Source organism: Boleophthalmus pectinirostris, unplaced genomic scaffold (genome assembly GCF_026225935.1).
Source record: "Boleophthalmus pectinirostris isolate CB_2022bp ecotype Guang Dong unplaced genomic scaffold, ASM2622593v1 HiC_scaffold_3, whole genome shotgun sequence".
In the NCBI taxonomy this organism is placed as follows: domain Eukaryota; kingdom Metazoa; phylum Chordata; class Actinopteri; order Gobiiformes; family Gobiidae; genus Boleophthalmus; species Boleophthalmus pectinirostris.
Genome location: NW_026571299.1, coordinates 30,319,402 through 30,441,297, shown reverse-complemented (window position 1 = coordinate 30,441,297; position 121,896 = coordinate 30,319,402). Strand labels below are relative to the sequence as shown.

The 121,896-nt window shown below is 38.0% G+C and overlaps 3 protein-coding genes and 1 pseudogene across 3 annotated transcripts; all 4 read right to left on the bottom strand.

The window, feature by feature from the left end:
* Positions 1 to 483: 483 nt before the first annotated feature.
* Positions 484 to 58,385, bottom strand: iars1 (isoleucyl-tRNA synthetase 1). Its single transcript, XM_055160165.1, has 34 exons — positions 58,297 to 58,385; positions 56,623 to 56,746; positions 56,030 to 56,186; positions 55,241 to 55,360; positions 55,064 to 55,146; positions 54,617 to 54,734; positions 53,771 to 53,918; positions 51,208 to 51,295; positions 48,780 to 48,840; positions 48,542 to 48,637; positions 45,640 to 45,762; positions 40,759 to 40,850; positions 36,790 to 36,888; positions 33,163 to 33,289; positions 27,971 to 28,044; positions 27,098 to 27,292; positions 26,749 to 26,835; positions 26,010 to 26,093; positions 22,995 to 23,139; positions 22,185 to 22,305; positions 22,006 to 22,097; positions 20,850 to 20,927; positions 19,274 to 19,395; positions 17,041 to 17,143; positions 16,836 to 16,919; positions 14,270 to 14,444; positions 11,598 to 11,713; positions 9,510 to 9,605; positions 5,997 to 6,173; positions 4,200 to 4,320; positions 3,730 to 3,852; positions 2,777 to 2,920; positions 2,058 to 2,210; positions 484 to 1,663 (listed from the first exon to the last, which is right to left on the bottom strand). The coding sequence occupies exons 2-34, from the start codon at positions 56,739 to 56,741 to the stop codon at positions 1,581 to 1,583; spliced, it is 3,804 nt and encodes a 1,267-aa protein (XP_055016140.1). The 5' UTR covers positions 56,742 to 56,746; positions 58,297 to 58,385; the 3' UTR covers positions 484 to 1,580.
* Positions 20,379 to 20,496, bottom strand: LOC129411113 (5S ribosomal RNA; annotated as a pseudogene).
* Positions 42,508 to 45,630, bottom strand: LOC110168363 (vimentin-like). The gene has a single exon (XM_020933799.2). It carries the CDS (start codon positions 44,712 to 44,714, stop codon positions 43,578 to 43,580), a length of 1,137 nt encoding a protein of 378 aa, XP_020789458.1. The 5' UTR covers positions 44,715 to 45,630; the 3' UTR covers positions 42,508 to 43,577.
* A 403-nt stretch (positions 58,386 to 58,788) lies between the features above and the next one.
* Positions 58,789 to 60,556, bottom strand: rpl29 (ribosomal protein L29). Its single transcript, XM_020933891.2, has 4 exons — positions 60,467 to 60,556; positions 60,005 to 60,058; positions 59,865 to 59,929; positions 58,789 to 58,938 (listed from the first exon to the last, which is right to left on the bottom strand). The coding sequence occupies exons 2-4, from the start codon at positions 60,039 to 60,041 to the stop codon at positions 58,834 to 58,836; spliced, it is 207 nt and encodes a 68-aa protein (XP_020789550.1). The 5' UTR covers positions 60,042 to 60,058; positions 60,467 to 60,556; the 3' UTR covers positions 58,789 to 58,833.
* Positions 60,557 to 121,896: the final 61,340 nt, after the last annotated feature.

Genomic DNA, 121,896 nt, shown 5'->3' with positions numbered 1-121,896 from the left:
AACTTGAGTTCATCGAAATGTTTGTGTGACTATAAACACTATAAATATATATTCCATGTTGACCTAAATTGTATGTTTTTTTTGGTAGGTATTGTTGTAGCCATAGATTCTGTAAAAGTCGCCTAGCAAAACAGTCTTGGCTTTGAGCTTCCTGTTTATAGGCGACATTTTGAGGACTTCTGGTCATTCAAAAGATGGAATGTTTTTGGTCTTTTGTAGTTTTATGTGTATAACCCAGCCAGTGCAATAAATTGAGGCAAAATTGCTAGCTTCATAATAGCATAGCAGTTACCCTCGTATTTCTAAAACAAGAAAGTAGGGCAGAGGCATCCTACCTTTAATCAGGAGTATGAACCAGTAAGAAATGCTTTTACTTCAGGTCAATATTTCTGTTAACAGTTACTATGTGCATCCAGGAATCACGCATATTTTTAAATCACCTTAAAATTGCAAGCACACCACCACAATAATAGATCAATGCAGTTTGCAGTCAAAGGATTTTATTAGAAACTAGGCCACTTTAGCCCAGCCATATTCGTTGCTTGTCAACTGTGCTGCTTCAAGTATCTATGGCAAAAATGTGTAGCAAGCATCCACTGAGCTGCAACACTGAAGCATATTTCCCATTAGACAATGGAAATGAATGGGAGATCATCATTTTATTGTTCTTCAGATACTTATGTTCATTTTTTTTGACACTTAAACCTCATAACTTTATAACTGTGCCTGTCATTCTAGATTAGAATTCACTTCATGTTTTATACTGGAAAAAGAACACATTTATAGCAAAGTCTGACAGTAAGTAGAAGGGCAAAATTAATTGATAATTAATTTGTCACTTGTTTAACTATTTAATTAAATAAGTTGAAAACCACAGTATGTTAAGTGCGAAAGAAAAAGTTCAGGAAGTAAACATTTCTGTTTGAAAACTAACTTATAATCTTCACAACTGCTTGTTCATTGATGACATTTGATGCTTAGTGCTATTGCCAATATTAAAACTATTCTTATTGAATAAATATTATCCTAAACATCAACCATTTCAGACACAAAGATATCATGAAGAGGTAACAATACATGCCCATTTTTGTTACACTGTAGTTTGTATTTAAAGGTGCATTATGTAAACTTACTGGTGAACAGTCTGCCATCTGCTTGTTTCCATGGCATGGGATTAAACACAAATATCCATTCAAACAAGCAGGTGACGCTACCAGGACAAGTTACAGGTGAGATCTGTGGAAAGGTGACTCAGCTCACACTATCAATGTTTTCAAGGTGTTATTAAGCAATAAATGTGATTCATGCAAAATGGATATTTTTGGAACATTTCACAGAAGGCACAGAGAGAAGCAGATGGCAGACCCTCCACCAGAAAAGTTACAGTGAGCCTTTAAGTAAAAAAAAAAAAAAATCATTGTGAGACAGTGCAAGTATATATTCTAATAGACTTCTATGTTGTCCCAGCATTTATTCATACTTTTATAACTAAAAGAAATAGAATGTAAATGAAAGAATCCAGTTTGTAACATTATTGACTTGATGTGAAGTTATTTCCATGGTTTCGTGGTTGGATGGTTTTATGCCTCGGCCGTAGTGGGAAGAACCCTCACAAACAGAGTCTTGGTGTCCAAAGATTTTAGAGAAGAATCCTTCAGCAATTCTGTAAAATACAAATTATAAAATGTTTCAAAAAACTGTACTGGGTCAATACATTTTTTTTTTAGCAAATTGTGTGAAAAACCAAGAGTTTAAAGGGAATGTATTATGACTTTTATGAGCTTCTGACCATGTGGTAACTGTATCATGCATCATAATCTTAACACATTTATATGTTGACTTAATAATTGTTTTGAGCTCTGTATTTACATGTGATTTTTTTTTTTTTTTTTTTTTTTAACTCTCCCTCATACAAGTAGGTTTTAAAATAGGTATTTGTGACAATCCTATTGGAATTATGCATTATTATTATTATTATGTGAACATCCTAATACAAATAAAAAGGTGCACAAATACATATGTGTCGATAAGATGATAGAACCCAGAACTGTTCTCACCCTGGCTGAAGTCCTGGTCCAGATAGAGCTTGAGTTTTCGGCTGCGGAGCCCAAATACTTTGGCCACCTCTGAGAGTAGGTGTGGATGGTCCAGTCCATTTTTACCCACCGGGTTCAACAGCAGCAGAGTGCCCACCTCCCCTGTCTGACACTCTGAGGGAGACAAGAGCACAGTGAGAAAACTAAATGTCATGTCCAAGAACTTAAGATGAGAAAACTTTTATTTGGAAATATGGGGAAATTGCTTTGTTAGAATAGCAAACTGCAAACTGAATTACAGCAATAAAGAAGAAGGATGGTTTAAAAGTAGCAAAAATATGTAAGAAATTAGAACATGTATTTTGTTTAAACAAAATAAGTACTTTATCTAAATTTGAATTTTTAAAAAACTAAAAACTAAATAAAAAAACTATGAATTAAAGGTTCAAAATATTAGTATATGACCAACAAGTTGTTTATGCAAAAAAATAATATGCTAAAGATAAAGATTATTCACATTATACACAAAATCTTATAGCTAATGTTTGCCTGCCTAACAGGCAGTAAAAATCAGATTTCTCTGTATACAACACCACGTAATATAAGGGATTTTAACTAGAATATAACTGTGCTACTGAAACCAAACTTGCACCTCAATGGACAAAACTGAAAATCTGTCCAAAACATCATCATTTTAACATACTCATTTTACAGACTCTTTATTGGAGCACCCCCCTCACCTGATGGCTGGGCGTTGCAGAGGATGACGTTGACATAAGGACAGAGGGGGGAGTCACTGGACACAGACAAAGGGGGGGAGGAGGCGGAGGTGGCCACTAAAGTTTTACCACTGAGGTTCAGCAGGTCTGTTTTGGGTGTAAGCTCTGGAAAAAAAAAATATCATTAGTCATGATTATGATGCCACTGTAACTGTTGACTTGTCATTTTAACACATCCCTCTGGTTCTGCAAAGCTGTTTAAATTAATTGGTGTGTAATTTGGAATCTACAAATACATAATTTAAGATTGAAATTTCAAGTCAATAGTAGCTTGGCAGTAAAGTCCTATTAGTTTTATTAATCGTATATTGCAAAGAAAAAATGCTATAAATTATTCCTTTAAAATATATATATGAAATAATTGGTGGATAATTTATTTTCTTTTTCATAAATTCCTCCAAAACATGTCACTGTTGAAATGATGTGAAACTAATGTAAATCTACTACTAATAAACAAGTACTTCCTTAGCACAATCAGAGTTTTAATATTCAAATGTAGTTCATCTGACCATAGCACATTTCTTAATGCTATCATCAATTTTAAACAAGCTTTCTTCTATCCTGTCCCTTAAGTTATAAGCATAAGCATATAGTTAAGGATGAAATAGAAATAAAACTGAACCCAAATCCTGAATGATACAGGCAAAACTCATGCATTATTTAAAAGCCTTGATTTTTCTCATGTATTTGAGCAAGATTTGTCTTTACTGTGATGGCAAAACTCCACGCTGGTGTAAAAAGTGCTTATAAACGAATTGTGGTGAATAATTAGGATGCTTGGAGGTAAATGAGGAATAACTCTGGACCACTGCAAACCATTTAAATTTAACTAGTTCTGTTTTTCACGCTTTTAAAAGACAGTAAATATCTAGTACAGTGCCTTTAATGAAAAAATCCACTGAGGACATTCTTACCCGAGGCGCCATTATAGAATCGGATGTTGCTGTTGGTCCCAAAGATGCTGCTGCAGACCTCCTTCAGTTTGTCCAGGTTCATTCTGTTATCACCTTTAGGATTCTCCAACAACACAACACCTTCTAAAACAAACAATACAAAACATACAACAAAATGAGTAGCTGCAGGGATGGGACAAGATCTTGTCAGTTGAAATTGCCACAAGATAACGTACACACGTTAAAAAAAAAATAAAAATCTTGTGAGATTGGACAAAAAACTTGTTATGTTACAAAATTTTGGAGAATCTGTAGTTCCAAAAAGCAATGCTACAATTACAGCAAAATGTTAATGAGTGAGGCTAAATTTGTGAACTGAATTGCACATTTTATTTATTGTAAAACAGGTAAGGAAAATAAATTTAAAAATCCAATCACATGACATGTCTATTGAAAATTATGTCTCATCCACAATAGCTATGTAATTTCACCTTGGTCCTTGTTGTTGACGTTGACTTTCAGGTTGACATAGGCACATGCTGGTCCATTCAGAGAAATCTTAGGAGCTGATGATCCTTTGACAATGGTGAACTCCAAATCTGACCCTTTAAGCTGTAGACAATTAAATAAATGATAGTTTACAGGCAATACAATATATATTTAAATATGTTTAAAACTCAATCCTCTTCATAACCTGTCCACTCACCAAAAACAAAATGCCTTCTAAATACATTTTACTGTAGTACTGATAGCAAGTTAACAGTTTGGGTAAAGAAAGTATAGTTCAATTCATTATTCCAAATTGCCCCGCACTTATGGAGTTTTGTAAACATAAACAGCAGGCCCCAGATAAATGACTTCCCTTTCATACATATACAGCACATTACAATAAGTTACGCCACATGAAACACCAAGGCTAAGGTTACTGAATAATGCATTGTATAACATTTGTATAACATTTCTGCTTATGCAGGGTTAGAATGCACTGAAAGTTTATAGATTTGCATATCTCTACCATTTAATCTGGTTAGATGTGTGTATGGCCAGTAAGTACGAGAAAAAAGTCAAGATTTTTATAGCCTACACCATAATTTTGTTATGATTTTTATACACCATTGTCTAAGAAGTAAAGCTGTCTGCTGAGTTCACACTTTCCCATTAATAAAGGAGAGTACGGTGGCCCCCCTACTCTAAAATTCTCCCAGGTCTAAAAACAACATTTAAAAGTAACTATACTTGGCAAAAAGGACTGCTTTAAAGACTGTTTTTTGTATGAGATGTTTTAAATTATTAAAATCTACTGTAAATTATTTGTGTCGTCACAGTCTCATTGGGGCCTCTATTGTATTTTAATAATCTGATGATAGACATTTTTAGTCAGAATTGCACCAGTTTTAAGGTTTTAACAGAGCTATGCAAATATAATTCTTGTTTTGTTTTGTTTTTGTATTGTCTCAATATGGTGCTTATGAAAAAGTCTGGTACTCTCATTAGGTTTTCTTTGTATAAATACAGATAAATGAAATTAAATGTTTGGTTAAATCCTCCTGTCACTCAGAATTAAACAGAATTACTGAACCACAATATGAAGATGTCACCAAAATATTGTCAAATGGATTGGATGAAACTGCAGTAGTCAGAATGAAAATGTATAAATTCTTTACCAGTGTTCAATGCTGATGTGCAGACATAGAATGAGACAGCTTATTAACATAATTGATCATTGAAGCTTTAAGGTCTTATAATATGTTAATAAGGGATAGAACCTCTTTCCACAAATGCAAGAATAGCAGCTTTATTTTACTTAGAGTTGGGGCCTATACCTCATTTCTGGTTGACATAAATTGCTTTTATATTATGCAGTATATCGTAAACGCAGATTGTGAAAAATAAATAAATAAAAGACATAACCTAAATACATATGCATTTTACAAAGCATGTTGTTGGGTAATGACTGATAAGGACGTTGCTGACAGGGTCACTCACTTTCATCCTGTCAGGGATAATGGTCGCTAAGAATCATGGGAAACACCTGCCTAACACTATGTTATGGTGCATTTTCAAGAGTGCAAGAGTAAATTAAAGTGGAAACAACTGCATGAGACCATCACGGACCGTTGTTTTTGTGTTATGATGCAAAATCAAAGCAGTAGTAAGGACTAAATGGATGGCGCTACAGTTCACACTCAAACATGTTCCTCACTCATGGTTTAAATCAGGTACAGGCCCTTAAAATACTAATATGGCCTGGTTAGTTGTTGTAGTTAAATATTGTTAAGTGGGTGTACCTGGGTCTTCTCCTCGATGATGATACTGCTAGTCTTGGGCACAGGGAACGGTAACATTGGCGCTTTGGTGGTGGCCAGGATGAAGTCATTATGGGCCTGGATCACAGAGTCCAAGTACTCCCCCTTTGGCTGGCACTGGTAGTACACTGTGATTTCATCAGAGGGAACCAAATGAGCCTGGGAAAAAGAGAAGAGAGTCATAATAGAACAAGAAAACAGCGGTCTCCATGGAGACAAGCATGTGAGCCCACCAAACCAAAAGTATTTGGGGGAACAGAAATGCAAGTAATTGAATAAAACACTGGATAAGTTTAATAATGACTCAATGGAATATACCAAGCAGAGCAATAACAACTTCATGAGACAAAAACATTTAATAAAAGATATCAGTTGGATGGATTTTTTATACAGAGAGATTTGGAGAGGGAAATAATACCAGTACCTAAGAGTAACCAATAACACAGGTCAAAGGAGGACGGTTGAAGATAGAAAAGCAATAGTAACTCAAGGTCTAGAGAAAACCAGAGTAGCCTTGAAGTGGACAAGTCAGTGGTTGGTATTAAAATCCAGCAATTGTGACCAAGGGTACTAGAAAAGAATAGGATGGACTAAAAAAATTGGTTTGTCCTTTAAGTCACCCATTTAAAAGAAAAAATATGTTAAAATGGTAATAAATAATTGTCAAATGGTAATAAAAAATTTAAAAATGTCTCAGAATCAAGTGTGTTTATTTTTGACCAGCCAGCCCAGAGAATTTTAGTAAATGAAATGTTAAATATTGTCAATGTTATGATAATTTGACAAAACAAGTAAAAACTCACTCACATAAATAATAAAACATTAGTTAATTGAAGCCAGAAGACAAATTAAAGGGGCAGACGATTGAACTACAGTATACAGTGGGCCCTCTCTAACCTTGACACATTGAAACATATTGATCTGACAGTAATCTCAAGTGTGAAGTGTGTGTGTCCATAGACCTCCAGTTTAATGACTGCAGCTCAGTGTGTGGCTCAAGGGCACAGGGGTAAGGTTAGACTGATACACACAAGTGCTCAATCAATGTGGAGGAGGAGGGGTTATAGGCTTCTCCTGCCAAGTGGAAGCATTGACCCTGCCCTGCTGGCATCACCGGACTGCGTGTGGGAAGGTCATTTTTAGCATAATTAATACACTTCAAATGATGCAAAAGGCTGAACTACAGCTAGGTACTTTTAGACCACAACCTTAACTTAAGATCTGGATATTCAGACCTTCCAAAAATTGCTCGCCCTTCATAAAGGCTTGGGACTGATCATCTTTAGCATAATTCATATATTTCAAATAATATAAAAGGCTGAGCTACAGTTGGGCAATTCCATCAGGATCTTTACACCGGATGTCCGTCCAAAGATTCCATGCCCTTTATCAAGGCTTGGGACTACACAGACTTTTTTCAGTTTAATTTTCAGTATATTGTTTGAAGTATTACATCACATCTGATCCAAATAGCATAGGAAGCATTATTTTAAAAGCAACTCTGCTAAAGTATTGGGCAAAAACATAGTCTAATGGGATAAATTTGCCTTTAATCAGTATCGTCAACAATACAGGACATTTTTGGGATTGGATTGGTGCTGTGGCTTGTGGCCTGTTTTATCAATTGCCAGTTGTAAATACACAAATATAAGCTTTACAAATAACACATTTCCGAAAATGACACCCGGGTTTAGTTCTACAAACATGTTCAGATTAAGTCGGTGGTGGAAAATTCCTTAGTTTGAAATAACACGAGGAATTTGATCTGGACCAGAGCCAGAGCACAGCGCTGTCTGCTATAGGGGACGGAAAAACTGTTGTTGCTCGTGAAAACAAAACTAATCCTCCTTCAAGTCCCCAGACCACTTCAAAGCCCCAACATTAGAATCTGAAAGAGGCCAGACTGTAATTAAGCTCCTATTAAGCCTGCCTTATGATGGAGAAACTCTGTGACGCGCCAGTGGAAACATTTCAACACTGCTTTGGTTAAAGTAGCCCGAAATGTTAAAAGGAAAGAGGGTGCAGGGTCAAGTGGGTAATAATATATAATGCCTATAGAACTGGTTAGTGGGTGGGATACATATTTCTAGTAGCAAGAATATTGTGGTTGAGTTAATAATTGATTGATTGATTGATTGATAGCATTTATATAGCGCCTTTCAAGATACCCAAAGTGCTTTACAGTTCATTATTCAGTCACTCCACACTCAGTGGTGGTAAGATACTATTGTAGCCACAGCTCCCCTGGGGCACACTGACAGAAGCGAGGCTGCCAATCTGCGCCATCGGCCCCTCCGACCACCACCATCACTCACGCTCACACCACTTTCATACTAGGCAATGTGGGTGAAGTGTCTTGCCTCAGGATACAAGAATAGTTTTTTGCCACTGGTGCCCCACACACATAATAGCTCTATGTTTTAGTTAGAATTTAGGAGTAAGATGACATTTACACTGTGTAACTTTTCTTATGAGGGGGTAGCCATTTGTTTGTGATTCACAGTACTGCATTATTTCTAATGCAGGAGTTTTGGCCTAGTGGCAGCATGTGTTTCTCTCCATCGAAATAGTTTAATGCCTAGCTGTGGAACAACCAGGCAAAGAAATATTTCCATAGAGACAGGCTCCATCAGAAAAGTTATAGTGCACCTTTATCCAATTTGTGTCAGTCCAAATGACAAAACAGGATGCAATGTTGGTAGCCAAGAACAGAGTAAAATATTCTGTATGGGGGTTTCAAAAAATATACAACTTTTTGATTCAACTTCGTGTCAACACTAAATCCTTGTTATCCAATTTCCATAAAATGTCATAATGGATTTTGGAACCATCAAGATTCAGATGGGAGATTATGAACTTTAAAAATTTCCATTGGGTACAATGATGTAAAGAGCTTAGAATCAAAATGTTTTTGGCAAAATCTGCCGTACTGCTGCAAGTTGCACCTGTAAAACACCATCCATAGAAATGTACTGGCCAAGACAATCCAAAAAGTTAATAAAAGAGCTGTGAGACAACCAGATAAGCTGCTGATATATAGTGTATAATTTAAAAATAATTAAATAAAAATAAAGTTATGTATTTAGCATCTTAAAACCTCCACTGGTTAACTGAAATGTATATGTGCTGTGATGAAATATTGATCTGTATATCAATTAACAAAACAATTATCACAAAGAACTGTTCCTGTGTCTAAATTTAGTACTATGGAATACAACTTCAATCATTCACAATAAATCCATATTAGAATTTACTATGTATTGCCCCATGAGTCACTGGTAAGAACCGCTCACCCTGGCACTGCCCTCTTACACTCGTTATAAACTATGAACGCCTCAGCATTATCTTCATTAAGCACTGGATCGCTACATTCATTTAAACTGTGCGATCTGTCACTCTGTTTCCACACAGGGCAGTGGGCTGGTGTCACTGTCCCATACAAAGCAGTGGGTGGGTGCACACTGAAGGGGGGAGGGAGGGGTGTGAGGGTCCCACCTTCTTGCGTAGTTTCTGAATGCGATTGATGACCTCACGAGCCACTCCCTCATCCACCATCGACTGGTCTGGAGTCACATCCAGCAAAACCAGCACCTGCAGGAAAATAGATAATCCACAGTAGAGCATTATTTTTCCCAATGTCAAATTGAACACCGCTTCACATACAAATAAATGGTGAAGCAAATCCCTACATTGGTGACTAGATGTTTACCAGAAGCACACAAGTTTGGAATTCCCAATTGAAAGTAGGTTAGCCAGTAGCTCAGATGTAATTTTTATATACTAATTACACCAAAAGGTTTACACACTCCACAATGACTTAATGAGGAATGAGGTTTTATTTGATCTCATGAAAATATGGTCGATGAGTTGGTATCAGTCAACACCCTATGGATTATTCATAATATGCGAATTTTTAGGAAAAAAAAAGTTATTAATACAAACATTATAACACCAAAATGAGAAAGCCGACGTTTTATCAATACAAAGTGAAGTGCAGATGGAATCAAAGAAGGTTAGCTATGTACATTTATAAAAGCTATGTACATTTATAAAGTCTATGCTTTGTTCAAACGTGACCCTGTTCTGATAAAATGCAGGTAAATATCCAGGTCAGGCTGTATGTGTGAATGGGGCTTTTGAGCATGAATGCTGTCCACACTGTGTGTAAACTGGTGCAGCTTCACCGTGTGGCACGTGCACGGCTGGAGGAGCACTGATTAGCCCGAGCCTGTGGGGCAGGCTGCACTGCTCTCCACTTAAGCGTGAAATGATTTCATACATCACACTTAACAGTAAAGACATCAGGCCCTGTGCAGTCTGTGGCAGGCCAGTGCAACAGAGCCACTTCCCCTTTATTCCTTTTACATCACGAGACATTTATAGCAACAACGTGCAGGTCGCTAACAGGGCCGACAAAGACAGTGCGGGATGCATTTCAATACTTGTGTTCAGCGTGGAACTATTGATCAGAACGGTCCAATATAATATACATTTATCTTTATGGAAAAATCAACAAACTGCAATATCCATAATGCTATATTGGCTGGTCTTCCATGTGACATTTACACAGTCTAAATAATTGTCCAACATGTGGTGCAAGTGAAATCGCCCTGTAGCAGTGCTTGACTACACAGCATAGTTTCAGTTTTAATGTCTTTTTTTTGTTTGTTTGTTTGTCATTATTGTGAGTGCACAAATGGCGCAGAAAAGTTTTATTATAAGTATTGTAACATTAAGTTGGCTGCCATGACAGTAATGTGTGAATATGGAATTGAACAACCATGTTTGAAATGAATTATTGATTTAATATTGGCACATTTAACATTTGTAATAGGTCACACAGTACTAACTAACACCCATGTCAGTATTGAGATATAAGATAAGAAATATCTCAGATAAAGCCAAAGTATTTTATTTTCCTTGTAGGAGAGAATAAATTTAATTGTGTTGTTGCTTCAAATGCAAAACAATTTTAAAATGTTTAGCTTTTAGCCATGTTTTTATGCTAGTTTGGTAATAAGGTTTTTTAAATTATGGAACTAAGTTGCATTTTCAAAGTAGCTCTATGTAAATTTTCTGCAGGTGGAAAAGTACATAATGCATCTTTAAAATGTCACAATAATAGTCTTTTTTCACACCATAAAGCCATAATCTGTATTTATTCCATTACAAAACACATTTTCTAATATCACAGAAATAAAACCTGGTGAGAGCCTCAAGAGAACCAAAGGTAGACTAAAGAAGTTCTTGGTCGATATGTCCTAAGACTAAATGATAAGACTAAATGTTGACTAAAAGCAGGCATGGCAAAAGTTCTCAAAACTGGACAGCTCACAAGTTTACTTTAGTTTATGCAAAAACAACTGTTCATGCAGAAAAAGTAACAGGCAACCATGTATTATAAACACAGTTTAACCTGATATTATAATACAAAAATATGAAATCTTCTCTCCTTTCTGCTGCTACAAAAAATGATTAGTAATGTAAATTTTGACTGACTCAGATAATCGGCGAAAATGACTATAGGCTTACAGCCCTACATTCAGTACACTGCTATAGAAAAACATACTTAAAGTCTCAAACCTGTGCATCAGAGTGGGCCTCGTACTGAGCAGAGGCTGAACCAGAGCTCTGATCAAAGGTGTACATCAGCCTCAGGTCCTCCTCGTGCAGCTCGTGTCCATCCACCACTATGGAGCCTGAGAGGAGGAGCAATAAATGAGGAATGAGATTACGGTAATTCAATTTTATTGTCATTACATTTGAACAAGTACTGTACAATGAAATGCAGAAGTAGATACACCAAACACTATAAATACTAGTCAGTAAATTTCTAAAATATCAAATCTTTGTACTAGAAACGTTCATGTTCAGTTTATTTTAAATTACAAAACAAAAAAGATGTAAAAAGATATTTTTTTGAATAGGTTTTAGTTTAGTTCAATCACAGTTAGCAATTTTGTATTTTTTTTTGTAAATTGGTTCAGTTTGTTTATTGTAATGAAAACGATATAAAATTATCCTTTTTATCGATTACACCGGTAAAACTGAAAACAATTTTAAGATTTATTTTTTAAATTACTGAGTTTGTTTTTTACAGGCCTAAAACAAACAAGACACAGCCTGCAGTGACTTACCCCCTGAGTTCCATGTTTTCCAAAGCTAAAATTGATTTTGGCTACACGTCGCGTTAGCTTCCTTCCACACTTTTAATTAAACTTCTTGGCTTCTGTCAAATTTCACTTCTTGCATTCAATCCAGGAAGCCACCAGCCAATTCACATTACACTTTTCTTAGCAAGTTATTTCAAGGTTGTTTATGGTGACATTTCCTTATAAAACCTTAGTGGGGCAAATACCAACAAACACTAAACAAAGAGAAGTCAGGTGTAGTCAGACTTCGCTGGAGGCACCAATTAACTCCACTAAAAACCATGACGAGCTCCTTCACTGCTCAGAGCCAGAGGCAGAGGAATGGTTCGCTTCAATACTGGATTTCTACAGTTCATGTCCCCACCATCTTCTACTGTGGTATTCTCAGGAAATAAGATGGGGACAGAGTGAATGAAATACCAAGTTTGAACACTCTGATGTTAAGTTAGTGAGTACACTTGTGAGTAGTAAAACTAAAAAGCAATATAATCATTTTTCAATACAGAAGGTTTCCAGATTTCAACAACAATTTGCCTCTCAAGTAGTTTAAATTATTCATAGGTTTGTTTATTTGCTTTTTGGAGGGATTGCCACAGGGGACAGAAATTTGCGCAGTTGTGGGTGAAGTGTATTACCCATTGACAACATGGTATGCCCAAATTCTCTGCAATAAAATTACAATTAGACAATATTTGGATTTAAAGTCGTACTAAATGACCTTTCTGGCACATTGTCCACCATATGCTTCTCTTCATAGAGATTGTATTGCTTTCCCTGGAATGTTCCACAGTATGGCATTATTTATTTATTTAAAAAAAATTATAAATTAATGTTTTTCAAGGGTTCTTACTGTGAGTGAGATTCCATCTCCACAAAGCTCACATGTAACTCCTGCTTGTTTTCATAGACATAGCCAATTTTAATACTGTGGAACATTCTGTGCGAAGTAATAAGATCTCCATGGAGACAAGCAGCTGGTGTACTCTGCACGAAATAATCTGCATAGTGCACCTCTAATTAACCAAGAAGCCATTTTGATCATCATGTGTGTTTATTCTAATTTCATTTCAATTCCATGAGTTTTTCTAATCTGTATCATATATTACACATACATTATCATAATTCTCTTTGCTACTCAGTACATTTCCATGAGTCCCATTCTTTCCATGAGTTCTTTAGCTTAGCTTCCCGTTCCTGCCATGTTCATCCTCGACCGACTTCAAACATACAAATAATTGAAAAAGTTCCCACAGCCGCTCTGACCCTCTGCCTCCTCCCCAGAGACTCCAGGGCTCCCCAGTGCACAGATAATTGGACAGACAGGATACCTTTTTTTGCTTTGATCGCCCCCAATACAATACAACGCTTCAGGGGGTAAAGGATGTGCTAAGCTTTTTCAAATAATGTTTATTCACTGCATTCAATATTAAAATGGCTACAATGTGTTGTGAATACAAGAGAACCTTTATAATATAAGTATTTACAAACAAGAATATACATACTTGAATAATGGTTAATCCAATGTATAGACACATATAAGTTAAATGGAAGAATAAAAGCATTGTGAATAGCGAAAATTAAAGGACCTATATTATGCTATTTTCTGGTCTATGTAATAATGTTGTTTCCTCGTTCGCATATGTTTAAAACACACAATTTTGCATAATGTAGGACCTTTACCTTTTGGTGTTATTTTAACAACCAAAATCCCAATTTATGAAATGATTATTTATGCTGTAATTCAGTTTGTGAAAACCAAAACTGAGTCTGATCTGAATCCTCACTTCAATCAGTTGATGCTAGTTCAGCCTCTGGGTGAACTGTGGACATTCTGAGCCTGTGCATTTACAGAGGATGAGAAAAACTTGTATATCCTCTACAGTGTATGCACGTTAAGGGACTAGCAACCCAGGTTCAGTTGTGATTGTAGTACACTTTTTAAAACTGTAAGAGCACAGGCTATAAAGAGATCCTTCAATATATACTATATAGGTTACTAGAAACATAGCAGGATGAGATTGGCTTACAGTCTCTACTGAAGCCCAAGGATTACAGTTGAAAAATCATATTGTTAATTGGCCTTTAAGGTTTGCTATTACATACCCGTTTTCTGGAAGGTCTCGAGCTGCTCGTTGCTCAGACTCTTGATGGAGGCAGTGACAGATTTGAACGCGCCCTTTAACCTCTTCCCCAGAACCATGTGATCAGGCTCCGCCCTCAGACTGATCCCATAGCGGTCCTTATCTGTGGAGAGGGTCAGCTGACGAACATTCAACTCCTGTAGGATGAGGAAAGATTAAAAAAACATTGTTTCATTGTTCATGAAACTAATTTGGTTCATTTGTCATAAAGATTATAAGTTTAATAAGTTTAAAGGTGCTCTATGTAACATGGCTGGTGTGGGGTTCATCATCTGCTCGTCTCCATGGCACTTTTCCTGGAATGTCCCACAGCATGGCATTAATTTACCTATCCAGATTTTCTTCAAGCATTTAGGTAGAAGTCATCTAATTTCTTGGAGCAATCATAGTTTAGCTTAGGCCAAGAAGCTTAATTTACATGGTAGCCTATGTAGCTCTCTGGAGGTGGTACCTCTGGTGCATGATTCCATGGAAACAGAAAGTTAAAACCAAACTTTGGAACATTCTCCATGTAGATAGAAGAGTTGTATGTGATGCAGTGGGATATTATAGCAAAAGGAACAACAGTACAGTACATACATCCCACTTGATTTAAAGTCTAAAGGAAGTCTATTAGTTTGACTGCTGAAAACTTTTAAATTCCTAATAAATGCCGTCCTTCAATATGCTGCTGCCTATATTAACCATTCAAATTAGGCATACTCCATTACCACTTTGTAACTGATGGCTTCAGCAAAGTTTCATATTTTCCACATCATTTAACTGCAACTTTTCACCTTTTAAACACATTTCCCAAACTGCAGTATAGATTCATCAACTCCTAATGGACATTTGAGGCATTTTTATTTTGTTTGCCTTGATCATTAACCAACGTTAACAACAAATACCTTCCACGCCACAGCATGTGTGAGTGTGTACTGCGTACTGTGAGCCTTACCAAAATCCAATTAAAATCAGAATTGTTATTTTTTAGTAAATTTTTAACAGTTCATTCATTAATTTTTACAGTAATGTTTTCAAGTTGCCCAACCAAGAAGTAAGATTATAGGCCAAAGAAACATTTAAATGTACAGTTTTTGACCTCGTACATCAATACATTGTCTAGTTAAGATTACAATGTACTATTTGATCAACTTTACGAATCAACCTTGCCAAAATATTCCATTTCTATTACAGTATGACAAAATGCTCCATTCCACTTTGTGATGTCATGCAGTGGTTATTTCCAAGTTAACAGCTTTTACATTTTGTTCAGTAGAGATTGAAAATTCATTACCACATGACATCACAAGGTGAAAAAGAGTGTTTTCCATCTGAGAGAAGAATATGACTCCAGGTATGTTTTTGATGAGGAAACAACATTATAATATAGATCAGAAAATGTCATAATACGGACAGATTAAAACTGATTATTAGCCTGGACATTCACCTCGCTTTACCACGACCTCTCTTGACAATCTTAGTTTCTCTTAATTCTAGCCAAATAAAGCTTGTTTACTTGCGAGAGCAACAGATCAGGGAGGTTAAATGATTTCCTCACTACAAATAAATCTAAGTACAAGGAGTCCAAACTTAAAACAAGGCAACAACTATCTGAATAACAACTCTCTGATCCCTGGAGTCAGTTAATCCACTATCTCTTTGTGTTGGTCAGCACTGAGAAGACAAAAGACCTTCATTTACATTTACCATGCATCTAGTTATATTTAATCCCTGTATAATGAAATAATATTGAAATATGCAGCAGCCTCATTCATTTTAGCTTTTCCTACTGGGTTTATCACAGAAAATATTTTTTTTTGTATTTATTCAACATTAGTTTGAGCCTGGTTTAAAAATATTGTTTCAATTTATAACGCTTCATTGATTTAAGTTTCAGGCAATGTAAAAAGGTGAAGTTCAGTGCTGTGTCTTCGGCCACAGAAATCAACATAAATTACAAATTTTAAGAACACAATAGCAGAATCTCCAGACATTTATAATGGATACTGCATCTATCTGCTCTCTCCTTTTCAAAGGTAAAGTTGCATCCAAGTGTGTAGAGTTTTGCATATTAAGAAGTTTTAAATTAGATGCCCTTCAGCAGATGGATAACTGAGACAAAAACCCTTCCCATTTAAACTCATGGATCAAGAATATTCCGTATTTGTCAGTATCAACAGGTATTAGATGACCAGATCAACACACTATAATATTTTATTGAGATTTGTGGCAAGTATTGTTTTTTTTTTTAAAATTGCATTCCATAGCTCCAAAATGAGATCAAATCAAACCCCTAGACACAGACAGACAAACAGACAGACAGACAATTTAAAAATAAGACTTTTGCCTCTATCTTGGAGTATGACAAAATCCCAAGCAGCCAAAAAACAACCATTGTCATCCAATGTCCCACTGACATAAAACTAAAATACTTTGATATGATGGATACACTACTTGTTTAGATACATTGGTTTGTCATTTATATAGAGAAAAGGCACACAAATAATATAAATCTATAAAAGTAAATATGTATTTTCCTCACTCACCTCGAGAATGTACTTCTGAAGAGACTGTATGTCCTTCAGTGCCTCTGGGTCCTGGTGAATGACGACCACCTCCTTCAGTGGATACTAAACAAAGCATACAATGTCCCGTCACAGTACATCCAATACAAACTTAGAGTAAAGGTGTAATATAGTAAAAACTTATAGAGCATTATTTAGTTGAGGTATTAAAGATGAGCTCCTTTACCTTCACTGGGAGAGTTTTTCTGTCTCTGATCACTCGGCCCAGTTCAATCACAGACTGCATCTGAGACACTGCATTTTCAATGCGTTTGTCGATCACGCTCTCCCTGAGGAATAAAAAACAAACAAACATGAAATTAATGAAACTAATGTGGCTATAAAAATATTTCGTACAGATGAGAAAGTTCATTATAGCATACAGTGACAGTTAAATATAATTATTCAGAAATGACAAAACAGTGAAGATGAGGACAGATATTGTGAATGTTGGTTTGAAGATATACAAAATATGATGTATAAAGAAATCTCTCATTTATAGCAACATTGTGAAGACGTCACATTTCTTACTACACATCTTTATAGTGGTTGTAATGAAACAGCAAAGGATGGTGGTCAACACAGTTCTTACTGCCTTTTTAGTGGCTGCCATAACAAAACAATGCATTTAAGCAAAGTAGCTTGTTGTGATTAAATATACTGGGTCAGCACTGTGTGACTATGTGACTTTTGGTGAAACAATATAACAATAATTTTGTTATTCTCCCTAGAAAATGGCCTACCTCTAAATACGTACACAATAAGTTGCGGAAAGCTACTTTGGACAATGCCTTTTTAATGAAACAAACTCCAAGGTTAATAAGAGTCAACAAAATTAAGAAAAATACCTCCACCTAAAGAGGTAATTGTTCTACAGCCCACCGAGTAGCAGCAGCTTCATAAGAGCCAAGTGTGTTTGGGGATCTGAATTTTCTAAAACTGGGCTTCACTTCCTGCATTCATAATAACAACAGTGGAGTAAAATGTGTTAAAGTGGACACAAGGGAGTAGTGAATGAGGAGCAGCTGGTGCACGGCTAACCACTGTGCGTCTCAACTATAATGGACTAAATTGAATAAACCAAGGGCAAGAAGCAAATAAAGTAACAAAGATGAGGTGCTATTAAAACTAGCAATCAGTCCCATTTCCTTTAAAAACATATTCATACTTAATCTATACATAGATTAAAGAGGGGGTATTTTATATCTATGAGGTATTAACTGCTAAAACATAACAACAAATTTGGAGTCAGGCTCCATTTTGGAATGAGACTTTATTAACAGACAAAATGGTGAACTAAAAACACCAGGCTTCGCACTGGATAGAATATTACAGTTAACCAAGAGTTTGGATAGGGTCCAGGAGAGATTGCTAAAATACTTGAACATGGATGACATATAAAAATGTCTTCAGGCATGTTTTTAATGAGGGTACAATATTATAGCATGGTAGAAAATTCCAATATTTCAATTCTATTTAAAGAAATAACTTCTAGAAAATTAGAGTAAAGTAACATTTAACCGATACCCACTGAGCCCCAAAACAGTGATTGATTGTGGGTCGACTAAGGCCCTGGATATTTTTTTCTAGAAAAGTATTTTTTCAATTGTTTGATATAAATCTCAGCTCTCACTGCACTACTTGAAAAATGTCACAAAACACAAGAAAGTAATTACTTTATGTGGGGAAACAACCAGGTGAAACCTCCAGTGAACTTTTCAAACTTTGCTCTTGGATCAAGTCAGCATTATTAACTGTTTAGTGCCAATATAGAGGCTTTAAGGGTTGACTTACAATGCTTATCAAGAAAAAGGACAAAACATACATTATTCATCTATTATTACATCTACATTATTCCTTAACAATAAAGGAATGATATTCCTTTATTGTTAAGGAATAATGTAGATAGACCTATATACCTGACTTACACAATGATACTGAATATGCATAATTAGATTATAGCTTTAAATTAACCAATATTTTTTTAATGTATGCCGAATGCACTGAACCTTTCCGTATCGTATTGCTTCATTTCTGTTCTCTGCACATCTTTGAGAAAAATTTCCCTTTCCAAGACAATAAAATTTAACTTGACTGTAACTGGTCCTGAAATGTCCATCTCCTTTACCAGTTCTTCTTCTATACTTTCAAAGCACATCACTTTTAGAAAATGTTGTGTTTGTAATACTGATTTGAAAGGCATCAATTAGGAACAAAATGACACATTGTTGAATATCTACTTAAAAAGTAGCAGAAGTAAAAAATACCACACCCTTCTGAGGTTGTAGCCTAAAATTCTTACAGTCAACCAAAGATATGTCTTGCTGATCAATTAAAGGTGCATAGCGTAACTTTTCGGGTGCACCTTTAATGACTAAAGGCCTACAGCCCTTCATCCACCATATGTATTTGTTTCCTACCGCACATGAGGCAGCATGAGGTAGTGGATGCTGCTGGCGTCCTTGTCCTCCACAGAAGCCGGGTCAATGAGGTGCCGCAGGTTTTGGTACATCATCTCTGTTATGAAAGGGGTGAAGGGAGCCTATGGGAGAAATGAACAAAGTCAACCATGACGGAAAAACATATTACATGCTATACGCTATAATTGGCATTTTCACAATAGCAGCAGCATATGGAAAAAAAAAAGTCTTTCTCTTTCGAAATATAATGCATGAAAGGTCAAACAAAGTAGAGCCATAGAGAGGTTAGCACTAATGAAATAGCCCCCCATTACAACTGCTGTTAATTCATTTCTATGGCCTGTAGTGAGATGGTATTGATCTGGGATGCGCTAGCCAACGATTGGCATGGGACTGTCATTAAGAGTTATAAACAAAATCTACTACCACTATTGCATTATTCATGATCATAGAAGCACATTTGTACATGAGGGCCCCACTGCTTTATGTAAGAGCGAATGTTTACTCTAGTATTGTTTGGGTTGACATGAGAAAAGAGGTGGGCATGTGTATTGCCTGCAGTCTTCCAATTAAGAGTACAAAGTGATAGTTATGCGCTTTTGTGGTTCATTTTACAGTCCACTCTTTGTGGCAATGAAACAAGATGAAGTGTAAAACATTTCAGATGAATAATGTATGATGATAAAGAAAAACAGTGGTTAGACTCCAAGGTGTAAATAAGAATTTGTTCTTAATTAGAAGTGAGTAGATTATGGAAATTGGCATAATATTGTGAATGTTGTTTTGAAAATTGTAATATCGAGAATAATAATTAAGTAAGTAAGTCTTATTTATATAGCACTTTTCAAAGACATATGTCGCAAAGATGCTTTACAGAGCATTTTATAGATTCATTATTCTTTTTCTCCACAGCTGGTGGTGGTAAGCTACTATTGTAGCCACAGCTGCCCTGGGGCATACTGACGGAAGCGCGGCTGCCATGCCAATCGGCACCATCGATCCCTCCGAACACCACCATCACTTACGCACACACCACTTTCATAGTAGGCAATGTGGGTGAAGTGTCTTGCCTAAGGACACGACAACAGTTTTTGTGACTGGCACCTCACTGTGGCACCTGATGTTCCCAGTGGTCTCCCATCCAAGTACTAAACAGGCCCAGCCTTGCTTAGCTTCTAAGATCTGACGGGATCAGGCTTTGACAAGCCGGTATGGCCACCGGCATAATAAAAATGCTGCAGAAATGGCTTATTACAACATAAAACATGTTTTAGCACATTTCATTTGGATTGTCATTATCCTAATATTCTTATCTGAATACTCCAAAATCTATTCTTTTTGTACTTGCTAAAATAAATAAAATAAAAAATACTATTAGACATTACACCTTCATAATCCATTCAAACACATGGATCAAATGCATGTTAAGTTACTATTAGCAGCTATTAAACCTCAAACTTCCTTACAGTGTGTCATGTATTGAAAAAACAGGCCTAAGTAGCATCTCAGCACATCAGAGCAGGCCAGTCTCTGTGAGAAAAACACTTGTTATTTTGGTGTGAAGAGAGTGACTCACCATGAGGCGGCACATGGAGAAGAGCACGCTGAAGAGGGTTTCCAACGCCCACACGCACTCCTCCGAACCACTCTCGCCCTGAAACACAGAGCCACACAGAGACTTCATAACCAAGACCACTATAATGCAAGGAAGCAAGACTAACTATAGCCGAGACCACCTGCACAACTATAGACTGTAAAGAAGCGGACTAAGGGAGTGTGACGTCCCCCATAGAGTTCGGTTTCAGGCAAATTAAGCTCATTAGGCAAGCAATTATTGTGAAAAACAGTGAAATAAACACTAGAATCATGTAGAGCGGGTTAATACAAACATTTTAAGACCAAAATGACAGCAGTTAAATGGAAAGTCAATTGGATCCAGAGTCGATGGAGCCAGAAGCACACCCATGCTCACTTTTTATTTGGAACAGGGCAGGTAACAGGTTGACTATGTCCATTTAGATACAGTCTAGTACGTGCATAACTGAGACCGCTAGAATGCATGGAAGCAAGACTACAGCTGAGACCACCTGTTTTAAATTGAATTTACACTTTACTCCCACACCTATTGAGTGTATCACGTGGTACTCCAGAAGTGCTCCTCTGGGTTTTTAAATGTCCCTTTACTGTTACCAACAGCATTTTTGACTTTGGCTTCCATCACAATGTTATTGCTTTGTGTGGCATGTATGCTCTTAAACCTGTCCTCAGAGCAAGTTGCAAGTCAGATCTATGGAGAGTCAAACCCATTACAGTAAAAGTGAATGTTTATTTAGGTAATATGAGCAATAAATAAAAGCAACTTTTTAATGCCATACTGTGGAACAATTCAGACAAGTCAATAACATCTTCCCTTTAAAATGCTTCATTCTGCAGTTTACTGGTAGCTGCAAACCTAATGGCTGGAAAAAACCTTGACTTCCTTATATTACATTATTTTACATTAAAGTGGAAGACCACAGCTAAGGTAAAGTATTGTCCGAAATGCAGGATCTTCATTTTAAAGTTATAATTGTACATTTTTTCTATTTCAATTGCAATTTTCTTACTTTAATGGTGGATATCTTTATTGAAACAAGTGACTAGTCTTTCTGAGCATACAATCAAAAGTCATGAAACAGTCAATTACCACAAGTACATCAGTGTTATTATCACCATGTTAAACCTGCTCTCACCTTCAGACGGCGACGGTTGGTCCTGACGTACCAGTTTGTGAGCATGTCCACAAACTTCACCAGTCGAGGAACCACAGTATATAGGCGATAAGCTAAAATATTTGTAAAAAGAGACAATGAATCATCTTACATATATAAAAACTACCTAAAATCAAATAATATCAAATGCTTTGTCTTACCGTCCATCTCAGCTTTGAAGAACTGGATGAGGGACTGTGTGAAAGACAGGATCCATTTGTCCATGATGTTGTCACTTTGTTTGGCCGTGTTTTCATTGTAGAGAAACTGGATATTCTCCTCCTGACAATGTGATAAGGATTTTAGCATCAGATTGTACTGCATGCTGCATATTTATTGTGCAAGAAATTCGATGTATTGCAATAATCACAAAGTCCAAGCTCATTTTCAGCTGAGTATTAAGCCTTAACATACACTTTATTTAGTAATGAGGTTTTATGTTGGAGCCAATCTTAAAGAAAAAGGAACAAGGGAATAATTTTTACTGCATTTATCATTTACAATTTAAAACCCTGCCAAAAATAGGTGGTGGTTTACTGCCTTTAATTTTCTATTTCTGTGGAATCATGCAGGTGTCATGCTTCCTCCAGAAGAAGTGTTGCTTTAGCAGCATCATGAACTGTAAATACTGCATGTAAAGAGTCCATGGATGTGGTCACTGAGGTCAAAGGGGACAATATTTTTACTTAATGATTGACTGGATAAATTATTTCATTTTATTGGCATGTACACCATTTATGACATCAACCTGTCCAGGGACTGAAGATGGAAATTTGCAATCTATCTATAATCTGGCACAAACATATAACCTTTTAGTGAAGGTCAATGTTTTATGTGCATTGTCCCTGATAAATACATAAACTAAACGAAGTCAAATTTATCAGAATATAGCCAACATTTCTACTAAAATTATCCTCTATCATATGTTTTATTTCAAATATGGTAAGCCTTATTTCTGTTCTCACACTTACCTTCTCCAGCCTCTGGACGTTTTGCACCAGGAACCGGTAGGCGTTGTACCAGGGCAGAAATACATCTTTCAGGACATCCCGGACCCCCTCCTCTTTGAAACGCAGGTTCTCAGCTCTCACCACTGGAGAGTTGATCAGGTACAGTCTGCAGGGACAGTGGAAAAAATTGGTTTCAAAAGAAATTGTACGTAGCTTTCTACCACAATATTCATTGAAAAAATACCTGAGTAGTGTTTACGTTCATAAGTGTTATTCATCATGTATCATTTGCTCTAGAATGTGACCAGCTTTATGTAATAAGCATTTCTGAAGTTAATGAGACAAATAAAAAAAAAACATTTAAATGCAGAGTCATTTTAAATGGTCTTCATCGGTCCAAAATTATCACTTTCCTAAACATTAACCGTAATTAATTTTTCATGCCCAGGCTCCATTAATTTACCAAACTGGTAACTGCCAAATGATGCCATGTGGTTGAATTTACTTAAAATTTAACAAAAATACTGTATGAGGACACTCCTATATTTTTAGGGAGGACACCTTTAGAGACAACCTTTAATTTTGGCAGGAGATTGTTGTTCTGACTTTGTAAAAAGCTGAACTTCTAAGTCCAGTAAATCCTGTTCAATTTAAAGATGTGAGACCTTACAAACGGTTTCATGCCTACTCCTCAAACATACTTTTAATTGAACCTTTTTATCAAGTCATTACTCTGCAGTTTATATTGTAATTCCAGTCAAAAGTGATTGCTGTTTTGTAATAAAGGCCGGTGCCAACATAACACTTCAGTTATTCAGTATTCCTTGCGCATGTACTCTGTGTTAAGTAAGTCTGTGTAGTAACTCAATCACATCAAACTCTGAAAGACAACCTTGAGTTTTGGCTGTAATTCAGTTCTTGGGACTTTACTGAGGGGGAACAAAATTGAGGGAAAAAAAAAAAAAAAAAGCGACTACTGTGGAGCCACACTGGATCCATATTTTCACAATTATGTGAAAACTGAAAATTCATGTTTAGTAGTCTATATACACATTTAAAAGGGACACTATGTAAGTATGCAAGATCGTGACATGACCTATACGTGTTGCCAGATACGATAAAATATAAAAACATTGGAAATTATGACCAAATGGTCTCGAAATCCACTTGGTTTAAACCTAAAAGGACTCTCTCTGATCTGAATCCTCACAACCTAAACCCTAAACAGCACTGCTAGCCAATCATAAGATATATATTCAGAAGTATAAAAACATCTTTTTAAAAACAGCCCATGTCAGGCTACATACAATACCTTTAAACATGTAGAATTTAATATTGCATTGTCTAACCTCCGCTCGTTCATCTCTACTGTAAATGTGGGCATATGGTTTGGCTGCATAGTGCTTTATTCATTGGCCCATATGGTGCTGTGTGTTTACACCGGAGGGCAAAGGACATTACTATGCAAGGCTTTGGAGGCAGGAGTGCTACTTGGATATGCAAAAAATGTGAAGAATTGTCCTTTTGGTGCTCTTCAGTGTAGGGACCAGTCTCAAATACAAAGTGGGAAAAAAACTGAGGCACTCAAAATGTACAAAATAATTAAAAGCCTTTAATACCTTGGTATTAAAGGCTAGGATACTTTTTGAGTGCCTCAGTTTTTTTCCCACTTTGTATTTTTTTTTTTTTACTTTTTTTTTATTTATTTAAAAGGGACAATGGATATTCATGAACATATACTTGTAAATACGCCAGAATTTGCCCTAAGGCTACTTTTCATCTGTAGTCCCTGGCAGGTCAGAGAGATAGAGACATAAAACGTGTCACAATAGACAAACACACAAGCATGACATACAACACTGACATTTACATAGGAGCATAACATTAGTGATCACAGATCTGGTTTCTCTTGAGCCATTGTTTCAGATTAGTTTTAAATTAACTGAATGTGGTGGAGTCTCTTATAGCAGCTGGGATGTTGTTCCAGATTTCTGTGCCCTTGACTGATAACACCTGTTGACTGAAAGTTGTGCGTCTATAGGGTATTGCACAGTCGCCTCTGATAGAGGCTCTTGTTACCCGACCACTAGTGCTGGACCTGGGCTTAATGAACTCACCCAGAGCTTAAGATATTATACTTCTGTAGTATGAGACAATGATGAAACGATAAAGATTTCCTATCAAATATCTTTAACGCTTTTTAAAAAAGTGATTCTATTATTTTTAAGGTTGTCATGCTTGTTAGTGACCAGTTAGTAATGCTGTATTCAATATGAGAGAGAATCATGCTGTGGAGAAATATTTTAGCTGCATTTTCTGGCAATGATGCTCTAATTTGCCTAAAATTGTGAATATTTAGGACATTACTATGTACGTGCTCCATCTCAATATTTACAACTCAATCTCTTGTGGTAACAGAAGTTGAACAAGAACAGGGCCAGAAATCTTTGCGAGTGCAGTACTTGTGAACGTCTGATAAATAAGTGAAAAAGCGTTGCTGGTTGAAGTACCTTAAATGGCAATGATTATAGTTCGACTAGGATCAAATTGGATAGTTTCCTATTTGTGACAAAATCTGTATTGAGTGTCAGGCCTTCTCCTTGACATCAAAAGTTTGAAATATCAAGATCAAGTTAGAAATGTTAGTCACATCACCAAGTACCAAGTACAGATACAATAGTAAGGATAATAGGAATTGCTGTGGTAGTTTAAGTAGTAAGCACAGTAATCACAGCAGTAGTTGAAGTAGTGCCACTGATAAAAACATGGCACACTTTGATACCTGTTTTAACCCAACAAGATGCTTTCCATGTAGTACTAGTAACAAGGCGGCTATTTTTTTTTTTTACACAATCACAGGTTGTAATAGCTGTTCAAGACTTTAGGGGCTTTGAAGAGTCCCTTGTCTCTAATCTGCATTGCACTGTTAGTTGTGAGGCAAATATTGAAACATTTCTGACACAAACATGGAGATCGGAACCCAGTGGCACACAAACTTCCACGCTTCATTGGCCCACACGAGTAGCACCAACTAACCTGAGGGCATCGGCACCATAATTCTGCACGATAAGACCAGGATCGGGATAGTTTTTCTTGCGTTTACTCATCTTCTGTCCATCACTGAAGGGAGAGAGGGAGAGAGAGAGATGGATATACAGGCATTAATGTACAGAGGCAGGGAGAGAGCATGCATGATCAGAAGTGCATGTTGGGAAAAGCCCGAGTTGGATTTTTCAGTTTAAGTGAAGTCTTCCAGGTCAGCAGTCTGGTGAGCATTGAGCTGCACTGAGCCCCTGGGCTAAAGAGCTGCTCTGACAAGAGGCTAAAAAGGCTAAAGCTAACATACAGTGTATAACAACAATCAGAAGAAACTACAAGTAGGACCTAAAGGTGCATTATGTAAGTTTCTGGTTAGGGGTCCTGTTCATACTCGTTTCTGTGGAGAACTTATTGCTTTGCCTGGAATGTTCCACAGTATGGTATGAAACTCATCCAGTTAGCATTTATAAAATTACATGTGTTTTATTTATTGACAATAGGTAGGAAAAACAAGCACTGCACAGATCTGGCCTAGTTAAGTCACTTCCTTGTCTCCATGGAGATTGATTAGTTCAATGCCATACTGTTTGCATTCCAGCATCACACTATTGAGTCATAGGATTAAATCATGTGCAAATAAATAATTCACAATGTAACTAAATGATATTTTAAAATGCATAAATGACAATTACAACTTAATATTCAGAATAGGAAATTGTAATTTGCTGTGCTTTACCTTGCAAGGACCAAACCGTTGACAATGACATTCTTAAAGGGAGGTTTGCCAAACAAAGCAGTGGAAAGGACCAGGAGGGTATAAAACCTAGAAAAAACAATGTATTTTTTTCACTAATCAACATTGGCAATATCAACTGTCATACAAGATGTTTATTTCTGCTTTAAAAAATGTTTCTAGAGGTCAAAATTACAAAGTTAGTAGTAAAGGAAATGGTTTAAGTTTAGTTGCAAGTACTATTGTTTTGTACAGCTCTTCTCATTCAGACATATTTCATTGTACTGTTGACTGTATGTTAACCTGTATAAGACAAATAAATCTAAATCTATCTATTCATGCTTGTTCTCACCATCCTCTGGTTTGGTCAATGCCCTCGGCGATGAAGTCGGCGGGGAAACAATCTTCAAACTCCTTTCTGTTCTCAAAGGGATAGTGCACCTGAGCATAGGGCATGCTCCCAGACTCAAACCAACAGTCGAAGACCTCGGTTACTCTTCGCAGGACGCCTTTACCACAACGGGACGGGATAGTCAGATTGTCAATGCTGTAATGACGGAAAAACAATATCTATAAGTTAAAGTGCCCATATTACGCTATTTTCTGATCACTTATAATGTTGCTTCCTCATCAGAAACATGAGGACACCTCAAAATACAACACCATGAGTTGTGTTTTGTTTCATAGTCACATGTTTAACACACAAACCCTTACGTATTCACATACTTATTCTGAGCTCTTCTCTCAAACAGAAAACACTCTGTTCCACCTTGTGATGTCATGTGGTAATACAGGAAGTGCTCCACTGTGTTTTAAACTCCATAAACCTTCACTAGAATCATCTGGATAATTTCAGTCCTGGAATGTCTCTACTGAACTCAAGATAAAAAGTAGCTGTTAACTACCGCTTCATGACATGACAAGGTTAACACTCTTTTGGTTACTTTCTGTAGTCAGCATGTTAGCACATTTTGCTGAATTTTTTTGACATTTAAAAGTCAATGGGGACCCCTACTGATGTGTGGGCTGCAATAACCACAGAATATAATTGACCTTACAGATCGACTCAAGTCACTAATAACTGCAAGCAACTATTCAAAAACTCTGGCAACTTACTGGAAACCATCTAAGGAATTTTTTTTCCAAAACCCATCATAATTTGCAAGGATTAATTTATTCAAAATATTATCCTTAGCTAATCAAATGACTAAATATGTCTTCTCACCTCTCCCTGTGCAGATCAGTGACTTTGACTCCTGTCAGCTCCTCCAGTTCAGCCATGGACCCAACACACACCACCTGAACACAAGAATACCAGTACAAAAGAGTATTACATTTAGACATCATCACTATTAATTACATAATCCTAACCTTGTACCTACTAGAAGCCCCATAGAGAAGCACTATCAATGCCACATGAGTCAAACTGCTAATTTAGGGCCTCTTTTGCGCGTATTATTATCCAATGTCACAGATTTAGGCCTACTTTAGGAAACCTCTAGGTAACTTTACCTCCAAACTAAGTGTTACGTCGACTCCTAGGAGAGCTAACCTGTAGGATCTGCTCCACTTATGCCAAAGCAAAGTGGCCCAGATACAGCCCCATTTTCAATTTCATTTCATTTAAAGGCTATTGAGGTAATGTACAGAACTTGGTCAATCAGTGGCTCTGAAAGTAAGATGACTTGGAAGGTGTCATTTTAAAAGTATTACAGTTTTTAATCTACTATAACTTTGTGATACTGGGTCAAATAATGTTAAACTAAGTAAACTCAATAAATACAATTAAACCTGCGTTACAGACTTGCACTTAACATGGTTATTTTAGAGGTCCAGAGTGGTAAAATCTGAGCCTCTCGGGTAGATGAATGGGTAGCAGTCGCAATACTGTAAGTGGTAGTAGTATTAATCATGGAAACTAGCACTAAAACAGTAAGTAGTAAAAAAAAAATTACAAATCAAATAAAACTAGCTTGCAAACACTATACCAAGGAAGATACTCAAGATGTTTTCATGAAATAATTGCAGAGAAAAAGACCAGTACTAGTGGTACTACAAATATTCATGGCATTAATGGCTGTAGTCAAAACAAGAAATATTGCATATATAATATAATAATAATATCCTATTATGATCACATAATAGAAGCAGAACAGTCCATGTAGCACTAGTAACACAATAATTACACTTTGACCATATTAATGAACAGTACTGGAAATAAATGATTAGGCAGAGGAGGAGTATTGGCAGTCACTGATAAACTGCAGTGTGTATTGGGCGTGCAAGTGCCCACAGAGGGGGGAGAGAGAGGCATCGGGGACAGCTCTGGAAACAGCCAGGATCCTATTTGAAGAAGGAGGTCACGGACTGTCCCTCTTTCAGCCTCTAAGAGACTCCATTTCTCCAACACTCAAACAGCCCCATTTATGACATGGGCACAGGCACAGGGCAGATACTGACGCACTGACCAAAAATTACACTGCCACTTTCATCTTAGAGCATTAGAAAGGACTAGATTTAAATAGATAGATATATATTCTCAACACACTTAAGTGTGCATATATTAAATTCATTATAAGATGATAGTTCGGAGCTGATGTCACCAACATCCCCTTTGGGTGTGGTGCTAACTGAAGGCACTACTCAATCTGAAGCTTTGTGACTCAAATTAGACTTTAATCTGAGTTTTCATTTAACACAATCTGACCCGAAAGAGCGGACTTAGTTGAAACTACAACAGATGACGTGGATTGTGGTCTTAAACAATGACAGTTTTTCAGTTAATCACGCTCACCTTTTTGTTGAAAATCAAACACCTAAACAGGACCATGAATGCTTTTATAGATCACAGGCTCTTGAAAATGTGTTATCTAAAACCATATCTATAACATGTTTAACTGTCAGCAACTGAAATATTTATCTTGATATAATCGTTAATCGCAATTATTGTGGCCATGATAATCCTGACACCAAATTTCAGTATCGTCCCATGCCTAGCCCAGACCCAATATACCTTCCAGCTGTGGTCTTTTACTGTACCCTCACCTCTGCTCCCATCATCTCTGCTGAAGGGGCTTAACACACCTCATGTTATGCTCACTTTGTTTATTTATTTGCCTTTAATGAATCATTCATGTGAGATGTTTCAGTCTTGGTTTAGCGGTGGTCTCAACAGTGCCTCAGGGGAGCAGATTCACACAGCATACACGGGTCTGTCACCACCTCTTTCCTCCTCTCTTTCACTCTCACGCTTTCTCTCTCTCTCTCTCTCTCTTCCCAGCTCCCTTTCCCCCACTCACTCTCCCACTCACCCTCCCACTCACCCTCCCTCCCTCTCCCTCCATCCATCCATCCATCCCTCACGCACTCATCTCCCCCCCCCACCCCCCACCCTCTCTCTACTCCTTTCTCTCACTCCATCTCTCTCTTTTACTCCTCCTCTCCCTCTCCCCCCCTCTACCCCTCTTTCTCCACCCTTTCCTCCCTCTCACAGCAACCATCTCTGCTTCAAACCCTTCAAACGGAGACGTGAGCTTACTCAAGTGTCAAAAGCAGGTCAGAGGGGAGAGATGCCCTGGCTCTGTGCTGGAGGAAATAGGCTTTGGTTTAGAGCACCGCGGGCAAGAAAAACACTTATACATGGTGGATATTAATGCTGTATAAGGATGTCAAAACAATCAATACCCAGATACTCATCAGTACTAAAGCGTGTACTGAAACTCATTTGAACATGTATCAGTAGAAACTAATAGTATAGTAAAAACTCTAGATAAATAAGACAGAAGTGGTCCTTTCCTAAACAGTTTTAGAATGGTCTGGAGGTCACCACCATCATTTAGAACTAGAGCCCGACCGATATGGATTTTGCTGAGGCTGATATGAAACCAATATCATGGAAGTTGGAGCTGCCGATAGCCGATATAATCACTGATATATTTAGTGATGTAAAAATTCACTGTAAATGTTGAATTGTTTAAAAAACTTAGGTTTGGCTCTGGTGGATTTTAAATTGGGTTTATTTAGGCAACATTTATTGTTATTCTGCCTCTTTACATCATATTTACAGACAGTAGGTTGACTTAATGGCATTTTTGCATCACATTCTAGACACTAGTGATGGGTATTCCAGTTCTTTTTAGAGAACCGGCTCTTTTGGCTCGGCTCACTAAAAGCTGCTGGTTCTTTTGGCTCCCAAGTGGCTCTTCAGATTGTTTTGTTGCAAGCAGGACTAAAGCACGTCTAAAGCAGGACTGAATCAGGACTGAACCAGGTCTAAACCAGGACTGAAAAAGGACTAAACCGGGACTTATTTATTTTATGCTAAACTACAGTCAAATATGCTCGTTTTTTTTTTATTGTTTTTTTTTTTTATCCTACGTACACGAAAATTTCTCAAAGTTTCGTTTTTAGCCGCTGCCGCTGTCAAACCACGAATGTGCACGCGGCGTGAAGAGAAAAAAAGTGTGAGAAAGAGAAAACACGGCTCCCAATAAGGATCAGGCTCCCGTCGTTCCCTTTAAAGAGCCGGTTCTAAGAGTCATTTCGTTCGCGACGGACCCATAACTAGTAAAGAAAGTAGCGCTATTAGCCTTTAGCTGTAAATACGTGCGCGCCGCGGTAATTAATTATATGCGCAAATGTCATAATTCACACCTCTATTCACAGCTCATTTACACATCAATGCAGGTCCAGTAGTAAATATACGGCCAATATAGTCACTTTAGAACAGACCAATAGAAAACAGTCTGTTTATGTGCGGGAGCTACAGCAGCTAACCCATAACAAATGACAAAAACTAGCTTCAGAGTCGACATATTTCCAACACTCACCGCTCATACAGGCTCCTCCTCACATCACAAATCTGCACTAATAAATGTCCTTTTAATCCAGACTCAAACCGATTGTCCGTAAAAAGAATATAATCTCAGTGTTTGGATCTGTGTCTGCAGGTGTAAACACACGTGAGTGACGCGACTCTGTGGTGTGTTCAGGGACAGTACGGACACACACAGACAAATGACTCCGTAGATAAATACTGATGTGGAGCCACATATTAGGACATTTATCTGTCTGTAAATTGGATTAAATGAACAGAATGTAGAGAGTCTAAGCTTTATAACGAGGTATAACATGCCCACGTGAAATATCGGCCTCTATCAGCAAGCATATCGGCCCGATAGCCGATATGCCTAAAGATGCCAATATCAGCCGATAATATCGGCCAACCGATATATCGGTCGGGCTCTATTTAGAACATTTAGATACATTTTACAACATACGATCAAAGATTACAGCTAAAGGAAAAATATTTACAGAGACTATTCAGGTTTATGGAGATGCAAACCCAACTCACAGTAAGTTGTGATGATTGATTTTTCAATGCAATAAACAAAACAAAAAGAAAAAAAAAATGTTTTTGTTTTTTTGTCTAAAATGTTGCATACTGTGGCTTTAAACTTATTTTGTATTGAAAAAATGTTTTTGTCCTTCTTTTTGTCAAAGTGTATCTTGTCATAATGGTGCAGGAGTACGAATCCTTTTCCTTAGTATCAACTTGAGCTTTAGTATTGTAAGAATACTGTATATGGTAAGGAGGATTTATGTAGCCAGAAGCTGTGTTCATAAGACAGTTTAGTTAGATAAATCCATCAAACTAAACACAAAAAAATGCATTAAGAAAGATGGATTTAGGATGTGTTTTAGACAAAGATTAATGATCTGCAGACAGACGGCTGTATTTTTCAAACCAAGGACCAGGACTAAAATTTTATATTTTCCAAGTAACATCTTATCGCTAATGGACTAAAATGAGAGTGAGTCATGGTTTGAGTAGTACAGAAAAAAGGTGACACAAAAATGGTTTGGTTAATGTGGTGAAAACAAGACCTAATCCAGAACTAAAAAGAAAATGTGTTTTTTACAACTTATTTAGTTAACTAATAAAATATAGCGTGCAATTGAATCTACTTGGGTTGTAAAATGGGCTATAGAAATTGAAATGATAGGTCAAATAAAGGTCAAACTTACTTTGTTTACATTGTAAATAAGGGCTGGGTGATTTATATATTTATATTATATATATTTCCCCCTCTTTGATCTATTGAGCATTTCAATGCAATTGCATTTAGAATTAAGAAATAAAATGTATTTATTAAAACTAATTAAAAAATGGCTTTCAGTGTAAATTTCCTCACTTCTAAAGACTGGTCCAAATTACATGCTTTTACTGACAGAGGAATGGATGTGGACCCCTTGATTAAAAAGCCCTAAAATGATCACTGACAATTTGAAATGACAAAATCTCAATCTTGGTTCAAATTCGATTAATTGCACAGCCAGACATAGAGGCTTCTTCTTTTGCTTCTTTGAGTGTCATACTATATAACCTCAGTATATAAACATGGCATGAAGTCTGACCTCCTCGTAGTCGTCGCTGACCCACAGGGGGATGGGAGTGCCCCAGTATCGGTTCCTGGACACGGCCCAGTCTCGAGCGTCTCGCAGCCAGTTTCCAAAACGCTTCTCTCGCACAAACTCTGGGACCCTACAGAAGGAAATATGGATAGACAATATTATGATAATAACCTGAAAATGCACTTATATGGGATTTAATATAAATATTACTCTATTTTCTGAACTATGTCAAAATGTTGTTTAATTGTCAAACATATATTAAGAGTTGTTTTGTTTCATTCACACATGTTTAACACACAAGTCCTATATATTTAGGTTGAGCACTCTAATGAAAAACACTGTTCCACCTTGTGATGTCATGTGCTAATACAGGAAGTGCTTCACTGTGTTTTTAGGCTCTATACACCTTCACCAGAATAATTTCAGCCCTGGAAATCCCCGTCTCTACTGAACAAGGTTAAAGCAGTAGCAGTTTCCAAGTTCACAGGTACCACTACATGACATCACAAGGTGGAGCAGAGCATTTTGAGCTTTTTAGATTTAGACAGACCAATAATAAAGAATTACTCAAACATGTGTGATTCAAATAAAATATTCACACATGCATGTTTTGGTGAAGCTACAACATTCTAACATGGCTTAAAGCTCACAAGAGTCCATTTTGTATAATGTAGGACCTTTAATAATAACTTTAACTACATTTCTGCATTACACAGTTACATAATTGCAAGTTACGTAACCTAGTGTTGAAACTAGATTTGAACAAAGACAGTTAAGATACCAAAAACATATTTTTTTAACCTTTTCTGAATAGTTTTAGAGTGGTCTTTATTTATACACAAACTGGTATAACACTACAAAGTAATATTTAAAGAACTACTGTTTATTTGTGTTCAATAAATATCAGTATTTTTCAGTATCAGTATAGGAGAGTATTCCAATATTTAAACCTGCCCTAAATTATAACTAAAGGCATAACAAATAACAGTTAAACATATAACTGATATTTAGTAAACCAATTAAAGACTAGGGAACAACAGGAGATATTAAATAGATACTAAGATTATGATGAAAACTAGATTCTCATTTGAACAAGTATTGAAATCGAAAACAAAATAAATAAGAATAAACACTACTATTTTGTGTTTAAAAAAGTGTTGTTTATAATGACTATGATACTGAAAATCAGTATTGGCTTTCCCTTTTTGAACTTTCAGTACTGCAACAACACCACAACAGACTAAAGTGCAAACTACCAGAAGAACTACTGGTTTTGCGTATGTATAATTATTTATGCATCGCCAGAAGAAGTAAAAGATATAATTTTCTCCATGCATGAATTATCTGATTTCAAACTTTATCAGAAACACAAACAGCTCTGCTCTTCATGAGGCTCAACAACAAAAGGTTATCACTTCCTTCCAGGCATAGTCCCCGTTACATTGTCTTATACTTCGTAACAACCAATTACAGACTTTTCCAGCAGCTCACAATCTTGATTATTTTTTTATTTTTTTTAAGTGGGGGGCAGTTTTCTCTCAGATAACAACATAAGGGAACTGATCTAGGGAAGGGAGTACACCTTATCTTGACTACATATAAAAAAATATTCAAAAATAATTCTAAAATTTGTTGACTGACACACAGTTCCACCTCTGGACCAAAAATAAACATGCTAAGAAACTTACAAATAGTTTCTGGCAAAATGGTCAAGTTTTAGGTATTTCTTAAAATGTTTTGATGCACTGTAAAGACCAAATCAATAAAACTGAAAAAAAAAAACAGTGGCTTTATATTAGATATGTCTAGCAAAACATTATCCTATCCCATCGTATCCTAACACTATTTCACAATCTTGTAATTTTCTATATTTTTCGGTGCAGTGTTGCTCTGGCGATGCTGGTAGTGTGTATGTGTGTGTGTGTACAATCCATTCTCTAACCAATGAGTTCATCAATTCCCATTTGAAGAAGGCATTTCTATTTAGGCCCCTAATATATCAATTTAACGATTTCTTTGGCAGAGTTCAGCACCAGCCCTGCAGCTCACCACACCCCCACTCCCCCTCCCCGCTCAAGGCTAAATCTGGATTTAAACTGCACCAGTCTTGTAGAAAAAGCCATTTAGACAGAGGAAGGGTTCTATTGTAGGCCAAATACAGGGGGGTGGGAAGCTGAAGGGATGTTATAAAGAGAACTAGATAAATTAGCATTAGTAGCTGATTCTGCAGATTGGGCAAAATAAAATGGTTTGTATTGCACATTACCTGCATGTATTCATAGAGATGCAAAGTTAAATCCACACTTCAGAATCATCTCCATGTAGATAAATACATTTTATGACATACATTGGAATATTCTAGCCATAGAAGCAACACTTCCTTGAAGACTAGAGTCAGATTTATGGGGATTCAAGCGTGCTCACAGCAAAGCTGCATATTTTTGTATGTTTTTCAGTGCAATAAATATATCCAAAATGAAAAAAAAATCATGTTTTTATTTTAAAAAGTTAAGAGCAAGATTATAACCATGTTCCTTACAACTCTTAACTCTCCCAATTTAAAACGGGGAACCAGTATGTTTGCAATGTCTTGCTTAACATATAAAAAAATACTGAAAATGAATGTATGATTAATGAGCAAATACATGTATAAAGCCCCGTCTTTAACAGCAGATTTTCGCCCCTGAAAACTGTACCCCTGTTCAGCTGCTGCTGTGGATCCTCACCTTTCTAACGCACCTCATTCATCTCAGTTTGACAGTCCCATTACCAGCGCCAGCAGAGAGAGAGGAGCATGGGGCAATACCACTTAGCAAAGCCATCATGTGCAAGCTCACTTCTGATACTGGGATTTTCAATTACAATTAGCATCAGGCTAATGTTACCCACTAATGCCATTTAAAGTGTATTATGCTTTATAATACTTTGAAAGGGGCATTAACAAGGATAAGGTGAAAATAGCAGAGGAGTGGTATATCATGAGTCTAGAATCATTGACCAAGAATGCTTCTATTCTTCTAAGACTACACTTCTTCATACTTTATGGTGCACTATGTAACTTCTGACAGGGGGCCCACCACCTGATTGTCTCTCTGTGGATGTTATTGCTTTTTCTTGGAATATTCCAGAGTATGGCACTAAAGGTCCTCATCAGTTGTGTTTTGTTTCATTCAAAAATGTTTGAGTAACTCTTTATTATTTAACTGCCTTCATCTCCAAAGCTCATTAAAGCTCTGTTCCAACTTGTGATGTCATAAGTGGTAGTTTTCAAGGTAAGTGCTACCTTTTACCTTTATTTCAGGAGAGAGTGGTAATTTCAGGGCTAAAATTACCCAAATGACTCTAGTGAAGGTATATAAAATTTAAAAACAATGTGTATGACAGAAAAACTAAATAAGCAGGTCAGGATTTGTGTGTGAAACATGTATGAATGAAACAAAACAAAACTTCAGGTATGTTTTTATGAGGAAACAACATTGTGATATAATCGCATAATAGGGCTCTTTAAACTTATCTATTTCGTTGTCACCGGCTTGTCTCAATGGAGATATAGTTTAATGCCACACTGTGGAACATTCCAGGGCAATCAATGTTGCATTATGTTATCATGTGTGAAAGAAAATATTTTACCAGTAGCATTTCCCATTGTTGTCCAACAGTTTGTCCACCATGTTCTCCACTCGCACAAACCAGCTGGGCACAGCTTTGTAGATGAGAGGCGTGTCTGACCTGGGGAAAACACATAATGGTTATTTAATTTTATGACAATACAGATAGAAACATAGGATAGAACCATGTGAAAACAAATATGCAGACTGATTTTATATATATATATAATAAATATCATTTTGAAACTGTGGTGTCAAAATGTAAAGCATCTTTGAGTGTCCAAAATAGAACTAAAGTAATGAAATGCAATATTATATTTTAAAATTGTCCATTTGTGTTTGTAAATGAATGTGAATTCTATGTAATATCTGCCACAAAAACTGGCTACTGGTAACAATTTATACTAATTCCAATATTTACAGTCTTAAATCATGAAGGCTTAATAAATAATGAGCAAACTGTTTAATAAGAATGATACAGACAACAACAACTACTTAATGAAGTTTTAGAAGTTAGGATTAGGGTAAGAAATAAGTAGTGACCAAGCCTGAATCATTGTTAGTAAACTATTTGTTCATTATGAATAAATTCTTAGTTCATTCTTTATAACAAATTATTAAAGTGTAGTTATCATAAAGTGTTACTGATCTAATAGTATCTGGCTCTCCATAAGGGATCTTTAGTTGTCATGGGAAAATGTGGGCTGATGTTATGTGTAAGTCAGCACACTGGCAGAAACCACAAACCTCTATTGACAAAGTGCACAGATCCTCAGGGAACATGTGGACAGAAAACCTACAAACCACTGAGTCTGAATACAAGGATTTTACACCAAACCACAGCACAATACCTGACATTTATCATCATTGATATATTAACAAGTCCAACGGATATCACTGTGTCAATGGCCTTTTGAAACATAAGAGATTTTATCCGGGAAACGACAACTCAACTATAAATCACACTGAGGGCTGACAAAATGTAAATGCACTGTAGCAAAATTTTAAAAAGCATTTTATGGTAAATCGGATTACTGTGGGGTCTAATTGAACTGTGGTCCAGATAGTCAAAGTCTGAATCAAAGTTTTGATTGATTGATTGATTCGTTTTTATTTCGAGTTTGAGCCATGAGAGAAACAATAATCATATATACTACATACACATTGTAAACAACAGAAAAGCACATTTCTCGAAAAGGAGTGGGAAGAAGAAAAACTTATAGGAACCCACCTCTATTCATGACATAGTTTCAGAAATTTTGTGGTTGTTTCTGTACATTGATCACGGAACTTTACAAATATTTAAACATAGCAAAATAAATTACATATTATGCATACAAAATATAATTTTGTATGCATTTTGTACTGTACACATATATATATACACATATACATGCGTACACATACCATGCATATATACATATATACATATATATATATACATATATACATACACATATATATACATGTATGTATATATATATATATGTATATGTGTGTGTGTGTGTGTGTGTGTGTATATATATATATATATATATATATATATATATATATATATATATATATACACACATACACACACATACTGTATACTTTTTTTTTTTTTTTTTTACATCAATCAGTGCTGTCACTCACCCTTATATCCCGAAAGCGATAATTCCTTTTAAAGCTGTGAATATTTGGGCACTGCTTCAGGTTGTCTCCCAACCCATTCCACAGACTGACCCCACACACAGATAAACACATGCTTTTCCTGGTGCTTCTCGCTGATTTTGTTTTAAACTTATCCCTTCCCCTTAATTCATAATGTGCTTCTTGTGTACTGAACAGTTTTTGGAGATTTAACGGCAGCATAGTTTTGTTTGCTTTATACAAAAGCAAAGCAGTGTAGAATTTCACTAAATAAAAAAAAATTAATAATTTTGATTTGAAAAACAAATTGTTTGTATGATCCATATAACCAACCTTATGCACTATTCTCACAGCACGTTTTTGCAATTTGAAAAGGGGAAGAAGTAATGTTTGGTAGTTATTGCCCCAAATTTCAATACAATATGTCAGGTATGGAAGTATGAGAGAGCAATACAATATGTAAAGAGCCTTTTGATTAAGAATGTGTTTCCCTTTGATTGATTACTGCAATACTTTTTGAGACCTTAGATTGTATGTATCTGATGTATGGTTTCGAGCTTAGCTTTTCATCTATCGTTATACCTAAAAATTTATTTTCAGCAACCCACTCAATTTTAACCCCATCAACCTGGATTGAAAGTTCTGAATTTCTTTTATAATTACCAAAAAATATAGCTTTTGTTTTCTTTAAATTTAAGGATAACTTACTGGAATCCATCCATAATTTTAGTTAATTAAGTATTCATCATTGTAATAAGTTGTTTATAATTGTCACTGGCAAGAAATATATTGGTGTCATCTGCAAATAAAATTATTTTTAATGTGTCAGATGTTTTAAATATGTCATTTATGTACAAATTAAATAATTTAGGTCCCAAAATTGAGCCTTGTGGCACTCCACAAGCAGTAGTCCTAAATCCGGAAGTATATCCATTTATTTCCACAAACTGTTGTCTTCCTGTCAGATAGCTTTCAATCCAGTTTAGAGCAATGCCCCTTATGCCATACAGTTTAAAGGTTGTATGGAGGATTTTTTTTGTTTCAAATTGTCAATGATAGCATTATAATATAAATGATAAATGTTTTGTCTTGTATTGTGGTGCTTATTTCTGTAATTTTTTCTGCTAGTTCAGGACCTATTTTTACAAAGAAATCATTAAAGTTGTTAACAATGCTGGGCATGTCATCTATCACATCATTCTCATCGACAAAATAATCAGGGTATGAGTGCTTTTTAGAGCCTTCTTTAATTATGCTATTCAATATACCCCAATTTTTTTTTACATTATTTTTATTATTTTCAAGCAATTTATTATAATATAATTTTCTACTGTTCCTTATAATATCTGTCAACTTATTCTTATATAATTTGTACCTTCTTTCTGAATCCTTCGTTTTCAATTTTATGAATTGTCTATAAAGATATTTTTTTCTTTTTACAAGCATTCTGTAACCCCTTTGTTAACCAAGGACAATTAAATTTTCTTTTTTTGGTTTTACATTGTTGAACAGGACAGTGTTTATTGTATAGTGTCAGAAATATGTCTAAAAAATTATTGTAGGCTCTATCAACGTTGTTCTCCAAGTATACTGAACTCCAGTCCTGATCATTAAGGTCTTCATTCAGTGATCTAACAGTTGGATCATTGGATCGCATTCTTTATATACATAATTATCAACATTACAATTCTTTTGAACTCTTTCACCACAACATAGGAATACTGGTAAGTGATATGTTATATCGCATATCATTAAACCACTAATATTATTGTCCACATTGTTAGTAAAAATATTATCAATAAGGGTAGCACTGTGATTTGTAATTCGGCTGGGTCTTGTAATAGTTGGGTATAAGCTCAGGCTATACATTCTATTAAGAAAATCGTCTGTCATTTTATGTTTAGCAGGATTTAATAGATCAATATTGTAATCTCCACATATGTAAATTGTTTTGTTATTGCTCATTGAGAAAAATTTTTCTATCCAGTCATTAAATACTTCAACATTTGTTCCAGGAGATCGAGTTCGAGTCAAAGTCCAGGTTAAAGTAATTTAGTGTAATTGGGTTGAGTCTGGTTTGGCTTAGTCTAGGAGATATACTAGTAAAATCAGTTTAATTCTTCATTAGAACTAGAAAAGGTTAGTCCCAATTTAGTACATTTAAGCTCTTTAGGATTCTCTCAAGGTTATATTTTCTTCCCTAGAATGGTGATGGACTGATTTCTCTATTGGTGATGACATAGCTTTATATTCCAAATCCCAAAAGCATGCCTACCCCAAATATAAACTCAGATTTTCCATTTATTTTGGGACTTGGGAAGCTGTGGTTTTATTATAGCCTTGTGTGAACACGTCTTACCTCCAGCAGAATGGGTAACTGTGTTTGAACGTGCTGGCATTGACGAGACGCCCGTGCTCCTTCAGCCACTTGATGATATTTTTGTCAGCATCCTACACACACAACAAAAGACAGGCATGTTTTTTAAGAAATACTTCCAGAGGACTTGTTAAAAATACACAAATACACATCTCCTACTTAATTACAAAATTAGCCAGGTCACATTAGTGTGGTAGTAAGTAGACACTTTACAAAGTCATGATTTAATTTCAGTTATGAAAACTGTGAAACACTGATTGAACAACTTAAACATTTTCCTTTCTTCTGCTAAATGTGTTTTTTAAGTCTGTATTTTTTTAAATGAGTATTATATTTTATATATAGCTTACAGTCATGTATCAGTTATATAGAATATTTCAAGTGGAGGGTTTGCCACCAGCTTGATTCCATAGATATAAACTTCTCTCCATGGAATGTTCCACTGTAGCATTAAATTGAATAATCTCTTTGACAGTGACACCTCAAGGCCAAGTCACAGGTCAGACTAGAGGTCAAGCGAGCAGGTGCACAGTAAGAATGCATGTTTATCCAGGTAATTTTTAGAAATTAAATGTAATTTTTAAAAAAATTGATGTGTTTTAAATCACACTGTGAAAAATTCTAAGCAAAGCATTACATTGGGTCCTCCATCAAAAAGGTTACATAGGGTATCTTTAATACTTCATTTTTTTGTGTAATCATGATTCACAGCAAATTCAATTATTCAGGCAAAAACACAGATTTTAAGTTTCTAGAAAAAATGTTTGCCTTAGGCAAAAGAACAAAACAGCCCAGGGACACAGAGTCTTTAGGTTTATTCAGCTTTCCTCACATGATAAACTGTTAGCAGTGATATCAGTTCACCTGGCAGCTCTCCTTGCATGATTTTGGTGTTATCTGAGTCAATTACTTCACATCTTAAGAGGAAATTTAATCATCCGTTCAACAATAAGATATACTACATTTGCTGACAGCCACTATTCCACTAGCGACTATAGTATACCTATTCTATACATTGTGAAAGGAATGATAATGCATTTTCTTATTTGTTTACTTTATTCATTCACACAGAATGCAAAAAACAAATAACTACACCACACGTTCATTCGATAAATCTTACCCGATAATTGTGCGGCACATGCATTTTTGGCCCACTATCTAACAGCTAATCAGCCTTGTGCATGTTATCACACATTGTTTCATCTTCCTCCAACCAAGCCTGAAAAGCTATTTAACAAAAGACTCATAAATATTAATTCTCGACATGGTGGTGCTAGGCAAACTGCAGTGACCTTTTAGTTTTTCCGCCCATGCTGGATTTTGTCATGCCTGACCCGCGCTCATTAAAACATCAGAGTGCACTTGTAATGCAGAGATATAGAGCAACTTCACTTCACAACCTGGTCCATCAAAACAAAATGGGGTGGTACAAAGTTAATGAAATAGAGGCTCTTGAGAGATTAAAAAAACATATATACAAAATGTTAAACAAATTGTGTTTTTTTTTAAATTGGGTAGAAAAAATCTAGGACATCATGGGGAGGCTGAATGCATTTGAAATTTCTGTTACTTGAAGCCTGCATACGGCTTAAATTAAATGAAAATTATTTATTAAAACATGTACATCCTATGTTGGGCATCGTTCAGGCTAAGATGAACTAAAACTTCTTTCAGTACTTCTTGTATTACCCTTTAATGACATCACAACATATAACAAAGCATTCTGGGCAGGGAGATGTCACAATAGGCATAAAATATGAAACATAAAACATGCTAATTGGAATTTTACTGGCACTAACTGTTCTACACCAAATAAATGGGGAATGAATAGTTGTTATTTGGAAATAACTTTTTCTAATATGGTTCACTGCAATCCAAGGAAAAAATAAATAAAATCTCTAAAATAAGTTCTAAAAATCTCATTTTATTTTAATAAAAATTCAGTACAAAATCTTCCTTCAGTGTCTGATAAAGACAAAGCACTAAGTCACTAAGCATTTATATTCTAGCAGCATACGCCATTTTTATTTAAATGTTTCTAATCCAATCACCCTCTTTGCACAGTCTAGATCCACGACATTTTGCTATGTGACATAAATTGATTTTAACAACTTAAGTTCACTTCATGTGCAACCACAATGTAAAAATATATTGTGATTGTGAATTAAGAATTGTAATGCAACAGAAAAACAAGATGGAAATAAAAGCATTCACTACACTCTTTATTAGGTAAAGATGCATACGTGTTTATTGGAAACCAAGTTGACTTTGAGCTAGTATTGAAAGTACAGAAAAAATACTTTCTATTAGAATCACAGATATTGACAGGACAGACATGTGTTATTCAAAAATACAGAAGAATGCAGAAAAGTCCAGATTTCAAAAAAGGTACTAATTATAAGGCAAGATTGTCTAAACAGGTCAGGAAAAGCTTCTACATTGGTCAGGCATAACATTAAGACGACCTGCCCATTCTAAGTGATCAAAGGCATTTATTGCTGTTACTTTGATGGACCACTTTTGATAGATACAGACCAGACTAGAGCAGGAACCCCCAATGACAAGAGCAATTTCATCTATGCTCTCATGCAGTTGTCCAATCATCACAATTTGGCTTCTAACAATCCATGTATCTTGCATCTAACACATCAACTTTGAGGACAATATGTTCTCTGGACAAACATTTACAAGGTAGTGATATAGTGAAGGTAGTCTTAATGTTACATCTAATCTGTGTACAGTTATGTCTGCTATATTATCTAAAAGGCACTAACAACTTCATCCTGATCTGTGTTTCTTCCTTAGGCATCTTTGGTGATCCCAAGTCTTGTCTCCTCCCCTTCCAGAAGCTTCCTGTAGGTGGCGATTTCTGCATCGAGCTTCAGTTTTATGTGCAGTAGTTCCTGGTAGTCTTGGAGGTACTTGGTCATCTCCAGCTTGGTCTCACAAAGCTGAGCCTCTAATTGGGCAATGATGCTCTCAAGCCCGCCCACTTTATCCAGATGTGAGATTTCCATGTCTTCCAGTTGTTGTTCTAGGGCGGCGTTTCTAGCCCTCAACCCATCAATTTGGTTCTGCAGGTCTGTCACTTGGTTTTGGAAAACACTAATCTCTTCTTTCATTGATTTCATTTGGTCTTCATGCTTGCCGGCGTGCTCTTTTAGAGTGTCGAATTTGCTTTTGTACCACTTTTCAGCCTCTTGGACGTTTCTTGCAGCGACAGATTCAATTTCAGCCCTCATGTTACGCAGATAGGCTGCCAAATCAGGTCTATCGCTATCCAAATCGGCAGTAATCTTTGAATCCTCAATTTGTTTCATCAAATCAGCAACTTCCTCATCATGCAACTTCTTCAGGAACTCAATTTCGGCCACCAATTGCTCTATGCGCTTCTCCAGTTCAGCCTTTTGCAGAGTAGCATTATCAACATCTTGGCGAAACTCTCTTAGAATCATTTCAGCCTCTTCTTTAAGTGTAAGCTCCTCATCTAGTTTCAAACGCCAAACTTCAACTTCTTCCTCAAGATAACCTCTTTCGATATCAGCCGCTCCTTTCTCGTTGGTTAAAGTTTCAATCAGATCACGCACCTCTTTGAATTTCAACTCGTACTCTTCGCCGATGCTAGTGGGGCCTCCCTTGTAGCGGCTTTGGAGGGTAGCTAGCTCAGCCTGAAGAGCAGCGTTCCTCTGCTCCAGTGCTTGCACTTTCTCAATGTATCCGGCAAACTTCACATTGAGTTCTTGCATCTCCTCCTTTTCGTTAGCATGGTGTTGGTGAATTTCTGTACCCAGTTCAACCGCGGTACCTCGAAAACCAGAGCGTCCACGACCATCGTAAGAAGATCCACGGCATCTTGAAGGCGAGGGACTTTGAACACGAACCCTACTGCCCGAGCTGCTAACTTGCAAGCTCTTTTGAGTGTAGGACGCAGCTCTCATTTTAGCAACAGCAGCAAGTAACCACCTTTTTCTGTTCTGATGTTTTTCGTTCACCACGCAGGATGATACTGGTGCACGCTTCAATCTACCCAGACTTATATTGCCTGGTAAAGAATCTCTCAGAAAGCCTTGAAACTAGCGCTTGGCCCAAACATATTTCAAAAGTAGATTGTGACAGACACTTCATGGACAGTGGCTGTTTATTAGATAGCGCTGTACCGTGAGTGGCCGGGCAGCTCGAGTACACTCCTTGGTCTTAGCACTGTGGTGTGAAATAGTGATCAGATCATGTATGAATGCTACACTGCAGTTCTCACTCTTGATGCATGTAGAAGTGGGATGAGGTTGGGTGGGACAACAGTCAACAATACCACAACACTGATATTATACAAATTACACAAATGTAATTTTCAACTGCCAAGTGAAAGAGATCATTTGGAAAAAATCCACAAGAAAGGTGCAGTATGTACTAAATACTAGTCTCCATGGAAATATTATTTTACCTGAAATGTTCTACAGTATGGCTTTAAATGTATCTTTTGCCATGCCAAGCAGGTGGCGCCACCAGGGTATGTTACAGGTCAAATATGCAGTGAGTTGATGCATGATTTTCCAAGATATTTTTAGCAATAAAAACACCTGTAATTAAATAAATGTAAATTAGATGCCATTCTGTGAAACTTTCCAGGCAAAGCAATAACCTCTCCATGATTGCAGATCCCCGCTAGAAAAGTTACATAGTGCAACTTCATGCATTTCCACAGTTAAAGCTACAAAGTAACAAATGACCAAAACAACCTTTTGACTTCAGTTTCCCAGTAACACATAGTTTGGACCCCGTGTAAGGCCCCATTTGCTCTTATTCAGGTTGGGATTTCAGATTTTTTTGCTAAACATTGGTGTTAGTGTTTGGAGTGTCACTCACTTTGACATATTGTCCAGCAAAGTCGGTGACCTCCGGAGTGAAGCAGCCCGAGGCGTCGACAGGGCAGATCGGAGTCTGGTCCTTCTGGATGATGTTGTAGTCCGCACAAACACGGAAATCGTCCTGTGGGAGAGATGCAGAAACTGTAATTTAAACATACTTCAACTTACTCTTAGGTTTTCTAATGTCAAAATTATTCAAAAGACCTGTAAAAACATACAAAGAGATCTTAACCATTTCATGTTTAGTGCCACTTTGGAATAATGTAGTCATTTTTTACAATATTCAAATCATCGCTACATTTCCAAGTAGAAATTAGATAACAATTAACAGAAATTATAAGTGATGTTCTTGGTGTCCCATCCTGGTGTCCTATAAGCCTTTGAGTGTGTAGAAAAAGCAAGTTGTGTCTGGAAGGACATCTGGTGTAAAAAATCCTGGCAAAAGTGCATAACACTATAGAAGGTAAACTAATTATTGAGGTGTCTGTAAAAAGGAAAGCAATATTATTACTACTGCTCAGGTAAACAACGAATCCTAGGTTAGTAAAAAATAAGTTGTTCGAAGAATTATTTAGACTTTAATGAATCAAAATGTACTTACTTCTTGTACTTACTTGTATGTTCATGGAATTAATATTAAACACCATATTTGACTGCTTTTTATTTTTTAAAGCGATATTTTTAAAAAGCATTAAATTGAAGAGAATATTGCGGCCAATCAATACAAGGAAATAATGACAGATCTTTTTCCATACTGCTGAGCCCTTGGTAGTTGGAACACTAGCATGTAATCAAAGAGTATCCCTGTATGATTTAAACCCTATGGCACTTGTTACTCATTTGAATGCCTGTTTGGTGGCGTTGTCCGTAGCTCCAGTGGCATGTGGCAGTGGCTCATGAAAATCCCTGCCGTGTAAATGTATTCTGTCGTGTCAGACCGAAGACGGATGGGCATCAGGGTCACTTCACAGATCGTCATGACAACATTAAATCTGTGAGGCTCAGGTCAGGGCCTCTCCGCTCGCTGTAGATCTTCTCCAAATGTGTTTGTCCAACAGATTGTAACTGGTTAGCGCTGTCTGAGGCAAGATTGATGTAGCGTTCCCATAACATTAGAAGTCCATGTTGGGGGCATATAAGCTATTTATTTTGAAAAGTGACCTTAAACAGTATTTTTGGCATCATATTTCAAAAATGTTTCATGTTTATTTTCATGTTTTCGATCTTAAAACAGGTCAAGCACCTCTCCCTTAACAATTGTACATATACTGCAATCCTAATGATAATGTTTAAAATTAAAAATTTAAAAATTTTATAAAATCATAAAATGTTAACTACCTGATAGCCAAGATGTCTCAAAAAACTGCATACTGTTGAATTCTTGACATCTTCTTTAGTGACAGATTGTATTGCTTTTCAACAAGTAATCTGTTTTACTCAATACCAATACTTACTGTTGGGCTGGGTGATGTGGCAAAAAAAAAGAATCACATTATAGACTTAATTTTAAAGATTACATAGTAAATGCATTATATTTATATTCCCTGCTTATTTTGCAGCAATTTAATGCTTTTTACTATAGTCAGTATACTTAATATACAAATTTTGTGTATCTCCAGAACAACAATTGCAATATTATAAATGTTTGGATATATTAAGTTCTACTAATGACATTTCTGGTTGAAGAGGGGGTGTGACATCAGCAAGCAAACACTCTCAAAAGCATGTATCTGATTCTACCAAATACTTAATTACATTTATTTGTAAAAGGCAGGGGAGATTCACAATTCATTCCCAATTCCAACTTATGCAAGCCTTCTCCTTTCTGCTTGGGTTCTTATGCCAGTAAAATTCTGGTCAACTAAAATTAATTGACTAAAAGCTTTATATCCCTACAACCCATCTCCCACCTCTTGTTGCTTTACACAGTGTCTGCACCTCGCTTCAGCCTCAGAGCAACACGTGCCCTTGAGAGGACATCAGAGCTATTACCAATGACCCACTCGTTCTTAGAGTCCACATTTATCACTGGAGTACATTAACATTTTTATAGTTGGAATTGCATTATCCAGTCCAGGGCAGTTTGAATGTACTGTAAAACTTGTTGACTGGCGCAGCATCAGTGGACCTTATCAAAACGTTAGAGGTTCAGATTCACTTGTAAAACCAAATGTAAAATACCCTTTTTGACAATGTTTCTGTGTCTAAGCGATATGGGTTTTTTCATGAACAATGTAGTTTTTTAATCCAGAGCAACTGACTGCAAATAAGCTCTGCTGAAATGTGACCTAATTTTGACCATTTGCGCATAAATGTATTAACTGAAATAATAAAACTGTTCTAACTGCTTCATATAAAAAAACGTAGAATAAAATTAAATGGTAAATGGTAATGGTCACATTTTTCTATAGCGCTTTTCCACCTTCAAGGCACTCAAAGCGCTTTACAACAAGGAACCACTCACCCATTCACACACACATTCACACACCAGTGTACACAGTCACTGTGGGCAAGGTGGGTTAAGTGTCTTGCCCAAGGACACAACGACAGCATTCATCTGTGGGAGCTGGAATCACACCAGCCAACCTGTGGGTCAGTGGATCTAACCGCTCAACCTGTGATGTTTATGTCGAGAGCTGGAATTGAACCGCCAACCTTCAGATCAGTGGGCAAATGCTCTACCAACTGAGCTACTGCCGCCCCAATTAAATTAAATGAAATTACATAAGAAAGACACTACATTACAGATTGTATTGCTTAAACGATCCTATATATATTTAGACAAACAAAATACAACTTCAGATATGTTTTTGATAAAAAACACCATGGCTAAAAGCTAATATAAGCATAATTAATAGGACTCTAAAATGAGGATCAATAGAAAAGAAATTGTCACATACAGCTCCAAAGTACGGCGCCTGGTGGACCACTCCTGTACCCTCTTCTTCCTTGACATAATTATCCAGCACAACTTGGAACGCTCCCTTCTCGGCACACTGAGAGAAAAATCAAAAAGAAAACCGTGGAATTAGAAAGATTAAATGAACATATGCATATAATACCAAGCAAATCTATACAGAGTGGTTTAGCAAAGACATCATGATCATAGTATTTCAAGAACAAGAACAGCCAACAGACCTTGGCAAAATATGGGAACAGGGGCTTGTATTTCTTTCCTTTCAAAACTTTACCAGGAAATCTACAAAAGAAAAGCGATGAGAAAACAGGAATTAGGCCAAGTAAGAATGACATGAATGCACTGCTGAAGAAAATGGTAAATAGCAAGAAATACACATCTTACAAGAAACTGAAACCAGAGGAATAGAGGTGGGCGATAAATAGAACAGAATTGCTTTCAGCGTCTGTTTATAGTTTATTCAATTGTGTGTTTATAATTGAACACATTTTATTTAAATTACGACTTTGCAATTAATTCAAATTTTAATTGAGATTCACTCACTTCTAATTGCCAATAGGCTGAAGTACGTCCATAAGTGTTGCCATGTTTTTGTTGGTTAGTTTGGGCGCTTCAGCTTTGGCTTCCACCCAAACCACAATGCTGCTCTGTGATTGGACCGAGCCTTCGGTTGCCCAGCCCGATCGCAACAGTTGGCATTGAGCCAGATGGATTCCCGTGAGTTTGTGAACTCACAAATATCTTTAGACTTCATCTTGCTGGCCAGTTTATGTGTTCTTGTTAAGACAATAAAATCGACTGTTGCCGCTGATTTTGACTGCAACTGCTTTTATTCAGAAGCACCCCATAAATAAATATTAGAGTGTAAATGCAAATGATTAAGGCTTTAACACAAAACTAAACTATAAGGTAAATTAATTAAAATGGCCAAACTTCTGAAAGTATGTTTATAAAGTGTTTTACAGCCACTTAATTGTTTTAAAGAAGATTAAATAAAGGGGAATGTAAATATAACAGTAAGATAAATTACAATTCTAACTCTATTTAATGTATAGGTCTATAATTTTATCCTACACAGTATATGAGTATGCACAATAAATCTAGGGGAAAACACTGAATCTTTATTAATATTTTGGTATCGTTCGTTCCTAATTTATAATGCAATGCACAGTACAACTTTAAGGACACATACAAACGTTCAAAACCATTTTGAACCCTAATTAGAGGCAGCACTTGGTTGGCAACAGTTCGCTATTAATCACATAAATACACCTGCGTCTTAGTAAATAGGGATTTTGTCCTTGCACTAGAAAAGATTTGTACCGATTAAAACATTTTTCAAGCCTAACATTTAATACCAGTCAATTCCTCCACCAATGCAAGGATGAATGGTCAGAAATCAGGCCAGGGAGTATTTTCAGAGCTTAAAACTATACATGGTTGACACTATGGCTGCTTTCTAGTTTGTACCATTTATTTTTATTTCATTTCTTTTTCCACTAGGCTTTTGCTCTGGTATTGTCCACTGAGCTGGGAAATTGGCGAGGTGATTTGCCTCTGTTGTGTGTGGTAAAATAAGACTTTGTTAAAAATCCCAATGGTTCCTGACTTCATCCGTCTCCAGCTCTGGAAGACAGACTATAACCCAGGGGGATGTAATAAAATAAAGTGATGGGAAAGCTTGGACAGTTTTTAGGATTGTGCCAACTTTTTAACTGACTATAAATGTTCAGGATTGGGTAGGAGTTACAGTGAACCATGAAGGCAGCATAGCATAGCAAAGCCGCTGGAATTAGTCTGATAGGAAATACCTAAAAGGCTTGATAAGTTCTACTTTGATTGCAACATTATTACAATGTTTGTCAAACTTCTTCGCAGTGAACCACTGAGGAAAATCTTTTGCTTTCCGAGTACCTTGAGATTTAAGCTAGGTCTATAAAGAGACTATACCAGGTCTAACATGGGACTGCATCATATAAAATAAGTGCTGCTAACACAAAGAACATCAAAAAGGTAAATAAAATTGAATCAGAGAGTAAAACTAATCCATCATGCTACACAAACCACACTTTGAGAAACAATGCCTGTGGTCTGCATCTAATCAGGCCAGTAATGATAATTACTATATTGACTTATCATTCAGTATATGAAAGCTGGAACAGTACATTTTGGGCCTCAATTTTTATCATGTGTAAAATTTATTTATAACATTTTGAAAATCGGGGCTTCTATGGCCAAATATTATCATAAGCATTAGAATGCCAATGCCCATATCCTGATTATGGTACAATAAAACCTTTCTTGTTGTCAGCATTACTATCAAGGCAAAACTCCATACCAGCCTCACAACAGTCAGTGAAAAGCATTTATAAACTCATGGTGGTGAATAATTGATGCCTAGAATGATAAGTGAAAAATAACTGGACCACTGCAAACCATTTAAATTGAAACTGCATTTTTTAAAGACACTAAAAATCTATTACAGTGCCATTAACATAAAACTATTGGACGCATTTTGGTGGGATTGCATATCACAAAAGTCATCCCAGGGGAACAGATACAATTATGCTGACAAAAATGAATGTACACCTGCAATATATTGGAAAAGTAGTATAAATTGTTGTATTAACAGTATTATAGTGAACTCACTTGTCCAAGAGTGTGTACTCGCTCTCTGCTTTAAACAGAGCACTGAGCCTGGCCTCCATCATGATGTAGGTCTTGTCAGTCGTGTTATCTGAGGAAAAGAAATCAGTGGCCTGGATGGTTAGCACTTCACAAACATTAAAACGGTCAAATACTATGGAAAAACATTAAAGTGGAACCTGTTTTATATTGCAATCAGATTTTGAGCTTCAACTTTCCTTTATTTCTTGAAATAAAAAATTTAAGCATGAAACTGCAAACAGATGCCTAGCAAATCAATGAATAAAATAAGCATATTCAGCACAACACATTCGCAGGTTGGAGTCTCCTTGTACTTAGGCTATGACTTGAGTACAGCACTTTTGGCTGCTTTCTAAATAAAAGTTGATGTGGTAAAAATAACACTGTACCTTGAAATATATTTTAATTCTACACTTTGGATTTAAATGAATGTTTCTGGATAACCACTGAAAACATTTTATAAATAATAAGTAAATTCAACGTCTTCAAACTGAATCTGAATTGTACTATAAATTATCAAGCATAACCCCAATCATAACAAGTCATTTTTATAGCTTTTATTTAATTTACTGCGCAGCTCAACAAATATGACAAATAAGCCTAGCATATGCTGACTCCTCAGCTTGAATTGTGTCTCAAAGGTATATTTTTAAGGCAAAATGAGAGACAAGAGACAAGCAAATAAGCCTGCTAGCATTCCCAAGGACAGAAACAGGTGGATGTCAAACTACGGGATGCAAGAGGGGACATTTAGCAGAATAACCAATAGATTCAGTGCCAGTGAGGATCATAAAGAGAGCAAGAGGGAGGGATAGGAGAGAGAGAGAGAGGCAGAGGCAATGGAAAAAAATCATTAGTATGCTGAGGAGGTCTTCAGTGCAGCAATAGCATAAAGTTGGGACATGCTTCAACAGTGCCCCCTGCAGGAGATAACGGGTAAATGATTAGTTGAGATGAAATCTGGGTCATTCTGAAATCCCACCAGTTTCTCTCAAAGGGACTAAAAAAATACATTGGGAGGGCAACACCAAAACATTGGATCTGTCTCCAGGGGTTGAAACGGACGGACTTTTTAGGGTGACCTCATTAGGAAAGTTCACGGGCAGTTTGGACATAGAACATGGGAATTGGAGAGATGAAATATCTGTTTATAGAGCCAAGGTCAGACGGGATTAAGAATTACAAAATGATGAGTTTGTGTAAAGCTAATGATCTACTGTTAACATAATACATTCTACTTGAAGGTCATTCAGTTACTTTGTTATGGGGGAAATATGAGGCAATCTTGACTCTGACTGCAAGATTAACAGTATGTAGAAAATCATATAAATTTTCAGAATTATGAAAATTTAGGACTGTTGCCATAGCAAAAGAGAAATATCGTAACATTGCATGGTTCTCAAAATGGAACCAATAAACAGGAGACTGAAACCTGTGAATGCAGATTTTGATTGTTGCCACTTGTAAACTGATCTTTTATTCTCAACAGGGTACTTCTAAATTGACTACTTGCACATAGACATATTTTGACACCATTATGAAGCTACATATTTAGCAAGTATTGAAAGGGTGCAATCTACATTCACACTAACAAGGGCTGGATATAAATAACATGCGATACAATAGCTAACCTAATGCATATCCATTTTAAATGACATTAATGATAAATGTTTTGCTACATGTTTTTACTGTGCTGAATAACAAAATGCATTCGGATTTCATGTCCTAAACATATTGATTTATGAATAGCCAATTTGGCTGCTTAACCCTTAATGCAGTAGTAAGCAGTGCATAACTCAAATGTTCTCACTATATATTACCATACGAATATATTGAGTACAGCCCTAACACTAATCAGACTGGATTTTTTAATTATTGTTTATAGATGTAATACTGCAGCTCCTTAACATTAAATCTGTGTCTGTTTTTCTAAGTTAAGATTATATGACTAAAATGTAGGTGTGCGCACATTTTATAATTAAATCAAATCAAATCTTAAAATAGTTAAGCCTGATGAGTTACATTTTGGCTAGCTGCAATTGAGTTATTAACTGCCAGGAACTAAGTCACAAAATAGAACAGCAATTCTCTATTTAAATGAAAAGAAATGTATGATATTTGGCCAGTTTGAGGTTGAAAAAAAAAAAAAAATTTAGAGAATACAAAAGTGCAAAACATGAATCTCTTTTTTCATTCACCTTTAATATAAACCTTTTCTCCACAAAGATGTCTTGAGCAAAGATGTAAAGATTATTTGATTAGTTATTAATCTGGAATATTCAGGTCACAACATAATTGTAATATAATATAAAATATATGTAAATTAAATTCCATATATACTCTAAAATGCAGTTTATCTGACTGATTATGTCACAATCATTCAGAAAGTTTTGTAAAATTTGTAAAGTGAGTCACAGACTATAGGACTGGTCTATTACCCACTAGACATTACACTACATTAGCACCAGAACATTATATTGTGACACTTCTAACCCAGAGTAAGGGTTTTAGGATTTAAATGGAGGAAATAATACTTATATCTCACCTTTGACTTTGACGTAGAGGAACTCTGGGTTGACACAGAGAGCCAAGTTACTGGGGAGGGTCCATGGAGTGGTGGTCCAGGCGATCAGAGAAACATTCTCACTCTCCAGAAGAGGGAAGTTCACAATCACAGAAGGGTCCTGCACATCCTGAACATCCAATTATGTAAGAGAAATTAAACATGGCATTTGTGCAAAAAAGAAGTAACAAGTAGGGTTATACAATAGAATAAAACATGGAATATTGGACATTTACAATAAAGAAAAGTAGATTGGGGGCCAGGTAACAAAAAGTAAAAGCAATACACTGGTAGGGATTTTAAGATTATTTGATTAGTCAACACTTCAGTTCAATCTATACTGCAAAAAATAACCAGGCTGTTATGCTATTATAGTTCTATACATCACTAGTGGCACAAGGCCTGTTACAATAAGAAATTCTGAGGTGTGATATATTACTGAAGTTAATGTAGACGATAAACGGTAATACAGAAACCAATTTATGACACTGTCACAATAACCCCAGAGCAGATTTATACCACTAAAACTATTCTAAATGTACAATATAATAAAAAAAAATTATAGGCTACAATGAAGATGCTGCAGAAAGATACAGCAGAATGAAACACTTTAGTACTTATTTTGCATCTGTAATGAGTCATAGAAGTTATGTACACACCCTCTTTTACAGCTTCAATCTCATCAGTCAAAAAATAACCAAACATTTCACAGTAGTGCAAAGAAAAAGTACTGCTAAAAATATTGTTCCAATTGCTTTCATATATTGAACAATAAGTCAGTATAGTAATGATCTTAACAGGTATAAGCACCATATGCTAAGAATTTACCTTATAGTTCTGATGGGCCTCAAAGTTGGACAGAGGGGTGTTGCAGGCTGTGGAGAAGGGCATGACTTTGACGCCTCGATAAACCAGACCCTTGTCATACAGCTGCTTAAACACCCACCTGGAAAAATAAATAACACATTATTCATAATTAATACAAAATCAGTCAGCTAAGCTGTAAAATCAGGCTCAGATAACTAGTAAACATAAATGCTGCAAAAATGTAAATATGGCTTAGGTCTAGAGACGCAATTCTTGTCTATATTAGGTCATAGGAAAAAATGGCAGAAAAATGTAAATGTGAATTTCAGCTCAGATTCTATTGATGGGTAGAAACAATAGTTAACTGAGATATTGAAGTAAAACTTCCATTCTAAAAGAAAACTGGCAAAGCCAGCTGGTGGTGCTTAAGTTTATAAACAAATGCTTTAAAATGAAAAATATATATACCAAACTGTCTCCATGAACCAGGGATAAAGGGTCTTATAGTCATTCTTGAAGTCAATCCATCTTCCCATTCGTTTCACAGAGATCTTTACAAAAAAAAAACAACAACATCATTATTGTGAAAATAAAATAAAATAATTGAACATAAATAATGTAAATTCACACCAATGGATAACATACCTCCCATTCATTGGAATATCTCATGACAATGTTCCTGCATTGTTTGTTGTATTCAGCGATCCCCATTTTGGCCACATCCTCAGGCCCCTTGATTCCCAGAGTCTTGTCAATCTCATACTCCTACACAGAAAAAAAGTTGTAGCTACAACATTAGTTTTTCTTGTTTTTAAAGGGCTCATTTTACACTGTTTTCTGATCCATGTTATAATGTTGTTCTCTCATCATACACCTGGAGTTATGTTTTATTTCATTCACACATTTTTAACATACAAACGCTGCATAGTAAGGCTCTTCTCTCAACAGGAACCTTGTGATGTTATGTGCCAATACAGGAATTGTTCCACAGTGTTTTTAAACTACATACTGCTTCAGTAGAGATTTATAATATGAAATTATACAAATGATTCTAGTGAACAAATGGTAGAATGTAGCTGTTAACTTGAAAACTACCACTACATGACATCACAAGGTGAAATAGAGCATTTTGAGCTTTGGAGATGAAGACAAACTAATAATAAAAGGTTACTCAAACATGTGTGAATAAAACAAAACACAACTCTAGGTATATTTTTGATGAGTAGCATCATAACATGGCTTAATGTTCACAAGAGACAATTTTGTGTAATATGGGACCTTTAACTTCCAGAACAGCACAACTGCCACTTCATCCTTTTATTTAGATAGGGATCTTGCCAAAAAGTCAGAATTTTTAAATCAAGTGTACTGTTTTCTTTGTACATTGACAATGCTTTATTCAAATAAGGTAAATTACAAAAACTTTGTTTTTACCACTGGCAGGCCATGACAATCCCAACCGAAGCGGCGGTCTACGTGGAAGCCACTCTGATGAGCAAATCTGGTCACAATGTCTTTGATGGTTCCAGCCAAAATGTGTCCATAGTGAGGCAGACCAGTTGCAAATGGAGGACCATCATAAAAGGTGTATCTGGAAACAACATTATGGGTCATTGTAGGTAGAAAAAATGATTTTTCATTATATATTTGCTCTTTGTTGTTATACTGTAATGTGTGGCTGTGAGCTAGTGTGTCCAGGTCAATTCATTTGTAACTTTTATTTCAGAATATACACAGACACTGTATAAGACTCTTGATTTTCTAGAAACAGTATACACTTTTAATGCAAAGTCAGATTTAAGGGGCTAGTACAACACTCATAACTATGATAATAGTATGAGCAATCAATGTAGCATTTGACAATAAAACAAAAGTGGATGGGTCTGGTCAAAAGAAAATAATTTTGGTATGTGGCCATACCGGCCTGCCAAAGCCTGTTACCGTCAGATCTCAGAAGCTAAAGCATACATGCTCTTGCAAGTATCTTATTTTCAAATGAGTGAAATACAGTATATTTGCAACAATACCTGGGCCTGTTCTTGGACTGTTTGAGACATTCCTGGAAACAGTCTTTGTCGGTCCAAAACTGCAGGATCTTCTCCTCCTGAGAGGGAAAGTTGATGGTCTCAGGAACTGGCTCCACCATGGCGTCTGCATGTAAACAAATAAGAAGTTTGTGACATACCATTAATATTCAACCTGAACAAATGAAAAATTAAATTCTGTCAACTAGACAATCATTTTAGAGTGAAGACATTTCACCACTAATCCAAGGCAAGGCAAGTTTATTTGTATAACACAATTCGTATACAAAGTAATTCAAAGTGCTTTACAGAATAAGAAATACATTAAAATCATAATAAAAACAAATCAAGACATAAATAATCATAAAGATTAAAATTAAAAAAGAGAGACATAAATTAGAGAGAAGAGTGCGGAATGAAAACCTTTCAGTTCTGTGCACAGTCAAACAGAAATGTTTTGAGCCTGGATTTAAACAGCGTCAAAGAAGAGGCGTGTCTCAAAGGTTCAGGAAGACTGTTCCAGGTTTTAGCTGCATGAACCTGAAACACTGACTCCCCTTGTTTAGTCCTGCCTCTGGGCACCAGCAGGAGGCCGGTCCCTGAGGTCCTCAGAGTGCGAGATGGTTCATATGGCACTAACATATCACAGATGTACTTTGGTGCTTGGCCATGGATCAACTTGTACACAAGCAGAGCTGCTTTAAAGTCTATTCTCTGAGTCACAGGAAGCCAAGTGGTTTCTTCAGTTCTGGTCTGATTGCTGATGGACACTACTTAATGTCTGCCTGAAGGGAGGAGCTAACTACACTGATTCACACCAACGACTGCAGCACAGTTTATTCGTAAATAACAACACTGGGTTTAAGTAGTTCCTACAAGCACATAGGAAACACTGAAAGAATAGCAACACCTCCAGGAAGCTCTCCTCTGCTTGTGAATATAAAAAATGGGCTTTCAATACACCTAAAAGAGCTTTAAAAAAAACAAAAACAAAAAAAACAGGACAACAGAGAATCATAACCTAATTGAAAAGTTGTAAAGTACATCCAAACACAGCTGGTGTGTGAAACAGACAGCATGAAATCCTGGTCTATTTCAAACCTACAATATTTTAAGACAGAAACTGGTTCATCCAAATGACATCTCCTCACTGACAGATATAAGGCAATGTTCACCAGCAATCTGACTAGAACCGAAGAAGCCGCTTTGATGAACGGCATAATATACATAAATATACATTATGCACTTAAACGCATGAACCCATGCATTTAAACACAGATAACTGCAGTACAAATCAAGCCAACATTTGACAGATAACCTGTAAGAAACTACAACATGGGCAACATAAACTAAAGTCCAAAGTTTTAAATAGTGGCTGTATTAAAAGCAGCTTTGTTAATCTGTCAGTTATCCACAGTATCCACGTTAGAGAAACACTTTTCTGAAAGTTATATGCAACAATACTTTGAAGTTCACCGGTACTTCTCTCAGCCTGAAGGCAGCTGTTAGCCGCTCAAGCTAACCGGGTGTAATAATGCAAATATGACGCTGCTTCAGCAGTGTATACAGCATGATACAGTTGATGCTTATTTGTTTGCAATATTTATATAAGACCGGTGATTGTTGAGGGCAAAATTACTTTAAATCGGGCTGCTTAGATTCAATTGAAATACTCACATGTTCCCGAGTACGTCTCCGGAGAATGATGCAAACCGTGGTCAACGTGAACGGGAAGTGACGCAGGGACGTACAGCGCACGATTGCATTACGCCCTCCGTTGAGTTTATTTTTTGGTATAACTTTTACTTCAGAATAAATAAAAGACTGTCATGATTTAAAGGGCAGTATACATTGGATTTTTATTGTTAAGTGACACATTATAAACTGAAGACTACTCATTTATGTTTGACTAGACCTTTAAAGCTTTAACTTTACACTTGTTTAAGGCCCTAATTGAACTGACCACATGTAATGCTAAAATGCATGTTCCGCATTTAGACCAATGATGTAACGTACAAACATGCTTTTTCAAACATTTAACTCAACACTTCAGCACTCACTTATTAAACTTTTCATTTGCTTCATGCAGTGAGTTAAATTAAAACTAAACAAATTTACCATAGGCTGACTAGACAACTGTATATCAAATGATAATCACAGAATCAGAAGTAGTCAACAAAGCATAACTTTATTAACACAAAGGGGGGGAACAGTTTATTTCGGGGCGACAGCAGGGGCAGGGGCCTTATTCTGAGCCTTCATGCCCTTCTTGTTATGCTTCTTGGCAAAACGCATGTTCCTCAAGAACTTGGGATCCACCTGGAGAAGCAATTACAGAAAAAAGTCAATGTGATAATTCAGATCACAAAATTATTAAAAAGGTTAAAACATTGCAATAAATAAGAGGTGTTTGGTTGTGTACTGCACAAAGAACGGTATCAGTTATTCATCCTACTGCTCAACATTGATACAACTGCTTGGGGAAAAAAATCTGTATCATAACTGCAGCTCTCAACTGAATAGTATAGATAATAGTACATTAAGTACAGAATGTTACTATGTGCAAATAAAAATGGCATAATAATCATATCCCAGGTTTATGACTTAAAAGTTTGTCCAGCGGGGATTATGGAGTAACTGTGTAGAACATTTACACATTGCATTTTACCATTACTTATTAACACATACAAACATACAGGTGTTTGTGCATGCTGTTATTCCTCATATGTAACTAGTTCAAAGAAGAAATGTGACCAATGCAGGATAAACGTTCATGAAAAACATTTGACATCTGCAACCAATTGCATATGCAAATATGTTAAGTCTGTACTACAACCTAAAGATTGTTTTGTGCATTACCTTTTCTCCTATACTCAACACATTTAAAACAGGCCACTGCTTTGGGTAAGTTCAAACCTCTTTACAAATATGCATGCATTCAAGCTAGAATAAAATATAAATAAATAGGTGTGGTACAGGAATTTCACATTTAGATTTTTACAAGTTAATCAAACGCATAGATCCTGTTCTAACATTTTTACAGGTTTTGGACCAAGAAAAACTGACAAAAAAAATAATAATACCTTGTAGAAATACAAACTACAAAGCAGTACTAAACACTTGCTGTACCAATTCTGAATCACAACCACCACTGACAGTCATCAACACCTTAACTTTACAATACAGCCTTTTAACTTAAGATCTGAGGTAAATTAGACTACAGTTTTTTACTAGTAAATACATACCCCCTTTAGAGACTCGTAGCGCTGAGACCTGGGCTTCTTGATGCCATTTCTGTGGTGTTTACGAGCTACACAGACAACAAACATTTAACCCAAAACAGGCATACTTTAGACAACAAATAAATTCATTAACAACAACTTACCCTGGTTGTGAAACGTGTGGTTCTTTGACTTTGCCATTTTGAAGACTGGTTTATCTGAAAGAGGAGAATGTTGAGTTACCACGGTTGTACATCTCGTCATGACCGGATAAGATGCTACCTAGTCCATAATAGAGTTAAATAACATCTAAAATAATAATACTTAATCTTAAATTTGGGAAATCGCATACCTTAAGAGTACTACGATTTGTAAGAAATCACTAAAATAAAGAAATAAAAATTGAAATCTATGTGTTCAATGGACAAGCCGATTGCTAAGCTCCAATGCTTTAGCCCACTTTAAAACGTAATAATTAGGGCGTAAAAACATTCATCGTCCATAATTTTGATCAGACAATACAGTGGGGCTATGTACACATTAGATTATATAGTCAAATTAAAGTGGGCATGTTTATAACTCAAAGATTGATGAAGATTATAATTGTAACTCGGCGAAAAATATACCTGCCACACGAACAGACGACAACCGGAAGAGAGAGCGGATAGCAACGGAAGAGAATAAAAAGGTTTGGAGGAGAAGCCTTCGTGTTTTTGTTACAGCGCCCTCTTTCGGTAAAGTTTATTTACGAGAAAAGCAGCCACAAGATGTCCCTGTCCGTCTATGTTTTGGGTGTATTAAAGGTCTATGTACTGTGCTGTATATACAGTAAAGTGGGTAAAGGAAATGTAGGCAATAAGGTTGGGGTTTCATATAATATGGCAACACATCATTCAATAATTTAACAGGTTGGAGGATTTCAAATAAATATTGTAAAAAATGCAAAATACTGTAATACAGAATGTTATTAGGTCTAGTCACAAATAGAAATGATCAGGTTAAATCTGGGGAATTTGAGGTTGACTCCTGTTTTACAGTCTTTGAGCACATCGCAGCAGCCTTAAGATGGCCCACGATGTTTGGCCTATTTTGTTGCTATCTAAACTTACTGGTAAAGCTCAAGAAGCTGTTGCTACTTGAGAAAAGTTTGTGTTACAACTACGGATGTCCCGATCACATTTTTTTGCCCCCCAGTCCGAGTCCTTTGATTTTGAGTAACTCTGATACCAAGTCCTGATCCAATACTTTTATAAAACATTATGAAATGAACTAAGAGCAAAGAATAAGGTCCAGGATGTGTGGGGGGATCAGATTGTATTGATTTCAATGTGTAGTATTTGGACTGAACTTAATGTGAAAAATCAAATGTTCAAAACTTTAAAAAAATGTTATTAACTTTTCTAACCATGCACCATCATTGTTGAAAATGTTTACTTTTGCCACAGTCTGGTCTTGGAATGTGTAACTTAGTAAACTTAATGAACTGTACAAAACAGGGACCAGATCCACATCCACAATCTACAGTTTGTATATAAGATAAGATAAGATAAGATAAGATAAGATAAGATATGCCTTTATTAGTCCCACAGTGGGGAAATTCCAATGTTGCAACGCGCAATTTCAGAACAGCAGGAAAAGGTAACACAGATAATAAATAATAGCTTAAAAATAATTTAAAAATAGACTTAAAATAATTGCACATGGAGATGGTATATTTGATATATGGAAGCCTGTGGATTATATTTGAAACATTTAGGCTCATCTATGAAATCCAAATAATACAAAATCTTACCAAATAAAAATTAGATGACAGAAGCCCCACAGCCTCTCTCCCCTACCACCCCCACTCCCCCGCACCGCCACCGCATCCACAAACCCACAGTGGAGCGCGCGCCACAAACATCAGTCCCACCGCTCAATAGACGCTCCATGCCGCTGGACGGACCCTCTCCGCCAATAGCGCCAGCTCCGTTGCGCAACAGCGCTGTTTGTTTTGTTTGCAACAAACAGCGCCGTGCGATGACTCCATCGGTCGCACAGGTGTGAACACGGGCCTCAGAACCCCAGGTAACAGCGCTTGAGCACGGCACAGCCCAAAAGTCCCAGGGCGAGTGCACCTCTAGTCCAGCTGGGACAGATAGGGACAGTCGTGCTAACTGGACGTCCCTGAGCAAATCCCGCGCCTCAGAAATACTGTTATGTGCTGTGTGTCCTCCGTGCGCTGTTTGTTTATATACATATATTATTTATCTGATACCTGATTGGCACATAACATCCGAGTCCGGATCGAGTCCGCAGTCACGTGATCGGCACCAATTTCCGATCACGTGATCGAATCGGGACAACCCTAGTTACGACACTGTGAAAGCTGCCAATTTGAATGTCTACCAATTGGTACCTGAGGCCTACCGACAAAAATTGAGACAGCAATCCAAAGTCCTGAGTCATCCCTACACCCAGTTTGCTAGAGAGAAGGGGAATCTCTTTGATAAATGGTGCACTTCTGTTAAGTTTTCTGATTTCAGTGCACTCTGTGAGCTCATTATGTTAGAGGACTTTAAGCAGTGTTTGCCTGAACATGTTGTTTTGTATTTAAGTGAGAAAAAGATCCAAACCCTTTCTGAAGCTGCCATGTTAGCAGATGAGTTTGTATTGTTTCACAAAAGCAACTTCCCTGTGAGTCCACCCAAGTGTTTCTCACATTTTCCTGTTCCATCCGTATCACTGAAAGTAAAAAGACCAAGAGACCAGAGAAAATGTTTCTACTGCCATAAATCTGGACACCTCATTGCCACCTGCCCAGCCCTAAAGAAAAAAGCAGAATGTTCTGCACCCAAACCAAGTTTCAGTTTAATTCAGTCTGGTTCAACCACCTTAGCCACTGACACTAGCCAAAAGTTTGACTCTGATTTTGAGTCTCTGATTTCGGATGGTTTAGTGGGTCCACCTTCTGGCAAAGCATCTGATCAGCACTTTTCTGACTCTGTTTTGTTGTCCAATTTTTCAGATAAACCTGTGGTTTCGAAGCCTGCTGGGGCAAGGTCCCAAGCCCATCCTGAGAGCCGTGAGTATGGCAGAAACTTTTTATGCTGCAGAGATGGACTGTGCATGGGAGTTGACCATCAAAATCCAAAATGTATTTGCAACCTTGATTCTTGTTACTTGATTGTGTCCATGCCTCCTAACAAAAGCTGTAGGCAGCTCAGAGGAACTCCCTCCTGCTTTAGCCACTGTTCTAAACATGGCTCTAAATTTCATGAGGTTTGTAGACTTGTAGCTCCTCGTTAAAATGTGTGTTAATCACACTCCAGTCTCTTGACCAGTCTCTTTTTTAGGTTAGATAAAACTATGCAAGTTAAATTTGTGTGTGTGTGTGTTGTGTGTGTGTTGTGTGTGTGTGTGTGTGTGTGTTAGTTACTATATCTGTCTTTTGCTTTTGTAACTATGAGGTCCTCAACGAAAACGAGATGGTCAGACATCTCAAGGAGGTTATCCTCCAAATAAATAAATAAAAATTAAAATGTCATAACCCCATGTTCTTGTCTCTGTTGAAATGTTTTTGCTTTGCCTGGTATGTTCCACAGTAGCATCTCCATCTCCATGGAGATAAGATGATGATATCAGGAAAGTTAGAGGAGTGTTGAGAGGCAACCCTGCTCTTACTATGTCTTCTTTTTAAACAAAACCTGTAATCCTAAAAATGCAAAATGAACAACACTAATGATGCCATATTGTGGAAGATTCCAGACAAGGAAATAACGTCTCCATGGAGTCAAACAGGTTGTGGACCCTCCAGCCTCCACCTGAAAAGAACTCCTTGTGCTCGCTGGTGTGTGGTGGTTTAAGGAGCTGCACATGTGGTTGTGGTTTCCACCTCAGGGATGTGGGTCTCCTCCTGCCTCCACCACTAAAGCCAGTCAAGAATTCATTTACAAAAACAGATAAGAGACATTCAGTTGGTACTTTTAAGTCTCCTTTAAAAACTCAGTTTTACTCACTTTTAACCTGGCAGGAGAGACGACTAAACACGGGGAGTCAGCGTTTCAGATTCATGCAGCTAAAACCTGGAACAGTCTTCCTCAACATGTGAGACAGGTCTCTACTTTAACTCTGTTTAAATCCAGGCTCAAAACACTTCTGTTTAGCTGCATACGACTGAAAGGTTTTCATTTTTCATTCTGCACTCTTCTCTCTCATTTAAAGTCTCTCTGTCTTTTAAATTTTATGATTATTTATGTTTTGATTTATTTGTATTGTGATTTTAATGTATTTCTTATTATGTGACACACTTTGAATTACTTTGTGTCAGAGGTGGGGACTTGCAAGTTGTGACTTGGACTCGAGTCAGACTTGAGTCACTACTTTTAGGACTTGAGACTTGACTTGATAAAATGGACTAAGACCTGAGACTCGACTTGGACTTGAAGGTCAGTGACTTGGGACTTGACTTGGACTTGAGGCCTGTGACTTGAGAAGACTTGAAGAGCTCTTTTAAACCTGAATTCATTCTGTTCTGACCATAATGATTCACACTAAAAGGAAAAATGTGCATTTCTACAATTCTTACATACGACACAGAAGAAGTCAGCAGATTCATCCAGGTCACACGCTGTGAAATAAACAAACAAAGAAAACGTGTGTGTGGAATATGGTGGAGAAATCAAGTGACAAGAAGATTGTGCAGTGGTCAGCAGAGGAGACCAACTATTTGCTATACTGTATCCGTGTTCACCTGGTAAGGTTACATCTTTGGACTGGGCATTGCTGCCGCTTTCTCCACAGCAGATCAATGTTGTAGCAGAGCTCGGTGCAGATAAATAATGACTTGTATAAGTACAAATGCTCGCTGGTGTCAATGATGCGATCCATGATTGTTATTTTCCTCACTGTGACATCCACTTTCACGTGGCCTTGTTTTTATTTGGTGGCAAATGCACACCCTATGTCGATGACACATCATGGGTTCACTTAAATGGTATGAACATGGGTCGTTCATTGGTAAACACTTTGGTTCCCAGTATAACAAGTGTGGGAATGAGCACCGTTCTGGGTGACATGAAAACAGCTTTAGAGATAGAGTTAGGAGCTCACTCACATGGGAAGGAGCTTGGGGTAGAGTCGCTGCTTCTCCACGTCAAGAGGAACCAGCTGAGGTGGCTGGGGCATCTGTTCCAGAGGCCTCCTGGACACTTCCCTGGGGAAGGAAGGTGGGGAGATGTTCTGCCCTAATGTGCTGCATGCGTGTTTCATCAGCTCCCCTTTTTCTAGTACCTTGAAATAATAATTCTGTAAAAAAAATAAAATAAAAAAAAACATGTGTTGAACAGTGTCTGCTTCACTGTTACAAAATGTGCAGTTATTAGTATCCATATTAAAACACTTCTTTAAAAAATCATTACAAATAAATTTTAAAATGAGTTTCTTTGGCTTTAGGAGAGATTGGAAGTGAGAGGAAATTTGTTCACATTTTTGTTTATGATGTCAATTGAAAAGTCTTTAAAATGCATTCATTCTTCTAATTGCTTCTTTCCACCCTTGTACTGTATTCTTGCCTTCTTGCATGCTTGTGTCCTTTCATTCTGTAGCCTTGTCTCCTTGTTTCCTTTCTTACGTCCTTTCATCCTTGCGTCCTTGTGTGCTTGTATCCTTTCTGCCTTTCTTCTTTGCATTTGATGTGTAATAATTTATATATGTTGAATTGATGAATAATAAGCCACTTGCGAAGCCTGGTGAGTTATGAAATACAAATAAACTTTATTCGAATAGATGCAACAAGTGCCCAGAACTGCCCTGGTCAGAGACCAAGCAAGTGTGTCTTATTCTCTCCTCTCCAGAGCATCTGTGTGTATCAAGAATGCAAAACTACATATATATTAAAGTAGAGTGACTTTTATCCAGTCACGGATAATTAACTTTTACACTTGAAGACAGGTAAAACATAAGAGTTTCATCATCTCAGCATTTTTCATCTCTCCCTGGCAATTTTGTTCATCTCTGCCGAATTGCTTACATTAAATTCATAATATTAATTTCCCTCTGCTCAGCCTTGTGCAGCATGAAGGCATTAGGAGGTTTCTTGATCTATGGCTTCTGAAAACATCAGTGTTGTTGCTGCTTGTCCTACAGACAATAAATAAGTAGGTATACTAAACAGAGACAGTTGTTTGATCAAGTTACATCAGGAATTTTGATATACGCACAGCCCATAGCTTGTATATATCATAAAAGCATGTCTATATGAATTAAATTTCATGGAGGGTGGATACAGTTGTGTCTGCTGAACTTTACAACTACTACAACTTTACAACTACATCTTAATATATCAAAGTCAGTTGGTATGTTTTTCTCAAAAAAAACTGGAATGGATACAGACCCAGATGTATTTGTGCTTGGAACAAAACTGAAACTAGTCCATTAAGTGAAGTATTTGGAGTCACACTGGACCCACAACTATCTTTCAAACAACATGTCAAAAGAACAGTGAATAAAATCAATATAATTTATCAAATTTTTGTCATATAAGAAATAATCTAACGACAAACTTGGCAATTATGTATTTAAACTCAATGATTTTGCTACATCTAAATTATTGCATTACTAGTTGGACTCTGACAAGCAAAAGTACTCTTAAATTAGCTGAAACTATCTATAAAAATCACTTAAGGTATTAGACAAAAAAAAACACAAATTATCACTATTGCAGAATACTTGACAAATACAAATTCCTAAATTGGGACAACACAATTAAATATACAAATTGAATTTCGGTATACAAAGTTTTTAATCATCTTGCTTCACCACCTCTGCAGGAGTTTGTGAAAAGAAATTCAAATCACACAACAAGAGCAGCTCTAGAGGTGACTGCTCTGTGCTGTTCAGAAGAAAGAAGACATCAGTGGAGCCCATCACCATCCAAGGCCATGATGTGGAACTAGTGGACTGTTACAAGTACCTTGACGTCCAGGTGAACAGCAAACTGGACTGGAGGGACAACAGTAATGCTGTGTACAAGGACATGAGTTGACTCTACTTCCTGAGAAAGCTCAGGTCTTTCAATGGAGATCTTCTACCAGTCTGTGGTGACCAGCGCCCTGCACTTGGCTGTGGTTTGCTGGAGGAACAGCAGCAGTAAAAGGGACATTGAGTGGATTGACGAAGTGATCCGTAAAGCTGCTCACGTGATCACTTGTGAGCTGGAGACATTTGTTACATTTAGGGACAGGAGGACACTGGACAAACTGCTTTCCATCATGGACACTCCTGTTCTCTGCACCAGACTATAGATGGACAGATAATACTCCCTACAACTGTAGAACAACTCACCCACTGCACCAGACTATAGAGGGACAGAGGAACTCATTCTCCAACAGGCTCCTACAATACAACTGTTACGGACATGGGCCTCCAACTCCTCCTACAGCCATATCTGCTTTGATCTGTGTGCATGTGCGTGTGTGTGTGCATGTGTGTGTGCGTGTGTGTGTGTGGGGGGGGTGTGCGTGCGTGTGTGTGTGTGTGTGCAATCCTCCATCTCCAGATCCCTGCTGTGATTGGAGGATTCAATTCAGCTGGCACCTGGTTCCTCAAGCTGACTGGTGGAAAGCCATAACACCTGGCCAATCCTGGGCTACACCTGCAGCCCTTTAAAACGACCCGCCCCCTGCCACTCATGGCTGCTGTTCTGCCTGTGAGCTGCATGCCTCCACTGCACCTTTTGACATGAGTACAAACATTTCACCTTTGGATATTGGTTCTTGCTCCACATTTTCAAATCTGAACACCTACCATATGAATCAGGATCACGTTTAGCCTATTATTTATTATTTTATTTTATTTTTTTACACTGTAAAGCCTCTAATTCGAGATTTTATATATATTTTTTGTCAAAGCTTATTTTGTCAAAATGCAAAATGCTGTAATACAGAATGTTATTAGGTCTAGTCACAAATAGAAATGATTAGGCTCAACATTTGTGAATTTACCTTTTGGATATTGGTTCTTGCTTGACATTTTCAAATCTGAAAACCTACCATATGAATCAGGATCATGTTTAGCCTATTGTAATTTTTTTTTTTACACTATAGGCTCCATAGATAGATTCCAGATTTTTATTTTCATTTAATTTTTTCAGTTGTAGCTTATTTTGTCATAATTTCAGTGATGATTAGTGGGACTAATTAGTTGTGTTTACATAATTCACATTTAGCCTACTTAAAGGTGTACTGTAACTTTAGGTGAAGAAGGTTTGGCAGCGGAGAATTTATTATTGCTGTGCCTGAAATGTTCCACAGTATGACTTAAAGGTCCTATATTACACTAAATGGATTCTTGTGAGCTTTAAGCCAGTGAAAACGTGTTGTTACCTAATCAAAATGATACCTGGACTCATGTTTTGTTTCATGTTTGAGTAATCCTCCAGAGCTCAAAATGCTCAGTTTCACCTTCTGATGTCATGAAACTGAAACTATGAAGTTAACAGCTAAAACATTTACTTTTAGTAGTAGTAGTAGGCTAAATGGCAATTCCAGGGCTGAAATGATCCACGTGATTCTAGTGAAGGTGTGTAAAGTTTAAAGATACAGTGGATTTCTTTCTATATTACCACATGACATCACAAGGTGGAACAGAGTGTTTGAGGGAAGAAATCAGCCTAAATATGCAGGGTTGTGTGTTAAACATTGTGATGAGTAAAAGAAAAAAGTGTAGTATGGGCCCTTTAAGAGACTATCATTTGAGACAGAGACTAACCTATATAGACCTCAAACATTGTTTCGTAATAAAAATCTATCTGTGTAATACAGTTCTAGTGATAACAACGGGACCCCAAGTTATCAGTCTGGCCCAGTGGGAGCAGCGATTACATTTCTCATTTTTGCTTCCTCCTTGTGGTCTCATGTAATCTGACCTCTCCATGATCTCCGTGACCCACCGGCTGCTATTATATCAGTCTATAATGATTCCCTATTGTGGCAGGCTTGTCTTTGCACAATTTGTCCAATTACTTCAATTACACCAGCTCATACCTCACCCTGAGAGTACCTTATGGCAGCGTAATAGTCGCCTCTCCTTTTACAATGAGTTAATGAGATTCAAAAATCATTGCTAATGTTTGGGAGTAATTATTTTAATAGCCCGTAGCTGCAGCAAAGAAGCCCATGTATAATTAGGTGCTATTAAGTCCATAGATGCCTGTTCAAAGACAGAGATTGGATACTTGAGATCTTCAGAAGTGACAGACCAGAGCTGGTTTTTAATGTTGTCATTATGCAACGTGTTACCTTTAACTGTCTGCCAAATATGACTTGTAAAAGCGGTTTAAAAACGTGTTAAAGACAAATTGGTGGAAGAATTTGTTTTTTAATAGGTGTCATGTTTTTCATTCAAATAATTTCTCCATTGACTTAAATAGACTATTGACAAGCAGTAGATTTTCATATTTGTTTGTATTCATGCAAAATGTCTATGTGACATTTATGAAGCTCATACATACAGAGTCAGATAAGGGGTAGGTGAAAATAGAGCTTTTCAGAGCACTCAAGTCTTGAATGCAGGACAATACAGGAGAACAATGAAGTGAGGTGAATTAAAGCTCATAAAAGCAACTTGCCACCTTTTAAGGACAGCATATCAATGCAGCTCTACTGCATTTTGATTTGGCCATACACTGATGGACACATTTGATTATTATATTATTGTGTTGTAGAATGCAACCTGGTGGTCTACATCACTTCCACTAGCATTTTACTTTGTAACAGTAAGATATAGATTTTGTTTTAGGGCTGTGCAATTAATAACATTTTCATAGAGATCAAGATTCCCTTTTTTCATTTTATTTTTTTAATTGAGATGTCTACCATCAATCCTGTCATATCTCCTTTATTCGTATATGTCTGTGAGCATTTTTTGGTACATTTCATAAATTACTAGTAGGTTGTGATAAATTAAAAAATATTAAGCACAATATTGATTCAGTTCAAGTTCAGTTCAATTCCATTTTATTTATATAGCACATTTAAAACAACTTCAGCTGACCAAAGTGCTTCACATACAAGTCCACAAAATAGAAGAAACAGTTACATATACATGTATACAGATAACACGTGAAAACTACAACAAAAACACCAAGATAACCTAATTAGCTAGTATTAAATGCCAGGGAGAAAAGGTGAGTTTTCAGTCTAGTCTTAAACTGCATTACAGACTGAAAGGATCTGACAGGAAAAGGAAGGTTGTTCCACAGTCTGGGCACTGCCACAGAATCGGCTCTGTCACCTCTCGTCTTGAGCCTAGTTTTGGGCACTACCAACTGGAGCTGGACAATATTGATTATCATAGCCATGTCGTAGATCATATTGGTGAAAGTCCCTGTGACACTGGAAACCATAGACAGTCCCCAGACAGATCTTGAGCTAGGATTTTGGTCAGGACATTGCTGGAGGATTATAATTTGAGACTTTTATTGCAAAATCTAACAGAACATTGACCCAAATGCATATGATAGCACATTTACTTATTTATATGAATATTTGTTTATTCATCAGTTCCATAAATATTTCTGACAGCATTTGGATTTTCACATCAAAATCATGTAGCCTCTCTCTATTGGTGAAATGTTCAGCAGTTACCATGGTGACACAATGCACACATTAGCAAACAGACAAAAAAAAAGTCTGAAAACTCAAGAAAAAAATCCAAATAATAAGCACAAATATTCTCAAGTATTGTAGCTCCAGCTAAGTCAGCTCAGAGTCAGAATAGTGCTTTGAGTTAGCTTCACACCTCCGGGAAACGTTGATGACATCAGATGTAAAGAATCAATAATAAGATTTGAGTGTGAATGCTGCTGGGGCTTCCCTTCAGCTGATTTGTGCAGTTGCTATTGGCTGTGGTGACAGAGCTGATGTTGGGTGAATTCTGTTCAGGCAGAAGGAATCGTGTGAGATCCTATATTTAGAGCCCCGTGTGATGGAGCCTCCTCTCTGCCGCCGCACACACAGGAACATGTGTGCGGATAATACATGCATCAAGCTGCTATAGGAAAACGCACGCCAGGGTGAATGGGTTTATAGCTCAAACACTGATTCACACTGATTGTAGAATATGATTTCACACGTATATTGTTCAGGGATGTAACAATAAATAATATCGTAAAATTGTAGTGTCAAGAGTCTCACAATAATATCATGGGCCATCAGAATATATCGAATTACAAGTTTCTTTGCTTAAATTAAAGAGGGAACTACATATACCACAAACCTTTGCTGTTTCTGTGCTTACTACATGAAAAAATAACTGTTATTAAGCACTTTTAAATCTTCATTCTTTTTATTATAACAATCCCAGAGGCTTGTCAGGGCATTTTAAAAACAAAATGATTCTCACTAAAAAATGTTCACAATTTTGTTAGCCTCCACAAAATATTGCAATAAATATCGTACAGTGAGATGTATATCATGAAAATATTGTACTGAGAGATTTGGAAATTGTTACATCCCTATTTTTGTTATTATTTATTTATTAAATGGGTGGATCAAAGCAAAAGTATGAAGTCAAACGAAATGGGCATAACACGCACAAGATAGCAAAATCCAAACTGGGGTGAGTAGATTTATAGCACAAGCAGTTATTCTTAAAATTCTCTAGATATCTCAGCAAATTTTATTCTCTGGCTTTTAATACCGCATGAGTTGTGCGGTCCTCTGTGTCTTTTATTTATTTATTTTTGTATTTATTTATTGTTTTTATCTATTTTAATTTTTTAGTATTGCTTTTATGTGTTGATTTTATTATTTATTATTATTTAGATTTTATTTTTATAATTTTATTTATTGATTCTATTAGTTTCCTCATGGTTGGAACATAATTCTGCAGATTTTCTTTAATTTATTTTTTTTATTATTATCATTATTATTATTTTAATATTACATCGCTTGTCTTGTTTATAAAATGTGCTATACCAATAAAGTTGGATTGGATTGGAAATGTTTCATTTGATTACACTGATTTAAAAAACGTGGCCACAGATCTCATTATTTGATGCCAAATTGAGTTCTTGGTCCTGTTTTAGTCCCTGTTTAGTTCTGGTCTAATCCAGGTTTAATTTCAGGTTATTCCCAGTCTTCATGTGAAGTGTAAATACTCCCTGAAGCAACACAAAATGAGGATGAGGATTGATCTTGGGTTTTAAAGGTTTACTGCGTAACTTTTCCATGCTTGTCTGAATGGAGATGTTATAGCTTTATATCTCCATGGAGACAATTAGGTGACACCAGGCCAAGTTACAGGTCTGAGCTGGAAAGATTTGTATGTTTTTCAAGGTATTTTAAACCCTAATTAAAAAGTACACATTTCTTGCATGTAACTCTAAGGACTAAATCAGCACAGTGCATGTAACAGCACTGCAAGGGACTTTCCTCTCTCACCTACAAAATTTTTCACAAGTTGATACTGTGGTTGTGAATGCAGTTTGTTGTAGATGTTATGAATTTCTTAGCACCTTCAGGAGAGCACCAGTCTGTTACTTAACCAGTGGAGAAAGTAGCACACAGAGAAGAAGGTATAGATGAGCTATTAGAACATACCAACATTGGAAATAGGTCATGTGCATTGAAGTGCATTAAGACACAGGTTGAAGTTCATATTCTGTTCATTTTCTCCCTGTGGGTGGGTTTCTTCACACCCCGGTTTCTCCCATCATTTCAACACATGCACCATATGTCAAATGCTCCAGCAAAAGTCATTCTGATCAAGCCCAGCTCAAGATCTGGAGATGGAGCTCACTGCTCCTGACAGGTTTCCCAGCAGTATTCAGGGATGGGTCAAATGGGGAGGATACATTTCCTACACAGATCAAGAAAGTTTTCTCACAATGGCTTGTGCACTGAAAAAAAAAGGTTGCTGGATTTGCATAAAAAAGTTATGGAAAGCGGTTGCATGCAATAAAATTATGTTTAGGCGTTGAAACTTATTTTGATCCCCTCTACACATATTTTTCTCATGAATGTCACTTTTTCATGTCGATGAAATTTGATCAAATCATGCTGAATATGCATATTTATCTCATGTTACCTTATCATGAAATGTATAAGTATGTATAATTTTATTTAATTGATCTAATTCTGTAAAATACAAAAACAGTCTTTAGTTTTCCACAGTTCTGTATTGTCTTAAACAGAATCAAACACACAGAGAGCACAAGAACAGAGACACACAGTTTGGAGCTGGACAGTGTGAAGATTTATCCCAGTGAAGACACTCTGGTCTCTGCCTGTGGACACAGGAATAACCCATGATGATCACATTCTGATGATCTACTCTGTTGTACATGTTTAAATACATTTAAAGCACCAGAACAGAATCACAAGAACATTAGAACTGTATCTGCAGAAACAAAACTCACCATGTGCTGCTTTTCTTCCTCTAAATGCAGTAACAGGTAGGGCATCTGGTATAAAGTCTCCTAGTGCCACATCACCCTGTAGAAACACGATAACTGTTTCAATAGAAGTACGTTTTGAAAAATTTGTTTAAAATCATTTTAGTTGAGTTACTTACTTTGTTCATCTGTGCTCTGTGTTTGGTTGGTTCTCAAATATCTTCCTTTTTTCTGAAACATCAGCTATAACATTCATGAACTTCCCCACAGCTCCAGCAGAGCTCTGGACGTCACTCTTTGTTTGTAGACGACTCTGGAACAAACACATTCAAATCTTAGTACAACTGTCACACTCTTGTAGATGGACAGTTAAATACAGTTTGTTTCATGGAAACAGTCCTGACATTAACTCTAATTTCAAATAAAACACCACAAACATGTTTTAACAATGACTATATTCTAGGCCAGAGAAACATATCAAATCTTTGAAAAGTCTTAGCTCCAGATCAGCTCTCATAATCCTCCTGCTCCACACTGTGTGTCCTCTGCTCCTGTATCTGTTCTGTGTCCTGCTACATTTTCCCTCCAAAAGTTTTGGGGAGGAGAATTCCAGAGGGAGGAGCCTCACCACAGATTATAATAAAGTCATGTTTCCTCAACCTGATTAAAACCTGCAGGTCTAACATCGTCCACAATCAAGCGATGTTTGTAAGATTTAAACATGCTTCAGAGAGAATCATAAAAAAGTCATGTTATTGTTGTCAATTTTTTTTTTGCAATTTGAGCAACCCCTCTCGGACCATTTTTTCAGTGTGTCAAAAGTTTTCTCACTATCTGTATACAAGCATGAATGCTACATTAATACACACAGTCTGTTAGTGGATGAATGTGACAAGCAAATAGATGTCTTTGGCCATCTAACTAACGGGATATCTCACTGGCTGCACTCTGCAAGTTGTTATCGGCTTTAGGACAAATCGAGACTCAATGGAGTGGTTATAAATGAATGAGTATGCCAAGGCAAATAAGACAAGATGGCCTATTTATAACTAAATAGGGATCTACATTTAAGTCTTTTTATTAAATATTAAACTTGCTACCCTCTAGCCCTTAAAGCCTGATCATTAAAAATATTTTTTTGTTTTGTTGTGTTTTTACTTTTTGATTTAATAATGCCTCTGTCTGTCCAAGAAAATATCTTGAGGCATCTGTTTTGGGGTGAGTAAAATTCTGATTAAAATAAACAATTATGCTCCTACAATAGTCTGTTGTTATTTTAATACAGTTGATTAGTCGCAATACAGGTGTTTAGTAGTTACTATCACTTCATCAAAGAAAAAAAATAATATGAAAAGCGGTAAAAGACACTGGTAAAAGTCCCCACTGTCCTCACTGTCCTCCTGAAAAATAAACAGTCAGGTCAGATCTGTGGAAAGGCTCATTGAAAGATTACATGTTTTCCCAGATATTTTCAGCAATAATTCTCCCATAATTTATTCAGTGCAATAAGACAGGGGTTTCTAGTTGACTATATGACAGTAGATTGGAGCTGGAAAGTTCAATATTCAAAAATACAGCCCAAAACATTTTAAAGTAAACATGTTGCTGTTGTGTCTGCTATATGTTATTCTAATCTATCTAATCTACTGACCTCTGGGTAGCAAAATTTCTGCCTGCCCCTTTTCAGTACATCGGAGTAAAAACTCTGTTCTACCCCTCCTATGGGTAGCTGTAGATCACACTAGCAGATTTTATTACATTTGTGCCAAAATGTCTATGAGACATTATATCACAAATGAAGAAAATACAATTTAGGGAACAAAGTTAGTACAGAGTAATGGCAGCAGTGACAGTGAAAATGGGGCTAGATTGGAGTAATGATGTCTTGAATACAAGATGGTAAAGATTACTCAAATATGCATGAATCACTCTAATACAACTTCAAGATAATAAATGAGAAAGGGAAACAACTATAACAGAGCTAAAGGCTCTAAAAGTTGTTTATGTTGCATAATAAGTCTCCTTTTAATTTCACTTGAAGAAACAAAAATTTAATTATCTGGTTGTGAGAAAATCTACTCTTAATTTAGCAGTGAGAGAAAAAGAAGCTGATTTAGAATCTGAGAGAAGCTCACCTCCATGTTGATAGGGAACAGGTAGACGGGGTACTGGGAAAATAAGGAGATTATTTCAGTCAGTACATTACAGAACCAAAAAGATTTCTTTTACATGCAAAAAGGAATCAAATTGCTAGATTATCTTATTACACAAGAAGTTGAATTTCTTTGGACATGTAAAGGAACTCACTGTTTGTGAAAGAGAACTACAAGAAAAAATGTACTGTACTGTACATGTACATAACTGCATCTCTGCATGTCAATCCCCATTCCCCCATAGATCCATGTGTGGATACAGTCTATCCAAAGAAATATTACTGAAATGTGTTTTGAATGGGAAACGTATGAATGTTGTATTATGAGCTCACCATGTACATATGGTGTAGAGATGTAGAGGCGGTGAGGGGATGGGTGGGCGGAGCGCAGAGATCACTGAGATAGACAAACAGGTCACTGATATTATTGGGTTTCAGGTAACACCACAGCACTGTGTTAGGTCAGTATAATCTAAAACTAAAGTAATTATATTAACTAAATTAATATGGTTAAAATGCAGATTTCTGTGTTTACTATTATTAATGAGAAGAAAAACTCTCCCTAACCTTAACCCTTAAAACTGAAAAGAAGGTACACAGTATAACTTTTCCGGTGGGCAGTTTTACATTCATGGACCAAGCAGTACTATTCCTTTACCTGGAATGTGTCAGTGTGGCATTAAACTTTAACTGTGCTGCATTTATTCAAACAGGCGTTTTCATATCTTGATAAACATGCATTCTAAATTTAAAGCTGCATTTTGTACTTTTGGGGTGCGGTTGTATGAGCAGATGCAACTGTCACCGTGAAGGTCAAAGGTCAGGTGGTGTTCTAGATCTCTGTAGAAGTCTTATGCCCAGTTGAGGTACTGCAGTCTGCAGCTGACACTTCATGGCCAGCAGCATGCCCCTGGCTCTGAACAGCTGACCGTCAGGCTGCCACGCTCTAAACATATATACGTTACATTACAGCATGTACGAAAAAGGCATTTCAGTTGATACTTTGCAGTGACATCATGCTTGTGGTGGTGAATGTCTGTTCTGTGTGTATGCATTTTAACTTGAGGAAAATTAAGTAAAATTATACATTTAAACATAGCAAGTCTATGGAAGACTGTTCAGGACTTACCATGGTGACACAATGCACTCAGAAACAAACACAGCCCCTTCAACAAAAATGGGAGAGTGACTAACTGGAAAAACAGTAGACTAATACTACTGACTGTAATGTTATTTGATGGGAACTTATTTAACAGTACAAATCAGCTCTCTCAGTTGTAGTAACAGCTAAGGCAGCTCTTTATGAATAGATTGTGTTAAAGGTTACACTAAACTGATTGTTACATGCTGTTACCTTATCAAAACCATACAATAGCGTAATATGGGCCATTTCAAACTAAATATTTCCCTGGGAATGTTGTTAACTTTGGCTGCAAAGTATCACTAATGCATAAAATCTTTGTGGTGGAGGACAGACTCAATAGTGCAAGCAGCTCATTTCTTCACACCAGCAGCACCTCCATCATCCTGGAGCAGAGCAGGTGAAGGGCCTGCACAGCCTCCCCACATAGCACCAGGTACACATACACCGACACATAGGAGAAGGGCTTCATGTGCAGAGACAGACTACGCAGGAGGACACACATGTGGATGCCTGCACACAAGTCTTCCTGGAAGCCCTGGAGGAACTGAAGAAACAACATGTTTAGAGATCAACCCGTGTTTACTTATTTATTTCTATTCTTTTATTCTATTTCCATTTGCCTTTTAAATTCTATGTAGATTTAATCTTTTTATTGGGTGCTTCATAGAGCACAGAGCTCTTCTGTGTCCAGAATTACTTAGACCTCAAAGCTCCACTTTGTTCAGAATCTCTCCATGTGCTGAATGATTGTTTGTTTGTTTTTTTACTGCTCAAATTAATTGCCTCTGGTGGGAATAATAAAGTTGTCTGAATATAATCAGAGCTTGGTTTTACTCAGTTACATTTTTTAAAGAAGGGGTAATATTATAATATTAAATTCCAACACCAACAGAAATCGCTGTTTACTAAGTACAAATATCAAAATTTTTTTATAACTCCAGTCTGGTCATCCTAGTTTAACAAACAAATTATCTCTTATGTTGTAGCTCCCTGAAACTCAGTTCTTTATGGCTGATAAAATCAAGAGTCATAGCTACAAATCACAGGTCTTAGGACTCACAGTGAGACCAGGACAAAAAAATATTTTAGATCTTGGTCGCAGACATCCTCTCACTGCGTCTGCAATCACTCTTTGTCAAACATGTGGCCAACAGTAAACATAAACACTTGACTTCAGTTTCACCCTTTTAGCAGGTCTGAGCACACCATTTGTAGATAGTTAGATATATGGAGACATACTTTATTGATCCTGAAGGAAATTAAAAATATAATAGAACAGGAGTTGTGTTGTACTCACGTGCCAGGTCCAGCTGTGGGGGTGAACATCCTCTCCTCCCACCACTCTGCTCAGCACCAGAGGATAAGTGGGCTGGCCGGCCACAGTCCCACGCTACAACACACACACACTGATGAAAAAAAATCATATCTATATTTTAAATAACAATTAAACATGTTATAATATGATTAACTGAAAAATAGGAGCAGGACCACACCTCAAACTCACTCTGCTTCTATCGAGCAAACCACAGCTCAACCTCACCTTCAGTACCCACAAGCCCTATGTATACAGGCCTATCCCAACAACACCGCCTGTCTCCACTCAATAAATATCATTGTAGTGCTGTGATCCTTGCTATTGAATCTCTATTTATATACAGATTTATAACATAAATGTTGACTAAATGATTGAGGCAACTGAGGGACTGATGACACAGATAGGCCACCACCAGGTATGGAGTAACTGAATAATAATCTGTAAGTGTCTTTGTGAAAAGTGCTATATGAATAAAAACTTACTTACTTATTAAAATGTTCCATAGTATGGCATTCAACTGACCTGTCTTACATTTATTCAGTTACAGATAATTTAATGTTCAAAATAAAATATTAATAAAATAAAAAAAACTTGAAAAACAAGCATTTTTACTGTGAATAGGGTCACCTCTCCACAGATCTGACCTGTAATTCAAACTTGGCCTGGAGGCATCCCGTATGTTTCCACAAAGATATTTTAAATGCCATACCGTGGAACATTGTATAACATGCAATAACATCTCCATGGAGACAAACATAATGTATCTTTAAATGTACCAGTTGTTTCCTGACATCCATATTTGAATCCACGGCCCCTTCTCCTTCTTCTTCTCCTCCATATGTGCTTCAGATCTCTCAGCCTTGACCTTGATGTGTCTTCTCCTACCCTCTCCCTCTCTCTCTTTCTTCTCTCTCTCTCTCTCTGTCTCTCTCTCCTTCTCTCAGTCTCTCTCGCTCTTGACTTCTCTCTCCTTCTCGTTTCCGTGCATTTCCTCTGTTCTTTTCATGTTGAGGAGGAAGCTCGCAGTTTGAGTGGCCTCAGGGGACCAGTTCTACCTCCGCACCACAAAGACACAAGTTCTGTTCCTCCAAATCGGAGAAAGTGCATTGACGGGTCACTGAGGAGAAGATATTTCCCATTAAAAAGATATAAGATTTAGCATGAAATTGTTAATCGCTAGGGCAACAGTCCTAATTTTTCATCATTCTGAAACCAACGGAGTAGTGTTGCAGTTCAAAGGTGCATCATAAACTTTTGGTTGCTTTGTTTCCATGGGTATATTATCTTGAATGTTCCACAGTACAGCATTAAACTATCTTTCTTGTATATATTCAGTTACAGGTGGTCTTATTGCTCAAATAATACCTTTCCTAATGTGAGTGCTGTCACCTCTCCACAGATTTGACCTGTAACTTAGACTTGTGGTGTCACCTGCTTTCCTCCACTGATAGTAAATATGCCTAATGTCATACTGTGGAACATTATGGGTAAATCAGTAACATTTTGTTCAACAGAGATTGGAAATTCCAGGCTTAAAATGATTCAAATGATTCTAGTGATGTTGCATGGAGTGTAAAAACACAGTGGAGCATATCTTGTATTACCACATGACATCACAAGGGTGTTTTCAGTTTGAGAAGATCTTTGGAGATGCTGTTGAGGAGGAAACAATATTATAACTATAAATGCTACAGTTTTTAGCCCAATCAATCAGGCAAATTGTTACTAAGAATCATGCACTTTTTTTTTCTTTTCGATCTTTAAATTAAAAGTTATATATATATATATATATATATTTTTAATGGCCTGCAATTTATGAAAACAGGTGAGAGAACGAGCAGGTACACGTGAAAATAAGGCAACTGCAGTTTACACTTCTTCAGTCTGAGCTCCTCCACGGCTCACTGCTACATTACCCACATCACTACAGGCTCTGCTCTGATCTGTCAATCTCTATCTTGCACTCAACCAAGAAGCTTCAACCTCCCAGGAGAAGAATAACCACTTTTAGAAGAAACAAGATTCAGAAAACGGTGGCCTTGTTGTTGTGTTTTTAGACAATAGACCTGAATGATGCTGTACCTACCTGATTTTTACCATCTTAAAAATGAAAAAACGGATCTAGTCCATTTTAAACGGTGGGCCAAAGCACTTTTCACAGCTCCCAAACACGAGTGCGGTGAATTTTGCCGTGACAGTAAAACTAACAACAACTAACATGCTAACCATACACTTCCTGATTATCAAACGCTTTATAATTAGATGCAGACAGCATGCAGCCGACATATTTTACGATATATCAGTACTGGAAACACTGAAAAAATTGGCTACAATTTCTTTAAAGCAACAATTTTGTAAAACCCTGCCTGGCTACGGCTGAAAAAATAAACTGAATTGAACTCAAATTGCCAACTAGTTACATTTTATGGTTGGTATATAGTGGACTTTACTCATTTGTGCAAGCGTGCATACAGTCACAATAACACAGCTGTATGTGAATAACTACAACACATCTCCATGAATATACAAAAGCATGATACAAAAAACTGCACACAAGAATTTGACAAATTTTTAGCAGGATGCACGTTGAATGAGTTGTGATAGCACTCTGAAGGGGGTGTGACTATGGGAGACAGGACTCACAGCATTAAACGAAAGTGAAGCTTATGTTAAAATGCAGTTCTTGATGAATACAGCATTGAAAATAAAGCAAAAAATATGAAACTTTTCACATTAAACATGATGGGCTGAGCACATTGGATATGAGTTCAATATGTTCATGTTAAACCAAGAAACTGATGTTGTTAAAGGAAGGTGAGATGATTTGTACTGTTACAGCTTTTTTCAATCGCTTTAGCACATTTTTTGAAAATTGGTTTTGTTTGATCTTTTGATTCAACCCTGTATCTAAACAGCATCACAGGTGGTTACATATATTTAGAGCATTTCTCATCGGTTCACATGGTTCTCAGGCTTTTTCTCAGAACACTTGACACAGCTCTCATTTGCAAACATGAGCAGTGAATTTAGCTTGTTTTTTCAACACTACAGGGCTGTTCTCGCATGCTAAAGTGGTTTGTGCATGAGAGGTAGTGGTGGTCAGAACGGCCGATAGCGCAGACTGGCAGCCGTGCTTTCATCAGTCTGCCTTAGGGCAGCTGTAGCTACAATAGTAACTTACCACCACCGGGTATGGAGTGACTGAATAATGCTCTGTAAAGCATCTTTGTGACATATGTCTGTGAAAGGCGCTATATAAATCAAAACTTACTTACTTAGTAAAGGGCTTTGGCCCAGACTCTGTCACTTTCAATATACAAATTCAAAGAGAACGGCAAATCAGAATTTGTGAGCACCAAAAATCGAATGGAAAGGATTTCACACGTGAGTCAAACAGGGAGAAGGGTCTCAACACTGAGTACTGACAATGAGTACAGGCACAGACTACATACAGATTTTCAGAAACATGCAGTCCTTCAAAAAGAGACAGGGAGCTGCTGGTATCCATGTGACTGCAGTCACAGTCCTTATTTGATTTTCAAGAACATATCACATATCACAGTACAAAAGAAGTGTTGATGTATTTTCTTTTGCATAAGTATTTTTGATCAAATACTTTAAATTCTGCTTTACAAGTGGCAATATACAGGTTTTAGACAAAAAAAAGCACAGCTTTTCCTGTCCAAAATTCATCTGTGTAAAGTGTGAAGCCCAGTGGCAGACTGCACCAAATCAGTGAGTCTCTATAGTTCCTGAGAGAAGCACTAAAACGTCTGAGCTGCAGTGTTAAACGAATGAAAGAGCACAGAAAAAGCACATGATGAGAGTTTTGATGGTACAACTTGCTTTGGGAGAATTATTGAATGAAAAACTGCATACTGCTGAGATTAAATTTTGTTTTGGAAAACTAAAATTCTGTTTAGGATTTTGTGTGAGCTGTTTTGCAAATGTTAATTTTCAATAGATGTGCTAAAGTGACAGAGAAAAACAGTAAAAGAAAGATAATGACCAGCTCTATTCTTAGTCAAAATATTACAAAAAACATTACAACTTGTATAATCAGAAATGACTAGGTCTGTATGTTGTATCTGTTTTGTATGTATGTGACTTTAGTGACAAACTATGAGCAGGAACTGAGGAAAGGCTGCATCAAGCTGAAGGTAATAAAACAAAAATCCACCTGACCTGTGTCCCACTTATTTGTACCAACACTGATAACCAAACTAAACATGATCTATTTATCATTTGGTCTATATTGACAGATGTTTGTAAAATCAGACCTTTGTTTCAGTGAGAGAGTCCTTACAGTTTTGGTGGGAGGCAAAATCAAAACACGTAGACAGAGCACAACTGCAAAACAACTCCACATCAGGACTGCATAATTTTGAAATGAAGTCTAAACAATTGCATTTTTTAAGTATTACGATTGAGTTGGATTTGTGCTATATGTAGGATTCTCTTCAGAGTACACATTATAAACAACTCCAGGAAAGTTAACATTTGAGAGAGGACTGAAATAAGAACTGATGAACTAAAACAAGAATTTAAGAAGAGTGAAGAGGTCTTAACTCCAGGTACAACATTTTTTCTATTGAAAAATACATTGGTTTTCATATACACCAAGGCGGGGATGAATGTTAGGACAAAGATAAACCTTATGAACTACAGGACACTCAAGGACAGTATAGGCCAACCGAGCTGCTGTCAACATTAGAACCAGTTACACCCGCAAGTGGCAAAGAAGGGCCTTTGCCAAACTAAACTTATAGTTTTGTCATGTACATGCCTAGACCTAATCTATATAGGACTTAAAAACATAGACCATATGTGGGTGAAGTGACACAATGACAGTTTTTGAGACTGGCAACCACTATGGCACCTGATTTTCCCAGGTTGCCCATCCAAGTACTAACCAGGCCCGGCCTTGCTTAGTTTCTGAGATCTGACAGGATCGGGCTTTGAGAAGCTGGTATGGCCACAGGAGGGCAATGCAATAACATCTCCAACTCTCCAACAAGTCGATGACAGACCCTAAGTGACTAATTAATCAAGAATTATAACATCATGGATGACACCAACATGTAAAAAGTTAACTTATAATAGCAAGCTGTCATCCCTGCCTTCGTGCTGTTGAGCAAAGCCATGACTCATTTCTACTTCTTCCTGGTTCTGTTGTGCAAAAAGTTATTTCCAAACTTGGGCTAAAAAAGTTGTTCTGCTTATGACACTGCCTTTGTGTTTCTATCTTTTGGTTTAGTGTCTGGTTCCTATAGCCATGGGTTTCAGAATGATGGTCAGATTTTTATATAGCACTTTTCCACCTTCAGGAAAGTTAAAGCACTTTAAATCAACGAACCACTCACCCATTCACACGCTCACTCAAAAAATTAATACGCAGGCACTGGGGAACGACAGCCTTCATCTGTGGGACTGCCAACCGGTGGGTCAGTGGACAAACACTCTACCAACTGACCTACTGCGGCCCATTGTATCTTTTGAATGGGGGTTGTCCTCAAAATGTTCCATATAACGTGGAGCCGTATAGTCCCCTATATCTCTGTCCCTTCATGGCCCTGTCCTATGGCTAGATTTTCCTTGCTGCATTTCCTTCATTCATGCAGAGCCCAAAGTGATGCAATAGCTGTAGTGAAAGAATGAGAGCAGAAAGCGGGAGTGGGGAGGAAAGATAGCAGCAAAAAGAGAGATGAGAGAGGCAGAGAGAAAGAGAGATGATGTGAATGAAAACTAGATGTCGCAATGCATTAGGTATAAGAAGTGAGAGAAAGAGAAGGAAAAGGGATCACATGCTTGTTTATATGTTTTCAAAAATGTGCGAAGATGAATGAGGGAGAGAGAGAGAGAGAGAAGAGAGGGGTACAGAGGGAGAAAGAGGGAAGTAGAGAGAGAGCAGGAGCGAGTGAGTGAGTGAGAAAGAGATGAGTGAATGAAAGCTAGATGTCACAAAGCATTAGTACATACAGGGTGAGGGAGAGAAGGAGAGAATGAGAGAAAGAGCAAGAGGGAGGGGGGGTCACATGTTTGTTTATATGTATTGAATAATGTGTGAAGATGAATGAGGAAGCGAGAGAGAGTGGGATAATGTGAATGAAAGCCAGATGTCACAAAGCATTAGGGTGTAAGGGGTGAGGGAGAGATGCGAGAGACATGAAAGACAGAGAGAGAGAGAGAGAGCAGTGGAGGAGTGAAGCGAAGAGAGGAAAGCGCACAAGGAAGGGAGAGATGAAAGAACAGAAGGCTAGAGAGGAGATAATGAGAGAGAGGATGAGGGGGGCAGGGGATGAGCGGGTGAGAGGGAAAAAGAGGGTGGGTCACATGTTTGTTTATACGTATTGAATATATTTTATGTATCGAACAATGTGTGAAGATGAATGAGGGAGAGGGAGACAGGGGGATGGTGTGAATGAAAACCAGATGTCACAAAGCATTAGTGGGGTAGAGAGCGAGATGGTGGGGGGTGAGAGGGGGAGAAAAAATAGAATAGAAACTGAAGATTAGAGGAGTTGATGATTAGAAGAGAAGTGACAGGGATATGAGAGAAAGAGAGAGAGAAAGATAGAAAGAGCAGTGTGTGTGAGTCATTGTGATGTGTCCCAGTGAGCTCTGCATGTTTAAGTGTAAACTGCTTCAATTGTAGAACATAAGAAACAACTAAGAAAAATGATCTAATAGAACAATTCCAATGTAGAGTAAAAGAGGTGTTTTACCCTTCTGGTTAGAGCAGGCTGACTAATGCTCTTTACACAATACAGGCCCTTATACTGAGTCTCAAATGGGACAGTGATTCAGGTCAGCTCTCAGAACCTCACAACAGTAACCAGAGGTGGAGACTTGCAAGTCGTGACTTGAGAAGACTTGATGCTTCTCCTAAAATAATATATGTTTTTAGAAAATACTTTTTTCTTTACAGTTGATAAATGCGGTGCTGTGATGTGGTATCCTAAAATGTACTACAGTAATACACAGTACAGTAATATGTAATACAGTACAGTAAAACAGAGGGAACTACAGAAAACTACATGACAAAATAACTGTTATTTAGCACTTTTACATCTGAATTCTTTCTGCTCTGACTGTAATGATTCACATTAAGATTTTGTCAAGACATTTAAAAAGGAAAAAATACTATTTCTACCACTCTTATATAAATATTCATATATAAACATACCATTTTTTAAATACAATTTAGTCTAAAAGTCATTCTAAGCTATATTTGGTATTTTGGTTTAAAGACTTAAAATGAATTGAAGCTCAATGCAGATGACTTGGACTTGACTTGGACTTATGGGCGAGTGACTCGAGACTTGATTTGGACTTGCCTGTATTTGACTTGGGACTTGACTCGGACTTGAAGTCACAGACTTGAGACTTCCTTTAGACTTCCTTGAGACTTGCAAAACAGTTACTTGGTCCCACCTCTGACAGTAACTAAAGAGATGCTAGAAACATGTTTGTGAAACCTGTCCAGAAACACATCAAGTGTTTCAAATGTTGTTGTTTTATAACAAGGGTCATCAAACTAACAAACCCTCCGTGCCTCTTTGACCGGCCCCCAGCCCCTCTGCCTCCCACCACTTGAACTGGCCCTATGAGGCAATCCTCAAAAATTGTCATGGATTATTTTTTTAAATTACCTTTTGGCAAATAATAACATGCCTGCATCTTGTATTCTGTAGATTTTTTTTTTTTAATTAAAAACTGATATTTATATGAAGAATTAATATTTTAATTATTATATGATGTATTTACATTTGCTGCCGAATTTTCTTCACCTGACAAGCTCGAAATCAAATAGTGACAGTCAACACTACTGGCACTGATCTTTGCGAGTCCAAAAAGTGCAATACAAATCAAATGCATTATTATTATCGTTATTATTATTGTAATTCAGGGGTCACCAAACTTTTTTCTCTGGGGGCCACGTCGGGTCAGCCATAAAACAGAATTGTATGACCCTGATGATGCAGATTATATTCTTTGGAATCGACCACACTTCCTTTACATATCAGACAAACTGCACGGTCCTTAAACTGAACCCAAAAATAATAGGTTGTCCACTGTTCTTTGAAAACTGGGCACTCTCTGTCAACTTTTTGCACTTTAACACGAACCATTTTACTGTCCTTAACTACACTACAGAATTCACTGTTTGATCTTGAGCTTCTCAGGTGACAAAAATTTAGCAGCAAATTCAGCTGCAAATATAAATACATCATATAATAATTTAAATTTAAATACTTCATATAAATTTAAATTTTTAATTGAAAAACACAACAAAATACAAGCTGTAGACATGGTATTATTTGCCAAAAAGTAATTTAATGACAACTTTTGAGGATTGCCTCACAGGGCCAGTTCAAGTGGTGGAGGGCAGAGGGGCTGAGGGGGCAGGTCAAAGACATGTGACGGGCTGAAGTCACCCTCGGGTCTTAGTTTGATGACCCCTGGTATGTAATATATTTATAGTTAACTGTATTTGTTGTGTGTTTCTGTCCCAGTTGTTTTGTTGAGGACACACACACACACACACACACAAATAAAAATTCTTGTCTGTCGTCCATGTAACCACACCATTCGGGAACCATCTTGTAAGTGTCACTGTAATATAAATGAGATTATATGTCCTCATACAAACTCCCCCTTGCTTCATTGTCCTGTGCTTTGACTTTGTGCATCTGGATCATTTTCATCAGAGAAATCAAAACGACAGCAGATGTCAGTCCACATTTAAAAAAACAAAACTCAAAGTAATGAAGGCAAATTCAGACAGAGACAAACTCCAGTCGTGATGCGTTCAATGAAAACTTGCTTGACTTCAAAAGTAAATAAAGGAGAGATATTATGTATGCTAATTGGACAATGGACATGTTTATTAAGCCGCAGTATTTGTTATGGAGGCTTGAATTATTCATGCCTTTTTATGTACGTATATTATGAGCATTACATTATTTATACACCTGGATCTGAGCAAGGATTTAATAGTTATTCATTAAATGTTCTATATTTACACAAAATTGAATGTGGTTTTAGCTACCTTTTAGCTTTAGTTTAGTAGAGAATGGCATTTGTAGGGCTGATATCATCCAAAAGATTCTTGTGGATGTGTACGGAGTTTAAAACATAGTGGAGTACATGACATCAGAAGGTGGAACTAATTTTTCACTTTACTTTGTGAAATTTACATTATAGATAAGTCAAAATTGTCAGCATAGATGGCTAAAAAGTGTAATTGAGATTTTTAGCCAAGATTTTTTAGTTTATTTGGATAATGTTGCTTAGAAAATCGATTTTATGAAAGCACACACACACACGTACGCACACACACATTTGAATTGCAGACACTTTATTACCATACATCAATAACTTCACCTCAGCAGAATAATATATGGGTTTATAAATATACATGATTATGATTGTAGTCAGTGTTTTTAGAGGCTCATTATGATTCATACACATTGATTCAATCTCAGAATGCACTACACTTCCCAATAAAGATGCTGTAGTGTGACGTCACCCACAGAGTTCTGCTCCAGTAAAATGAAGCTCACGATGATAACGGTTCTGGGGCAAATTTGGAGCCAAGTTTCATATTAGGAAGAGGAATTTAGTTATGTACAAAACAGCCAAATAAAAAGGGAGAGCGGGTTAATACAAACATTTTAAGACCAAAATGACGAGAATTCATGACGTATCATTCATTCATTTGTTTTTCAATATAAAACCAAAAATAAGAAAATAAAAAAACATCAGTTTTCTTCATTATTTGTCTCCAAAACCGAAATGAAAAAATGGATATCGATACGTTTTTTCAGTTTTCGATTTCATGTTTAAATGAATAATGGAAAAAACAGATAATGTCCGTTTCCTGTTTTCATAACTGCGGTGCAGGACTTTTGTGCTGCATACGGACTGAACCAGGTCCAAGACCAGATCGGAAGCAGACCGGGACTGAAACCAGGACTTAGGCCCGGACCAGACCAGGACTGAGTCAGGGACCAAGAGCAGAACTGAAACTGGGACTGAGACCGGGACCAGACCAGAACTGAAACCAGGACTGAGACCGGGACTGAGACCCAGGACCAGACCAGAACTGAGACCAGGACTGAGATCGGGACTGAGACCCAGGACCAGTCCGGGACAGAGACCGGGACCAGACCAGGACTGAGTCAGGGACTGAGACCAGGACTAGACCAGGACTAAGATCCCGGACCAGACCAGGACTGAGACAGGGACTGAGACTGGGTCCAGACAAGAACTAAAAATGGTTTAGTCCTGGTTTAGTCCGTATGCAGTGCAAAAGTCTGGCATCGCAGTTTAAGTCATGTTTTTTCTATTATTCATTTAAACACAAAATCGAAAACTTAAAAAACGAATCTCTGTTTTTTCATTTTGGTTTTGGAGACAAATAATGAAGAAAACTGTTGTTTTTTCATTTTCTTATTTTTGGTTTAATATTGAAAAATGAATTAAAGAATAATACACGGATTGACGAGGCTCACTACAGTTACAGAGAGGGGCTCGCAAGGCATCTATATTTTTTATTTATTCATCAGTGAAATGAATTCAGTTTTATATCTCAACATTTTGCATTATACACATATACATCTTTTTCCTTGTTCTAACCTCAGCATCCTTCTACTGTGCATACAGCATGTCCAGTTTCTCTCCTCTTGTGTTCCTCTTGTGTGAATACATGTACAGTCTCCTCCAACATAAAGGACCATAATTACAGTGAGAAACAGAGATTTGATCCTATAAGAGCACACTCACTTCACCACTCAGCAACAAAATACATTATGGTTACAGTGCATACAGTATTACAGTGCATACATATTCAGTACACTGTGGGTGAAGATCTTCTAGGTTTTACATGTTTAGCAGTACTGTCCCTGTATCAATAAACAATAATATCGATAATTCCAAGCATGAAATATTATACCTTTTCTTAATTAATTTCTGTTTGTCCAGCTTCTGATCAAAGTCTCATGGACATTGAAAACATTTAAGGAAATCTGTAACCTACGTATTTACAGTCAAGTAAACCCATTTTAGAAGAAACTGGACCAGTGTGTACTTCAAAACCACAAAAAATAAAAAATAAAAACTGAATAAGACTTTTAAATTAATTCTGCCTGGACTTTTTTTTTTTTTTTTTCATAATTACATGTCCCTAAGTTTCATGTTTAGTAAGATCTGCTTCAGCTTAGACATGAATTGTCCAAATCCAACAAATGTTCAATCTGCTGTCTCTCAAGCCATCCTCAGGGACACCAGCTATCGCTACCTATTCTTATATTTATTCCAAATAATTCAGGAGGAATTTGAAATGTGACTTTCCTCTGTATAGATCTTATTTCCTCTTAAACTGAGAGTAGAGCAGACACCAGGCGCCCAAACTACAGAGACTCAACTTCAAGAGTCCAGCTTTGGATTTTATGTGTGCTCCAAAGGGTCCAGAAACAGATTCAGTTTGAATTGAAAGACAAATGTTTTAGGAAATGGTGCAGGTTTAAAAAGAGAAAGTAATATTTGTTAGTGGTACATATACTTTGTGTGTAATTGTCATGACTACAGTTTTACCACCAGACTGTGAAGAAACAAACAATGTATCCTTTATGTTCTCTGCTATAGATCTTTGCTGTTTTCACTTACAACAAAGTACACCGTATCTTTAGTTTAGTTGGCAATTCCAGAGCTGAAATCATCCATATAATTCCAGTCATGGTGTATGGAGTTTAAAAACACAGTACACATAACATTTCAATATTATCAAATGCCTACTGTTCAAAACCTCAGACGGACTCACTAATTGGCAATGACAATATTACTTAAAGACCAAGCAGAAGGAACATATACATTATACCATAGAATCGAACACTGACTTCCATTATGTTACTTTCCTGGAGGAGGGTCTGCCACCATGTCACCATGGAGATGTTATTGTTTTGCCTAGAACAGGGGCTTCAAACTTGCAGCCGCTGGGCCAAATCTGGCACCCAAGATCATTTCTACTGGCACATGAGACGATTTTTTAATCTCTATTAATAGTGGCTTACCGATAAAATGCACAAAACACAATTTGAACTACAGTTTCCATAATGCACTGCTGCCTGTAGCACCAATTTGGCCCCTTCCCTGCTGCCAGTGCAGTAGTGGCAGAAAACAAACAGCAGGACAGAGTGAGAGGGCACACAGAGTGAGAAGGAAAGAGCAGAACTACTGAAGTAAAAGTATTAAGGAAAGTAAGGCTTATAAAGTTTCAAATGTAGAGATGTTGATAAAGATTTGTGCAGAATTTTGTTCAATAGAAACAACTGAATCAATACATGCATCCCGAATTTCAGACTTCCAGTCACTGCGCAGTGCATACTGGGACGAATCCTCTGAAAAAGTGAGTGTCAAACTGCCATGTTTGATTTCCCAGTGGGATGCGTCTATTGTCAAAGCCAATCTTTTCAAATCTTTTGAACCATATCACTTTTGTTTCTGGTTCTGATATTGTCATATTTTTGTTATGGGATTCGGACATCGTAATTGTGTGACTGGTGGATGTACTAACAGCGGAAAAAGGGCTTCAGAAATTTGAGAACTCCATAAATGCAAACCTCTGTTCAAACTGTTTCCCTTCCCAGCGGAATTCAAAAATAGTGAAAGGTGAAAGCGATGGGCAGTATTGATCCACAGGAAGGACCAAAAAGGAAACCTCTGACTGCCTAAGAAATCATCCCGAGTTTGCTGCAAACATTTTGTATGTGGAGCGCCATCAAAGCGGGATCCCGTTTGTTAAGCAAGAGGTACAGAAGACAAACAGGCCGAGCTCGAGTCTTGTTTGACTGACTTTACAGCAACATCACGTCTTGGTCGCTTTGCAGTGGAAGTTGTTTCTTAGTGCCTTTTGCTTTGGCATGGACTTTTTAAATTCATAAAATTCAGTTGAGCGAAGGATCGGGATTTTCTGAAATTCGGGATGCATGTATTGTTTTTTCCTTTTAGTTCTTTGTTCCATTAAAAATGTAGCAGAGTAGAAAGTACAGATGGTTTCTCTCAAATGTAGTGAAGTAATAGTAAAAAGTATCCACTTTAAAATGTACTTAAATAAAGTACAGATAAGCCTACCTGAAAATTTTACTTAAGTACAATACTTTTCTACTTGTACTTTGTTTCATTCCACCGCTGCTCCCTACAGACAAACAAGTGGCCATGTTTCAGGTCTGTGGACCCCACTCACAATAAGAATGTATAGGCCTGCTTTTCTTTTTTGTTGCAAAGAATAGACAAGGCTGTATGAGTAATGCTATTGAAAACTGTTAAAAGAGCCCAATCAAATTAGACTAAATAAAATGAGATCACAGAAAAACCCTGAACGAGGTTAAATCTGAACTGTTAGGACACCATGGATCACATTTTTAGTTATTCACGACTATTCACGAGTTTGCACCAAAAGCAGCACATTTTTGTACCAATGTTTTCACACAACACTCCCACTCCACAGCAGACTGGGTATTTTTGAACTGTGTTATTGGGGAGATTTTTGTCTAAAATGGAAGTGTATGGACAGGCCTGCTGGTGTGTGGTGAGTGTGTAGGAGGGTGGGAGCTGTCCAGTACATGGGACAGACTCATGCGTCTACTCTGAGACAACTTGATGACTGACGTGATCAAAAGTGTGATTTTTTTTGGTGTTATTTTGGGTACAAATGTGTTATTAGTCAAATAGGGCAATGATCAGACAGAAGAATATGAACAACAGCTTTGATTTAGAGAAAGAGGAAGAACAATTTTAGTGTTTCTCCAAACAGGGGGACAGATTTCTGATTTTAAAAGGAGATTTCATTGAATGACATTTGAAGTAGTAGTAGTTTACATACTAGGGAATTTTTTTATAGGGTTTTTACGGAATGCGTATATATAAATATCATTAAAACTGTAAACTGGTAAATGTATACCTCATAAAATCACCATCACACACGTTAAAAGGTCACTGGAGTGTGAGAAAATGTTTAGTTGAATACTCTTGGTAACCAGAATTTTGACGATTTTTCACCATAAAATATTTAAAGATTTCAGAATAATAAGAAATTAAGTAAAATGGATCTTCGCAATATTTGTAAATATTTTGGTGTTCACCCGCTTGTGCGATAGGGACTGTTCGGCTGTTGTGATGCTTCGACCAATTAGACTACGTTCAGACTGCAGCCTGAAGTGACTCAAATCCATTTTTTTCCACCCCTATGCGACCTGTATTTGATCTTTTAATGACAGTCTGAATAACACAGATCTGATTTTTTTCAAATGCGACCCAGGCCACTTGGATATCTGCTCCTAAAACCGATACATATCTGATTTTTTTGACATTCAACTTTAGTCTGAATGGCCACCTACACGTCAATGAGGGAAAAGTGAGGTTAGCGAGTTTATTAATATTTGGCGGTGTTCAGGGGTCTTATCGGAACTGGGCAGTTTTTGAAATGATTACAAAAGAAATGGCTGAGCGCGGCTACAAGTGGTCCTGGCTCCAATGTCAACGAAAAATTAAGAGCCTGCCAGTCAAATACAAGGAGGATAAAGGCGAGCCAAATACAAGGAGGCTAAAAACTCAAACAAACAAAGCGGCCGCGGATTTGTTACCTGTCCATTTTATGAAGAACTGGACTGTATTTTGGGAGACAAGCCCAGAGTTTAGGCTACTTCCGTAAACACTGAGCACACTCGCTACGTGTGACGTCGGAGTGTCCTCCAATGCTCATGTGGAACACTTTTGGGGCATTTAAAGTTCACACTGGAGATCACATACAAGTTAATTCGAAATGTGAACAACCTCGCAAAAAAATCGGATTTCACAAAAAATCCAAATTGAGCATTAAGTCCTGCAGTCTGAACGTAGCCTTAGATTCCAATAATCTTCATGATGTTCAGTCTTTTCATTCAAATTCCATGAACAATAGCACCAAGTAACTAAATGAAATGATAAGAAAAGACTTCATCATGCGGTAAAACATAAGAAAATGTCAGTGAGTCTTGTCTACTGGTTTCACTGAGTGAAATAATAATAATTATGTGTCCATGACAGCTCTGTTCCCTGTGGACTGTGTCACTCACTCATGACACTTTCTTATGTAAGACTTCTGCTGCTCCTCCAACACCATTACTTTAAAATAGACTTCCACTTTATAGAAACAGAAAGCGGGCACATGAATGGAATAAGTTTTGAATGCAGATGTAAGTTTGGTTATTGGCTAGAGGTTCAAATCCAACTCTAATCCATTCATATCACTGCTGATCTTTCTCGCAAAGCAAAGCGACATCGTCATGGAGACAAGCAGGTAGCGTACAGTCCTCTAGACACGTTACATTAATATGAACATGGCTATAATTGGACTCCATCATCTTATATCACTGCTGTAACTGGGATCTTCAATCTGAAACGAAACTGAATGTGTCTTGCTGTGCTGTGTTGATCATTGCACAGATACAGACTTATAGACTAGAGCATTGGCCCTCAGTCTAACAGCGTCCTCTGGGGCTGGCTCCTCTCTTATAGACCTTCTTGTTCTCATTAGTGCAGAGTGAACTATCAGAGCAGTGGGTTATAGCAGCGGTCTGTGGTTTAGGACGCTCCTCCAGTGGACCTTTACTATTCATATGTACAAATGTGTTCTCTGTGTTATGAGAAAAAGTTGAATGAACCTGGGAGAGCTTAAAGATGAGGATAAATATTAGTGGTTCAGAATCTTCAGAATTCACTCACTAACTACAAAGGCTGATGATTAAAGGGCTCATATTTCTTGTCTAATGCCAAAGGCCACAGGTAAGTCTGTTAATAAAAGGACAGAGATGTGACTCAAAAGACATAATTAAAATTTATTAAAGGACTAAAAGGAGCAAGTGAAAAATTAAAAGGATTTATATTACAAAAAAAAGGTAGTGGGTAAAAAGATAAAATGGCCAATATTAATAAAGAATAAAACCTTGTAGCCTCTGGGCAGAGGAACCAAGTCTTGAAAACAGAAATAAATGTAACAAAAAATTAACCAAACAAGGAAGACTTGAGAGGGGGTTAGGCAATCACATCAAAATAACTTAAAAACTCAAAGTGCAAACACAAAGGTAGGGGCTAAACTCCTCCCAAATACGACCCGGGAACTTAAACCAAACTAAAGCTAAAAGCCCAGGGACAGCAACTATTATAAACACATTTATGTAAAGGTGCAGTAGAGCTAAATCTAAAATGTATGATATAACTTTTAAACGAACAGTATAAAACAAATCCAACCAAAAAAACAAAACAAAACCTAAAAAAAATCTATACAAAACATTAGCAGACCAATCATGCAATAAAAAGGGCAGATAAGTGTTTAAAAAAAGGATTAAAACTATGTTAAAACCCTTTAAAAACTATCTGTCCCACCTCAAAATATCCAATAGGGGTGGGGGAAGTATACTTCAGTAAAACAATACTTGAGGGCCATTTAAACCAGTTTAAAAACAACTAAAATCATTAAAAGGAAGGCGACTGTTAAAATCTCACCTGACACCAGACAGCAGAAGTCAAGACTGAGGCCTATTTAAGTTCGATTTACGCTGGCACGGGAAGTTGGCGTCAGGTAAATCTAAAAAAATAAGTGTGCCCCCGGCTGTCCGCCACAATCATAATGTTGCTTCCTCAGCAAAAACATACTTGGATATGTGTTTTGTTTTATTCACACAAGACACTGTGCATATTTAGGGTGACTTCTTCTCTTAGTTTAGTCTCTTAGTTGAGTTATAACACATATTGTATGTAAAAAAAAATGTTGCCACAATTACATAATTTTTTTCTGGGGATACTGTATCTCAAGCAAACAAACTAACAAATTAACCCTAACCCCCAAACACACACAAATCTGCTATTTCAAACTTTTTTTTTTTGTAGAGTGATAACTTACCCAGTGTGACAACATGCCCTCCACTGTGTGCATTGTGTCACCATGGTAACTACTGAACATTTCCCCAATACGGATACATGTAGAATAGCATGAATTGCAACTTTAAAATGACAATGACAATGTTGTAGAAATCATGCAGTATAAAGCGCTTGGGGTGCCATGAGCTAGCCTGATTCATCAGACTGTTTCACTTGGTGGAAACCGGCTGACCTCGCAGCATTAGGATTCGTTCGCTCGACAGTAGGTGAGTACTTTTTTTAATTTAACCAATAGCTGCTATTTGGTCATGATGTATGTCATGCGCCAAATCCCGTAGAAAGAAGAGCAACATCTTTTCCCTTGATAAAATTCACCAAACATTCTCTTTGTTCCAGCTTTAAATCCTTGATCTCAGGAATCATTGCCAACACAGAATGTATGGCTTCATCTACATCCATCTTGGCCGCTTTGTTTACTGTTGTACTGTACCACAAAAGGGACCCAAACAAGGTGCTTGAGTTTGATGTCATAGTTTCACAGCTTTTTCACCGATTGGCCGGTGCCCGGTCTACAACTTCTGGGATTCTTGCAAACTGTCTTGTGTATTCTGATTCCTGACCTAGACGATGAAGAGAAATGAAATTGAGCAGAGGCACTAGGTGAAAGGTGCTATAAATTCAATAAGGAAAGAAAGATGAAGAAAACAGTCAAAGCTGAAAAAAGTATAATCTCTAAAATGTTTGTTAAATTTCAAATGGTTAAGAGAACGTTATGTAAAAGTAAGATAATTGTCTGACGGGTGTAACATGTGATTCATCAGATCTTACTGCAGAAATCCTTAATACAGTGCCAACATGTTTGAAGTGCATCGTTTTAAAGAGCAGCCCTTTTATTTAAACCCATTTCGCCGCGAGGCTCTTTTCAACGTGTTTAATCAACACCTTCGTCTCAGTGAATACATGTGTGTGAAGAACTGGAGCAGGCCTACATTCTGCACCAACACTGGAACCGCTGCTCTCCTCCTCCCACTCTATCCTCCTCTCCAAGCTATCCCTCTCTCTCTCTGTGTCCTCTCTCCTCTATCCTCCCTCCTTTTCTGCTCTTGTCTCTCTTTTTTTGTTCTATTCTCATCTTCTTTTAGCCTCTCTCCCTCTCTACTCATCTTCACCTAATCTCTCTTTTCTATCTCCTCTCTTTCTCTTCTATTCCTCTGTTTTCCTCTGTCTTCTCTCTATTCTTGTATATCCTAACTCTCCTTTGCTTTCTCTCTCCTCTATCTTTCTATCTCCTTCTATTTCCTCTCTACTCTTCCATCTACTTTTCTAATATACATCTCTTTCTATCTATTTTCTCTCTTCTTTTCTGCACTTACCCAAGTTCTCCATCCCTCTCTCCTCTCTCATCTCATTTTTTTCTCTCTGTTCTTCATTTCGTTTCTCTCTTCGTTTACTGTCTTCTCCATCCCTCTCTCTATGTTTGCTTTCTTCTCTGCACCCACCTTCTCTACCCCTCTCTCTCCTATTTCTCTCTCCCTCTCTCCTCTGTCCTCCCTCCTTTTCCATACTCTTGTCTTTCTTTATCCATTCTATTCTCATCTCCCTTTTGCCTTTCTATCCCCATCCGCTCCTCCTCTCCTTCCACGTTTCTCTCTCTCTTCCTCCCTGATCTTGCCAATTCTCTCAGTCTCCTTCTTTTTCTCTCTTTCGCTATCTCCTCTCCATTCTACCATCCCTTTTTTCTTTACCTTTCTCTCTGTGTACTCAACAGCCCATTTTCTCTCTCTTCTCCTCTTCACCTAACCATCTTCTCAATCTCTCTCTTCACTCATCGTTCTCTCTTTTTTATTTGCTCTTTTCTCACCTTTCCTCTCTCCTCTTTCTATCTTCTCTAGCCCTCTCTATCTTTGCACCCACCCATCTCCTCCACCCCTCTTTCTCCTATCACTCTTTCCTCCTTCCTTCTCTCTCCACTCTCTTTCATCTCTCGCTCTTTCTTCTTCTCACATTTCACATAGCCACTCTCCTCTATTCCTGTGTCTCCCGGGTCTCCTCTATTTCTTCTCCTCTCTTTTCGCTCCACTCTCCCTCCACCCTTCTCTCTTCATCTTTATGTCTGTTCATGCCCATTCTCTCTCTCTCTTACTGCCTCTTTCTCTCTCTCTCTCTCTCTCTCTCTCTCTCTCTCCCTCTGTCTCTGAATAGAGAGAGACTTACAGGATATAATTGAAGTCAATGTTAATTATTCTAATAACACATTTGAAGATATTATGCATTCATCAGCACAGTGTTGGACAATGTTTCTTAATGCAGTGTGTGTGTCATTTTCAATTTTTTATAGTTTTTAAAAGACAAAATCCAGTTCCATAATATAAACCACACGTCCTTCTTGAACTGGCATGACTCCATTTTACCAGGACACAAAACAAAAGCTACTGGTTGTAATTTAATGTAATTGAATCTGTCCCTCTCTGACAGAAATGGACAGCTCTGGCCAAAATGTGATTTGTAAACAGCAACATCACCGCTTCCAAGAATCGAACCGTCTAATCATCTGTCTCACATCTGTTGCCCTGGGAGATGGAGGCAGTGGCATAATATTTAATGGACATCTGTGAAGCTGTGCTTCTCAAGAGCCACTGTTTTAAAGACACATTTTAGAAGAAAACTAATGGGTGTGGAGCTTGAAATATTCCTCAGTATGTCATAATTTGTCTTCATGGAGACAAGCAGATGATGCCTGGTGATGCCCTTTACCAGACTTTTTTGAGCTTTTATATTGTTATCCCCTCCTCAAATATTTTTTTCCTTAATTTCATTAATCCATTCATCTGAGTTGTCTTCTCAGAGCATTCAAAAACCCCAACTATGCAGTTTTTAAGCCCATAAACCATCACTGGATTCATTTTAGGGTCAAACTGTGTTCACAAGGAACACATCCTCTACTCTTATGTGGCCTAAAGATTTCATTTATTTTCTCACTGTTCATTCCCCTTGCTGACAGTGGAGGGAGCTCCAGCACCGAAATACCTTTTATAATACCACATACCTAAATAAACACAGGTATAGTTTATGGTAAATACTCACATTCTTATATATCACTTTTCCAACTTCACATGTACACAGACACTGGGGGTGAGGTGACTTAATTGTCTTGCCAAAGGACACAATGGCAGTATTTATCTCTTCACCCACCAACTGGTGGGTGAAGGGAAGTGACTGCTCAACCAATGATGTTTATGTCAAGAGTGGGATTTGAACTGCCAACCTTTTGATCAGTGAACAAACACTCTCCCGACTGAGCTACTGTGACCCTTTATGAAGTGTTTTCCTAATGTTGACATAATACTAAGTTAGAAAATGTGAAACTCTCTTCCCAAGGTCACCAAAATCATGTTTCAAAGGGAATTAAAGCCACAAGAATGCATAATATGTCTTTTAAATATATTACATAAGTGGTTTCTGTGATAACCACCTCCACTTCAAAGTAAAGCTCTTTCTCAATCCATTTATCCATGCATAATGCCATATTTATCTCCTCATACATACAAACACTGGTAAGATATGACAGCCCCATTTACAGGTCGGAGATGTGCAAACACGTGACTGCTCTGACTGAATGTTAAATTGTTCACTATTGTGCCTCACCTAAGTTCAACAGTTGCAGTTTTAATTGAATTTAATTGAAAGACCACTCTCAAACTCTGAAAAAAGTAGTAGTTAAATAAACCTAAAATACTCCCTTCTGAGTTCTCATCAAGGTGTTAGGGTTAAGGTAAATCGTGAGTGCAGTCCGTTGTTATACGTCGTGAGCAATACGACCTCCAAACGCACAAAAACTCTTACACAACATCAACTCTCTTTTCTTTTCTCATCTTTTCTGCATTCAGTTTTATAAATACTACTTTCTTTGGAGGACTTTAAGACTGTATTTATTAACATTGTGAATTAACTAGACCAGGAATAAACTGGTACTAAACCTGGACTTAAAAGTGCATTATGTGACTTTTTGGTTGGGGGTCTATTCCATCTGCTTTTTTGGATATGATGGATTTGAGGGATATGTTTCACAGTATGACTTTAAAGGGACAGCTCGAAATTTTGAACATAGAGCCTCATTTCCTAGTGAGTGAGTGAGTGTTGGAGACGTGTGGAGACACTTTTTAAAATATTCCATCCAGTCCTTATATTTGCAGAGGTCGCTGGTGCTAGGCTAGTGCATGTCAATGGCCATAGTTAGCCTGCCACTAAAAACAGTCTTAACCACTTCACAAAACACCCGAGACAAAACAATTATAACACCAGACTGTCGATGTGAATGTCTGCATCAATAGAATAATTTTAGAAGTAAAACCAACCTTGCATTTGAAGGATTTAAGTCTGAGCAGTAGCAGCGAGTTGTACTTCCTGATAGAAAGCGTGGCAGCAGCGGACTGATATATGAGAAAATAGTCCCTCAATGTGCGACAATTCATGAGATGCAAGCTTAGTTTTATTTCAAACATTATTCTATCAACACAGACATTCACATCGACAGTCTGGCGTTATAATAGATATGCTTCAGGTGTTTTGTGGAGTGGGTAATACTGTTTTTAGTGGCAGGATAACTATGGCCATTGACATGCACTAGTCTAGCACCAGCGACCTCTGCAAATACAAGGACTAGATGGAATATTTTAAAAAGTGTCGCCACACATTTCCAACACTCTGGCTCACTAGGAAATGAGGTGCTATGTCCAAAATTCCGAACTGTCCCTTTAAACAGCTCTACTTTATATTTAGGTGGTTTTATGGCTCAAAAATACAGAGAAAAACAGACATTTTGGTCTCCATGAAGGTAGAAAGGTTTGACACCATACTGTGAAACATTCCAATAATATCTCCATGGAGAAAAGCATTTCCCTCCACCCTCCATCTGAAAAATAACACAACGCATCTTTAAGTCCCACCTGAAATCCAAATGGGATAAGAATTTCAATTTCATGACTTTTATGCGAGCAGTAAATTTCAGTGAAACCATTTTGAGAACTGTAACTGTCCGAATAATCTTTTTCAAAAATCTATCATCTTGTTTTGCAAAAAGACAATAACCCAATATATTTTTGCGGTCCATCTCTCTCTGTAGCACTGAGTCTCACATTGCTGCTGACTCAAACGCCCGCTGTAATCTAATATGTTGTTTTTGTCCGAGCATTTCAGCGCCCGTGTGCCAAAGCTTCCACAAACTATCGATCGCTGAGCACTTTCGCTGTAACCTAACCCTCTGCCCCCACCCTGCCTCACCCCTCCCTCACCCCCAGCTCCCATCATGCATCAGGAAGGGTCTGCTCTGTCCCAGGCCCGTACTGGAACATATCGATTCATTTGGGGAGAGGCAGGTCCCGATGTGCTTTATGGCCGCGTAGATGGAGATGGTTATTGTTTTAGGGGCATTACGTTTCGGGGGAAGGAGGGATGAGGTCAGTCGGTGCAGAGGGGAGGGAGAGAGAGAGGTGATAATGGGAGGTAACTGGATACTTCTACTCAACTTATTTAAAGATAATTTCAGGGTCATTTTGAGGTGATCATGTTGGGAAATGATGATTTTACTCAAACAGTTCAAGGGTGTTAGACTGACCAAAAAGCAACCAAAAATAACGTGACCCAGGAAGTTGGTTGATGTAAACTGTAGTAGTAGTAGTAGTTTATTTTATAACACTACAAAACAAAACAAAACAAAACATAGACTACAGTCCCGTAGTAAACAATGACAGAATTCCAAGAAAAAAACTATGTATGACCAGCAAGTTTACATTTATTTACAATTTCACTGACGACTTACTGTATATATAAGAGACAAAATATAAATTAAAACAAACAAAATAAATGCATAATTAATCCATTCCAGAGCTCTATATCTTTCAAAACATAACACTTTATACTCTTTTTTAAGGCTTTTGCAGTATAAGACTTTTTAAAATCATGACTCAGGTTATTCCAATAAAAAAAACAACAATAACAAAACAAATAATAATAAATATATAAAGATAAAAGAGTTGTTCTATAATTGGAAGTTTGGTAACACTTTATAATAAGGCACACCTATAAATCATTCCTAAATGTTTATTAACCTTTAAGTAAACAAAAACCTTTAAAAAAAAGTGTTTAATCATTTTCAAACATGCAAACATGAACATGACAAAAAGTGTTATTACTAACATTGTAAATGTTGAATTAGGAACATTCATAAACAATTGTTTATTAATCATTAACTACTCATGACATACTTGTAATTTTAGGTAAATGATTAGTAAACGGTTAATAAACATTCACAATGTTTCCGGAACTTTTAATCAAGTTTTTAAAAGGGTTATTTTAAGGTTAAGGTTGAAGAAATTGTAATTTTTAGTCAAACAATTCAAGGGTGTTAAAAGTGGCAAAATATGACTAAATTAAAAAAACATTAAAAATGTAATTATGGCGGAAGTATAGTGAAGTAGATCAAATAAAGCTAAAAAGTTTGCTGGTGAGAATCCTGCTATTTTCAGTTCAAACTGTCGTTGTTGCATTGGGTATGACAGTTCCCTCTCCTTGCTTGAATGAATGGTTTAGTTTGAGCTTGATTGTTGGTAGTTGGAAAAGCAGTAGGTGCAGATTGGCAGCTTGTCCGCCCCAGAGGAAGTAGAAATAACATAAAAGTGGGATTTCAGTTTTCTCCAAAGAAGTATGTCACTGCAGCCCAAGTAGCACTTACAGGTTTCACCAAGTAAAAGACAGGGTTTCAGAAATATTCAAAGTGCACATGACAGGTTTTCATGTTTTTCTAATTATAACTTAGTACAGTGGGAAAATACCTGTGGTAAATATAAATCATAGTTTAAAGGTACATTTTAACAACATTTAAACACTATAAGTACTCATATTTATTTGTCAGATCATTTATATTTTGTAAATTTGACCCTTTGACTCTTAAAGTTCATCAAAATATTATTAGATTCTTTAATAATACATTTGAATCAAGTATTTTACATACAATTATCTCATGTGCACTTTAAATGAACAACTGTTGCTTTTATAATATTGATTTATTTTCCTTGTTTGAGCTTTTATTTGTACACAAATAATGATGAGCAGGTCCAGCCCTGTATTCGATGCGTGTGGAGAGAGAGTGATCGATCTGTAAGCGATGACATCATGGTTTAGAGAGGGGGGAGGTGAAGGGGGGCAGTCTGCCAGGAACCGCCAACACCAGAGCTCTGCCTGAATCATTAATGCATCCGCTCCAACGTCTGCGGCCAACCCGGGTCAGGTTACAGGACAACCTTCAGTATCCAGGCTCTGTCAACAACAACAAATGCAAATTTGTATTGAAAATGACTTTATGGGCAGTTACTGAAGAGGGAACATTTATGACAGTCTCCTTTCTAACAAGTTGTGTGATGTGAATTCAGGTGCAGATCTTTCTTTTTCCCTGTTATGAACAACATGGCTCAAAAAGTGTTTGTCCCAGGTGAGATCTGACCTGCTCTTCCCAAATCTAGAGATGTAAAGGCCCTGAAGAGGAACAGTGCAGCTGTTCACCCTCTCAGCAGACCCACAATCCATTGCTGTATTCTGTGTATCAGTCAGTGGTCCCAGCATACCACACCGTGATGGAGGAGGAGAGGATGGACTCAATGATGTAGAAGTGCACCATCATCTGGCAGCTTGGCTTTCCTCAGCTGCTACATTTTCTGTTGGGCCTTCTTCATGACAGAGCTGATGGTGGGCTCCACTTGAGGTCCTGGGTGATAGTGGTTCAGAAGAAGAGGAAGGAGTCCACTGTGGTGATGGGGAGGTCAGTCAGAGTGATGGAGTACAGGGAGGCTGTGACTTCTTGAAGTCCACCATCATCTCTGCTTTCTCCTGATCATCTCCACTGTCTTCTAAGTGTTGAGCTCCAGGTTGTCACCACAGGACCAGGCCACTAGCCAATCCACCTCATGGAGTCATGATTGGATTGGAGGCTGTCTAGGGATGTAACAATAACCTAAATATCATGATATTGTATCATCAAAGTTCTCACAATAATAACTCGAACCATCACAACATATCGAATTACAAGTGTCTTTGCTTAAATTAAGAGTTTTGGTGCAGCAGTAGCTAAAAAAAGACAGCGTAAACTACATAGACCATGATCCTTTGCTCCATTTCAGTGTAGACTATGAAGAAATAACAGTTCTAAGCACTTTTAAGTCTTATTTCTTTGGATTAAGTCTTGTCAAGGCTTTTTAAGATGAAAAAGTAGCATATTAACTCTTTTGTTAGCCTCCATATAATATCACAGTAAATATTGTACAGTGAGATGTATATCGTGAAAATATCGCACAGAGAGATTTGGATATTGTTACATTCCTGATCGCAAGCCTCCCCACCATATCGTGAGCTTTCACACGATATCACAATAAATATCGTACCATGAGGTTCATACTGTGACGATATCGTATTGTGAGACTTGCATATCGTTACACCCCTATTGTCTACTAATTTAGTTTGTCTACATCTTCAAAGCTCATAATGGTCTGTTCTACCTTGTGATGTTATGAAGCTGTAGTTTTCAAGTCAACAGCTACGTTTTACCTTTTGTTCATGTGTATGGAGTTTAAAAACACAGTGGAGCACTTGTATTACCACATGACATCACAAGGTGGAACACAGTGTTTTTATTTATGAGAAGAAAGACTAACCCTGTGTAAATGAAACAAAACACCACTCCACATATGTTTTTGATGAGGAAACAACATTATAACATAGATCAGAAAATAGTCTAATATGGACACATTATTTTTGTATATCTCAATGTTACGCCTGATTTACACATTTTAAAGCTTTGAAAATATAAGCGTTAACTTTGATAGCTGTGTGTTTAATGTCACTCATAAACTCGTGCCATTTAGAGACACACAGACACTGCCATTTAAAGCCAGACGCTTTTGAAAATAGGTGAAGCTATTAAGTGACAAACAGGAGACATCCTCTACCTCACCCCGTGACCTCTCTCCTGACACTCATCCTGTCTGGAGGTCAGCCCGCAACAAGAGTCAAATCTGGGATCAGCCTTACATCAATGTACAGCGAGTATCAAGTGCACTTAAGTCAATGGGACAGTATGGTAAACGTATGGGGTTAAGAGCACATAGTAAGTGAGAGTGTAGCCGGGTAGATGGTTAGATTAGAGTTAAGTCTTATAGACACCGTCTGGAGGTGAATGGGTTTTGGATATTTTATTAATGAAGAATAGGGAGAGCCCGGTGTAACCTGCGCTTCTGTCCTACTCTGACTTTAATGAGAAGGCCACATCCGAATACAGGTGGATATGTGCAGGCTCAGACAGATGGATGAAAGACAAGAGAGGTTAAAGGGACAGAGGGTACATGCTAGACAACAATAGGAACACTAAATAATATAAGGCTGTAACCATAGACTGTATATAGAAATGGACATAGCTCATCTTCTAGCAACCACATTCCAAATAGGAAGTGAGCATGGGGATGCTTCCGACTCCATGAACTGTTTCCAGTCACAGTCTACTTCTTTATACAGTCTATGTTTATAACACAGTGTTTTTCAACCTTACTTGTCACTGCACACTTTCTGGATTAAACCATTTCTGCAGAACACCAACCACTAAACAATTTCCAGATTAAACCATAAAAAAGTGAAAATGTTTTCCTTGCAACTGTGTTTAGTTCGTTATATTTGGGAATGATTTTTCTGCTTTCTCATCTGGTTCCGAAGTTCAGAAGGACACTCCAAAATAGTCATTAGTTATTCAATTAAAGGCATTTGTAATTTTCCCCTAAACACACCCAGCAATACGTCCAGGCACACTAATGTTCTCCGAAAAAGTGGTTGAAAATTAAGGCTATGCAAAAAGACACAATGTAATACAAATACAGTGCATTTCATTTAATCATCAACATGTCTTATATCAGCTCAGCCCTCCTCTCTGGCTTTGGTGATGCAGAAGCAAACTTGCTTGACCAGCCAGTCCTGTCTGCATTCTGTTAGAATCTAGAAGGGTTTGGAACTGGACCACAGAGCATGCACTTATCTCATTGGTTAACCCGCCTGTCAATCAGACTTGTCTGAAACAGGGAAGACAGACACCCTGCGTTCGATTACCCTTCTGAATTGGTTTTCCAAGGAAGCTACCTAGCGACACGTGTTACATGTCCCTTTTCCTGGGACAGCACGACTCGGAACTCAGTGGCAGAAAAAGTCGACCGAGCAAGGATTCAGAGTCAGAAGCCAAGATTACTCTGCCCACTGTGATATGAACTGTTTTCTTTGTGATTTAAACCACCAGAGTGTCCAAAAACAATTTCAGTCACTCATATTACTGCAATACCTTACTGCATTCGTATCACTGCCTGTGGGTGTGGTAGTTGTTGTTATAGTGAGGCTACATGCTACTCTCTGAGTCTGACACACGAAACATAATAATACACTTCAAGCTCGGACATGACAATAAATCTGAGGTCCAAGTGGGAGTCGGAAGATAATTGAACACAGGGACAGTTCCAGACCCACATCACACATTAGGTCTTTGTAAAGTTTTGTCAAAGAATGTTGATTTTTCCAGGTAAGCAGAACACTTGGGGGTAGTCTAATAGTAGTGTGGCTACTGGTCTAGAACATTCATATCAAGGCATTAAGAAAACAAATAGAAGGAACGCGTGTGGATAAAATATTCTTTGTACAAGCCCAGAGGAGCTGTGGATTCTGCTGGAGGTAAGTTAGAGTCATTGTAACAATGATTGCCTCTCCATGTGGTAATCACATCTCTTATTATATATTTAGTCTTTAAAAACTACCAAGGTGTTTGTGTTTATAAAAGGACAACAAAATAAACTCACTGTACCTCTATATCTAGAATCAGTGAAAATGGCTCCGGTATCTTTTTCAGATCTCGTGGTGAACTGTTTCAGTCCTAGCAAAATAACTATTATTAAATCTTTGCATTGTTTTCTCCATATGACCTCTTGTATATAGCTGAGATTTGTATTACTATATTTCTATATTTTGATTTGTACATATAATAATATATATAAGAGACACCTGTCTCTTGCTATTGTTGCTACTTATTTTAAATGTATTATTATCATTAATATGTTTTATTTTTGTTATTATAATATATTGTGATGAGTGAGCTACTGTGTCCAAGTAATTTTCCTTGGGGATCAATAAAGTTGGTCTAAAATCTAAGTCTAATATTTGATGAAACGTCAATAAGATTTTTCTTACACATTAGGAGATGTGTTTACCTTATTGACATGTTTCGGTGGTCGTATATGATCCGTTGTTACTTCCTGTGGGCGTGGTCAGTCGGAGCCTGCCTGACCACGCCCCCTGTTGTCTGGTAGTTTCTGGAGGAGAGTGTTTACTAGGGAGGGGGTCTCTTCCAGTACTGTTAATAAAAAGAACTGAATTGAACTGAACTGAAAAAGAAGTGAATGTACAAAAGTAGACAAAATTAAGTTTTTTGGATTGGTTGATGAAATGTATGTGGAGAGAGAAAATTGTATAAGATTAGATCCTATAGAAGGGTTTTCTTGTACAGTAAAAACAGAATATACAGAAATAATCAAAAATGTTATGCCATGTGCTTTTTCTGTTTGATCCTTGTATTGTAGCCTCATCTTTTGCACACTAATATATTCTGGTGAAGAGTGATTACATGTCACATATTAGCCATTACTATAGAGTCCTTTTAACCCTATAGCTTGCGTTATACTCACAGGGCTGATTGAGGGGTTCACACAGTACATTATATGTAAGCCACACACATTTCTTCATACCTTACTCACTGTGGTTGGTGCTTGTATCTACAGAAACATCACTGTATCTGAGGTCTACAGTTCTGCAGCTCCGCTTAGGCTAATAACATCATCTACCTCCCCTCAGCATGATCATGAGGGCCAGATGTAATCCATATACAGTATATATCTGATGACTGGGAGGATGTAGCGACATAACCAAGTGGTGAGGATAGTGTATAGAAATGGGCTGGAGACCCCAAGGTCAAGGTGGGAAACACATCCAAAGGTTGTGGAGAACGACCAAGCCAAGATCCTGTGGGACTTCCAAATACAGATGGACAGGATGATGATGGTGAACCAACCAGACATAGTGGTGGTGGATAAGCAACAGAGCAGAGCCGTGGTGGTGGACATCACAATACCAAGAGAAGACAATATCAAGTAAAAGGAACATGAGAAACTAGAGAAATACCATTGGCTCAAGGAGGAGCTGGAGAAGGCCTGGAAGGTGAAGGCATCAGTGGTGCCCGTGGTGATCGGAGCACTTGGGGCTGTAACAACGGACATCTCAGTCCATGAAAGTGCAGTACTAGGAACAGCAAAGATACTGCGCAGCTCCCAGGCCCATGGTTGAGGACCCGAGCTGGATGAGGGGGGAGAGAGATTAACCACCGTGGAACATATAAAACTTTATACAAAAGAAGTTAATTGAGAATTATTAAGAAGAATTAAGAAAATTAAGAACTGGGAAAATTAAGAAAAATAGTTAACTGAGAATGATAAAAAAAAACAATTTTTTTTTGCATTCTGTTAACATAAGAATAAGTAACTTGTGTGTAAATTGTTTTGTGTAGATGATGTAGATGTATAATGTTGGTCTGCTCCTTCAATCAATCAATCAATCAAACTTTATTTATGAAGCACTTTTCATACAAAAAATATAACACAAAGTGCTTTACAGTGATTAAAAACAATCCCACATTTCCTTCCACCAACCCACCAACCCACCCCCCACAGCTGCTCAACTCCACTCAACCAAAGAACCCAGACACACACACACACACACACACACACACACACACACACACACACACACACACACACACACACACACACACACACACACACACACACACACACACACACACACACACACACACACACACACACACACACACACATGACACACACACACACACACACACACACACACACACACACACACACACACACACACACACACACACACATGAACACACACACATGAGCACACACACACGCACACACGCTAAACTACATAAAACAACACATAGTAAAATGAGAGACTGAATACTGGTGAACCAGTCAAGAAAGCACCATCAGAGGAGTCGTCAGAGGCAGAGATCTGTCCACCACCACCAGGAGGGCCCAGGGGAGAGATGAGGCCCAACACCAATGCTTCACCAGGACACAGGGCCCAGGGGAGAGATGAGGCCCAACACCAATGCTTCACCAGGACACAGGGCCCAGGGGAGAGATGAGGCCCAAAAAATGATAAAGGAATATGAGTTCAAGTTTATAGTATGCCTAAAATGAACGTTCTCTTTGGTCCTGAGGTCCTCTGGCCGCTGGCCGTTCCACAGACGAGGGCCGTAGTTGTGGAAAGACACCTCTCCGTGAATGTGAGTCCTAATTTTGGGAATGACCAGGAGCCTGCTGCCGGTGGAGCGCAGAGTCCATGAGGGTTCATAGGGTAAAAACTGTTCTGAAAGAAAACAAGGCCCAAGATCATTAATACATTTAAAAAACAATAAAAGAACTTTAAAATCGATCCTGAAACTCACAGGGCGCCAGTGCAGTGATTTTAAAACAGGTGTCCTTCATTCCTTCTCAAACACAATATGGCTTTATACTTCACAACATTGTTTTTGTTCCTTTGAGACAAATAAATCAAAGAAAATGTAGCATACCTAATGCCATACTGTACCTACAGTATTTAATACCACAGAGAGGCAGTGGATATCTGGTAAATAAACAAACATAAATCTGCACTTATAAAACAGATGTGGAGCACTCTCATGTTTTTACATCAAAGGATTGTGAGTGTTCCCCCAGTGAAGTATAGGCCCATGTGAAACCACCATATAAATAACTCACTGAGAAGCTTAGAGAAGTGTTCTATATGCTATAGGTTAATCCCTGCTGCACTCAATGCATATGCGCTTAAACATCTCTAGTGCAAACATACAGTCACTTAATCTGATGCTGTTGGAATATCTGTACTAGGGCAAGACAAATTTTGCTCAAATACATGGAAGAAATATTAGACAAAGTTGACTCTTGTGAGCTTTAAGACATGTTATAATGTTGTAATCTCACCGTAAACATACCTGGAGTTGTGTTTTGTTTCATTCACACATGTTTGAGTAATCCTGCATTATTAGTCTACATCTCCAAACCTCAAAATGTTCCTTGTGATGTCATAGAGCAGTTTAACTTCTTGGGTTCTTTTTAAAGACAGTACAGTAAAGTTTATTTACCTTGTTGACATGTTTTGGCCTCTAACTGCAAGTCATCTTTAGAGCGAGGTAAATACACTTTACCCAAGAATTTAAAGTACATAAGAAAAGAGATTTTTGGCTTCATAGAGCAGTTGGTTCTAAATTAGCAGCTACATTTTATCTTCAGTCGAGTAGAGATTTGTAATTCCAGATCTGAAATTACATCAACTGGTTCTAATCGGGGTGGAACAGAGCATTTTCTGTTTGAGAAAAACTCAGCCTAAACATGCAGGATTTGAGTGTTAACCATGTGTGACTGAAACAAAACACCACTCCAGTTTGTAATAAGGAAACAACATTATAACATACAATAGCGTAATGTGGACCCTTTAAATATTACTGGCCTGTACTAGAATGTTGTTATGTTATCTGAGACCCGCTCGTATTCTGTGCTGGGTGAACTCCCGTGCTCTCTGTCACACCGCTGTTGGCGCGTACAGGAAGTGATGCGAGTGTGATGGTTGTTAATGATCGGCGTGGCTATTTTAGGGATGTGCTGTGAAACTGGAGAGGTCCACCAGCTGCCAGGAGTCACCCCAGGCCACGCCACAGGAAAACTTCTGCCACTCCTGCTGCCCGTTCACCCACTGAGCGACTGACAAGGGCTGGGCATCTGAGGGACCTTCAAAGGGCCCATATCACGCTATTTTCTGATCTGTTATAATGTTGTTTCCTCATTACAAACATACCTGGAGTGGTGTTTTGTTTCACACATGGTTAACACACAAATCCTGCATATTTAGGCTGAGTTCTTTTCTCAAACAGAAAATGCTCTGTTCCACCTCAACTTCACTAGAATCATTTCGATACTTTTGCTAATTTCAGCCTTAGAATTGCCAATTTACTGAACTAAAGGTAAAAGTTAGTTGTTAACTTTAAAACTATCACTTAATGACATCACAATTAATCAAAATGAAATTGAAAGAGTATCTGTTAATAACTTCTTCGGTATCATATAGATGAAAAACTTAACTGGAAAATGCAAATAAGTATAATTCAGACAAAGCTGCAGTTTAAACAGTTTATTCCTTCCATACCTAAACTACTGTGTGGAAATATGGGGGAATACTTATGAAGCAAATATTTATAATTTTTTCTACTCCAAAAGAAGGTTATTAGGATTATTAACCATGCAAATTACTATGCACCAACAAATCTTCTTTTTATTAAGCTAAAAGTACTTCCGGTTTTTGACCTGAGTACAGCTGCAGTGATGTACAAAGCCTATAATCATCTGCTTCCTCCTTATTTACAGGAGCGATTTGAGCAGAGAGAGAATCAGTATAACCTTAGAGGAACAGGTATTTTTTAAAAATGAAGTTAAGAACTAAGAAAAAAAAAGTGACTGCATTTCTATTAGAGGGGTTAGTTAATTGTGGAACAGAGCATTTTGAGGTTTGGAGTTTTAGACAGACTTATAATGCAGGGGCACTCAAACATGTACAAAAAAGAAACAAACAAACAAAAAAGGGTTTTGATGAGATAACAACATTCTAACATGACTTAAAGCTCACAAGAGTCAACTTTGTGTAAAAGCTGCTACATAAGAAAAACATTTAGACTGTAAAGTACTGAATAATAATAAGTGGGTAGAGTAGCACAATTTGTACTCAAGTAAGCGTAAGGTTACTTCAAAATAGTATCACTCAAGTAAAAGTATAAAGTAGTAAAGGAGTAAAAAAGCAGTATCCACTTTAAAATGTACTTAAAGGTTGTATGGAGGATTTTTTTTTTGTTTTTTTTGTTTCAAGTTGTCAATGATAGCATTATAGAGATGCAGTAGCCTTGTAATTATGATGACCAAAAAAAAGAGAATAAAAATTCATCAACTCTGGACGTGGTGGGGCTAAACATTTGCCAATAGATAACGACACTGCCTCGTTATCTGTTAGCTGACAGGCTGTCAATCAATCTCCCTACGTTTCTAGCGTAACTGACTTGCCTGCGCGCCGCCGGTACGTGGTTTACGTACGCCTGTCACGCAGTCCACAGACGCAAGAACGCACAGACGCTGTTTACTCCACCAACGCAACAGTTCTTAGCGGCTTTTTTTTACCTATATCTTCCTCGCAGTTAGCACAAAGTTTGTTGCAATGGCAGACAAGAATCCAGGAGCAGTTAGCCGCAAAAGAAAGTCCGTTTTTGAGGTCGCTGAAAGAAGAAGACAAGGGGAAAAGCAGCGAAGCCAAACTAAGGTGATTCTTGAAGATTCATTCCAGCGATGGCGCGACTGAAGCAGACGCAGGGTCTAAAGACTGACGCATTGGTCGCCAAATTACTCCTGGACAGGTCACTTCTGCTTATTATGAAAACGTACTTTATTTCCAAGAGCTAGACAAACGTTTTTCAGGACACAAAAGCGATATCCTATGTCTGAAAACGTAATTTTCAAGGCAAAGAAAAAGTCCGCTTGCTGCTGCGTGTTGTAGCTAGTTCATTCGCACTGAATCTCCGCGCACTCTTCTCTGCTCCCCTTTCCTGCTCCTGTCCCCGCTGCCCGATCCGCTCTTCCCCCTGCTCCTCACTTCTCCGGGCACGGAATCTCCGCGCACCGCTCCCCTCTCCTCTCTCCTCTCTCCTCTCCCTGCTCCCTGCTCCGCTCTTCTCCCTGCTCCTCACTTCTCGTCCGCGAACGAAATGGCAAGGCAAGGCAAGTTTATTTGTATAGCACAATTCGTACACAAAGTAATTCAAAGTGCTTTACAGAATAAGAAATACATTAAAATCATAATAAAAACAAATCAAAACATAAATAATCATGAAGATTAAAATTAAAAAAGAGAGACATAAATTGGAGAGAAGAGTGCGGAATGAAAACCTTTCAGTTATATGCACAGTTAAACAGAAATGTTTTGAGTCTGGATTTAAACAGCGTCACAGAAGAGTCTGTCTCACATGTTCAGGACTGTTCCAGGTTTTAGCTGCATGAACCTGAAACGCTGACTCCCCTTGTTTAGTTCTGACTCTGGGCACCAGCAGGAGGCCGGTCCCTGAGCTCCTCAGAGTGCGAGATGGTTCATATGACACTAACATGTCACAGATGTACTTTGGTGCTCGGCCATGGAGAGACTTGTACACAAGCAGAGCTGCTTTAAAGTCTATTCTCTGAGGCACAGGAAGCCAGTGCAGAGACCTGAGCACAGGACTTATGTGCTCGTACTTCCTAGTTCGAGTAAGGACCCGAGCTGCAGCGTTCTGGATGTTCTGCAGCGTCTCACAGCTCGTTTGGAGAGACCAGTGAGCAGACCATTACAGTAGTCTAACCTACTGGAGACAAATGCATGGATAAGTTTGTCCAAGTCTGATTTAGACAGTAAACCTTTGATTTTTGCTATGTTTTTTAGATGGTAAAAGGCTGCAGATGTTATTGATTTTATGTGACTGTTAAAGTTCAAGTCTGAGTCCATTATTACCCCTAGATTTCTTGCCTGATTTGAAGGTTTTAGAGCGAGAGACTGGAGGTGACTGCTGACACTGTCCCTTTGTTTCTGTGGACCAAACACTATGACTTCAGTCTTGTCAGAGTTTAACTGGAGAAAGTTGTTTTGCATCCACACACTGATCTGTTGGATGCAGTGACCAAGTGACTCCACTGGTCCATAGTCTCCTGCTGCCAGAGAGACGTAGATCTGAGTGTCATCTGCATAATTGTGGTACGACACGTTATTGCTGCTTATTAACTGGCCTAATGGCAGCATGTAGAGATTGAACAACAGGGGGCCCAGGATTGACCCCTGAGGCACCCCACAGGTCAGGGCCATGTCATCTGAGACACAGTTTCCAATTTCAACAAAATACTTCCTGTCTTCTAGATAGGACTTGAACCAGTTTAGTACAGTACCAGAGATGCCCACCCAGTCCTCTAGTCTCTAAATGTCCGCACACCCGCTCCCCCCGCTCCTCACTTCTCCATCTTGCCTAACCAACACTGTAGTTAGTTGTTTACAAGTCATGTGCAGCTCACCGGCTGTAAACAAACCTGTTTCTGGCGTAAAGAGGAGGCGGGAGAAGGCGTTTCTACGTAGGAGCTGTAGGGGAGGGGGGGTGGTTTCACGCATGCGCAACATTTGAAAAAGGACAAACAGTCGCTGGATTTCTCGTTCCTTGGAAAATCCTCTATACAACCTTTAAGTAAAGTGCAGGTACCTAAAAATGTATTACCTTTTCTGGTGGAGGGTCCGTCTGTCATGGTTTATGTTCTGTAGTGGTTGTTTTTGCTTATTTTGGTGTATCTTTTTCTTTAGTGTTGTATTATTCTGAAATTTTCCTGTTTGCTTGTAGTTTTGAGTTTTACTTCCTGTCTTGATTGCTTGCCCCGCCCTCTGATGTGTTTTACCTGTGTCTGTGCATTTATACCCCGTGTTCTCTGCCCTTTGTCGGTCCATTGTATTTGTCATTGTCTGTGTCTTAGTCAGTGTCTTATTTTGTCATGGCAATTTAGCTTACATTTTTGAATTTTTGGATTTATGTATTTTTTTGGATAATTTTTTGTTTGTTATTAAAGAACTTTAAAGCAGTCCTGCATTTTGGGTCCTCCTCCTGGGTCCTTCATTTCCACATGACCATGTTAAATGTTTTTCTTCATGGAGATATAATTGCTTTGATGTTTGGCAATGTATGGTGTTAAACCCTTCTATCTTCATTAAGACCATACTAGACCAAGTTACAAGTCAGATCTGTGGAGAGTCAAACTCACTCACAGTCAGAATGCATGATTTTCTATGTATTTTTAAGCTATAAAGCCACCTGTACTTGAATAAGTGTATATATATTACTGCGAAACATTCCAGACAAAGCAAAAACATCTCCATGGAGTAAAAGCTTTTGACGGACCAAACACCAGATAAGTTACACAGTGCACTTTTAAGTACAGCACTTTATTACTTTTAATTTGTTACATTCCACCACTGTTCATGTTCACTTCATACTTGTGTTAGTTTAATGGATGCAGAGGGTATAGAGAACTGTGGCCCTAGAACCGGCTCACAGGTGGAGAATGTGTCACGTCTCATCCCTGTGAGGGGCCAAAGGGGGCGGTGTTTTCCCAGGACCATCTGAGCCTGCACACAGAGGCCAAGGTCACAGACAGGAGCAACATGTGCGATATGTATACAGCCATATAGATGCTCTGGAAAAACTATTACCACTGCAACCTACCACCAAACACTTCAGGATAGTGCTTAATCACGTGTGAATGGATACAGAGACGTGTGGTCTGTTATTGTAAGTCAGTGCTAGAGCTAATAACTGCATAATGTCCATACTGAATGTAAAAAGATTTGAGAGGTTTGGAGACATAACACTGAAGAATCCTTGTAGTTTCAAATGGAGCTGGAGGACAGGTCAAAACTGTCACATCTCAGATTTGTTGACCTGGTTCGTGGTTAATTTTTATGTTATTAATGGATCTATCCCAAACTTCAAAGTTCAATGTTTTCTGTCAGTGTCAATAAACAAAAGTAACATGTTCTTTTTCAACTCAAAAAGTGGTACCATTGCCCAAAGTGGTGATAGTTGTCAATTGAAAGGGCTTTAAGATTAATATGACAAATTTGTGAAGCCAATTCCTACAATAAATAATCTTGAGTAATCAGGTTCAACAATTTGTGGATCATCTGTTTCGATATTTGTTCCAAAAGCAGTTAAAAGTTCTATCAATCTGAAATTATAACTCAGTCAAATTCAAGAGCGTGAATGCAACCTAATTACGCATTCGCCGTACATTTTCAGACGATCAAAGTCGCTTTTAAATTTCTTGCAGGTGGCCAATCTGTACCTCTGCTTGCATCACTCACCCTCTCACCTCATGCATACATAAGCAGGTGGGTGATGTGTCTGGACCGAGGGCACAATGGCAGTATTAACATCTGTTTCTTTAGGCACCCACAAACATTCGCTCTCTACACTACACAAGGCAAAACATTTCACATCAGTTTGAGTATTTCCATATAGTTTACTTGAAAAATTGTAAATACAGTACATTCTAAACAGAGCTTTCATTATTTTATGTAACCTCATGTAACCTATGTACCCTTTTCAGCTTCCTGATTCCTTCTTCCCTTTCAAAAAAGTCATGATGAAGTCATGTGTGAATAATGATGAACTAATGTATTAACTCATGTACTGTTATTATAAAATGTTACCAATTTAGTTTTAGAAGGCCCATATTAAGCCATTTTCTGATCCAAGTGGTAATGTTGTTTCCTCATCAAAAACATATCTGGAGTTGTGTTTTGTTTCATTCACACATGTTTAACACACAAACCCTGCATATTTCTCTCAAATGGAAAAAAAAATACAAAAATACAAAGTGCTCCACTGTGTTTTTAAACTTCATACACCTTCACTAGAATCATTTGGATACTTTCAGCCCTGGAATTGCCAAACTCTACTGAACAAAACGTAAAAGGGAGCTCTTAACTTGAAAACTTCAGAGCATTTTGAGCTTTGGAGATGTAAACAAACTAATAATAAAGTGTTACTCAAACATGTGTGAATGAAACAAAACACAACTGCAGGTATGTTTTTGAGGAGGTAACAACATTTTAACATGACTTAAAGCTCACAAGAGTCAATTTGGTGTAATATAGGACCTTTAAATTGTTTAACACTATGGCTACAGCTCTAATTTGTTATCATTCTGAAACCCATGGATGCGATGCTCTTGTGACATACAGTAAATGTTTTCTATTGCTACTGTATGTACATGTACAGTACTTGTCATTTACCTTTCACTGTCCAGTACTGTATTGATTTTATTTAGCCAAAGCATCCATTTAATGAATCTATAAAAGTGCATATATGAGAGTTTTCATGTTTTTCTTATATTACTTGGTTTGGTGGGTTAGCTGTAGTAAATATTTATTATAGTTTTATATCAGTTAAAGGACACATATTACACTGTTGTCTGATCTCTCTTATAATCTTGTGTCCTCTTCACATACATTCATTATTCACAAAAGTTTAACACAAAAACCCTGCTGATTTAAGCTGTGGTTTTCTCTCAAACAGAAAACACTCTGTTCCACCTTATGACGTCATGTGGTAATACAGGAAATGCTCCACTGTGTTTTTTAAACTCCATCAGGGGTGGGACCAAGTCGTTGTTTTGAAAGTCTGAAATAAGCCTCAAGTCTGTGACCTCAAGTCCAAGTCAAGTCCCAAGTCAAAGACAAGCAACTCCAAGTCGTCTGCTTTGAGTTTCAAGTCATTTCAAGTCTTTAACCCAAAAAAACACATATAGCTTAGAATTTGGCAATTGATATGATTTTTAAACTAAATTGTACTTGAATGAATATTTATATAAGAATTGTAGATATTGTATTTTTTCCTTTTTAAATGTCTTGACAAAATCTTAGTGTGAACAGAAAGAATTCAGATATAAAAGTGCTAAATAACAGTTATTATGTCATGTAGTTTTCTGTAGTTCCCTCTGTTTTACTGTATTGTACTATATATTACTGTACTGTGTATTACTGTAGTACATTTGAGCATGACCATATCACAGCATTTATCAACTGTAAAGAGAAAAGTATTTTCTAAAAACATATTTTTTAGGAGAAGCATCAAGTCTTCTCAAGTCACAGTGCTCAAGTCCGAGTCAAGTACCAAGTCACTGACCTTCAAGTCCAAATCAAGTCAAGTCTCAAGTCCTAAAAATATTGACTCAAGTCTGAATCCAGTCCAAGTCACAACTTTCAAGTTCCCACCTCTGAACTCCATACTACATCTTCACTAGAATCATTTGGATGATTTCAGACCTTGTATTACAAATCTCTACTGAACAAAAGGTAAAAGGAACAGTTAATTTGAAAACTACATACATGACATCACAAGGTGGAACAGAGTATTTTGAGCTTTGGAGATGTAGACAGACTAATAATAAAAGATTACTCAAACGTGTGAATGAAACAAAACACATCTCCAGGTTTGTTTTTAAAGAGGTAACAGCATAAAGCTCACAAGCGTCAATATTGTGTTAGTTTGTTAGAAAAAGTACAAGAAAAGTACAAAAATACAGGAAGTGTTCTAAAATGCATTACCTGTAGCCTACCACATCAACACAAAAAAGTCCAAAATAAATGTGTTTGTTATTCATTTTCATTAATTTAATCATAACTAGTGCAATTTAGGCAAGTTTAGGCCCCTGTTAACATAATGGTTGCTAGGTAACAGTTATGAAATTACCTCCACATAATGCCACATCTGCTGTCTCCAATTCCTTCCTGTAACTCTATTGACTGCACCATTGTCTATCCATTGCATAGGCTGCTGCTGGTGGGCCTGTCGCAGAACATCTCTTAATAATGGTGTTTTTTTTTTGCTCAGAGCGCCTGTCATAGCCCCCGTCAAAAGTGTAGGCCTTGTTAGCGCAGTGAGCGAGAGGGAGGAGAGGTCTGACCCTGTCACCAGCACAGGTACAAGACAAATGTGCTGGAGCTTTATTTAGGAGAAGGCCAAGCTGCAGGGTTTATACAGGTAAAAGGTGTGCAGAGATAACGATGCAGGGGATGGAGAGATGAGAGCGAAGGTTCAGTCTATCACCGGGCTGTGTGTAGAAAATCAATAATTTTGTCACAAGTCATGTAATTAGAATGCTGTTTTACTGAGCATTATAGATTCATTATTCTTTTCTCTCCACACCCGGTGATGGTAAGCTACTATTGTAGCCACAGCTGCCCTGGGGCATAAGGACGGAAGCGCGACTGCCATGCCAATCGGCACCATCGGTCCCTCTGACCACCACCATCACTCACGCACACACCACTTTCATACTAGGCAATGTGGGTGAAGTGTCTTGCCTAAGGACATAACGACAGTTTTGTGACTGGTGCCTCACTCAATTACCCACCTACCGTCAAGCGAACGAATCCTAATGCTGCAAGGTCAGACGGTTTCCACCAAGTAAAACTGGCTGATGAATCACGCTACCAACTCACAACACTACAATAAAAAAGAAAGAAAATTAAACTAAAATCAAAGTACGCAATGCGAAAATGTTGCACACATTGTACACTGACTGCTGATATAAAAAATGAAAAAATGCCATGCCCTCCAGAATATTCTGCCCACTGGATCCTACAGTATTAGACTGTAAAGCTCTTGTTTAATTTGAGCAGGAATTGATTTTCAAAGTCTGTAGAGCTAATACATGCTCCGTTTGTAGTGAACAACAAACCTGATCTTTTTTCTCTATCTATCTAATTTTACTCTGTAACGACGGTGGGTTCCAATGTAATGAAGTAAAATACTTGGGTCAAAATGCACTCAAGTAAAAGTAAAATGACCTATTTCAAAAACTACTTACAAAATTACAAATTACCTATAAAAACTACTCAATTACAGTGACGTTAGTAAATGTAATTCATTATTTTCCACCTTGCTCCATGGAAGTTATTTTGCTTGCCTAGAAAGTTCTACAGTATGACACATGCATATCTATGTCTATATTGTCACGTTCCTTGATGAACACGCAAGTCAAAATACATTGGGCATTTGACAAGAAATAAAGTCATAGCAAAGTATATGCGAGTGTCTCCCTTTTTTCATCCAGTAAGTCATTTGCCCACTTGGGATCTCTGAAGAGCACCTGATCATTTCTATTTCACTTCAGGGGTAATCCAGCGAGTGCTCTAACTACCATCTACTTCTTCGCATACATATCTATCTTGCATTTATTCAATTACAGGTGTTTTTGTTTTTTTTTGTCAAAATTCGATCCCAGTGTCGCCCGGGTCTTTCTATGCAGAGTTTGCATCATGAGTGGGTTTTCTCCAGGCACACCAGTTTCCCAGAACAAAAACCAAAACACTCCCCCTTGAACTGCCACCTTATCGTGGTGGGGGAGTTTGTGTACCCGAATGATCCTAGGAGCTATGTTGCCCGGGGCATTATGCCCCTGGTAGGGTCTCCCATGGCAAACAGGTCCTAGGTGACGGGGCAGACTAAGAGCAGTTCATAGAACCTCTATGAATAGTTTAAAAACAAGGACCGTGACGTCGCCCGGTATGGCGCAGCCGGGGCCCCACCCTGGAGCCAGGCCTGGGGTTGGGGCTCGAAAGCGAGCCCGGCCGGGCTCAGCCCGAAGGGACGACGTGGGCCCGCCCTCCTGTGGGCTCACCACCTACCTGGCTGTAGGGACGTGGAACGTCACCTCACTGGGGGGGAAGGAGCCTGAGCTTGTGCTGGGAGGTTGAGAGGTACCGGCTAGATATAGTCGGCCTCACCTCCACGCACAGCTTGGGATCTGGTACCCAACCTCTCGAGAGGGGTTGGACCCTCCATTTTTCTGGTGTTGCCTGCGGGGAGCGGCGGCGAGCTGGTGTGGGCTTGCTTATAGCCCCACAGCTCAGCCGCCACGTGTTGGAGTTCACCCCAGTGAACGAGAGGGTCGCGTCCCTGCGCCTTCGGGTCGGGGACAGGTCTCTCACTGTGGTGTCGGCCTACGGGCCGAACAGCAGTGCAGAGTACCCGGCCTTCTTGGAGTCCCTGGGAGGGGTACTAGACAGTGCACCAACTGGGGACTCCGTTGTTCTACTGGGGGACTTCAACGCCCACGTGGGCAACGCCAGTGACACCTGGAGAGGGGTGATTGGGAGGAACGGCCTCCCCGATCTGAACCCGAGTGGTGTTCTGTTATTGGACTTCTGTGCTAGTCACAGTTTGTCCATAACAAACACCATGTTCGAGCACAAGGGTGTCCATAAGTGCACGTGGCACCAGGACACCCTAGGCCGGAGGTCGATGATCGACTTTGTCGTCGTGTCATCTGACCTCCGGCTGCGTGTCTTGGACACTCGGGTGAAGAGAGGGGCTGAGCTGTCAACCGATCACCACCTGGTGGTGAGTTGGATCCGCTGGCGGTGGAGGAAGCCGGAAAGACCTGGCAGACCCAAGCGTGTCGTGAGGGTCTGTTGGGAATGTCTGGCGGAACCCTCTGTCAGAGGGATCTTCAACTCACACCTCCGGGAGAGCTTCTCCCAGATCCCGGGGGAGGCTGGAGATATGGAGTCCGAGTGGGCTCTGTTCTCCACCTCCATTGTCAATGCGGCCGCCCGTAGCTGTGGGCGTAAGGTCTGTGGTGCCTGTCGCGGCGGCAATCCCCGAACCCGGTGGTGGACACCGGAAGTAAGGGATGCCGTCAAGCTGAAGAAGGAGTCCTATCGGGCCTTGCTGGCTCGGGGGACTCCTGAGGCAGCTGATGGGTACCGAAGGGCCAAGCGTGAGGCATCTCGTGCGGTCACAGAGGCAAAAACTCGGAGCTGGGAGGAGTTCGGAGAGGCCATGGAGGAGGACTATCGGACGGCCTCAAAGAGATTCTGGCAAACCGTCCGGCGCCTCAGGAGGGGGAAGCAGTTCTTCACCAACACTGTTTACAGTGCGGGGGGAGAGCTGTTGACCTCAACTGGGGATGTAGTCGGACAGTGGAAAGAGTACTTTGAGGATCTCCTCAATCCCACCGTCACGTCTTCCGAGGAGGAAGCAGAGACTGGGGACCCAGAGGCGGACTCGTCCATCACCCTGGCTGAAGTCACTGAGGTGGTTGGCAAGCTCCTTGGTGGCAAGGCTCCGGGGGTGGACGAGATCCGTCCTGAGTATCTTAAGTCTCTGGATGTTGTGGGGCTGTCTTGGCTGACACGCCTCTTCAACATCATGTGGCGGTCGGGGACAGTACCTCTGGACTGGCAAACCGGGGTGGTGGTCCCTCTGTATAAGAAGGGGGACCGGAGGGTGTGTTCCAATTACAGGGGAATCACACTCCTCAGCCTTCCCGGTAAGGTCTATTCCAGGGTACTGGAGAGGAGAATCCGCCCGATAGTCGAACCTCGGATTCAGGAGGAGCAGTGTGGTTTTCGTCCTGGCCGTGGAACACTGGACCAGCTCTACACTCTCCATAGGGTGCTCGAGGGTTCATGGGAGTTTGCCCAACCAGTCCACATGTGCTTTGTGGACTTGGAGAAGGCATTCGACCGTGTCCCTCGTGGTGTCCTGTGGGGGGTGCTCTGGGAGTATGGGGTCCGGGGCCCTTTGCTAAGGGCTGTCCGGTCCCTGTATGACCGGAGCAGGAGCTGTGTTCGCATTGCCGGCAGTAAGTCAGACCTGTTCCCGGTGCATGTTGGACTCCGCCAGGGCTGCCCTTTGTCACCGGTTCTGTTCATTGTTTTTATGGACAGAATTTCTAGGCGCAGTCAGGGGCCGGAGGGGGTCCGGTTCGGGAACCACAGGATCTCATCTCTGCTGTTTGCAGATGATGTTGTCCTGTTGGCTTCATCGAACCAGGACCTGCAATGTGCACTGGGGCGGTTTGCAGCCGAGTGTGAAGCGGCTGGGATGAAGATCAGCTCCTCCAAATCTGAGGCCATGGTTCTCGACCGGAAAAAGGTGGCTTGCCCTCTCTGGGTGGGTGGAGAGGCCCTGCCCCAAGTGGAGGAGTTCAAGTATCTCGGGGTCTTGTTCACGAGTGAGGGGAGGATGGAGCGTGAGATTGACAGGCGGATCGGTGCAGCTTCAGCAGTGATGCGGTCACTGTATCGGACCGTTGTGGTGAAGAGAGAGCTGAGCCAAAAGGCGAAACTCTTGATTTACCGGTCAGTCTTTGTTCCCACCCTCACCTATGGTCATGAGCTCTGGGTAATGACCGAAAGGACAAGATCGCGGATACAAGCGGCCGAAATGAGTTTCCTCCGCAGGGTGGCTGGGCGCTCCCTTAGAGATAGGGTGAGGAGCTCAGTCACACGGGAGGAGCTCGGAGTAGAGCCGCTGCTCCTTCACGTTGAGAGGAGCCAGTTGAGGTGGCTCGGGCATCTTTTCCGGATGCCTCCTGGACGCCTCCC

What these genes read in the sequence shown, in the direction of transcription:
- rpl29 (XM_020933891.2), bottom strand. Translation starts at nt 60,041, where the DNA reads ATGGCAAAGTCAAAGAACCACACGTTTCACAACCAGG. An exon ending in CCACACGTTTCACAACCAGG is followed by an intron (nt 59,930 to 60,004) that starts GTAAGTTGTTGT and finishes TTGTCTGTGTAG; the next exon opens with CTCGTAAACACCACAGAAAT. An exon ending in GCTACGAGTCTCTAAAGGGG is followed by an intron (nt 58,939 to 59,864) that starts GTATGTATTTAC and finishes TTGCTTCTCCAG; the next exon opens with GTGGATCCCAAGTTCTTGAG.
- iars1 (XM_055160165.1), bottom strand. Translation starts at nt 56,741, where the DNA reads ATGGTGGAGCCAGTTCCTGAGACCATCAACTTTCCCTCTCAGGAGGAG. An exon ending in ACTGATCTGCACAGGGAGAG is followed by an intron (nt 27,293 to 27,970) that starts GTGAGAAGACAT and finishes CCGTCATTACAG; the next exon opens with CATTGACAATCTGACTATCC. An exon ending in TTCAGAAACTACGCAAGAAG is followed by an intron (nt 6,174 to 9,509) that starts GTGGGACCCTCA and finishes TCTTTTTCCCAG; the next exon opens with GCTCATTTGGTTCCCTCTGA.
- LOC110168363 (XM_020933799.2), bottom strand. Translation starts at nt 44,714, where the DNA reads ATGAGAGCTGCGTCCTACACTCAAAAGAGCTTGCAAGTTAGCAGCTCG.